The sequence below is a fragment of the Xyrauchen texanus genome, chromosome 25, assembly GCF_025860055.1.
Source record: "Xyrauchen texanus isolate HMW12.3.18 chromosome 25, RBS_HiC_50CHRs, whole genome shotgun sequence".
Classification (NCBI taxonomy): Eukaryota; Metazoa; Chordata; class Actinopteri; order Cypriniformes; family Catostomidae; genus Xyrauchen; species Xyrauchen texanus.
In genome coordinates this window covers 30,885,604-31,029,782 of record NC_068300.1, presented here as the reverse complement: position 1 = coordinate 31,029,782, position 144,179 = coordinate 30,885,604, and the positions used below count along the sequence as shown (strand labels likewise).

The 144,179-nt window shown below is 38.0% G+C and overlaps 1 protein-coding gene across 1 annotated transcript; it reads right to left on the bottom strand.

Moving 5' to 3' along the window:
• Nucleotides 1-24,997: 24,997 nt before the first annotated feature.
• chl1a (cell adhesion molecule L1-like a) lies at nt 24,998-80,940 on the bottom strand. Its single transcript, XM_052091307.1, is given in 31 exon segments — nt 24,998-27,064; nt 31,234-31,306; nt 32,189-32,314; nt 36,811-36,969; nt 37,925-38,032; nt 38,503-38,568; nt 41,617-41,652; nt 42,858-43,031; nt 43,255-43,377; nt 44,045-44,249; nt 46,718-46,833; nt 47,916-48,138; nt 54,551-54,621; nt 54,940-55,137; nt 55,437-55,538; nt 55,901-56,025; nt 59,229-59,394; nt 59,475-59,641; nt 61,241-61,352; nt 61,865-62,005; nt 62,927-63,061; nt 63,536-63,717; nt 63,836-63,935; nt 64,577-64,609; nt 66,803-66,973; nt 68,923-69,045; nt 69,768-69,958; nt 70,158-70,177; nt 70,179-70,267; nt 71,973-72,158; nt 80,835-80,940. Coding segments are annotated over 30 exon segments (3,810 nt in total). The 5' UTR covers nt 72,055-72,158; nt 80,835-80,940; the 3' UTR covers nt 24,998-26,871.
• Nucleotides 80,941-144,179: the final 63,239 nt, after the last annotated feature.

The window sequence follows — 144,179 nt, the reverse complement described above, 5'->3', positions numbered from 1 at the left end:
ATTTTAATAAAATTATTATTTTGAACATAAATAAGCCGCACCTGTCTATAAGCCGCAGGTGCCTACCGGTACATTGAAACAAATGAACTTTACACAGGCTTTAACGAAACACGGCTTGTAACAAAAATAAATAGGCTTTAACGAAACACGGTGTGGCAGCGGGGGCGTGGTCAAGCGCCCGTCCGGGAGAGAAAAGCGGTAAGGGCGCTTACATCAAGTGCTGAAAACTGTCACACTGGTGCCAGTGTGACAGTTTTCCCAAGAAGGACACGTGAAGCAGGGCACTTGACGTTCCAGGTAAGGCTTTTAATGGCCACAGCAATGTTTACAATCAATTTTATAAAGTTTCTCAATTCTTGGTCTTCTATGCGCCAACACTAGACTGACGTGTGTCTGTCTGTCACTCACTCACTCTCTCTCTCTGCTGCCTTTTTATGCCGCTCTCCCCACGCTTACTGAAATTAGACACAGGTGTTAGACATAATTTAGCTCAGGTGTAAGCGCACTGTAAGCGTAAGTTCATCGAACTTTATGGGTTAGATGCTTTGATACTCCGGGCTCTTATGTCCTTGAGTCGACATCTCAGCCCATGCCTAAACAAGTTTGTGATGCGGCAGGCTGGTCCTCTCAGCACACATTCATCAAAATTGAATGGTTTAGATGCTTATGCTACTCCGGGCTCTTATGCCCTTGAGTTGACATCTCAAGCTCATGTCTGAGACCTCTCGCGTTTTTTGTGAGTACACTGCACAACCGTAGGGGTCCGGACAGCCCCAAATGCGGCGGCGTGGGTATTGCGTTCCCCTAGCGCTTAGCAGCGCAGCATCGTAGTGAAGCTTTTTGTAAAGAGAACGTCTCGGGTTACATGTGTAACCCTTGTTCCCTGAAAAAAGCGGAATGAGATGCTGCGCTGCTTTGCCGCATTGGGACCTCCCAGGACTGCTCTTCAAAAAGAAGTATCTGACAACACCTGGTGACGTATCCATTTATAGCCTGGCCGCAGGTGCATCTAATGATTACATCAGCCGAGGCTATAAATTCCGGTCAATGTTCACTGACGTGTTACACACACTATTTCAGCTCGGTTCACAGCTAGAGTTGTTCCCCTAGCGCTTAGCAGCGCAGCATCGTAGTGAAGCTTTTTGTAAAAGGAACGCGAGGTTCAAAGCATGGGAAAAAAGTTACGGCTTATAGTCTATTACTCACACACTGCTATGTTATGTATTGAAACACTATTACTCTAACGCATCATTTGAAAACGAAACAATGTAACGCTTGTATTACAGACTCACCTACATTTACACACTTGTTTCAAAGTAATTCACTTGCACGGTTGCTCAGTCTGAAGGCCAATTGTTGAGCTTAGCTGAGCACGCAAGCTGACAAGTAAACCGAAAGTGTCATAGAAGCGACACTAAATGAGGTGGTTGCTTCAGTATTTGCTTTTACGAAATTTTTGATTATGTTTAGGTGTTGGTTTAGGGTAAGGATTTTTTTTGTTCACCTGTCATTATTTAGAATTTTGTAACACTATTGGTTAGGTTTTGGTTAAAGTTATAGGTTAGGGAGGTATGTTTTACTTATTAAAACCTCCATCTTACATTCACCTTAAAAAAAACCTTGTCTGATTACGACACCATTTCACGTACTTTTGGCGCCCACGCTGGACATTTCTCTGGGATACTGCAACAAAAACGTGTAATGAAGCACTTAATTTCATTTTGCAAAAATGTTGCCACGGTCACGTAATTTTCATGAGATCAGGCCTGGTTGTTGCCTGCAATTGTTAAAGACTTGAGGTATAGTCATATATCCTTTTTCCACCGTCGTGGTTCTGGGGCAGGTTCCAGGGCCAGTGTGAATTCTCAAACTGTTTTGCGCGTGCGTTTACATGGTAGAAAATGCAATTCTGGGGCGGAAAAACTGGTTCCACACAGGCCCTTAAAGCTGGCTGGTCTCTACGCTGGAGCAATTAACGTCAGGGGGCAGAGGGCAGAAAAATCTTTCATCAGGTAAATTTTTCAAACAAAAACTGTACCTATCGTCTGCAGCAAGGAGTACTTCATCACTCTACAATAACAAAAATGTCAGACATCAAAAGCATTGAGGAAACGCGGACAAAATGAGCACTGTACTTGCAAAATGGCTTTATGAGATAAATAGAGATCGCAAAAGAAGAAAAAAAAAGACCGTCAATCAGCGCATCTTATCACATGGCTTGTTGAGTGCGTTACCGCGGAGATATATCATGTGTGGAAGCTTCACGGCATTCACTGAAGCATCCATGCACAACTCACCATGCACCCCACCGAGAGCGAATCAAATTGTAGCGATCGTGAGGAGGTTACCCCATTTTACTCTACCCTCCCTAGCAACCAGGGCAATTTGGTTGCTTAGGAGACCCAGTTGGAGTAACTTAGCACTCCCTGGGATTCGCACTAGCGAACTCCAGGGGTTGTAGCCAGCATCTTTACCACTGAGCTAACCAGGCCCCCATACAGTCATGACATTTGAAATATTCATGAATGAAATGGTTTAAGTTTTTAAATGTTTTTAACTGCCCCATCCTTCAATAACAGTTCCTTTGCAAAGATTAAATAATATTTTGACTGTCCACAACAATCCATGCTGATATGAGCCGAAAAAAAACAAACACATCATAGTCCGAAGAATGGTGAAATGACGCACACACATACTGTAGGAGCACTGTGGAAAGTTACACCCATTGACCCGGAGGGTAGGAGGGGTCTCAGAGCGTTGAGCGTCGGCCTAGATCTTTTGATGCTGGACAGCCCTCTGGAGTCTGATGTGTGCAGAATTCCAAACTCTTTTGCTGGATCGGAACCAACTATCAACAGCAGGGACATCAGAAGGTTCTCCAGTCCATGGAATCAAAGGAGGCTGAAACCCAAGGATGCATTGGAAATGGGTCAGCCCAGTGGAGGAGTGGCACAGGGAATTCTGGGCATATTCAACCCTGTGAAGATAGCGGCTCCATTTGGTCTGATTATGACTGTAGTAAGTCCTCAGGAAGCAACCTATCTCCTGAATCATTCTCTCTGTTATCTCTTGATAACCAGAGGATAAACTGACCAAGACTCCTAGAAGACTGGAGATCTGGGAACCCTGGTCTGATCCTATGTCTTCGGGTAGACCATAATTCTGGAAAGCATGATGGAATAAAGTCTCCGCCATTTCCATTGCAATAGGTAGTCCCTTGAGTGGTACCAGGCGGCAAGCTTTAGAAAAACGGTCAACAGCTACCAGCACACAGGTTTGTCCATCAGAATAAGTAAGATCAGTCAGGGTCTCTGTGGAACCAGCAGAGGAAAACATTTGTCAGCAGGGAGATTGCGAGGCACCTTGGTGGTAGCGCATTCCGAACAGGCACCAACAAACTTGCCAACATCTTGGGACAAGCGAGGCTACCAATACTTGCTCTGAACCAAGTTATTTGTCACAATGTAATAGTGTAAAAGAATCAAATCAAATAACTTTATTGTCACACTACCATGTAACACAAGTGCAACAGTAGGTGAAAGTCTTGTGTGCAGTTCCGAGCAACATAGCAGTCATGACAGTGATGAGACATATACCAATTACAATAAACAACATAGTTACACAACAAAATTTACATATCAAATGTACACATACTTACACAACACAATAATAATATACAATTTACAGTAAACAATACACACAATATAGAAAACAATTACAATAAAATAAAAAAAATAAGAGTATATAAAAAATATATATACAGTAGTTATATTGTGGAGAATATATTTGACAGTCCAGTGTGAGATATAAAATTAATAAAGTGCAGTGCTTATTATTGATCGTGGGAGATCAAGTGTTCAAAATTCTGATTGCTTGGGGGAAGAATCTGTCATGTAGTCGGCTGAAGCGGGTCCTGATGCTGTGATACCGCAGTGAGCAGTGAGAGCAGCCCATGACTCAGGTGGCTGGAGTCTCTGATGATCCTCTGAGTCAGCAAACTTAATGATGGCATTGGGGCTATGTGTTGCCGCACAGTCGTGTGTGTATAGGGAATACAGGAGTGGGCTGAGAACACAGCCCTGCGGGGCTCCAGTGTTGAGGGTCAGTGATGAGGTGATGTTGCTGCCCATTCTAACCACCTGACATCTGCCTGGCAGGAAGTCCAGGATCCAGCTGCACAGCGAGCTGTTTAAGCCCAGAGCCCAGAGTTTCTCATCAAGCTTGGAGGGCACTATGGTGTTGAATGCTGAGCTGTAGTCTACAAACAGCATTCTCACATATGTTTTCCTTTTTTCCAGGTGAGAGAGAGCAGTGTGTATTGTAGCAGTGGAGCGGTTGTTGCTGTAGGCAAACTGCAATGGGTCCAGAGAGGTGGGCAGCACAGAGTAGATGTGATCTCTGATTAACCTCTCGAAGCATTTGCTGATGATAGATGGTATAATAATATACATTATATGGTATAATAGATGGGGGTCAGAGCAACAGGACGCCAGTCATTTAGGTAAGTGATTTTGGCTTGCTTCGGTACAGGCACAATGGTTGACGTTTTGAAGCATGTGGGGACTAAAGACAGGGAGAGGGACAGGTTGAAAATGTCCGTGAAAACACCAGCCAGTTGGTTCGCGCACACTCTGATGACGCAGCCCGGAATGCCGTCTGGACCCGCAGCTTTACGGATGTTCACCCGTCGGAAGGATCGTGTTATATCTGCAACAGAGACGGAGAGTGAACCAACCTCTGTAGCGTCGACCTTGAGTGCTCTCTCTCCACGAGGGTGGTGTTGTTGTCCTCAAAACGAGCATAAAATGTATTAAGCTCATCCGGGAGAGAGGCAGCGGTGTTCACGGCAAAGTTTTTATTCCCTTTGTAGTCCATGATGATATTAATTCCCTGCCACATACTTCTAGAGTCGGTGGTGTTTTTGTGCCTGTACTGGCGTTTGGCTGCACTGATAGAGTTACAGAGGGCATAACTGGCTTGTTTATGCTCCTCCGCATTCCCGGAATTAAAAGCGGAGGTCCGCGCATTAAGTGCCGCATGAACGTCGCCGTTAACCCATGGTTTCTGGTTGGGGTAGATCCGTATTGTTTGGATTGGCACAACGTCCTCTACGCACTTCCTGATGAAACACGTTACGCTATCAGCGTAAACCTCGATGTCGTCATCAGAGGCGGACCGGAACATCTCCCAGTCCGCGTGATCAAATCAGTCTTGTAGCAAAGATTCTGATTGGTCCGACCAGCACTGGATCGTTCTGAGGGTGTGTGCTTCCTGTTTCAGTTTCTGCCTGTAAGCGGGCAGAGGCAGAACGGAAGAGTGGTCTGATTTGCAAAATGGTGGGCGGGGGAGGGATTTGTAGCCATCCCAGAAAGGAGAATAGCAATGGTCCAAAATCCGGTCCCCTCGTGTGTTGAAACTGATGTGTTGGTGGTATTTTGGTGTGATTGTTTTAAAATTGGCTTTGTTAATGTCCCTGGTAACAATGAACACGGCCTCAGGGTGCGCGGTTTCCTGCTCACTTATACTCCCATAAGGTTCCTTGAGTGCCCGATCTGTGTCAGCTTGTGGGGGGATGTACACAGCTGTGATAATGACCGCTGTAAATTCCCTCAGTAGCCAGAATGGTCGACACAGAAGCATGAGATATTCCAGATCAGGAGAGCTGAAAGACTTGATAAAATGCGCGTTCCTCTGATGACACCATGATTTGTTGATCATAAAACATACACCACCACCTCTGCATTTACCTGAGAAGTCTTTTGTTCTATCTGCTCGGTGCACGGAGAACCCTGCGGGTTCGATGGCTGAGTCTGGAATCTGTAAGGCAGATAACGCAGCAATCCCTCGTCTCTCGTTGGAAAGAGATCCGTGTTCACAGCTCACAGAGCTTGTTGTCCAGAGACTGAAAATTTGCCAGTAGTATACTGGGTAGCGGGGGTCGATTTGCGCGACGTCTTACTCTGATGAGAACATCGGCTCTTTTTCCCCTTTTCCTTCTGCGTTTCCACGGCTGGGCAGCCCAGTCAAAGAGCTCCGCTGGCGTGAGCTTACAGTGGGTCGGCATTGAGGAATTTGAAGTCCGGTTTTTGGTGTGTAATTGCAGAATCAATGTCCAAAAGTGTTTGCCTGTCGTATACAATAAGGCAGACAACATCCAAGACAAAAAACAAAAAACTGTAAACAAAACAAACAATAAACTGCAGTGTTTTGTCGGAGCTTGCAATGCAGCAGCCATACTCGGTGCCATCTTGAGTCTGAAAAACTCAAGATGGTGTGCAACACTAACAGATTGTGTACAAGAATGTGTGCAACACTATGTGGTGCATTATATCAGGAAAAGACATATCCAACATATGAGTTTCAGACAGTACATGCATTTCCAGTGAGTATTTATATACTTATATAGTGCAGTAGAAGATAGAACACTGAGTCAATTATAGGTGGTATTGTGAGAGTATAAGGATGTGTTTCAGTGTGTTTCAATGACAAAGAGCTTTGCAGGAAAGATTGTACAGAACTCTATTACTGTGTTTTAATGGGTGACAGTGGTGCAATTAACCGCATTTTGTTCTACCATAACATTACAAGCAGTGAATCTCCACGTCTCTGATCCTATTAAAACTGCTGGAGTGCAGTAGATTTAAACACAGCCAACCAATCTGTTATTAATCTTTTAGATTAAATCACAGCATTACTGTCTTCCTTTCAACCTTACAATCATGGTGACATTTCTTCAATTTCTAACAAAATATACCCTAACTGTTCTGAAACCCAAATGTTGCTAGTCAGAGTCCAGAAAACATAACCACAATGTAAACAGTGGCATATACTCTTGGAGTACATTTCGAAAGAAATGTATGCTCATAAAAGTTCTTTACATTACAGTTCTTTAATCACATCAGAATTATTTATTTGACCATTTATCAATTCTGTATTATGTTGGATCCTGCAATTTTGTTGTTTTCTATTTTGTTTTCCAACTGCACTTTCCCATTTACTGGCTCACCACAACCATGTAAAATAAAACTAAATATATAATGATCAAAAGTTGTCATTTGCGTCATATGCAAATGGTCCTGAATACTAATGCCTTCATGCATTTTTAATGAATGGTGTTATCTGCAAGCACTGCAATGAAATATATCAGAAAGCTTGGGTGCATTCAGACTCCGGCACTCTCACATCATTGTACAAACGTAGGATATCATTTCCAAATTAGTGTCTAATACAATTTAAAGTAAACTGTTTTCCTTGTAATGATACATCGTCAGATCTCATTAGGTCCCAGAGTGTCCACATTAAAATGGTATTGGCTGTGCCATCAGTTCTTGTAATTAGCAGAAAGTGTTTTGGCTATCTTTATTTATTTGTTGAGTTGACAGCTGTTGTTTTTTAATCTGAAGGCCTGTGTGTAAATTACCTAAAATGTTAAAGATTTCTTTGAAAATACTTAAAATGCTTCAGTAAAATTTCGAGAAATGTTACTGTTTGATCTGTATCATTAATTTTGGTGTCATGTTCTCAACAGCCAGGACAAATAAATGTTTCATTGGTTTTTCAAAAATGAGGCATAATTAAAAAGGTAATTTCATTAGGACACTTTTTATATAAAAGTTCAATGCATGATGAAAACTTACAGTACTGTAGCTTTTAGAACTGAAAACTTTGTACCCAGTTAAAAAATAAAATTTACTGAAACTAAGCTAGACTCATTTTGAAGTTGTAAAAGAATATCATATGATCGCCTAAATTTATATCCTAGTAGAACTAAAAGTATTATTATAATGTGGGAAATTCTTACAAACCATGTGCTGCTCCTGGCTGTGTATAGCACCCACAGCTCTACATATTCTTCTGAAGGTTCCCAACGTTAGAAACAAACAGCTTTGTAACAAGGTCCCTGATCATTTTAGTCTGATCTCAACAGTTTACGCAGTGGATTTTATCAGGTGCTGTTTTGTGAACCTGTCACAATTTAATGCTGGCATTGTAAAAAGACAGATATTGCAGTATTGGTCAGTTAACACAATATTGGTCTTGACAGCAAACCCACATTCCGTTTGCGAGGGCAGCAAATGTTGTTGCTGATTTTTAATACTTGGGGTGTTTCTTAACATACAGCAACAAAAAAAGTACTGTTTAATTTTAAGGGTCAGACAAAGGGTGGAAAATATTCATAAAAAACAAACTAATGACTGTCAAATGACCTCAGGCAAAAAAAAGGAAAAGGATAATAATCTATGTCATGACTCCTTTGATATGTTCCCTTAGTGTGTCAAAGGTGCCCACAAACCTTCACTGAAAGATGCACAACATGTGCCTCTACAATCTGTGTAGTAGCTCATAAATACTGAATGAGCAATAAACATGGTGGCAGTGTAGGTTCTCACTCCATTACCCACTCGTGCTATGTAAGCTTATTAACGTTGCTCAGCTCTCGTTACTTCTTTCATGGCTGAGAGTTTCCTTGTTCCTGCTGATGCCACAGTGCTCGCTCTGATTGGCTTGCTGACATGTGCGATCGTGCAGTCATTATCTAAAGCCATGTACCAGGAAGTAATGGACTACTAACAGACGACTTTGCATAATTGCCTTTCTAGTGAGACAAATAGAGTCTTACTAATGTGAGAACAGGACAAACAAAAGAATAGAAGGACTGACATCCTTGAAGAAAGTGGCTTCTTCATTAGGACACTCTTAAATGTCACAATGGCTCTGTTCCAAAACCTTGTGAACTGCTTTCTTAAAAAACATTTTAAGGTAACATGGGTATTATGATGTGAAGGCTGTTCCAAAAGCTAGGCTAAATTTATATGCTGCTTTTGCCAAATTCAGGAGGCATCGCATACTGTATATCCATTGCAAAGACAAAGACAATCACTTCATGCACCGTGACAAGCTCAGTGAAAATATCCATCCAAGATGGTGGATAAGTGAGAAAAATTTCAATTTAAAATACACTTCATTCAACTCCAAAAAGTATTGATAAAAATAGCTCAATCTAAAGGCTGGATTACACAACACAACTTTAAATAGTGGTGCACCAATAAGGAAATTTGAGGCTCACACCGAAATTTTAACACTGTGATCGGCCACCATTCTGATATTTCTTTTTAAAGTGCCACTTGCCACGCTTTTACAAGTTATATACTGCAGATACATGTTTATGGCCCACACTGTAAAATAACATTCAACTTACCTTAATTATGAAATTCTAACATTTTATTTAAAATGTACAATTATGAATAGTTATTTTGTCACTATCAAAGATCATTGTGATAGCACTACATGATAGCATAATTACAGCATCACTCACAGCAGAGGTAGGCTATGTTCAAAAATAAGAAAGATATATCCACTACAAGCTCCAAAAATGCACCGGTGAGAAATCACTATCTATGATTTGTTTACCGTCTTTGCTGTTTTGTTGTAACACCTTTCAATGCAAGTGAATGGTGGCCAGAAATCGGAAGGTCCAGAAGACTCCAGTGGTTAAATCTATATCTTCAGAAGCGATATGATAAGTGTGGGTGAGATACAGATCAATATTTGAAATGTTTTCCATAAATCTCCACTAAACTAACCATGTGCCAAATGTGACTTTCAGATGTGAAAGTGAAAGTTTAGATTTATAGTAAAATAGAACTTAAATGTGCATCGGTTTCTCACACACACTTATCTCATTGCTTTTCAAGATATGGATTTAACCACTGAAGCCTTACTTTTATACTACTTTTATCTGCTTTTTGATAACTGGATCTTGCAACTTGCAACTTTCTGGAATGTTTAAGCATGCTGGTAGTGTGCGGTGCATTTGCGTGTAGTTACTATCAGTGTTGTAACCTTTGAGAAGTTGCATCTATACAGCAAATCATCCTCATCATTTAAAGCATTGTTTGTGCACATATTCACAGCATTCAAAATTAAAGTTACATTTTAGTCATCACTGGACTTTAAATCACCTGCTGTTAGCAATGTTACCATTATTATGCACAGTCCACAAATTTACTTGTGAGGTGTTGTTAGTCAGAATGTTGCTGATTCTTTATGGCGGTGTGTCTGACAGACAACGGATTGCTTTAATAAACCGTTGCAGAAGAAATAACTGTTACTGTGAACAATATGTTGTGCACACACAATAATCTTACTGTTAAAAAAGGCCAATACTTGTCAGTATTCACAGCGCTTCACTTTTTCTACATTTTGTTGTGTTACAGCCTTATTCCAAAATAGATTAAATTCATTATTTTCCTAAAAATTCTACAAACCCCATATCCCAAAACCCCATACCCCCATAATGACAACGTGAAAGAAGTTTGTTTGAAATCTTTGCAAATTTATTAAAAATAAAAAATGTACATAAGTATTCACAGCCTTTGCCATGACACTCAAAATTGAGCTCAGGTGCATCCTGTTTCCACTGATCATCCTTTAAATGTTTCTACAACTCCACCTGTGGTAAATTCAGTTGATTTTACATAATTTGGAAAGACACACACCTGTCTATATAAGGTCCCACAGTTAACAGTGCATGTCAGAGCGCAAACCAAGCCATGAAGTTCAAGGAATTGTCTGTAGACCTCCGAGACAGGATTGTATCGAGGAACAGATCTGGGGAAGGGTACAAAAACAACTTTCTGCAGCACTGAAGGTCCCAATGAGCACAGTGGCCTCCATCATCCGTAAATGGAAGAAGTTTGGAACCACCAGGACTCTTCCTAGAGCTGGCCGCCCAGCCAAACTGAGCGATTGGGGAGAAGGGCCTTAGTCAGGGAGGTGACCAAGAACCCGATGGTCACTCTGACAGAGCTCCAGCATTTCTCTGTGGAGAGAGGAGAACCCTCCAGAAGAACAACCATTGTACAATTGTGGTGAGAAGAATAGCATCTCAGAATGCTATACTGAGATGTGGGTGGGCGCTGTTTTGGTGTCACGAGGAGGACCTTCACAATATATGGCAGGTTGTTTTAATGTTGTGGCTGATTGGTGTATACCTACTATTTTTGTTGTTGTGTATTTATCAGTTTTCCTATTGTAGGTTCATGCTTAGCACCCATTTATCCCTAAGAAACACATTTACTAACATGTATAGTTGTGATAATATATGACTTTTTTGCTTCAGTGTTATTCTATAATAAGAAAATGTGCAAATAATCGTGACACGTATTAACCACAATTATTTTCTTCAGACAGGATTAACCACCAAAAACTCTCTACAATCCCTAATTGTAAGTAAAGTCTCTTCGTGTGAGGAGCATTATTTGTATGATCTGATGCTGTTTTTCATTTACAAAAAAACAATTAAGCAGCATCAGAACTACCTTTGATACTAGAGGATGAGGTGGGTTAGAGCAGGGATAATTTTGTCTGACTTTTATGCAGCATTGCATCTTTACTCCTAATTTTAAAGGAATAGTTCACCAAAAAATGAAAATTCCTCCTAGATGTGTACGACTTTTTGTTCTGCAGAACACAAAGATTTTTAGTCTGCCAAAACTATGAAGCTCCAAAAGCACATAGAGTAAAGGCAGCATAAGTGAGAAACCGATCTATATTTAAGTCATTTTTTACTATCAATATCCACTTTCACTTCCACCTTCTTCTTTTGTTTTTGGCGATTCGCATGCTTTGTGCATATCACAACAGACAGGGCAGGGAGGAGAATTTCTAGTAAAAAATGACTTAAATATTGATCTGTTTTTCACCCACATTTATCATATTGCTTTTAAAGATACACGCTGTTCCCGAATATATATACTTCTCTACTATATAGTATGCCAAAAACAATATGCCAATAGCGTAGTATGTCCGAATCCACAGTATTCATGAAGAAGTAATAGAGAAATACCTGGATGACCTAATATTTCCAGTGAGATTTTTAAGTGTGGATCGAATGAACATTTAATGATCCCATAATCCCCCGGGAGCTGAGGCAATGTCACGTTCAAAACTCTGGATTTAAAGAAATGGCAGTGAATCACAAGGCGGGTGCCTCTTCTCAACTGAATATTCTATATACACCAAAATAATTATTCCTTGCACTTGAATAGGGCTTGTTAAACAAAACCAAAGCAGATATTTTTCACGGTTGTTGTTATTACATCATTAATTCAGGTCACAAGACGATGCCAACATCCCCCTATGAAGTATGTCAGAATTCTATTCATACTACTCGCATGAATACCTAAAATAACATACTGTTTGCAGGCAGAGAAGTGTACCCTTCATCAGTTACAGTACATATTGTGACAGCACGTGGTTTTGGACACAGCAACAGATTTAACCACTGGAGTCTTATGAATTACTTTTATGCTGTCTTTATGTGCTTTTTGGAGCTTCAAATTTTAGTACCCCTTCACTTGCATAAAGAACTATAGAGCTGAGATATTTTTCAAAAAATATTTTTTTGTGTTCATCAGAAGACAGAAAGTCAGATACATCTGTGATGGCATGAGCGTGAGTAAATGAGAGAATTTTCATTTTGGGGTGAACTAGTCCTTTAATTTGTCTTTGTAAAGACACCTTTAAGCTAAAAATCTGTCCTGTCACAGACAGGTTTAGCTTGACTATGCTCAGACTGAGAAAAAGCAGTAGTAACAACAAAATCCACACACAAAACAAGTAACTTTAAATACATTTTTCTCAGTTTCTATGTTGATACAGCAATTACAGCAATTTGCTTTTGCACGGCAGAATAATACCTGGTGAAATCTCTGTTATCATTTTCATTCATCGCAATGGCTGTTGCTCGACCAGCACAGGACTCCCATCAAAGTACATGATTTAAAATCTGCCAATACAAGTAAATGACAATTTTGGCAACACAAGAACATGCAAGTTGTGGCGTAAAAGGCTGCCGACAGGGAAAAATGTAAGCTCATTTTATGCTTTTATGTCCTCCAAAAAGAATTGGGCAGTAGTAAAATATATTCTATACTATACTGTAATATTATTGATATATTGTATATGCTGCATAAATATTATTTGATCGGAATGCACAGCTAGTTTTTAAATGGATGTATATGGAGCAATAGAACCATAAGGTGTAGTTACAGAATCTACTAACGGGGCAAATTGCGCTAGGCTAACCAGCTAAAAGTTAACCTATTTGTTTTCTTTACTGAATACAGTCAAATTGACCCATGTGTTAGAGGAAAATTCTCCAATAATTATTCAGTTTTTAAACAAACCAAAATAATAATATTTTCAAATCATTTTTATTTACCAAATGCCATGCGTCTTGCATCTACTTGTTTGTGACTGTATCACTGCTCTACAGAATAATTGGCAGATAAAACCTTGTCTTTAGGAAGCCCTGGTGTTTTTATTTACAAGTTGATTTTATTATTAAAGCTTTAAGAGCTGCAGAATCAAAACCTAATAGGGTTTGGGTCAGGGTTAGGGTGCATGTTTATGCCAGATGAGTGAAAACAATGTTTGTGCTGACCCAAGAGTGGGTCTATGTGCTTTGGTTATGGGTCACCTGGTGAGATACTTCCTAAAGCACTTTTACCACAAGCTTTATGTTTGGTAAAAAATATCCTGCATCCTGTGCTCCTGTAAGACATTCACACAGCAGTGATCCACTGTGGATGCTCCATGTGTTCACAATGTTCCTCAACCTATGTGCTCTCTTCTTCAGACTAAGTGCTTTTTTGAGAAGGTAATGTATGTTATACTTTTTAAGGACTATTCCTAGGGCATAAACTACAGTATATGGCAGTAAAAATTCCATTCAGCACAGAAAGGAAATTAATAGAAAACAACAATATAACATTTTGGCCTATAGACCTACAGATTTTTTCATCTGTTGAACATTTAACCTGAGTCTTTAAACCTGAGTTCAATCATATTATAAAAAGTGATAGTTCAGGTGCACTGAACCTTGACATGGGGTAAATATGTTCACCAAGGTCCACTATAGGCTATACCTGTGTGTACTCATTGAATTTGAGTCTTGCATTCACCACTGTTGACAAGGTCTTTTGGTGGGTGAGTTTGGAGGGAGGTAATCTTTTGTTGTTGTTTAGTGGGTTTTACTGCTCTACAGAGAAAGCAATTTTAGAAAGGATAAAAGAATAATCCGCAGCGAAGCAGGGATTATTGCGGTAAATGACCTTTATTTCAGTACCAAGCATCGGTTGCTTTTCAAGTGCTTTAGCCACGGATTCATGGGATTATAGCTGGATGCCTATTTAATCTTTAAAAGCTTTGGATGGAAGAATAGCAATTTCACCTGCAAAATCTGAATGAGATATGGCAATAAACATGGCCTGAATAACTGATATTTAAGTGAGAAGCCAATTCCAGAAGTGAAATTCTCAGATTTTGAAGCCAAGTGGATCTTGAATGGTAAAAAATTTAAATAAATAAAACGTATATGTGATAATTACATTTCATGATTATTGTAGGTTAAAAAGGGTTTGTCTAAAATAATGAGGCAGAAATCACACAATCTCAGCTGTAAATCTAAACATCCAGTCACTCAAAATTAGTATAACTTTGGCACCGTTTCCACCTGGTATTATGATGAGTCTCGGCCACATGTGGTCAGGTGAGACACATTGCTGTTTACACTTGGTCACTTAAAGGAGACCTATTGTGCTCCTTTTTACAAGATATAATATAAGTCTCAGGTGTCCCCAGAATGTGTCTGAAGATTCAGCTCAAAATACCCCATGGATCATTTATTATACCATGTTGTAAATGTCTCTTTTGGCTGGAATCAAAAACACTCGGTTTTCGTGTGTGAATGCAAATGATCTGCTGCTCCCTTTCAAGAAGAGGGCTGTCTTTACAGCTTGTGAAAAGCATTTAAAAAAAGTCTGCTCTCTGCCTCACATTACTTCAGGCGAATTTTTCACGAGAAACAGAATTGGCATTTTTTTTTTTTAATATTTTGTTAAAAATGTACATAGTACTGCTAGCTAATTTGTATTTAGCAAGTTTCACAGAAACTGCCAAAAAACGTTTATAAAAAAAGAAGAGGCTCGCCGATGACGGTCACTACAGCAACAACAAATCAGAACCATATGACTGACAGTGTAAATATCACAGTTCAGCCATATATATGTATGAACTAGAGTCAACAATGATGAAGGAAAGACTCCGGCAGAAGTCACAAGTGTGAGAATGAACCTGAACGTTTCTGAATGGTTAATTGATACTACACAGCTGTGGTGAGTCAGTCTGGCAAAAAACATCCCTCGTGGTACTGATATGTTGTGCAGATGTGCCTTTACAAATAAACTCCACTTTTAGTACAACTCTCTTATGTTCACCGAAAACATACATAGTTTTCAAAAAGACAATCACCTTACTGGTGCATAATAAAGGTGCGGTTATGAATTTTTTCCATAATAGGTCCCCTTTAAATGTGTCCTCTGTTTCATGACAACATACATAAATGATTATGTAAGTGTGTTACTGCATGATAATAAAGTAAGAAAAGACAAAGAAAGCACAAATGCAACATGTCAAGCAGAATTATCCAATATTTTAGTGGAATACCTGTATTAAATGAGCTTCAGGAGTTCATGATTGTCATCTGTGTTGATATCCGACACAGTAAAGCTCCGTGAAGATCTCGGGATTGTGTATGTATCCGCTTTTTAAAATTTTGAGATCGGACAGTTATTTCCTTTTAAAACCGCTGGTAAACCGCAAAGTTTAAACACTTGTTTTACCGCTGTGTTTGATTGACAGGTGAGGGATGGTGCTTCACTACTACTAAGACGAAGACAGCACAGATAATCATTTACACCTAACATGTGATCTGGTCACATGCGTGTTTGACCACATTCATAAGTGGTTTTTCTGATCCCATTTAGACCTGTATTTAGGGCTGACCACATGTGATCGGGTCACTTTTTCTCTGTGGAACATTAGAGGATTGTTATAAAAATGTCAATGTGTGACAAGGGAGCATCGAAACTGGTTGCCTGGTCCGATGAGTCCTGTTTTCTATTACATTACTTGGACAGCCATGTATGTGTGCAGCTTACCTGGGGAAGTGACGGCACCAGGATGCACTGTGGGAAGATAACAAGCCGGTGAAGGAGTGTGATGCTCTGGGCAATGTTCTGCTGGGAAACTCTGTGTCCGGCCATTCATGTGGATGTCAATTTGACACATGACACCTTTCTAAACATCGCTGCAGACCAGGTACGTACACCCCTTCATGGCAATGATATTCCCTGATGGCAGTGGCCTCTGCTGCTAATGTCTTGGTGCCAGATACCATAGGACACCATCAGATGTCTTGTACTGTAGAGTCCATGCCTCTGAGGGTTGGTGCTGTTTTGGTGGCACACAGAGGACCAAAGCATATTAGGTAGGTGGTCATAATGTTTTGGCTCATCAGTGTATATACTGTATACTGTACATATTTGACTGTTATTATTATTTTCCTTTGGTAATGTCTTATCTTGCCTTGAGCACCAACTGCTACTGATGCCCCTTCCTTAAGTTTTAGTAATTTTTAATTTTTTTTATAGGTTTCACTGTTTTCTTTCATTAATTTCAAGCTTTATCTTCTAACACTTCAGTGTCTACACTCACTTTAGCATGACAGTAGAAACGAATGGGTGATTTTGCCATTGGCAGCTTCCTCTCGTATACCCAGCATATCCAATTTGCTAGAGAAATGAGTCTAAATGTATCAAAATCACTGCAAAATTGGCCACGACATTTCTATGAAATTGCGATTTGTGAAGAAAGTAAAAGCATTTCTGTGATTTAAAAAATAAGTGTTGTTGCAGACATCCTGCCTTTGTCATAAACATCATTAAATTTCCATGTAACAGCCTAAAATGCTGTAGCAGGTAGAAGTTACCATGACAGCTTGACACACTAAAACAAGTATCTGTGTATTGAAAGCATAACAGAATATATTTTTGCTAGTTTACAGGTACACTCTGTAATTGTTAGTGTTTTTATTTGTCTCAGTTGAACTAGCCAAAATAGCCATCATCTTAATTTTACAGTGACACCTAGTGGTGTGGATGCAGCATCATAAAAGAAACAAAATGTTTTCAGTTACCGAAGCCATGGTTGAAATATGCTACTGTATACAAAGTCAGTCATCATTCAAAACAATTTTCTCCCCTTTTCTCCCTAATTTGGCATGCCCAATTCCCAATGTGCTCTAGGTCCTCGTGGTGGCGTAGTGACTCACCTAAATCCTGGTGACAGGGATGAATATTAGTTGCCTCCACATCTGAGACCATCAATCCTCACATTTTATCACGTGGCTTTTTGAGCACATTACTGCAGAGACCTAGTGCATGTGGAGGCTTCATGCTGTTCTCTGCAGCAACCCCACACAACTCACCACATGCCCCACCAAGAGCGAGAACCACATTATAGTGACCACAAGAAGGTTAACCCAACGTGACTCTACCCACATTGGCAACTGAGCCAATTGGTTGCTTAGGAAGCCTGACTGGATTCAAACTTGTGACTCTAGGTGTGGTAATCAGCATCTTTATTTGCTGAGCTACCCAGGCCCCTCAGTCAGTCATGATTCATTTATTCAGTGCTTATCCAGTGACGGGGTATTCGGTTAGTCATATGATCTTAATATGTCAGCCCCCATGAGGTTACCCACTCCAGGCTACTAATATGGCTTGATTCTTCATCTCATTTGAGTGTACATGATTTTAAACATATTTTTGAGAAGCACTATTAATTTCTTTAGGGGTACTTTTTTAATGAGGGGAAAAAAACTGAGTGGCGATTTAAATATTCTATTCAGACACATTTTATAATGTAATAACACTCACTGGCCAAACGAAAAAAGTTGCATACTCTAATATTTCGTTATGATGTGCATTTGTGGCATTGTTTCAACAGCCTTTTGCAATGTTACAACATTTATTTCCATCCAGAGTCGCATTAAGTTTTGGCTGAGATCTTGCATTGATGGCGGGAGAGTCGAACCACTCCATAAAGTCTTCTCCAGCACATCCCAAAGACTTTCAGTGGGGTTAAGGTCAGGACTCTGTGGTGGCCAATTCATGTGTGATAACGATTCCTCAAGCTACCTGAACCACTCTTTCACAATTTGAGGCCGATGAATCTTGGCATTGTCATCCTGGAATATATCTGTGCCAAAAATACATTGATGGGATAACCTTGTCATTCAGTACATTCAGGTAGTCAGCTGAAATTTTATTGCCGCATAATGTTGCTGAGCCTAGACCTGACCAATTGAAGCAACCCCAGATCATAACACTGCCTTCAGAGGCTTGTACAGTGGGCATTATGCATGACGGGTGCATCGCTTCATATGCTTCCCTTCTTGCTCTGTAGCATCTGGACCAATCAGACACACATGTATTCATTATTTAATGAATAAGCCAGCAGATGTCTCAAGACTGTAGCAAGCAGAGGCCCACGCAGGCTCCATTTATGTCTGATCCCCCACTGATCGTTATCAGCAAAGGAATGCAGAAAGTGTAATTCACTCTTTTACTCCATAGGATATGGACACAAACCTAGAACAACAGACATTTTCATTAAATTATAGACAAACTGTCTATAAATTCACATGTATATCCCCAGGACATTGTGTATAGGATAATTACTGTCTTGTAAAATGTTTTTTTGTACTGTATATGTTTTTATGCATGAATAATGCGAGGAATGATTTAGTATCATGTTTCGTACCAAATTAATCCTTGTGTGACATCCTGCACAATGGTGTATATATATATATATTATGACAGCATGCATTGTATGCTTGCTATATTAATCAGAGCATAAAGGGCCTTAAACTAACCCCAATCATGCAAATGAGTAATCTTCCAAACAAAGGAACAGGCATCATCACAGTACAGAGACTGCACTTATCAGAGTTACAAATGACTTGCTCTTATCATCTGATCGCGGCTGCATTTCTCTTCTAGTGCTTTTAGATCTTAGTGCTGCATTCGACACGATAGATCACAACATTCTCTTGAATAGGCTAGATAATTATGTTGGCATTTGTGGAGTTGCATTAGCATGGTTTAGGTCATATTTAGCAGACCGCTACCACTTTGTCTATGTAAGTGAGGAATTGTCAAACCAAACAAAAGTAAAATATGGAGTGCCACAGTGATCAGTTGTAGGACCTCTGCTTTTATCCTTGTATATGCTTCCCCTGGGAGATATTATCAGGAATCGTGGAATAAGTTTCCACTGCTATGCCGTGCAATGAGATTTCACAATTCTCGAAATTAGCAGAGTGTATCAATGAAATGGCCAGAAATTTCCTTCAACTCAATTCTGACAAAACAGAGGTACTAATTATTGGAAAAAACTCTAAAAATATGCACATGTGCATTCTCTAGTTGATTGACAGGTGATGTCTGTATCTTAAAAGTGTTTGTCTCTTTTACCTGTAAGGCAGGACTTCCTTTCAACATCTGTTGACGTTCCAATTTCTCCCATTCATTTTAATACAAGTGGGCCGTCTCTGCTAAATACTCTTTGCTTCATAACAACACAGAAACACTTCAAAATAGCAGCTATGCCAAAATAAAAGCTCAATTTAAATGGAAAAAAGTATGACAGAAATAGATCACTACTGTATAATTATGTAATATTCACTGTAACACTACTACTACTACTAATAATAATATATAAATAATAATCATATAAAATGTAAGCAATATCACAGATCTGTGGTGCTCTGTTATGCAGCACTTTATTACTTGTTGTAAAATAAATTGTATCTGGAATTCCCTACATTTTACAAAATAATATTTATAAGTGCTTTAACAAATTAATGAGCAAAATATTTCAGCCCTTAAACTCTCATCTGGCAATGTTTAATTCCATTGTAAGTGCTTAGCTCGTGATTTGAGGGACAAATTATTAAATAAGTATTTTTGTTGTAATCAATATTATGCTACATATGCTGTTGATTGAGCTTAACTCATATTGAATCTGGAACATTCATCTAAAATTGAAACCTTTAGCTTCTCAAGTACTGTAAATGTGTATGTAGCACATGTGTCAGCTAATATGTACTTACTACTAATATTATCCATTGGCCAGTAGGTTCGACTATGGAGGCGTAATTGAAACAACACTGGTTAAGTAATAAAGAAAATCTGTATTGAAAATAAATTCAGTAATTGCTGTTTTTTTAAATAAATAAAATTATTGACAATTTGTTACAAACTCTACCCAAAATCACAGTGATATGAAATTTCAATTCACAGTAATTTAGCAGTTTACACATGACTCACTTTGTTCATTTGGGTGCAACTTCTAGGATTTGTAAAATTTCTTAGAACACAATATTAAACATAAACAATGACCTTGTTCACAATTCTAAAATTAAACAATCACATTCAGAAATAACTCTTTGTAGTGAACACAAAGTAAACAGTTGAATGATTCAGTTAAATAGAATCAGTTCAAATGATTCAAGAGATTCAGTTCAAGAGATTCACATCAAGAGATTCAGTCCAAGAGATTCAGTCCAAGAGATTCAGTCCAAGAGATTCAGTCCAAGAGATTCACTCCGAGAAAGAAGTACACATTTTACCACATTTATGGAAGTTTACACATTACAAAATGCATACTCACCAAATCCAAAGAAAATAGAACATAAATTATCTATTTTTATTTGACGCTGTTAACTTTTGATCAAAGTTACAGGGCTGCTCGTCTCACCAGTCTTACAATAAAAAGAAAAATGGCTTTCTCCATCCAGCAACTAGTGTGCTGGGGCGGTACTTCCAATTTAGAGCTCACGTAATTGGACAACCATTCCGATGTCAATCATTATACCAACATGCATTTTATTTAGATTTTCTTATTTTCCATACACTCTTAACTCTTTTCTGGTTAGTTTATTATTTTAATAAACTTTTAAATGATTTCTTTTTCATAATTAATTTGCTAAATTATACAGTGTTATATGTCATTTTAACTGAAAACCAAGAATAAGAAAATACATTTTTGCAGTGTATCTTTACTGTTTCTTTCTGTATGGTTACATTGTAAAATGTGCTATAAAACAGACAGCTCAAAAACAAAACTGTTTAAAAGTCTTTTTTATTGTCCTACATGTTTCTGCGGTGACAACTGAAAAGTTAGGTAGAGCAAAATACAGTGGCATGCAAAAGTTTGGGCACCCCTGATCAAAATTCCTGTTGCAGTGAATAGCTAAGCGAGCAAAAGATGGCCTGATTTCCAAAAGGCATAATGTTAAAGATTACACATTCCTTTAATATTTTAAGCAATTTTACTTTTTTATATTCATCTTTTACAGATTCAAAATAACAAAAAAGAAAAAGGGCCGAAGCATAGGGTTGGGCACCCTTTATGGTCAGTACTTAGTAACACCCCCTGGCAAGTATCCCAGCTTGTAAAAGCTTTTGTAACCAGCTAAATGTCTTTCAATTCTTGTTTGGGGGATTTTCACCCATTCTTCCTTGCAAAAGGCTTCTAGTTCTGTGAGATTCTTGGGCCATCTTGCATGCACTGCTCTTTTCAGGTCTATCCACAGATTTCCGGTCAGTCCAATAATAACCAACTGCAGAACCACAGAACCATACGTCATAGCAGTGTGAGGACGACAGCGCCAGCCTAACCGTCTGATGCCGGAAGTGGGCGGGGTAGCAGTCTGATGCCGGAAGTGGACGGAGTTCATGTTTAACTATGGCGGAGCACACGGTAGAACAAGGAAAAGAAGAAGAGAAGAAGGTAAAAAGAAGTTATATCTTTGATGGATGCAACATACTTAACGTTATACGCTTATGCAAAACGGCTCTAAGTATTTTGTAAGTTAATATTCAACAATACTATTGAGCTGTCATTGACACCATTATATGAGAACTGAACTGGACGATAACATCACTGTTTTCTCCAGAATGGCTATATAGATTAATTAACAGAATTAATAACTTTTTTACAACAGAAATTAATCACCACTGAACTTACTTAAGTTGGATTATGACACTATTTTGTTCTAGATCTACAGAGACAAGCTTTGTTGCATAATTTTCCTATTATCCCTGTAAAGCTGCTTTGAAACAATCTGTATTGTAAAAAGTGCTATATAATAAATGTGACTAAGTGAGAATTGTGACGAAGGCACTTGATCACGTATTGTTATTTTTCAGTTGGATTGTATCACTTTGTTAGGTTACATATTCATGGTTTGTGATTTAATTTGTTGTTGCCGTTGTATTTTACGGCATTTGTTAAATTTTTCTGACCATGAGAATTGCATTAATTGTATTTTATTTCACCTATAGAACCACATAACGATTCAGAGAACGAATAAACTTGGCTCCTTTGTCCAATTTTTATGGTTCTAATATATTAAAATATTTCTGTTTGATTTTGTTGCAGTAAATTGACAAACAGAATCGCTCCAGAACCAAGCTGATCAAAAACAAGGTTAGTTTTATTAAGCTTTCAAAAAACATAAGCTACTTATATAGATTGTGTGGTTTTATATGTTTGTCACATCCTTTCCAGGAATAACTTAATGATATTCCATTGGTTTAGAATGTTCCACAACAGTTGACCGGCTCTGTAGACTGTGGGATCTTCATGCTAATGGTGAGAAACAAGGGAACGTTAAAAAAAAAAAAAAAAAAAAAAGTTGCCTGCCTGAAAAATGGTTGCCTGAACTTGACTGATTTCCTTTTTTTGGTGGGGGCGGGGTTTCAGTATGCTCTGCACATGGTCTTTGAGGCACCCTTTGATTTCACAGCTGTAAGTCTTTGTTAAAAAAATATATATTTTAACTAAATAATATAATCTATTAAATTGATCTATTAACACTTTTTCCCCCCTTATGCAAGTCTGATTTCCCTCTTATTCGAAAATGGTGGTGCCTTATTCTGATGGAGAATAATTTCTTTTAAATGAATTAAATATTTCATTCCTTTTTTGTACTCTTCTCTCATGAAGGAACCACAGATAGTCAAAGACCTCAGGACCGCAGTTGCATGGCTCCGGGAAAACTGCCACTCGTTCAGAGGTTTTGTGGAAGAGCCGTGGTATCTTAACCTAAATAAGGAACACCAGGAAAAGGCCCTTCTTAAACATGATCAGGCAGAAAAGAAAGATGATCTGGAACTGGCCAAAGAGCCTTTCATGTTTCAGTTCCAGTTTAAGGAAGACATGGAACTTTTTCTTAGCATGTGTCATGATGAAAGGCGCCTCAGGATTAACTGCATTTGTATGGAGTTTTGATTTATTTTAATTATTTTTCTCTTGAGAATTATTGTTAAATGTGTGCCTGCATAACTTTTATAAGATTTATATTCTTTGGTTTGATTTAGTTTTATATAATTTATTTATTATTTAGTTCAATTTTGTATTTTTATTTAATTACTATTATTTATTTGGAGCAGGTACAGCTAGTGTGGGATTCTTTTGATATTTCAAAAGATGATTTGAGGAAAAAACTAATTTTATTTAAATTAATCATTTTTGTTTTTTCAGTCCATCATATAATTGTTGTGTTCTATGAAAAAATTGTTGGTTGAGTATTAAAAATTATTTTCAATTAAATCAAATGTTCAAACGCTCAAGCTTTGTTTTCATTGTATTTTTTTGTTTTAAGCTTTGTTAAATTTATATTGTTAATCATTTGACTCAACAAAACAAATGGATAAAGTATAATTTTAACTTTTAAAAAACTATTAACATTTGTTAATAGTAGTATGTCTTTTGTTGGACAAAACATAATTCTTATCTTTTATACTATTTGAGAATTGAGATATATATATATATATATATATATCTTTTTAATTAAATCGTTTAAAAAAAAGTATTTATAATAACGTTGTTTTAAACTTTAAAACGTTCCAAATCGCGGAAGTAGCGCAATGCCTTGTCGCGCCCACTTCCGGCATCAGACGGTTTGGCTGGCGCTGTCGTCCTCACACTGCTATGACGTATGGTTCTGCAGTTAGACCTATCTCGGTCAGTAAGGGGACTGTGAGGGCCATGGCAAAACCTTCAGCTTGCACCTCTTGAGGTGGTCCATTGTGGATTTTGAGGTGTGTTTAGGATCATTATCCTGTTGTAGAAGCAATCCTATTTTCATCTTCATCTTTTTTACAGATGGTGTGATGTTTGCTTCCAGAATTTGCTGTTATTTAATTGAATCCATTCTTTCCTCTACCAGAGAAATGTTCCCTTGTGCCATTGGCATCAACACAAGCCCAAAGCATGATCGATCCACCCCCGTGCTTAACAGTTGGAGAGGTGTTCCTTTCATGAAATTCTGCACCCTTTTTTCTCCAAACATACCTTTGCTCATTGCGGCCAAAAAGTTATATTTTAATTCATCAGTCCGCAGGACTTGTTTCTAAAATGCATCATGCTTGTTTAGATGTTCATTTACAAACTTCTGACACTGAATTTTGTGGCGAGGACGCAGGGAAGGTTTTTTCTTACGATTCTTCAACGAAGGCCATATTTGTTGCAGTGTCGCTGCACAGTAGAACAATGCACCACTACTCCAGAGTCTGCTAAATCTTCCTTAAGGACTTTTGCAGTCAAATAGGGGTTTTGATTTGCATTTCTAGCAATTTTATGAGCAGTTCTGTCTGAAAGTTTTCTTGGTCTTCCAGACCTCAACTTGAACTCCACTGTTAACTGTCATTTCTTAATTACATTACGAACTGAGGAAACGGCTACCTGAAAATGCTTTGCTATCTTCTTATAGCCTTCTCCTGCTTGGTGGGTATCAATTATTTTAATTTTCAGAGTGCTAGGCAGCTGCTTAGAGGAGCCCATGGCTGCTGATTGTTGGGACAAGATTTGAGGAGACAGAGTATGTATAAAGCTTTGAAATTTGCATCACCTGGCCTTTCCAAATGATGATTGTGACAAGCCATAGCCCTAACAAGCTAATTAAGGTCTGATACCTTGGTTATCTGAGAACTCAAATCTCTTGCATGGTGCTCTTTCCCTTTTTCACTCTAAAATTGTACAAAATAAAAAAAAAAAATATATAATAATAATAATACACTAATATTGCTTAAAACTTTTAATAGTATGTTTCATCTTTAACATTATGCCTTTTGGAGATCAGTTCATCTTCTACTCACTTCAACTGCTACTATTCTACTACTCTATTCACAGCAACAGAAATGTTGACCAGGGGTGCCGAACATTTGCATGCCACTGTATGTGTCTTCAGAGTCAACATTTTACAGCAACATTGTGCATGAATACAAATTGCAAATGTGTGAATAATCATGTTCCTCAGATCTGCACAGTACTTGTAATACAATGTGAAGGAATATTTTGCACAGAATGTTCTTTAATAAACAACCTGAGTCTTTAGTATTAGCAGTACCATTTTCAGGCAGAATGAAACACAAAATTCACAAAACACAAAAAGAGGAATAAAAACAAATCTGTTATCTACAGTACATAGAGTGCAACAGAATAACATTTCTAAAATAAACAGAAACTATTTCTACATAGAAATTGCTAACTTTAATTTGTAGAAAAATAACACAAATCTTATAAATTATCATCTCATATATCAGCAGAATAGTTGTTTTTTAATAGTAATAATACATATGTTAAGGGGAATGTCATGTTTGAAAATCACATCATTTTGAAACAAAATAAGAATTTCCAAGAATGTATAATATATAGAAGGGCTTTATCATATTGAATGATAGCGTTTTGTTAAAAGCAAACAAGGCAGTCTTGATTAATGCACATTATTGATTAAAATTGATGAATAATGAGCAGTTTATATGCTCTGAAATACCCATGTACACTCATGGAACACATTCCATAGAATTCTCCCTATTAGTGCAAAGAAAAAATGTGGACCCAACCATTCAATGTTGACCTTTTCCATTAAATGTTTTTTTTTTGTTGTGCCATAGCAGCACCAATGTCTTAATCAAATGCATGATTAAACAGAAATATGTTTTCTAGGATACATAGAACAGTCTGAACATAATTGTATTGTTTGATTGTGTCAATATCTTGCTGAGAGGCGTACAGTGATGTTAGGTGATTGCCCACACACGATAACATGTAACCGAAAATTGTGCTGTCAAGACATCCGTCTTGTGACAGGCCATGAATTATTTATTGTTCTTCAGCAGGAAAAGTGAAAACATTACCTAATACAACCGCAACCTCGCAATCTACATTAATTCTAAGGTGCACAAGCCAGTTATTTCTCTGTGCTTGTGTGCTTTGTTGTTGGACAAGCATGCAAATTATGTTTCATAAAACAAAAAATTACCTCTTTGGAAGCATTAGTTTACCAAAACAAATGAAAACACTGTCATTATTTGCTCACTCTTATGTCGTTCCAAACTGATATAGTTTTCTTTTGTCCATCTAAGTTTGGCATCACTGACGTCAAACCCAGCATGACAGGTTTGTTTTGAAGTGCCATATTTGAATATACTCAAAGAAGTAAAGGGCTGTATAATAGTTATGAAATGAAACAAATATTATGTTTTTTTCTCACAAAAAGCTATTGTATGGCTTCAAAAAACTAATATGGTGCATGAATCTAGCACATGAGTGGTATGAACTACTTTTATGATAATTTTCTGATGCTTCATGTCATTTCTGGAGCCTGACAACCCATGTCACCATTCACTTTTATTGTATGGAAATACTTCTTCTACACATCTCCTATTGTGTTCAGTGGAATAATTTGAGGGTGAGTAAATGACAGAATTGTCGTGGTTGCGTGAGCTTTTTCTTTACCCTGTAATCACCCTTTATATTAACACTGTAAAGAGGTGGCCATTCACGCAACAGCAAACTCTTAAAAAGAAACACAGGCATATTCATGGTGCAGACACACAAACTTTTCTTTCTCCCTGTCATGTTTTTTAAAGTCCAAAAGAATGAACCAGCATCTTAAGCAGTCACTGGGGGCTGTCCGTTCCCCTCCGTGAACACCCTACGTGTGTGACCCGAGTACTCGCCGATGAACGAGCCATCTTCATTGAACTCACAGTCCTCATCCTCTGATATTACAGAGTCTTCACAGCTATCATCGTCTTCCATGAACAATAGCTGGTTGCTCTTCAGAGGTTTCTCATCATTGTCACTGTCAAAAACCAAGCAAAAGGTGTCAAATTCAACACAGAGTGAGTAAGAAGATGAGACTAGTACAGAATGGCAGACAGCATGAGTAAGGAGGGGTGTAGGGGAAGGAAGCAATCATTGCTTTCTGCTAATTACTAATTGCAAGGGCTTCAAGGGTTTATGGCAACAGAAAATGATCTTAGAAGAAGAGAGGGACAATTGCAAAGTGCTGGTCACACTAGCCAATGAGAGGACTGACTTTAGAGACGCTATTTGGGGCTGTAGATAAACAGCCTGTCAGGTTACTTTAGTCCCTATGGAATGATGGGACAAGCCAAAATTAGCTGCCAATTTGCGAGCAGGCACACTGCCAGCGAGCAGGTGTCTCTAAGAAGACAGGGGGTCACCTCGTAAGCTCCCAATTACTATGAGATGCCACAATGTCTTGGATAGCGCTAAAATAAAGCCAGACAGAACATTTATTGCAGTAAACTGACATTATCCCTCTTTTAATTTTTAGAAATAATTGTCCTGCTGAGAGGACAACACTTCATGGTGGACATGAAATTGCATTGCATCATCTTTCAGAAACATTGAGAGTAGCACAGAAACCAAATAAGCTACATTCACACAGTAAAATACAACTGTCAGTCCAGTGCAGGTCCAGAATATCTGTTTGTCTTGTTTTCCAATTATGATAAATAGTGGCAAGAAAAGTATGTGAACCCTTTGGAATTACCTGCATTTGTGTATAAAATTGTCTTAAAATCTGGTTTGATTTTCATCTAAGTTACAATAATGAACAAACACAATCTGTTTTAACTAATAAAACACAAATAATTGTATTGTTCTTGTACATACTGATTATATTATTACAACATTCACAGTGTAGGTTGGTAAAAGTATGTGGCCTCCTAGGCTAATGATGTCAACAAAAGCTAATTAGAGTCAGGAGTTGGCAAACCTGACATTAAATTAATTAAATTACATCGGAGGTGTGGGTTAGAACTATTTTGACTTCTAAAAAGCACTCAAACATTTTGAGTTTGCTATTTACAAAAACCATCTGCTGACGTGGACCATGCCTAGCAAAAAGAGATCTCAGAAGACCTTTAATCAAGAATTGTTGCTTTACACAAAGCTGGAAAGGGTAACAAAGTTATCTCAAAGAGGTTAGATATTCATCTGTCCACAGACGATTTAGTACTGTGGCTGCTCTCCCTAGAAGTGGCAGATGGAACGCAATGAAATCCAGTTATGACAAAATGTTCTAGAATTGTGGTGCCTTAGTTCATTTTAATTAAGGAACATGAACAAGCAGCAAAAACAAAAATCTATATATATATATTTTTATGTATCCTTAGTATACCACAATTCGATGCAGTCTATATTTCAGTACATCACACGAATGATATCAATTTTGTAACATAATACACCAGCTCTTTTATTGCACAAAGTGTAATAAATCAATGGCCTTTTTGTGTGTGCCAGAGTAATGCAGTTTTGAAATCCTCTGAGGCAACCGTCATACACCACAGCTGGTGCGGGACACACTTCCCTATCTGCTTTTCTCTGTTAGCAGATGTTTGAGTGTTTCTGGCACTGTAACTCCCCAAACAAGACGAGAGTACAGATCAGACTCCCAGCCTCTGCTAAGGCTGCATTTCTTTCCTGAGGGAAGAATAAAACAGGGATATCTGTGTCTAAGTGTAATGAGATGGAAACACATTTAAGGATCCGAGCTGCTCCATATGCAAGTATACAAGTTAGCTGCACACACCCCCACTTCCTGCTCGCCTCTGCTCTACTTCCCTCCCAGGTTTTTTTTCATGTGCTCTAAAAATTAGATGGATCAGGTTGTGTTGAGAGAAGCACTGTGCTGAGTCTCTCAGGGCGATGATTTAGGAGTTCTCAAATACATAGTAAGATTTGTTTTAAGGGCGTCTGACTATAAAATACCAAACAGTAATGCCATCTGTGCCTTATAATGACACTGCTCTTTGTAGTGCCATATTAAGGGTTTAAGACCCTAATGAGGAGATAGCAAAATGTAACAACAGAGAATAATACATGTACTAGCTTCTGTTCAGCAAGCTCTAAAACACTACTGTACAACTCTGAAAGATATCTGAATTCTGATAAACAATTGTTATCATTTACTCTCCCTCGTGTCATTTCAGTCTCAAATGACTTTATTTCTTTTGTGGAACAAAACAGAATTTTACAGTAATCACAGTTGTCACTCTCAAAAAGGACACTCAAAAAGCTCTAAAAATGCACCATTAAAGTATCATAAAAGTAGTCTGTAAGACTTGTGCGTTATATTCCGTATGACAACTTTGCATGAGAAAAAGACCAAAATTAAGTCTCTAGTCACTGAAAATCTTCGCCTCTGCTGTAGTTCTTGAATCTCATTCACACTTCCACATAGAACTGGGTATTGATACAGATTTCACAAGCTCTTGATTCGATTCGAATCCAAATTTCATTCAATTCTATTCCAATTAATTTGGGTATACAGTATTTTAGTTATGTCCATTTTGTTTACATATTATATAAATTCTCTCTCATCTAATGTCGTTAATCCTTAACAGGAAGTAACTTGGTACATTATGAAAATATACATTATACAAGTTTTATTTTATACTAAGTTTGTCATAATTTTGGTCACATTTTAGCTTTTTAAAAATTTACAAATTTCATGTATTGCATCACTTTGGTGTCCTAAAATGTAACATGTTATATCATGCATATATAAGCATAATCAGTGTAACAACGTGCATGTAAATGCACTCGTTGATGTCAAACCATTCTGTATTTGAATAGATACGAACATGAGAGTTGAGAGCTGTGGCAAAGAGAACATACATTTCAGTCTGTTTCTCACATAATCTTGTCATATTGTATTCAGTAATCATCTGTATACTTTATTGGTGCTTCTCATCCTTTGTAGAGCGTTACATCCTGTGGTCAATGTAGGCTTTCATTATACGGTAAAGATCTGTGTGGACTTCAAAATTTCACTTATTGTATTCCACAGAAGAAAGTCATTCAGCATTGGTAAAAACATGTACATATTTCTCTACACACGCACGCACGCACGCAAGCACGCACGCACGCACGCACGCACGCACGCACGCACGCCACACACACACACACACTGCCTTGTTCCTAGATCAACATTCTTATCAACCAATCATTGTTCTCTGATTTCAGGTTAAAGTCTATGTTTGGTTAGTGTTAAAAAAGCAACATTCATCCAGGAACATGTCCTTCTTGTGTAAATCAAACTGTTTTCTCTATAGTACCAGCAGCCATATCACCCTGTAGCTCAAGACTGTTTGCCTACTGAAGCTAAGCAGGGCTGAGCCTGGTCAGTACCTGAATGGGAGACCTCCTGGGAAAACTGTGGTTGCTTTTGGAGGAGGTATTAGGGAGTCCAGCAGGGGGTTCTCACCCAGCAGACTGTGTAGGCCCTAATGCTCCAATATAGTGATGGCGACACTATACTGTAAAAAGGCACCGTCCTTCAGATGAGACGTTCAACTGAGGTCCTGACTCTCTGTGGTCATTAAAAATCCCAGGGCACTTCTTGTAAAAGAGTAGGGGTGTAACCCTGGTGTCCAGGCCAAATTCCCCCATTGACCTTTATCAATCATGGCTTCCTAATAATCCCCATCCATAAATTGGCTCTATATCTCTACTCTCTCCTTTCCACCAATAGCTAGTGTGTGGTGAGCGCACTATGGCTGCTGTCGCATCATCCAGGTGGATGCTGCACACTGGTGGTGGTTGAGGAGAGTCCCCTGTTCACTGTGTTTGGTTGTAGTTTCAGAAAAGTGCTATATAGATGTAATGTTCATTCATTCATATAAATAACACAACTTCACATATTTTACCAATCTTTACAGGCTGAACACAATACTATACAGCTATAAACACCACTACACTAAAAATATGTCTGGTGAACTAAACAACAGCTGCTGTTCACTACCTGTGTGTGTAGACTAGTTGGCACACAGAGTCAGTTCAAAATCCTGGAGCAACGCTTTCCGTGTGGCTCCAAGCAAATGTCATGCGTGTAGGGTTTGTTTGCAGAATAGACAGGCATTAAGAGATAAAGTTATGGGAACTCACTGAGATGAAGAACATGAGTCAAGATCTATAACAGAACTAGTGTGACTCTCTGACCTGTATTCGCAGGGAGTGTCTTTGCTCATGACTTGAGATTCTGGATCAGCGGGAGATTCCTCTTTTTCTTTCACTACAAAAAGAAAAAAACGGGAAAGATAATAAAGATTGAATTTATTGGACTTCAAGCAGAGCACTTGGTTCACTGTTTTTCTAAGTGGCTCAGGGGTTTCACAAAGTGTTTTTTATCTTATTGGATAATTATTTTTTTTTTACAAATAATACTGAATACACATGCAATATTTTAATACAAACATAATTTTCTGTATGCAGAATAGAGGAAGTTAGGAGATATTTTCTATTTTGCTGTTTAAGTGTGCATCAAGGACGATGACTGCCACAGCGAGAAAGTGCTTTGTGTACTGAACTATACGTACACTGTCAAACTGTTTGAACGGCTTGAAGAAAGGCATGTTTTTTTAAGCTTGGAATGTGTTTTGTTTTCCTATTTAATAAAAGTTGTTAAAAAATAAATAAAAAGTTAATTACACAACAAGAAAGTCTCATAGGTTAATGATAATTAGACTGTAGTCACTTTAGAAAACAAATGGGCATCCACAGTACATATTTTGCATTTCAAAACATCTGAAGTAAATTTGTTTAGCATGTTTTACTTTTTCAAATAGCTTGAGTAAATGGCCCTCATTTGTACAGAATGTTTGTATTTCATGTCAACAAGCATAAAGACAACCATTCTACTGTGTGTAAATGCATGTGTATAGGTTTTGTATATGCATTAGATATGAAAAAAAAAACCTGAGGAAGAACATTGGGCAGTAGGAACAGATGAGGACAAACCAATAAAGCTCAGGATTTCTGTGAGACTATTACTAAGCATTGTATGTTGGTGTGACAGTAGACATAAAAAAATGCACCACAGAGCACTGAGAGCTCAGCCAAGTTGTTTCTTCCCCTCAACTACAGAAAGCGGTTGGAGATCATATTTGTGTCTTACCTGCATACTTGCCACCTTTGTTCCTGAGCACAAAACAGCCAATGAGTACTAATAGAGTTAGCAAAGCCACTGCACACATCATCCCCACCAACCAGTCCTGAGATGACAATGCTGATTTAAAGGCCACTGCAAGAACAATAAAGAGTTACCACATCACTTTGTGTCATTGTAAAAATGGAACTGATGACCCAAATTATACTGATGTCAATTGGAAGACATTGAGAAAAAAAGGGGGGAATTATAACACCATCAATGTAACCAACAGGGGTTGACAGTGAAAGTTGAAGTCTCAGTGTAAACATATACAGGACAAAAAACTAATTTAAGGTAAGAAATTATAATTTCATGTCTGATTTATAATTGTATTTGCAATCATGTTAATGAATGTTAAATGACAGAACTGGCATCATCTCAATCAGCATGTTCTCTCTTGTTTAATGTGATCTATAACATCCACACAAACTTACCAAATAACAAAAAAAAAACATCATGGCTGACCAGATGGGAATAGTTGTAACACTGCTTTCCAATGCACTTCTACTATATCAGAAATAAATGCACAATTGCCACTATTGGTGTAGGTTGTAACAACATTATTCTTTGTCCTTGACATACATTTACGTGGTTTAGGGATAAGGTATAGATGTCTTATGTACTTTATTATGTAGCAGACAAAAATGTGAATATTGCATCAAAGTTTGAGATAAACAGTGCATAAACCACTGAGTAAACTTCATTAAAGGATTAGTTCACCAGAAATTTAAATTCTCTCATCATTTACCCTATTGCATCCCAGATGTGTATGACTTTCTTTCTGCTGCAAATATTTGTAGAGGTATATTTTAGCTCTGTAGGTCCATACAATGCAAGTGAATGGTGATTAAATATCCAAAAAGCACCATAAAACAATCCACAAGACTCCAGTGGTTTAATCAATGAAGCAATATGATTTTTCACTGTAAAACGTGACATCTGCAGTATCCTTGGTAGATGCCTGTAGATGTCAAGTTTTAGAGTGAAAAAGGAGTTATATTTTGGTCTGTTTTAACCCCAAACTGATTGGATCACTTTTTAAAGCTGCCTTTATGTGTTTTTTGGAGCTTTAAAATGTTTGGTCACCATTCACTTACATTATATGGACCAACAAAGCTGAGATATTCTTCTAAAAAAATCTTTGTTTGTGTTCTGCACAAGAAAATCATTCACATCTGGGATAGCATTGGCATGGGTAAATGATGAGAGAATTATCATCTTTGGGTGATCTATCCATTTGAAACAAAATGTGTTTCTACTCTCTGTTCGCAAAAGGCATTTTTAAACATTATGGTTCCTGTGTCACTTTATAGACTATCAAAGTAAACCAATAAAAAAAAAACTAACGTTGAAGAGTTCAAATGAATCATGTTGAGTTCCCATTCTGTCACTCACTCAACATTGTGTCGAATGAAGTGACACAAGGGGTCTTCCTGGCACGGCAACATACCTCTGAACCTGAGAAAAGGCCAATGTCCAGTTGGCAGACAGAATTTGCATGCCCCGCACCGGACATACGGGTATAAAGGGAAGCGGGGCAGCAAGTGCCAGTCAGAATTTTTCTTCCATGCCGAACGGTTGTGCAACAGCACAAAGCTTCGACAGCGCTTTTCACTGTTAAAAGAGTGTTTTCCTCCTAAAAGTGTTTTGATTTCTCTAAAAGAGTTTGAGTTTTCCACTCACAAAAGAGCAGTACACAGCGGCATTGAACGTCCTTTTCAGGACGCGTCTTTTTCAAGATGCCTTTCAGCCCCTGTGTTGTTCCTGGATGCGGTCGATTTCACTCCAAGACCGACGGCCACAGACGTTTTTATATGGGAACCCTTGTGTCACTTCATTCGACACAACGTCGAGTGAGTGACAGAAGGGGAACGTCATGGTTACTGTTGTAACCTCCGTTCCCTGAGGGAAGGAATGAGATGTTGTGTCCCTCTTGCCACAGCACTACACACACCACTGTAAACGGCCATACCTTATTTTCGGCTCCTAAGTGCAAAATCCTGACTGGCACTCGCTTCCCCGCTTCCCTTTATACCCGTATGTCCGGGGCGGGGCATGCAAATTCTGTCTGCCAACTTGACATTGGCGTCCCAGGAAGACCCCTTGTGTCTCTTAATTCGACACAACGTCTCGTTCCTTCCCTCAGGGAACGGAGGTTACAACAGTAACCATGACGTTTTTGGTTGTGAAAATATAACATTTAAATAACAATGTTGAAAATTTCCTTCAAAGTCATTCATTAGATCAGTCTTTAAATAGTGAGGTTTTGAAATAAAATTGTATTCAAAATAAGGAAGAACTCCCTCTCAATTTTCTAAGAGGTATTGCAAACAATGGGGTTTCAATGAGATGGGATTTTAGATTAACATTCTGGTTCTATTCCAAAAGCGTATGGGCTGATTGATGGTCTTCTGCCTACAGTACATAGGATGATGCCTTCTAAGGCAGCGCCTTACTTAATTGGAACCTCAGATTTAGAAAATACTAAATAGGCAACCAGACGGTGCCACACAAATAGCTATCCTCACTGGAAGCACATAGGACAAGCCAGTCACAACTGATTTCAATCAAGTTTTCCATTAGCATGTTGCTAAGCTAACAGCATGACACTCGAACAGGGTACAACAGACCCCGCCCACTTTTTCAGGTGCCTTGGTTCAGAAAGTATTTTTTCCCTTAATTTTTTCCATAAGAATTTCATAAAATCCTTCATAAAAAGTATTAATCCATGAACTAAACAATCAAAACATCTTTTGAAGCAAGAAATAAAAAATAAAAAATAAAAATGTTGAAAATAAGGTACAAGCAAAGGTACAAACAAAGGTAAAAGACTGTGTACTTACCGTCTTTGAGATAATGAACTACAATCCCATGAATCATTGTAAATGATGTAATCAAATAAAAAACAATGGTTAAAAAAAACAATTTATTTAAAGAAGTTGATTATAAGAATATAAACAACATATTTTGTAGTGCAAAATTTTCTGATTCATGCAAATATATTATGAGTTTGAAAGTTTAGGAAGACTGATTTGATTGTTTGCTGTGACTTTCTGACTGGTGGATTGTTCCCATTCAGAATCATGGGTAGTGAAGATTTTCTCCAGAAATTAAAAAAAATCTTCATTATTAATCTTCAATGTGGACTGATGGCTTCAACGGATGCATATACCATCAATTTAACAACCATGGAGCTCACGTTAGGTCTGTTTTTAAAGGTTTATTAATTTCCCCAATGAGAAAATTATTGGGATTTTTACTTCCACAACCAGACTGTTGGGAAGCATACAAATTCAAAGCAAACACATTTTGTGTAAGAGTTAATATTTAATTAGATTTAAGTATTTGTATTAATATTATTGATATAGGAATATGTTATTGAATGAATTGTTTTTAATCAACATTCCTCTCGTTCTGTTCGCCATCTTGGATGGATTCTTTCAGAGAGCTCATCACAGTGCTTTCTGGGATTGCCTTCTCCATAAGGGATACATACGCTGTGTCTCGTTTGGAAGGCTGCGTCCTCCAGAGGTCGCATTTATAAGGCCGCATATATCATCGAGGCTATCTCATTTCAGAAAAGCAAGTAGGACACTTCGAACGCAGCCTTCTTTGCTCATAAATATGATGTTCAAACGCTAGAGATTTTAATTCCCAAGTTGAAGTACCTCAGTAGATGGGTACAGAGTATATAATATGTATAACTATATTAATATGTAATTAGAATAAAGTATTATAGACTAAAAGTACACATGTGAAATCTATTTTCTTTTCTCTTTGCATCATTATAACTCTCCTAAAAAGCTTGTTAAATAGTTGCGTGCTTTCATAGCAACCATGTTACGTTCCATTTCCATTTGTTCATGAAGGCCGTCTCATTTAAATTAGGCTTGTTTAAAGGAGGACACTCGGTATACTGCAGCCTTCAAAGGATGCGTCCTACCTAGCAAGCAGCCTTCAAAACGAGACACAGCCATAGGGTGCTTCTCATTTCTTAAATTGTGCATCCTCATTTCCTCACTTCTCCATCCTCGAGCCCATGACCCAGAAAGCGATCAATGTCTGGGACATGTAGGATGCATCAATTTTCTGAATGCATCATATTCAGAAGGCGAGGACAGAGGAAGCTTCCCGAGGATGCTTGGGCGAGGAAACACAAGAGTATCCTATGCGGAAGACTTTTTGGTAAAAGCACCTGACACATGCAGAAATTCTCCTCTTTTATGCCAAGTTACTGCAGCTGCTCAGAAATGACACCTTGAAATGACACACGAGGTAGCAGGACATTACATTTTACAAAAACATCTTGCTTCGATTCCTCCATCCTCATTTCCTTTCCTTTCCTTCCATCCTTTCCTCATTTTCTAAGAGGGTGGATCTAGGAAACAAGGAAAGGAAGCAAGGAAAGGGAACGAGGATGCACAATTTAAAAAATGAGAAGCACTCATAGAAGGCAGTGCAAGAGCACATCTATGATGCCTTAAAATGGTACATATGTAGGCAACTCACTAGGTTTTAGAACAGAGCACTAATTATACATCTAATGCTGTTATCTACTGCTCTACAGGCTAGATTCTCTAACTTCTCACCTTTCCTGGTCTTGAAAACCTCTTCAAAAATACTAGACGCATCAACCCTGCTTGAAGCCAGCAGTCGGACTGTGTACACAGTGCCTAGGCTGAGCCCTTCAATGAGGTGGAAACCTTTAGATGTGTTTACAGCCTCTGAAACCTGCCAGATACCATCACCTGAAGGAATAACCGCATAACCAGATAGTGTTAGGCCACAACCGAACAGCAAGATGGGGAGTCCATAATAGTGCAAAGCGACACTTGGAAAAGTAATAAAAGTTTGTGTAAACTGTAAACAAACCAGGGTTGTGCATCATTCAGACATTAATTAAGAATGGCTTGTGAATTCTGAATTTGAATTGAATTTGAATTGAGTTAGCAAACAGGATGCAGAAATGCAATTTTTGAGTTGGAAAATTAAGGAAGAAGAAATGTGTGAGGATTTTAATAATGCATTTTATTTTTGTATGAATAAATCATGAACTTGTTTTCATATAGACAATATATGGCGTATATTCAGAAATATCAAATATTAATTATCAATATTTTAATGCCACCTACAGAAATGTGTATTTACTTGATATAGAGTTACATTACATTACATATATTTGATAAATTAGCTTTTATTTTATGGACTTTGCTGGAAGGACATTTCTCAGCATGCTCTAATATTTAAAATAGCATCAAGCAACATGAAGCGGGCTTACAAAAAAACGCAAATAGAACAACTAAGAAATTATACTTCCTTTGTTGTTGTGTTGGGCTAACAGAATTCCTCTGTTGTGTGACTGTTGTGTTACATTTCTTTGAACTGCAATTAGCAATATCAATTCCTCTTCCTGTAATTCAAATTTAAATTCAACATCCAGTGTGACCAATTTAATTTAAACTCCAACTCATTTATTCAAAGGAAGCCATTCTTAAAGGGATAGTTTTACCTGAAACTATTTCTTCCTCGGAATAAACACACAGTGAGTAAATTATAACATAATATAAATTTTTGGGTGAACTATCCCTTTAAATTCAGAATTTTGTGTAACCCAGCTATGAATACATGCAAAGTCCAGTGTTGTAAAAAAAAAAATCATTTTAATGGAAGCTGACAGGGCAGAGGGATGGGAGATTTCCTTACGGTGATTCATTATTGCAACATAGATCTCTGAATCAGAACGTTCTTCTCTGGTTCTCCAGCTGATTCTCACAAAGGTGTCATTTACAGAGGTGGATATGTTAAGCACGGCTGAGAGAGAGAGGAAATGAGAACAAAAGACAGAAAAGATTCTGGAAAGATTAGTACCCGCAAAAGAAATTCAGTACACCACAATAATAATCAGAGTAGCTTTAGGAAGGAATATAGATACAGTAATACAGAAACTATATATATCTAAGTGAAAAAATGAAGTCAACATGTAATGGTATTTGCAACCCTTTTAACTTCAGTGATGTGACGTATTGGCGAATGATACAATATTTGATGAGGAAAGAAATGTAGGATGGGACGGGATTTTATCCATCAGTAATTTATTGAATCATGAAAAGTGGAAAAGTACTGATGAATCATTAAAATAAGACTGTAAATGTGTATTAAGAAAGCAAATAGGGTGCATTTTGATTTCATGTTGACTTAAATGTTAATGTCACTCAAGTATGGAAATGTTAAAATATGAAGTATGAAAATGAGGGTTTACAAACAGATGAGAGGATGGATACCTAAAGTAGTAAAGGTGGCATTGACAGAAGTGTCTGTATTAGATGAGGTGAAAGAGAAAGGTTGCCCTGCAAGAGAGAGAGATTTCAGACCAAATGCAAAGACTACTATGCAATATTAGGACTTTTAAGTCTATTAAATGTCCTTGTCTAGAGTCTTTGTACAAAAAAACAAACAAACTGTACAATCCTACATTATTGGTATTTTGGTTGATCAAAATCCTACAGAATAACAATGAGATACATGAAACCATAATTTATAGCCTCAAATCCACTTGTATATGAACAATGTAAGTAAGAAGGACTGCATGTAAAATCTATGTTTATATACATTTATATTTGATGCCCAGAGGTCAATTTGGGTGAGGGCAATCCAGAGCCACAAAAATGCTCTGTCAAGGACAGACACTTACTAAATGTTTATTTTGTATTTCAATTGGCTATGAAGTCCACAGCTGGTCAAAATGAACAATGTTGAACAGTGATTCTCTGTCAGCAGCGAGAACAGTTTTGACAACATTGATACAGACAGTATATTTAGCAGTTTTAAGCAGGGGCAGTACTACTCTTCAGAGGAGCTTTTAAAAGACAAAAGTAAACACTGACAGCAGCCAAGGTGAAATAAAGTCAAGCAAGAACTGTCCCTGTGTGGAATTTTGATGGAACAGTATGCTAATGTTTGCAGAACATACAGTGTTATTTCTAACACTGATCACAGAGTTATGTAATGCCTTTTGATTCTAAACTACTAATGAAGCAACAACAAAAACGATACTACCGGCACTATTAATAGTATTACTAATGTTACGACTGAAATGCTTTCCCATGCCACTATGACTTCCTATAAATAATGGCATTATCTGGCATGAAAAGTAGTTTTAAGGAGTTTAAGACATTATAAACCAGGATTTAAAGGGGCCATATCATATTATTTGGTTAGACTTTACATTAAAGTTCTATTTGTTAACATTAATAAAGGCATTAGGCACTATGAACTAACAATGAACAGTATATTTAACAGCATTTTTTAATCTTGGTTGATGTTCTTTAATAAAAATACAAATGTTCATTGTTAATTAATATTTGCTCATAATGCATTAACTAATGTTTACATCAGTGTTGAGTCTAATCCAATTACACAGTAATTAGTTACATTGCTCTAATTACTTTTCAGTCAAAAAAGTAGTGTAATGCATTACATTTAAATTCTTTTAATAAGATTACAGTTACTGACTTTCAATAAATGTAATTACTTTCAGGGTTATGCTTATTTCTAATTGTGGTAGCGGGGGCGTGGTCAAGCGCCCGTCCGGGAAAGGAAAGCGGTAAGGGCGCTTACACCTGAGCTAAATTACGCCTAACACCTGTCTCTAATTCCAGTGAGCACGAGGAGAGCGGAATAAAAGCAGACTCAGAGCCTCCGAGAGGGAGAGAGAGCCCAACAAGCAACCCAGTGTGCTGTATATTGTTGTATTTAAATGTTGTAAGAGAAAACATCAATTAAAAAAGCCTACCTTTAGTTCACAACCCCGTTTTCTTTGTCCTCCTTTGCGTAACTGTGCTACACTAATATAGTATTTATGTTGAATATTTTAATTTTGGCCCCGTAACGAGTCATTGTTAAAGACAAATGTGAGGAGTTGAGTGTACGACTTGTATTTAACAATAAACAAGAAATATAGACATTATTTTGAATTTGTTGCGTGGAAAAGTGTTTTAGAAAGTAACTAAAAAGTAATTAGTAAATAATAAATAATTAATAATAAAAGTAAATAATTAGTCATTTGTGTTGGATTACTCTATGTAACTTACCCAACACTGATTCAAATATATAACTTTAAATTTTATAGATGTATTAATTGAAATGTTGAAATTAACATAAATGAAGATTAAAAAGTGTTGTTAATTGTTAGTTCATGTTATCTTATGCAGTTACTATTTAATATAACTTTATTGTAAAGTGTTACCATTTATTATTATAATTATTATTATTTCCCCTCAGGTCCAGAAATAATGTTCATAAAGTTTGATAGCAATGAAATTACATGAAATTTGAGGCACGAGTCGCATGGATTACTTTTATTATTTTTTGGGCACTTATTAATTCTTAAAAATGAAACCAAACTGCCATTGTATTGAAAAGATGAACCAAAATATTAATTTAAAATTCTCCTATTGTGTTTCACATAAGAAAGAAAGGCATATGGGTTTGGAACGACATGAGGGTGAGTAAATTCTAACATCATTTGTAGTAACACTTTACAATAAGTTTCCATATATTACCATTAGTGAACATGAACTAACAATGAACAATATTTGTGCAGTATTTAGTAACCTTGGTTAATGTTAGTTTCAACATATACTGTAATACTAATAAAACAACAGCTGTATTAGTTAACAATAGTTAATGCATTATGAACTAACATGAATTAACAATGAACAATTTTATGTTTATTAAGAAGCATAACTAAGATTAAAAAATGCTGTAAAAAATATATTGTTCATTGTCAGTACATGATACCTAATGCATTAACTGATGTTAACAAACTGAAACTTATTGTAAAGTGTAACCAAATTTTCATTAATGGGCATTTAAGTTTAAAAACGTCCAAAACAGAATGTGTTCATAGTTGGCCTACATCAGCTCTTTTAACAGATAAGAACATTGTATTCCTGAAGTCCTCAAGATATGACCCTTTTAAACATACAAATTAATTTTTCTATCACAAAACACAAGGTTACAAAAACACCTACAAACTGCATTTGCTGGTACATACTCAACTCAGCAGTCACTTCAGTTGTTGAAAATTCATCTTAAAAAGACTGTTTTGACTGAATGACAAACAGGTGAGCTGCATAATACTAATGACATAGATTTCTTCAACATGTCCTTCAGTGCTTTCAAATTCACTAGTCTTTGTGACCATAAGCTAATGCTGAGATATTTTACTGATAGAGTAGAATTAAAGATTAGCATTTAGTAGCATATAAAGGTCACTGAAAAAATCCAGATGTCAACGCAGGAGCCATTTTTATGCTTGCAAATGTATCATTAGTGCTATAGTGGCAACTACTTTAAGCTACAAGAAGCTACAAAAGACAGACAGTGCTACATACTGCTCTCTGTCGAAGTCTCAGCAGAGGTTGTAGAAACTTCAGGAAAGATCAGAATGAGAGTATACGATTATAATAAAAAAGGAAAAGAAAATGCATTTCATGACAGAATTGTGTGAAAAATTCTCACCATGATGCAAAATCACCCAGTATTTGAAAACAGACATCTTTACAAGGACTTTTGCTAAGGCACCACATATGTATAGGCATTCATAAGCCAATGATCCACAATAGTGGAGATGGTTCACAATGGACCACTAGTTATCCAACAAATGACATATAAAATGTGTTACAATTAAAAAAACAAAAGCACAAATCAAGGTTACATTGAGGCACTTACAACGGAAGTGAATGTGGCCAATCTGTTAACGTTAAAATACTCATTGTTTTAAAAGTATAGCCACAAGATGTAAACATTATGTATGTTAACATGATTTTAGTGTGATAAAATCACTTACTAACATTTCTGTGTAAAGTTATAGCACATTTTACAACTTTACAACCTCACCATTACAATGTCATGTCAACAAACCCTAAAACCCTCAAATGAATGTAAACATTATGATTTCAACAACTTTAGATCTCAAATAAAACATGAGTTTTAACAGAAGAATTAATAAAAGTGTTTTTATAAAATTATAAGCTTCACATTTCTGCTTTTAAACCCTCCACAAATTGACCCCATTCACTTCCATTGTAAGTGTCTCACTGTAACCTCCATTTTTGAGGGATGAGTCCAAAACGTTTTTCATCAATCAATCTAGCTGTTTAAAATACTAAAATATGTGTCATGTAAACGGCCTCTAAGAAGTACTTCTAACTATTGTCAGGTGAACTCGAACCAATCGAATTAAACCAATTAATTGGTGTAAGACCAATTAGACAACTTGTTGTTCAAGCTACTCATTCCATTTGTAATATACTTTATGTAGTTTTGCACACACCTATACAGGCTGCATCTAGGACTTTGAGGAGTGCAGATATAATTTTTTCCTTTTTGTTCATAACATCACAGTGAGACGTGCTTGCTAGCCATGTATGCAACAAGATCTTGCCAAAAGCAAAGATAAGTTGTTTCAAAACTGCTGCTTAATCACTTTCAAAAGAAACACCTTGCGGCTGTGCTAATTAGAACACAACTAACTTTACTGTATCAGTTTTCCATTTAATTCAGAGTCAGATTCTGACATCAGATCCATTGTAACACAGGGGACTCTGCTTAACTGTCGCTGTGGGGCACTTACATGCTTCAGGAACTGTGCCTCCTTCCACGATGACAGCTGACCCGCAGCCCGCCTCCGTGCATGCACTCAGGTAGAACTTGTACAAGTTGTCTTCCCGCAGATCATGCAACACCCACTGTGTCGTATCTGGAGCACTAATGTTCACAGAGTTTAGCTCACTCTGGGTCTCATTAACTACAAGAGCAATATAGAAAGTGATCAAAGCTCAGTTTGTTCAGTTTTACACTTTCTGCTGCATTAAATTGAATGTAAAAGGAGAATATTATATATACAGTATATACATATTATATAGAGATTATATAGAAATATACTATATATATATATCTAGGAAAGTTACATGGACTATGTCAAATTTTGAGAGAGGTTATGTAACTTGATAAACCTAAGAGTGTCATACTTGTCTGGTATTGCAGCAAGTAACCCGTGAGAAAGCCGTTGGATTCATATGGAGGCGCCCACACCAGCGTGATGGAGTTTTTCTGAAAGTTTGTGGCTCTTAGTATGGGAGGTTGCTCAGGAACTGTGGGAAGATGTGAAGTGTTACTGGTTAAGATCCACCAGTTTCATACCAAACACCTCGCCTAGTGTTATACAGTGGCCTCAAAAAGTATTTGTACACTACTGTATAGTCAGACTTACAGAAGGCTTAAAGCAAGAGTTACAAGCATCATTGAATGCCATTGCACAAAATAGACATTCTGTTCAAAATAAAGACAAAAACATATTTGGACAGTTTCTGGTTGTCGTTACATTATTGGAACATGTCCATAGTCAATATGACGAACTACACCTGTGGTTACTCTGCTACAGTATGACACCTGTGTGAACCTGAGGAGAACAGACTTCATTACACTAAATATGAATAAATAAGTAATTGAAAAAATGGCTTGCATAATTTGTTTGCAGGTTTTTGATCATTTACAATCTAACAAAGCCTATAATAACAAGACATTCATCCATTTTAAATTGTGGCTCAAGTGTCCAAATTCTTTTTGAGGCCACTGTATGTTAGCTAAAGAAAGAGTTTATTCTGTAAAATTAGCAATTCATGAAAATCATAATAATATATATTCTACACATCAATGCAGCAAAACAGAACAACAAAGTTAAAAATCAACTGAAACTCTACTAGAACTTTGCAAATCCTCAGACCACTGAATTTTAAAAAAGAGTCCATGCATTCTTGCCTCCCTGTGGAGTTGTGAAAGAGATGGGACTGCTGCTGGGTCCATTGCCTCTCCTGTTAAAGACGCTGACAGTCAGGCTATATTCAGAGAATGGATTCAGTCCGGGCACCATGGTGTGACTCCTGTTCCCAGGGATGCTGAGAGACTGTCTCTCTGAGGGGATTCTCTTAGAGGTCAACAGACTTTGAGTTTGCCACCAGTGCACCTGGGAGCGAGAGACATAAAAACAGATGAAATGGGAAAAAAGAGCAAAAGCAGAAGAGTGGGTGGATGGGGAGATTTATATGGAAAAGAAGCAAAGAGCGGCGAGAGTAAGAGGGTGACTGATAGAGAAAAACTAAGGTGTACATTTTCTGGAATAAATGTGAGTGGTGTTTGCCGGTGCTTGCCTAAGATTAGTTGGAGTTTGCTTCACTACACTGCCCCGAGTCAAAAGAGCCCAACCACATGTCACTGATATGATGATGCCGAAATATGGCTTTGGGCCTCCAGGGGCCACTGTGTACCCACTCTAGGATATTCTGGTGCAGAGATATGGCTGGGGCTTTGTGGTTGCTAGGGCATTGCTGGGTAGTTGCTAGGGTGTCCTGGGTGAATACTATAGCCTTGGTAAATGGTAGGCCAACCCCAAGTCCCTTTGATATTCTCATGCCTGTATGTTTGTTGGGGCGCTTCTGAATGTAAATCTATGGGATTATTTTGCTTGTTTCTTTGTCCTCCAAAAAAAAATCAAAGTTGTATCACTCATAGAACACCTCTCCTCAATAAAATTCACCATTTAAGGTAGGTAGGCACTTGATTTCAGTGTTGGGTGTAATCAGAAGTAATTAAAGTAATTAGTTTCCAAGTTGTGTTAGGCATTACATTTTAAATTGTTGTAATCAGATTACAGTTACCAAATTTTAATTAAATGAATAACTTTTAAGTATAGGGTTACAAATATTTCTATATATTATTGTACTACTAGGATTATTTATGTAAAATAAATGTAAACATGAATTACGTTAATAAATATGTCAGTTTGTGTTTCTTTGCCAGCCGAATGGCGTGTGCCCCCTAATGAGTCATCGTAAAGGAGAAACACCAGGAGCTCAGTATTTCACTTGCATATGACAATGAAAAAGGAGGAAATATTGAAATTATTTTGAATTGTTTATTAACTTAATTAAGTTAATAAACAAAATTTCTGTGAAAAGCCCAGATATTTGTTTTAAGTAAAGTAATCAGAAAAGTAATCTGATTGCAATTTATGTATAAATAATTATTAATTTATAGTGGATTACATGTTGTAACTTACCAAACACTGCCTATTTTCTTTTCGATCCAATACCAATTACTATCAAAGCCAATATCGCCGGTATCGATACCAATACAGATACTGATATCTGTAATGGAATTTTTTTTTATTTTGCAATTCTGAGGATAAAATGTGTCATTTTAAACATTAAATTTAAAAGCCATATATATATTTGGAAGCATCCTCTGGCTTTTACGGGAATTAAGAGGATGCATGAGGTGTATCCTTCGTGGGCACTCACAACCCACAATTCTTTGCTTCAACGGAAATGTAAAAAATAAAATGACGCCAATTTGCTCGTAAATATGATGTTCAAACGCAAGGAATGTTAATTCCCAAGTTGAAGTACCTTTGTAGACAGGTACAGAGTATACAATATGTATAATTATATTTTAATTATATATAATTAAAATAAAGTATCAGACTAAACCTATACCTGTAAAATCGATTTTATTTTCTCTTTACATCTTTATAACTCTCCAAAAATGCACCTCATACATTCTCTTCTAAAGGGAATTTGTTCCCTTCTCACTCGAAGCGCTTGTTAAAGAGTGACATGCTGTCATAGCAACCATGTTACATTCCATTTCTGTTTGTCCTACAAAGGCTGTCTTGTTTAAACGAGGCTTGTTTAAAGGAGGACACTCGGTATACTGCAACATTCAAAGGACACATCCTACCTAGTACGCAGCCTTCCAAACGAGACACAGCCTCTCTCTCCCCTTCCACTGGTGCTATAGCCGCTTATATGCTGCTCTCCTTAAGCAGACGAAGGAATGGTCATACGCAACTCCTTAATTCATTTTTTTTCTCACTTCAAAGCTTATGATACACATTCATCTTCATGGTAAATAAATAATAAAATCACTAGTTAAAAAAAAAAAACTTTAGGATTGATATTTTTAGTGTGAGCATTGATGAATGAATTAACGAACGTTGTATTTATATAGCACTTTTCTGACACTACACTCAAAGCACTTTACACAGTGAACAGGGGACTCTCCTCACCCACCACATGGATTTTGATCCTCTTAATACATCAGTGTCAGAAGCATTGATTATTTAGATTTGATCTGCCTATCCCTAATTTAAAGTATCATTCATGCTCGTAGCGAAAACAGACAAGTTACATACTGAAGTTGTGTTTGCAAGAATAAAGAGAACAAGTATGAGCATTAGTAATACTGATGTATTGCTTCGCAAGCACCACTAATAATAATTTAAAAAAAGCATTATACAGTCAAAAACTGAGTAGGAGGGAGTCCCTTAATTGCTTTTAACAGCTTGTTTGTAGCTCATTGATTTGCTCCTTTTGACCCCACTTAAGCACCAAGAGCAGCTGAGCTGGGGGCAGACCGCTGGGGTCAGGAACTCACCGTGTATCCTCCGAGATGACCCCTTAGAGTGGCCTGGGGCACTGGTGACCAGCTGACCCACAACAGTGTAGAGTTCAACACCATCACTGATACATTCTCAGGAGCTGCCAGGGGCTCTAGAAAGAATGACAGTATACAGGTCATGTTTAAACTTTCCAAACATGGAAAGAAGAGGGAAAATCTCGCAAACACACACATACTGTACATGGAAAGATGGCTGTTTTTTAAACAACTAGGGCCACTGAGGACAAAAATTTATTGTAATTAGATTATATAGTACAGTAACAAGGACTGTTTCCAGGAAAAGCGCACATATACTAACATAAAGCTATCCACACAGATATGAATATGCAAGGAAGAAAGATTATTCGCAAAAGCAGCAAGCAGGGCTGTCAAGATCTAACCTAAAAATAGAGGACACACTGCAATAAATAAATAAATAAAAACATTTCTTAATCAGTAACCAGAAAAATATTGAAGCATCCTTAAAACAAGATACATTTGCTCAAGAGGTGACATTTTGTAAGATAGAAAGTCTTGTTTTCAGAGAATATGAATGTTTGGTTGTATGTTTTTTACCCCATTGGCAAATGGCTTTGTATTGGTCTTAGCTTAAATCTCACTAAATATTGTTCAATTGATGCTTCAAACAAATTGGGTAAGAATATAAATAAACTTAATTAAAGATATATTCTCTGAACAAAAGCCTTATTATCTTTTTTTGTTTGTTTTTTTGCTTCTCAAGTAAAAGTATCTTGTTTTAGTGATGTTTAGATATTTTTACCAGGCAACCAGACAAAAATACTGAAAAAGAAAATGATTTGCTTATGTGTACATACGATGCTACAGGGAAAAAAAGGGACAACTCTTTTTAACATATCATAATCTTTCACACAGTGACAAAAGAAGCCAAACCTGTTGCATCATCCTCAAGACAATTCCAAATGTCGACTAGACACAAGAGCATGAGATGCGAAAATTGAATACAACAAAAGGTAATCACATAAGTGCTTGGCAAAGAATGCGTCTGATCCACAAAGCACAACCTAAAAGCTCAGCATAATAGATTGATCCCTGTAAACAGTGGATTAATTCTCTCTACAGACTAATCTCTTGAATTTAAAGCACTTATTATTGCCTAATCATGGAAGTGCCCCAAGACTGTGAGATGAATGCATTAACAAACTGATTCACTCACTGTCTTCCCCAGAATAACCAGTCACCACTTTGGGTTCTGGAGCCCACCCATGGTTGTTATGGGCCTGGATCTTGAACTCGTAGGGGACGAATGTAGGGGTGTCTGACACCACAAATGAGTGTCGCTTCACCATCTGCTCTTTCCAACTGTCCTCAACACCCAGGAGCCTGTAGCTCAGTTTGTATTCCAGACCGGGACCGTTGTGTTGCACAGGCAAGAGCGGCTACAGATGAATACAGGGGAAACTGGGTCAGTGCACTTCAAACATTACTGAGCATTTGGAACATTTAATGTTTGGAAAGAGTGGAAGAGTACATGAGACATTAGCTGACAGGTTTGTAAAATTTGGCACGGGCAGCCATTAGTTTTCTCCAAACATTTTCTGGTTTGTGCTTCAAGTAGTAATGTTACATTTCTGTTTTGTCACACTATTTTGCACTGTAAAAGATTTGTTTTATGAGATAACATCTAAATGAACTGGTTTTATTTATTCAAAAATGTCTTTTAATCTGACTAAATTTACCTGAAAATGAACCTTGAGAAATAATTGCAGGTTACCACTTTTTTCAGGGTGTATGGGAAGCTTTAGTCAAGCAGTAATTTAATAACTAAACTTTGTTTAGTTACAGTATTGGGAGTTTTGATTCATTTGAGTGTAATTAGTTTGTTCATGTGAAAAACCTTTTCAAACAATAAGTCAATGATTAATTTAATGTTTTATATGATGTATGATTATGAAAGCCAGTTTCCACAACAGTTGATTAAATCATTAGATTTTTTTGTCATAATAATGAGATATTAAGTTAATTTTATGAGATAATACAATACCTCTTAATTTTAAGAAACATTTTCAAAATAATGGTTTAGCTTCTCATAATAAGGACTTAATATCTCTTAATAATGAGAAACGGTCTAATAATAATGACTTAGTATCTCATAACAATAAGAAATATTCTCATAATTAAGACTGAGTATCTCTTAAGAATGATTAAGTGTCTCATAATAATGAGAATATTTCTTATTATTTTGAGATACTAAGTCATTATTTTTATTTTTTATCCCGTTTTCTCCCAATTTGGAATGCCCAATTCCCACTACTTAGTAGGTCCTCATGGTAATCTGGGTAGCAGAGGACAAGTCTAAGTTGCCTCCGCTTCAGAGGCAGTCAATCCGCACATCCTATCACGTGGCTTGTTGTGCATGACACCGCGGAGACTCACAGCATGTGGAGGCTCATGCTACACTCCGATATCCAAGCACAACTTACCATGCACCCTATTGAGAGCGAGAATCACTAATCGCGACCACAAGGAGGTAACCCCATGTGACTCTACCCTCCCTAGCAACCGGGCCAATTTGGTTGCTTAGGAGACCTGGATGGAGTTATACCCTGAATTCGAAATCACGACTCCAGGGGTGGTAGTCAGTGTCAATACTTGCTGAGGTACCCACGCCCCCGAGATACTAAGACATTAAGAGATACTGGGCTCTGTTGATGAGAACGTAAAGCTCAGCGCTATGCACTACAACCGTACACAACGTCTTATCCATTTTCTTTGAGAGCACTTTTCGTGCAATTTTCGTGCCAGCGCAAAGTGCAAGTTTGCGCTACTGTGGAAGTATTGTATGTAAATGAATTATCCTGATAAATATGTAATTGGGCTAATACCACTTCTTAACTCAGCGCAAAGTCCAAATTCAGTTCCTGCATTTGCAGTTTGTAGATTCCACCAGCAGATGGTAATAAAGTTAATGTTCAAATTCTGAAGGTACAGCTCATCAATTTATGTCCCTCAATCGCTGTTGAAGCCGTTTGTTGAAACCAAAAATTATGAGATTTGTGTTGGTTTATTTATTTTTTCAATTATTATTATATTTATTGTTATGTATTGCATGCTTATGTATTATTATTCTTGTATATTTAAAATTGTATTTATGATGAAATTTTGACTAGTATTTTTCCACCTGTTGTTGTAGAGTGATTTTTACGTCAATGCATAAAGGGCCGGTGGAAGAAGTTGGAGAGAGTAAAATTATTGGATTTAGTATAGTTTTTAACTATTTCATTATTTGTGTTATATTTTCATTTCGTTTGAAGTGTAATTTGAATATAGATATGATTTTTGTTAAATTTTTTCATGTTTTAATAAATTAATTAAATTTTCTAAATAAAAATCGACAGGAAAAAGTGAAGTGCATGCAGAGACAATCTCTGTTAATACTAGCCATGATTTGTGTGTCAGTAGATGAAAATGATTAATAGTAATTACTTAACGGAGCATACATCCAAATTCTGATGAGAATCACATTTTCAATGCATATAAGGTATGTGTCGCTATCATAGAAATATTCCTGACATTCAACAAGGATGCAGTTAATACACAATAGAATGTAATTTTCAGTTCTTCTTATTAATTGCATACTGTCCATTTATACTACCAACTTCTTATGAATGTTCTGTTTTGTTTGTATCATTGGTGCTTGTAGGAATGAACTATATAATAGGATGCAGATGCTGGAATAACTGGAGAAGAACCTCAGAATTATCTTGCACTTTTAACCTTTTTGCACATTGCACGGGCGGTTTCGCCAAAACCACTTTGCCTAGACTCACCTCATACTTGCAAGAAAATACCAAAAAACTTCATGGCCATGCCCACTGACTTTGTTCTTATGACTTAAGGCATTGCCCTACGCTTAACGCTTGCACTCTTAAAATAGAGCCCACTAACTCATTATTATGAAGACGTTTAACATTATTATGCGATACCAAGTCATTATGAGACACTAGAAACAGTGATCATGAACCAGAAACAGTGTTCATTATCTATAATAAAATTACTCTGCAATAAATTGAATGACATCTATGCTTAAATTATTTTATATGTTTCCCTGTCTCAAACTCTGGACTCCTATCCTGAGGTCACCAGAACCAGCTGGACTGCTGTATCGCTGTGTGATGATTAGCAATACCACACGAGCAAGAGTGCAATATGGCCCTACATCAGCACTGCTGTGATTTGGCCACAGGCACGAGGCCGCAGGCCGAGTGCCGTAGGTATTCACAGCAGTGCTGATTTGTATCAGCACTGAATATAAACATGAGCATAATACTAATATATAAACTTGTTATTAACTCATTATTTTGAGATACTACGTCATTATGAAAAAGTTTCTCATTATAATGAGATACTAAGTAATTATAATGAGATGCTACGTAATTATAATGAAATCCTAACTCTTAATTATGAGAAATGTTCTTATTATTTTGAGATATTAAGTCATTATTAAGAGATGATTTCTCATTATTACGAATTACTAAATCATTATTATAAGATCTCAATATTATGAGTGTGAGAAATATGAAATTGTACATGCTGTTCTTCTCTGTATATGTGTTTCTGGCCTTCCATGTATGTTCAGTTGACCCCAGATGCAGGCTGCAGTGCGCACGATAGTGAGTCAATATATTTAGCAACTGCTGACAGTTTTTCTCTTCCTCTTTATCATGTTCCGCATACTTATTTCTGTGATCTGATTAAGGTCACACCCGTCCACAAGGTCAACAGTAAGGCATTACGGCTGGAACATCTGTATATGGCCTCTTTCCTGTACACCCATTTTCTCCCCCTTGACCCTAGGCCTTGTTACCACTTTCCTATTGGCTGCTTATTGTCTCATGAAAAATATAAATGACATGCTTGCTCTAATAAACATTGAGTAGATTGAATACGGACCAACTGTGTGTTGTCGTTCTTTCTACTTCCTTCGCGAAGTCTACAGAGACTCAGACTCACGACTGCACCTCACTGGGCACGAACATAGAAAGACGGGACCGGGGAATTGGAGATCGCGACTAGATCCAAAATATTCCTAACAGTTTGGGGGCTTCGTCTGGGATACCTCACAAACAGGTAAGGTCAATTTTTTGACAAACTTATGTTGACCTGTTTGTTGGGGTATCTCTGAACTGTATAGCGTGTGCATTTGTTGGACTCCCTAAAAAAAGGGGAACGTTATTGCTCTGTTAGCTGCAGAAAGGGAGCTGATCACTCCATTTTGAACAAATGCACATCAAAAACTAAATTTAAATTAAAAATAGGAAATTTAATTAGGAAAGGGTTTCTCTGCATCAGTGTGCCGCTGGAAAGGGAGCGTTTGCTCTGTGAGATACACAGAAAGGAGGTAAAATACCTCAGATTGACTGTAGCAGTTTAACATATCCTCACTAAGGTGGGAAGAGGACGGATAAAGTTCTACAAAAAAACAAAACAAAAGTGTTAGAAGAAGGTGCCCAGTCCAGCTTATAACAAGCAGCATATAGACAAGATATTAATTTACCTGAATCTCCATTCTGCTTATTAGGTCGTGATCTGGTGCATAAAATTGGGGCTAAGACAACATTTGACTCTAACTCTCTCCAATTGCTGTTCCCATCAGTATATTCCCAGTCTGTGTATACATGATGTTGTGGTGATGTCTACAGTTTCACGTCAGCAGAACTGCCAAATGTCAACCAGGCACTATGGGCCGCCAACAAAGACGAGGCAAGCCTCAATGATATCAGACCAGATATGTTGCAAAACTCCGCTCTGACATGTCGGTATACTGCAAAACAATACCCACTATCCAAGGAAAAGGAGGAAGTGTACCAGTATCTCATGCCGCACAGCCTCGGTTTGCATTCACATAAGGGGGCCAATAGTACACATGGTGCCACCTGCTGTATTCTCCGCTGTAGTGCACGCCTTGCTAAAAGACTCAAAGTTTCCACCACAGATTTGTTTGCTACAATATGCAGACGATATTCTAGTTTTCGGCCCCGATGCTGCATCCTACACAGCTGCCTAAACTATTGTCTGCAACGTTCTGGCACAGGCTGGCTTCAAAGCATCCAAAGAGTAACTGCAATGGGAAACTGTAAGTTGACTATCTCGGTCACGAACTGCAAAAGAGCCTGGGTGCCGAACTGCTCTCTATAAGAAAGGATTCTGAGAGAAGCCACACTCTCAGGGTCCGAAGAACCCATTAAGTGGACAGCTGAGATCGACATGGCTTTTAAGCATCTCCAGAGCAGCATTAGCTCCCAACCAGCCCTAAGCTTACCCAACTATGGTGAAACATTCCACCTTTACGTGTACGAGGCGGCAGGTACAGCAGCAGCGATCCTTGTACAATCCCATGGCGGCACCTACAGACCAGATGCGTACCTCTCAAAGACCCTTGATTCGAACGGCAAAGGCCTCCCTGCGTGTCTGCGAGCCGTGGCTGCTGCAGCATTGATGGTGCAAGACGCAGAGCGTATTTTTCCGCTCATTGTGTGGACTCCTTAGTGAAAAACATTGAACGGACCTCGTCCTCAGGTTGAAACCAACCAAGGCTGGGGAGCCCTGGTACCAGTCATAGCCGTGATCTGAACAGCAGTCCTGACTGACCTCTAGCAACAGTGGATCCACGCATCCCAAGTTAAGCCAGCACCAGAGGAAGGACCGACAGGTAACTGCTGAGTGCAACCCCACTGGAGGAGCTGAACACGCAGCGTCAGTGGCTAGCATAACGCAGGAGCCCTAGGTCCAGAGAAGAAACACTACATGTGGAAACAATTCAAAATGTGGATTAAACAACCCACACCCGAACAAAAAGGGCATCCTCCACTCTGACACAGCCGAACTACACGGACCAAAGAATCTGGAACAGAGTGGACAAGTTTTTTCAATCATTCTTTGCCCCATTGGCATAGCAAATGTTATGAATCAGGTAGAAATGAACAGGTTTGATTTAGTTACGTTTATGTATGTTACAGAACAAGTGTTAGAGGGAATAAAGAAAGAGCTCCAGAACCGAATGGTATTAGACCAGCTCACTGCAGCGCAGGGAGTGGTCTGTTTAATGGTAGATGAAGCATGTTGTACGTATATCCCAGAAAAGGATGGAACAGGTGGAATCGTAGAGCAAGGTATAAAAAATATTTCTGAAATATAAAGAGGTCACAAGACTGCGCCAATGGGGATGTTGATTTCTTTTCAGGTTTTTGGACATTCATTTACAAAATGGAACATTACTTAATGGTCATATTCTGCGTTTTGCTTGTATTTTTCATCATCGCCTGCTTATGGCCTTGTTTTATGGCTTTAATCAAACAAATGATTTCCAGCTCTCTTAGCTTAGTGGTAAGACCACCTCAAGTTGCTTATCGACCCCTAAGAATGAACCTAGAAGATACGAGGGTTTAAAGCTCCCATGGTAAAGGTTTTAGCATGGTACAATGTTTGATATAATTGTGATCATTTTATGATCAAAGGAGGGATTGTGAGAAATATGAGATTATAATGAGATACTAATTCATAATAATTACTTAATATATTATTTATATATGAATCACATATTTTTTATCAACTGTGGTGGAAACCATCTTCCATAATAAAAGTGTACACGTATCTAATTTTAAAATGCATTGCCCCTTAAATAGCTCCAACATTGTTAGCTTTACCAGACACCATAGGATTTCAAGGAACAAGATTTACCTCCCATGCCTCCTTGCATGAGGAAATTTGCCTTATACTTCCTTCCACCTCATGCATTTATGTATATGCATTAAAATTATTTAACAATGCTGTTTGCATTCATTTTAGTACCTCCCAGCTGATGTCCATTTGATGTGGCAGGTGACCCTCAATCTTAATGTTTTCTGGGTTCCTGTCAGGAGCTGTACAAATGTGAATATTAATTATTTAGCATCTGTCTCAGTCAATAATACCATTGCTCTCTAACACTGCCATCACACATAATGATGACTATTCAGTCATCGTTAGTCCAAGACAGTGCTCGGTTAAAAGAAAATTAAAATGAATGACGCTTTAGTAGATATCTGTATAATTTTCTCTGTGCAAATCCCCACAAAGACAGTTAGGCAGCTACTTCCAATATGTCAAAGATGAACCAAGGACAGTCTAGACATCAAATGATAACACGTTGAGAAAGCACATCTTGAAGGATCACATGCAATGTAACACAAGGTCCCTACCACAAGGAGGTGTCTTATATCTTTTGGAGGGCATGCTGGGACGGCTGCTCCCCATAGCATTGACAGCAATGACTCTGAACTGGTAGTTAATGTGGCCGTATAGCGTCAGGGGGGCTGAGTACTGAATGCTGGCGACTCGCAGATGCTCCTTCCACTTCTCCGGCTCCCAGTGGTTCTCTTCATACTGGATGATGAACTCTACTCATATAAACAGTTCAGCAGTCATTGAATATGCAGCGTACATGCTCTCCTACACTGTGGTGGGGTCCCGATGGGAACCCCCTTGAAATAGAGCAGAGCTGTGTTTAAGTATGAGCAATACCCATGAAAACCACTTCAGAGATATCTGCCGAAACCCAAAGCAAACTTCAGAAATATTGAAAATGTGAAACATTATCCATGAATGGGATATTAAGTGAAGAATTTCCCTAACATATGCATTAGTTTTGTATCCCTGCATAAATAGTCAGTGCAGTAGTTTATAAGTTGTGTTTTACCTGTTATGGGGCTGTTATGATCATTGGAAGCCAACCAATGGAGCATCACACTGCGGTCTTTCAGATCAGAGAGTGTCAATTGGATCGGTGGATCTGGGACATCTGTATCACATTTTAGACACAATAATTAGCTATTATAAACAAGCTGCATATAATAATCCCAACATTTTAAGATCATTAGTCAGATAAACACAAATGCTTAAAGAAACAACTGGAGTAGGAAATCCTTGTGGTTTAGGATGACTACTGGAAATCATTTTTAAAAACAAGTAGGGTACAATGGGGCAATTTCTGTACAGTAGGAGTGATTTTAAAGATTTAAACAACACTTCACTTGATCATTTGCCACAGTTTCATCATCAAGAACTACCTTAATATCACAGTTATAGTAATTGCAAATGCCAAGTGTTATTCAGTACAGTCTCAAAAAATCTGCAAATCAGATATCAGAAGGTGTGTCCTACCTAACACTGTTATATATGCAGAAGCCCTATCCTTGTCCAATGACGTTCGAACAATGCAGGTGTAATTTCCTTCATCACTGTGGCTCACATTGACAATCTGGAGAATTCCATCCTTTATGAAATATCTGCAAATAACCCCAAACAGATTAATAGTGTTAATAATGGTTTAAATAATGTTACTAAATTATTAATAATTAAATCAAAATTCATGAATTCAAAACAATCCCTTAATTGCCTCTCTGGGAAAAGCAATTAGCTTTTTAGGCATGTGTTACATGTAATAGGCCTCTGTTTGTGCTAAATGAGACATCAGATTCAGAATGACTTTCCTATGTAAAGTTTTCCTAGTAGAATATTTATAGTATGTAAGTGGCAGTATGGTATAGACACAAATACATTTTCTTGAAGCAAGGATCTAGAAGTCACAATAACACATCATGACTCAAAAAAATGGTAGCAGGTCTGTTCTGATAGGTTAGCAGATGCTAGATGCATATATTAAAATGCATCTAACCATATAATTGTGCATAGTTAAGCTAGCAAAATAAATAGACTAAACAACTTTTAAAAGGGAGGAACGCTTCTCATATCTTTTGCTGTTTGCATCAAATGGTGTTACTTGGTTGACACTAGCCAAATTAAGCAGATGTCAACATCAGACTGATCTTACTGTGAATTCGTCAACAGAAGGTTGAAAGTTCTTCTGTTTAAATCGGTCTGTGCTTACCAAATGCCAAAGCACTGCCCCCAGTGGCTGAACCTGGAAGTGCTGTTGAACGTATGGCATGTGTAAGCTCCAGTTTCCTGATAAAATGTCCACAGAGTGGCATTAAAAGTGATTTGTAATGTAATGCAGTCAACAGGAATGCATTTTTATAAACCCTACACCCTTTCCCAAACCCCAATCATAAACCTAACCGTCACTGGAGTAAAATTTTATTTAGAATGAAATTGCAACCTCCAAGTAGTACTTATTATTGCACAAAACCAGTGTGGGTTGTATCCGATTACAAAGTAATTAGTTACTGTAATCGAATTACTTTTAGTAACAAAATAATTGTAATACATTACATTTTAAATACTGGTAATCCAATTACAGTTACTGACTTTCAATTAAAGTAATTATTTTAAGTACATTACTTGCTCTAAAGTAATATTTACAGTATAAAATATTTAAAATATGAATTCATATGTTCATCTGCTAGCATTTCTTTGACAGCTGATGTGTATGCGACAATAAATATGGAAATATACACATTTTGAATTTGAGCGGAAAAACAAAAACTTTTCTAGGAAAAGTAATTTAGAAAGTAACTTAAAAGTAAAATAATTAGTAATGGGATACATTTTTAAATTAAGTAATCAGTAAAGTAATCAGATACATTTTTAGAGGAGTAATCAGTAATTTGTAGTGGATTACTTATTTTGAGTAATTTCCCCAACATTGCACAACTCACTATCAGTAGCGCTAGAGGGAAAGGTGATTACATTTGAATTGAAGAAAAAAATAAATGCGCTTGTCAAAAATTCGTCAGGGTTGATTTCAGGGTACATGAACATTCAGAAGCAACATGTCAATTTCAGTGTGATCTCGTTGGCCAAAATTGACAGCTTACGTGTCATGCCCTCATTCTCATTCATTGCATTTTGTTGGGCCTATACAATTTATGATGATTTTTAGGGGTGTGCAGCAAAGCCATTATCTGTATTTGTTTCTGTATCTGTTCATATGGCAACATTTTCTGTTTCTGTCTCTGTATTCGGATAGAAACGGGTGTGGGCGGAGCTTAAACTGGAAGTGCGTCAAAACTAAATGAAATTTTTCTTACAGGATGAAGCTGAAAATGTAGGCTACATTAGCTGTGGAATATGTGGTTAACTGTGGTTTCTCAAGGTATTTGTCTGTGTATAACAACATTATTCTGAAGGCAGGAGATGTCAAGCAAAATGTGAAATGTCAAATACACATTTTGCAGTGAGTGAATAATAAATACAAATTAAAAACATTAAAGAAATACAAATAAAATCAATAAAGCCTACAAACAGGTGTTGAGACCCATAAGTCTATCAGAAATGTTTACGATAAGATGCCATTATTTAAATAACAATAATAGTAATAATAATAATAATAATAATAATAATATGCTAATAAAAATAGTCTAATAATAATAATAATGTTAAATTTATATAGTGCCTTTCCAGAGTTCAAGAACACTTTAGCACAGTTTAAACAAGAATATGGAGTATGTTGCAGTTTCTTCATTTTACATAAGGGGGAATATTCAGATAACAGATTGTGGCAGACAGGTCTCTAGTTCGTCAGAAAGGAGGAAGTGGAAATCCGGTTATCAACCAAAAATAATTTAAATAAACAAAACATACATAAAACTGCTTTTCAGCATATCAAAAACACATGCTGTGTGCATCTCTCTCTCTCTCGTTCTCTGGCATCTCCGGCTCCACCTTATCTCTCTCTCTCTCTCTCTCTCTCTCTCTCTCTCTCGCGGATTGGGGCAATTCAGCACCAGGCGTGCATCCTCACTCTTCGGCCATGCCCTCCTCCTCGTCACATAGATGAATAGGCTACTCTATGGAGCATTTAAACCTTTATGGAGCATTTGAACCTTTTTTTCCTCACAAAGTCTTAACCAGATAATTACTTTAATCGCTGATGTGGATATAAATATTGTCAACTTTAAGAGACGGATACATGTAGACGAGAAACCGACGTGAAATCATCACTTCAGGTCAGGAATTCAACATCGCGCTCAAGTTTAGGCTACAAATAAATACATGGGAATCACGTGTGAATCGTGTGATACATTCATAGACATTTCAAGAAGTGGAAAGTGTATATGATGTCATATCTTAGTTAATGTTACAAATGACAAGCTCCAGACGCACACAATTAACACACACCACAAACGGAGTCGAGACCGCGACCATTTGATCCGAAATCACACTGTGCGCATTTCCATTCATAAGGTTTATTCATACACTAGAAATATTGGCAGCACAGATTCATAAATTAATTGTAAATTTGTATATGTTTCTTTATAATGTCACTTTATTTTTATGCTTCTTGGATAATCAGTCATACAAATATTTTGTATATTATTCGGATTAATCCATTATTTGTTTTGAAGACATTATTCATGCCGTTCCTAATAAGGTATTCACTTCAGGCACATCCCTTATGATTTTAATCAATCATTTCTTATCATTTTGTATGCTAACCAATTTTGGTACTGTGTTTGGATGCCACTTTATGGGCTTGATCTATACCACACATCTATCACAACCTACTAATACTATATAGGCCACCTACCCTGAGTCTTCTGTGTAGTTAGAGAGGATATCTATCCCATCCTTTTGCCACAGGATCTCCAGCTCTCTTCTGAGGGTTGGGTCGCACTCGACATGGCATTCCAGTTCTGCCATAGATCCTCTTCTGACCTTCATGTCTTGAGGAGGTTCCACAATCCTAGTTGAATCTATCAACAAAAGACCTTTATTCTAAATATCGGTGGCCAGTTTGTAGAGGAAGGTTTTTTGATTAAAGAATATGCTTAACCTTTAATGAAAAGTTCAGCGGTGATGCTTGCTGTGCCCTCAGAGTTGTTTGCCAAACATTTGTACTGGCCCATGTCTTCCATCTCAACTCTGTGAATCTGCAGGGAGCCATTCTTTAGGAGAGAAAATCTCTCCCCATCTACTGAGCCCTCTGGGTCTTCTTTTCTCCTACAAAACAAACATTGAGCCCTTCACAGTTCTTCTGAAATAGAGGCCCTTGGGAAGGGCCTTTTCTGAAATGACTACAGATGCACTGTTGATAAGACTGAACTCAGTGTAGCCTAGTTTCTTTTTTTTTCAACATGACTTTCAAAATGGACCAAAGGTTTGTGAAAGGAAACTTTTCAAAGAAGAAAAGAGTAAAAATATGAGTGCAAAAGGAGGATCCCTAGAGAGAACAGACATTTAAAAAAGGGCTACAGATCTTTCAGTGTCTTTTCTCAATGCATTGTCCTTTCCTTCGCTTAATGCACTTGACCTAACAGGGTCTGCAGCACTGTTATCAGGTAGATTGTGCATGGCTACTATCACTCACCCATAATCTGAGGACTAGCTGCTGCCATAGGCAGCTATATAAGGGCAAATACATGAATTAACATGTAACAGATATGAGTGAGGAAGACGTTCAGCCCCCAAACTTTTTGGTAAATAATCAGTGTTTCTAAAACCTATGCTTTAAAGGAATAGTTTACACAAAAATATCAGTTCTGTCTTTGTTCATGCACACTCCCATGTCATTATTTCCCAATGAAAACAAAAGTAGAATCTTTTTCGTTTAGATAGTTTATAGTGACCACAGCTGTCACCATAAAAGATCCATGTATGTACATTGTAAAAAGTGTTAACCTGCAGTTGTGTATTTTGACCTTATTTAAAGGAATATTACAAGTTCAATACAAGTTAAGCTTGTTAAGCTTGAGACACAATGGAATTGAATGGGGCCAATTTTTGAGAGTTTAAACGCAGAACCGTGAATCTTGTAATTTTATAAAAGCACTTACATTAATGTGTCTGTTAAATCTTTGTGTATTATTTGAGCTGTAAAGTTGTTTAAATCATAATTTTTGCTACGGACTTCTGTTCTAGGGTTTAGAGCATGGTAGCGGAGTTGAAAAAAAAAAGAGTATTTATCATAATACAAAAGTTATATATGTTAACGTTAGTTAATGCACTATGAACTAACATTAACAAAGATTAATAAATGCTGTAAACAATATATTGTTCATAGTTAGTTCATGATTCCTAACGCATCAACTAATTTTAACAAATGGAACCTTATTGTAAAGTGTTACCGCTTACCTTGTAATGAACATAGAATATTCTTTTAAAATTCTTTTAACTCTTAAAATTAGTTTGTTCTTGTAACCAAGTGTATTTAAGTTAATTCAGACATAATTAATTATATTTTTTAATTGAATAAAACCAATTACTTTCATTGTTACCACATAAAGCACTTTTTGACGACCAACCATTTCCTCATTTAAGTAAATAGGAGATGTACTTGTACAGTATGCCGCTTAAATCCATAGGAAGTAGCTGCATGGGAGTGTTTGTTGACTTTGTTCATGCTCTATTCTGAAGCCATATGATAGATTTGTGTGAGGAATTTAGATTGTTATTCACTGAAAATCTTCTCCCCAGCTGCAGCTCTGAAAATCTCATTCTCCACACATGCTCGAACTGGTGCATTACATTCAGATATACCCCTGGATATAGTGTAAACCATCAAAATATTTCATTAACACAAACACTTGCTACCAAACTCACCAGTGTAGGGTGGAGGGTGGAGAGCTAAAGACTTTGCAGTCCATAATCAGACTCTTCCCTAACATGGTTGCATACTCCAGATAATTCCGTGTCAGAATGAAAGGAGGATGATCTGCAAGAAATCCAGACCATTAGTCAAAACATTTTTGCACAGAGACAAACATCAAACAGCTAGCACAGCATATGGCTCACTTTCTGTAGTGTAGTTTGGAAACAAGGCATGCAAAATGCTCCTGTATTCACAATTAAACTGTAAAAAGCTATTAGCATATAAAAGAGTTTTGTTCTCCAGCCAGCTAGGGGGAAAAAAACTGTGACAAAAGTGGTTTGTACACACACACGCACACACACACATTTCATGTTTTTTTCTATGTCAATTACAAATTAACAGATGCTCCGCACCCTTAAGCCATTATGTGTCACCAAGAGCATCATATCATAATCAAAGCCTAGAAATCTTTAATAAGGACTGCAATCCGTCCTTATGGTGCTATGATTCATTGATACATGTAAATTAGTCAGGTTGTGCATCAGTGCTGACCCATTTTTGCACTCTAAACATCATAATGCAATATTCATTATCTTCCAGTTCACACAGATCAGTGTAGTGTGAGAGGCACTCACTCATGACTAGGATGTTAGCATTAGCAAGTAGCGTCCCGTGTCTGTTGGAGGCCTCACATTGGTATACTGCAGTGTCCCTTTGTTCGGCTCCATATATAATGATGCTGTCATCAACCACTTTGAGATTGTTAGAAGGGAAATCTAAAGAGGAAACAAACTTGAATTGAAGTGTTAAGGGGAGACGCCCGGTGCAATATATCTAGGGCTGTATCTCAGTAACTATAAGGATTTGTGAGAAAAGTACAATAGCAAAAATAAGACAATAGATTTGGTTTTGTCTATTGGTTTCAAATGTCCAGTTCAACACTCATTATTAGGATAAATTAGGATATTTTTGGTGTATTTATTATTATTATTATTTTTAATTTTTTTATATATATATATAATTCCAATATGTGTAGCTGTTAGTTAAACTAATGAGCACAGTGAAACCACACAGGCATATATTTAGGCAAGGGTCAACTGTATAATGAAGGAAGAGTTTAACCAAAATATTTTTAATATTCATTCAATATATAATATCTGTTGGGCAAAGAAATGGTTTGATATTTTTGCATGTAACTACCAGTTTTACTGTTTCATTAATTGTTTTATTTTTTTATGATTATTTCAGTTTAAATATGCCTTAAAAAGTCAATAACCTATAATATGCTGTTTAAGGGCAGGTTCACATTGTCTTAAATTGAATTTATTGAATTAACACTGAATTAAAACATGTTATTTTTTTCATGGGCAATAATGGTGAAAATACCATTTTGTAAGATAACATTGTAGCAACAAGAAACTTGCAATGTGGCCCACTATATTTGAAAAATACATCATTTATTTTCTGTGAATATGACCTTTGTCATCTACAATTGATATATTATTTCACCATGGTTTGTGCATTGTTGATAAATTCAGAGGTGGCCTCATTAGCACGGCTGTTTATGAACAAAGTAATAAAATTAGAAACAACTGATTGTTCTCAAACCCAGTAAATGTATATTTGGAATTGTCTTTGACCAGACAAATTCAGTGAGATGGTCGTGATACAGGTGGGAGACAGGGGTTTAAACACACCATTCAGGGGCTGGCCGTTTCTCTTCCAGGTGATTGTGGGTTGTGGTTTTCCTGTAGCAGAACATTTGATGTGGATGTCAGATCCAGTCGCCGCCAACTGATTCTTCAATGGCTCCTCCCGCCAACTGGGGGGCTCTAAAAACACAAAACATATGTCCAGGGGATTAAAACGTCACCCTGGTTAGAGCAATACTGCCCCCTTGTGTTTTTCATATAACATGGTTTTGCAACTTCTGCATTTATGTTCTTTATATAATCAATCTTTAATTTAATAGAGATTGCACTTGCAAAGAGCAATTTTTAGCCAACAAAATATTTTAGAGCTGAAAATAACTATAAAAATGTATATTCATAATAGAAATTTCAATGAATTTATTTTATTTTTTTTTCTTAATTTCGATAAGATTTTCCAGTCTGGAAATCACCATTTTAAATTTCCCTAAAAAGGTCAGGTTGTCCATGACTCCATAAGAGTTATTTTCATCAAATGGACGTGTTCCTTTTTGACTAGAATCATTCTCAGGATAACGTCTCAGACTTCTCAGAGTCTTCTCAACCCTGTATAAATTATAATAATACATATTTTGAACCTAGAACATGACTACATACCCTCTATAACAACGTGAAAATGATGGACAGCTTCACCAAGAGAATTCTTGGCCTTGCACATGTATTTTCCTTCATCCTGTTCTGTGACGTCTGGTATTGTCAGAAGCTTTCCATACTTCATGATATTTGCACGCTTTGGTAAGCTGTCTGTCATCTTCTCCCATTCTATTATCGGCGTGGGCCTAAGAAAAGACCACAACAAAGTGTTGACGCTACAGTTACTCTCTGCAGTCAGTGGATATGCTTTGTTATCATGCAGTGTGAGTCCTCTATTGAGTTGTCATAGAGAAGTGAACTCACAGTCCTTCTGCAATACACTCCAGTTCCAGCTCTTCTCCTTTCTTTAGGTAGGTTGTCATATGACTGGAGGGCTCCAAAAGTTGCGGTTTCCTTTCCTGAACTAAATGGTGGCAAATGATGGTAAATAGCTTTGACATGAAAATCATGATAGACAGTAACACTTCCTACATTGGCAGAGTAAAACAGGAAGATGCTATTTTTTTTCCCACATTTTTAGAGTAGAGCATGATTCAAACTGACAACTCCAGAAATAGATGATGAAGGAGTGAGTGTTGAAGATCGACAAAGCTTTATCTTAATGTCACATCTTATGGCACAAAGAAACCCTGACATAATAAGCATGGTAAAATAAAGCGAAAAACAACAACAAAAAAACTGATGAAAAATGAGTTAACATGAAATAACAATGAACAATACTTTTACAGCATTTATTAATCTTAGTTCATGTTAATTTCTACATATACTAACACATTTTTAAAATCAAAAGTTGTATATATTAACATTAGTTAATGAACAATTTTAGTTTTATTAGCTAACATTATCAAAGATTAATAAATGCTGTAACAAATATATTGTTAATTGTTTGTTCATGATACCTAATGCATTAACTAAATGTTAACAAATGGAAGATTATTTTAAAGTGTTAACAAAAAAAATATTAATTAATTAAGGTTTTGCATATTGTAATAGAGCATATTTTGAATATTTTACAAATTTTTTGTAAATACAAAAATTACTCACCACTGAGGCTATCACCCCCATGGCTTGAATTTGCTAAAAGAAAAAGAGAAAAAAATGTGTGCACATTTTAAGCTCATTCAAATGGTAATAACTAATACAAACATGATGAAACATATGTGCACACATGCAAATGTTATGTATATATTGTACTTAAGCCACACTTTTAATAACTTTTAACCAACTGGTCTAAAGGTGATTTTATTTACTGGATGTATGAAGTCAGTTCCCAGAGTGTTCACAAACGTGTCCTAGCAGAGTAATCACATGTGTAGTTCATCTCATTATCTATGGAAATGTTCCACTAACTATTGATGATGAGAAAAATCTTTCTGTGTTCATTTTAAACCATACTTTACCAAACATTAATGATTTTAACATTTGAAACATAACTAATTTAAAAAGTGTGCTTGTGCTGCATTAAAAAAAATCATTTGTTGATATTTTAGTATAAAATGCAATGATATTCATATACTTTTAGGCATGGTTTAAAGGTAAGCGATTTCAGCAGTTCTAAAATTTCCACAAACTGACCCGTTGGATTAGCCACGCCCCTTCTTTCCAAAACCTCACACTCCACAGATACCAATTGAGCTTTACTCAGACCAACATCGAGTAGAAACAGTTGTTAAAATGAAGTATAGGTCTCTGCGAAACAATAAGGGGTGTATCCCATTCTGTGGGCGTATTCGAACCAGGATGAGTGTTTCTAAACTATCCTATGAAAGTAGGGAATCTCAATGAAGTAAGTCCATTATACAAAGGGGCCTCAGTTTGTTCCTGGGAGGCAGCAGATTCCCTAACCCACCCCCACCCTAATCATAACCATATGGACCCTGTAAGGCTAAGTACAGGCAAAGAACAAACAGAGGCACATTTCTCCCATAGTAAAGTAGTAATCAGTTGCCATTTCCAAACAAGGATGGGCATTTCTAAACGATCCAATGAAAGTAGGGAATCTCAGTGTAGTAAGCAAATCATGTAAAGTGGTTGAAAAACGGCCATACCGGTTTGAAAACGGCCACTGATTGGAAAAAAATTGGGAAATTGGGAAAAGCGGCAAAATAGCGCCCTCATCTGACAACTGTTATGAATAACATGGCATAAAAATGGCATTAACCCCTTTAACATTTTTGGCTGCACCCACAATTTTCACATTTAAATTTAAAAGCTCACCATTCACACATACTGTGGACTAATTGCAAATAATTTGTCTCATTTTTCAAGCACTACCCTTGTTGTTTCATTGAAAATCTTAGCCTCTGAGTGGACTAGAAGCTCAATCTAGGTGTTATTAGAAAGCTGAGATTCTCCCATTTGTGATGATATTATCATATTTTCTGATGCTTTTGTTTTGCATGCTTTTCCTACAGGATGGCATATTTTGTTCTGAACATCTAAGATATAACATTGGATTATTCAGCCATGAAAGCCCACAGACAAGAACAAAATGGCAATTTTTTTTTAAAACTACCTAAGGTTAATGCAGCTTACAGCAGCAGTGATCATAGCATTGATGAGACATTTGTGTTTAATAAATTACAGTGATTCATTTGAAAATCTTTTGAACTCTGGTATAAGGTTAATAAAATGAACTGTACAATCATATTCCTGAGAGTGAGAACTTTCATTTAATTTCATATGACTTGTCCATTTATGTGCTATGTGAAAGACTTTAATTTTCATATAAATATTTCTACCCCATTACCTCTAAAGGGCGCTCATTTTTATCACAAATGTTTTGAGGCCGTATTTTGTTATTTCAAGTAACATAAATACAGAAGTGATGATATCTCTGACAAGTTCAAATTCTAAGCTTTCAAACGATACCTCATATGCTTGACTTATGTATATGGAAACTTAGAAATTTTAAGCATCAAAATGTTTCACAATATAAAGTAACTTAATCTCAATAATGTGCTGTAAATACAATGCTATGAGATTATGCAAAATGATTGACAGGCAGAAAGTGTCAGAGGCTGTACCCCACAGAAATATTTTTGTTTGCTGTTTTCACTGTCTAGTGCTGTCACAGAGACCACTGAGATATCTCACGACACTCATTTTATTAATATCTTTCAGGGAGTAGGACAATTTTTACAATAATTAAACAGTACCTTTAAGTTAACTTTTGACTTTGAGTTAATTTGAAAATGAATAATGTTTATTTCTATTCATTCTCATCATGTATTTTCCACTTTAAATTTCACAGAGAGTTTTGCAACATACTTTTTCTAACCCTTAGTGCCATGCTGGGTTTCTGGACGATGGTGCGTATCCTGGAAAAGGAGGCAAAACAGCAGTAGTCGTCATGGCTATCAGTCGCCAGTGTATTAGAAAAGTACAGATTCCCATTGAGAGCCATGGACACTCTCTCATTCTGCTCAATGTGCCGAAGATCTGAGGACAATACAGAGAGGATATTTAGATTAACATGAGCAGCAAGACATTGGAGAGGGCAAGCATCCAAACAGCCCAGAAATAGCCACTCCACTCCAGACAGACTGCATGGAAGATAACAGGCAACATGGCTTGAATGCTTAGACTGAGTCAGACATTCTTTGTACACTCATATGAAATGTAGTTGGCTCAACCCAATTAAGCTCCTCTTCTTAAGATATTTAGATATTTATGCATTTGGCAGACGCTTTGGCAGACAACTTACAGTGCACTTATTACAGGGACAATTCCCCCCCCAGAGCAACCTGGAGTTAAGGGCCTTGCTCAAGGGCCCAACAGTGGCATCTTGGTGGTGCTGGGGCTTGAACCCCCAACCTTCTGGTCAGTAACCCTGAGCCTCAACCACTGAGCCACCACTGCCCCAGTTAAGAAGTGAAGACATGCAATAAGGTGTAATAAGTTATCCACACCATAAAACAGTGTGTGGACAGTTCTGGCAGACACTTAGGCTTGTGAAAGATTTGCATTTACTTTGTATTAGTGCTTACAAGAAGGCAAAAACAACTGTGTTAAACCAAAGGAGAGGTTTATTGCTCAGAGATTGCTCTTTCATAGCTCAGGAGATTATCATTTATGTTTCAATTTCATAGTATCAAGTTTGTCTCACACGTTTTTCCTAAAATCTAAAATAAAAGGAAGAATAAAACTAGAAACACATGCGATAATTGAGTACAGAGCTAAGAAATGATAGTGTATTATAGAGTACAGATAATTTGGTCTTGGATGAATTTGATGAGAAAATTGAAATCTCTGTCTTTTGATTGCAGACTTGAAGAGACTTGTGTCTCTGCAGATCAAAAATGTTTCCCAATCAGTTGGAATTTTCAAACCAGGATGGGTGTTTTTCAACCACTTCACAGAATTTGCCTACTACATTGAGATTCCCTATTTTCATTGGCTAGTTTAAAAATGCCCATCCCCTTTTGTAAACAACCCACTGATTACTACATTGAGATTCACTACTTTTCAATAACGTCACACAGTTGGCCTACTACACTGTGATTCCCTGCTTTCATTGAGAAACACCCATCCCGGTTTGAAAATGCCCACAGATTGGGAAACAACCATTATTGTTTTGCAGAGACCTATACTTCATCTTGAATAGTATCTTGGCAAATCAAAGCACAGTTTCAGACATTGTTGTGATCTCTTCTGAAACTCGAGGAGATTATTACAGTGTTTTTCTCAGGTGTAAAATCTGAGAAGCATTAAACTCAAACAAATTGATGAGGAATATCAATATAGTTGTGCATTGCAAGCCCTGTTATAAGATTTGCATGCAGATTTCACTAAATTAAATAAGCACTTCTTTCTATTTTACTGGCTTGACTGAAAGGAATAAACTCATCTTCAAATATCACATATTTTCTGCATGTGTATGACAACAGCATTCTTTTGAACTGCAACGTGTTTACGATCAAAACCCATTATTAGTCAGGACGGTTTTAGAATCCCCGTCTGGCGCCATTAAAATGGTAGTTATATACAGTACAGTCGGTTAAATCATTAAGTATGCACTGCAGTCAGGAAAATATAAAGACAAAGATGACTGACATTTATGAAATGATGACCCTTGTTGGAGCAGCTGAGCAAGTTGTGTTAATAGGTGATGTTTAAACTAACAATTAATTTACTAGAATATTCATATTTATACATTCAGTAGATGCTTTTATTTAAAGAGACAGTTCATTCAAGGTAAAGACTAAATTTTTTTAGTTTGCATGCTCCCTGGGATTCAAACCCATAGCTATTGCGTTGCTATTGCGACACTCTAGTTGAGCAACAGGAAACATAAAAAAAAAGTATTTCTAACAATCAATATTAACCTTAAAAAGAGGTCTCAGATTACAACATCAGGAATGAAACTGATTTAAAGCATCTTGAACTACCTTTGGTCATCCAGTATAGCTGTATAGGTTCAATCCCTTTTGGTGGGTCACATTCCAAAACCACTGAATCACCCTCTTCAACTAACACCGGCTTTAACATCTCTTTAGAAAACTTGGGTACCGCTGTGAGCAAAAATAAAAACACAAGGCAAATTACATTTAAGTTGTCATCAGACCACCAAGCATACAACAAGCAAATGCCCAGACACACTGCTGGCTAATTAAATATATAAATAAATACATTTAACAAGTGGATATTTTAATCTTTATATGTCAAACAAAATAAAACTTACAACAAACTATATTCAAGTATACATGTGAGATTACTTGGATCTTTTTTTTTTTTTCAGAAGAATTATTTGAGAGATTGGTTAAAGTAAAAAGTGTCCAGTTGAAACAATTGAGAGATCTCCATTGTGATTTTTCTTTCTAATGGGGTTGCATAAACTGGTGTCCTTTTGTACGGAAAGAATGGAGTAGGTAGTCGACCAAAAGTAGCTGATTGCATCAGCCAGGGTGGGATGAATCGTTTGATATGGGATTGAATATAGTGCAGGGCTAGGCCAATGGGAGCTGTGTAACGAGTGTCTTGAACTGAATCTTTCTAAAACAGTCATGCAGTGACTTGAGCAAAGGTAAAGATGTGACATGGGAAAAGTTATGGATATTAAAAACAAGTAATAACCATCATGTGGTATGTGCTTGAGGGAGAACACATAGAATATGCAAATTAATTCTTCAAGGAAGATATCTTTAGAAATTCTAGATTCCAGAGTTTCTTTGAGCTCTACTGTATTAGTTTCATGATGTTGTCTGAGAGGGGATATTTATGAAAAATGACTTACTAGGCACAATAAATTCTGCTTCCTCTGATATTGCAGTTCCAAGCGTGTTTGAGGCATAACATCTGTACTTTCCCTGGTATTTCACTTTATCTTTACTTTTAGGTATCACAAAAGACCCACTGCTCTCATCTGTTGTGAGTCGAGGGTCTTTATGTGGGTCAAAATCCATTCCGTCCTTAGTCCAATGGTACCTGTTCAATCCAAAGCACACAACATGCAACTTTCAGCAACATAACACTTTCATTAAACTTATTAGACATACACATGAGTTGATTACTAACAATCAAACAAGATGAAAGTAAGTAAATGGTGTACTATCCCTTTAAATGTCAGACCAAAGTTAGAGACAGGAAATGTTTTACTTTTATAAATGCAGGAGATCTAACTCACGTAGGTCTTGGATTGCCTTTCAGCTTCACACTTAAAGAGGAAGCTCTCATCATACAGCAAGGCAATTATAGAGCCTGAGGTCTGACCGGTGATGGTCGGCAGCTGCTCCACTACAGGAAACATGTCACAAGATAAAAGAGCAGCAACATGGTAAATATGGTAGTTTGTGCTAAACATGAAAATCCTCTTTCTGGAGGAGTTTAATGCACAGTAACTAATGAATCTCATGAAACCTGTCAAGAACAGGTTATATGTTTACCCCAAAATCAAAAGAAAGAAATAAGAAACTAATAATGTTATAAAAGTATTTTTTGCACCAAAACAGTTACAATTTAATAATATTTTAGCACTTTCCACCCTATTTTTGGCCTTCTGTCTGAAACGCTTGTATTTTTTCCTAAGCATATCCTTAAAACTTCAACGTAAACGACCACTGATATGATTCATTCACAAGCAATCCATGCTGATATGATCCGGAAAAACGCACATACATAGCCCGAAACACGGTGAAATGACGTTACTGTAGGCGCACTGAGGTGCACATTCCCGGAAACACGCCGAAACGTCAAAGACGTCAATCGTCCATTGTCAAAGATGTCCATCATCAAAGACGTCCTATGTTTACATACACCAGCAATTAAAAATAGCACAGTTGTGTGAAAGAACGTGTCCATGATGTATTTTTGATGACAATAGCAAGAGGCGGCATCTGAATGAGAGACAATTGCTTCTAACTTTCAGCGTTGCAACTTCAAACTGCATCTTTTAAAAGTGTCGAGATACATGATAGTGGTCAAAGAGTCTGTGTAGTTCATGTTTATATACAAAAATTATTAAAAATATTCCAGATGTGTCTCCTTTGGTGTCACACAAGGCCTGCTCTCTTGACTTGAACTGCGCGCCAGTGGGCGTGTCCAAGGGTGTGAAGAAGTATGTTGTGGGATGTCGAAATACAAATGAGCAATGTTTCGCAACGTCACGAACAGACAGATTTCAAAACGAGATGTTTCAGGAGGCTGGCAACTATAAATTCTCTTTTTAGATTGGGGAGGAAGTTTTGAGTTCTGAAATTTACATTATGTTTTTATAGTGCTGTTACCTCTTATATGTCAAATTATCAAGGAAAAGCTAATTCTCTATTTCATGACCCCTTTAATTACTTACAATACATTACTTAGGTTACACATATAGTATTTGTAAAATATATATTTTTACAAAAAAATATTTATTTATAATACAATCAAAACATAAATTATGTTCATAAGTATGTCTGTTTGTGTTTCTTTGACAGCTGAATGGAAAATGAACAAGGAAGAAATATAGACATTTCTGGATTGAAATTTATTTTACAGTATGTGCACTTTCAGTATACTTACAGTGTACTTACCCATGAAAGTACTGAGTAATATTAGATAACTGATTAGGGTTAGGTGTAGGGTCAGTACCTAGTAATTACTATAGCTGTAATTGTATAGGACGTAATTGTAGAACAGTACTGCAAAATGAAGTGCAACCCATTTCTGTCCAATTTGTTTTAGAAAGCAACTTTAGTAAAAGTAAATAAATTAGTAACGTGAATACTTTTACAATTTAATTAAAGTAATCTGATTACAATTTTAATAAGTAATCAGTAATATGTAATGGATTACTATTTTCAGAGTAATTTACCCAACACTGAGATTCACCCTAATAACATATAAAGGTGAGTTCTGAAGAACTTATAGATGTAAATTAGCTAGAATAGTGCTAGTTGTTGTCTAATGTTGCACTGATAAGAAAAACATCTGAGAGAAATCTAAGTGCCAGGGTACTTACCATGAGGAGGGAAATAAAGAGCAAAGGCAGTGGAGAAGATGGCCAACAGGAGCCAGACACATAGGCCCCTGGGACCCCTCATCCCAGCCAGCAGATGAGGACCCCGCTTGGAAGAGTGCAGGAGATGCTGTGACTTAACCTGGTGTCTTATCTAGAGATGCTCACTGACCCCTCAAAGGCAAAGATCTAAAGGGACATACAAGAGTACAAAAGTAAAAACAGGGAAAACATTATAATAAATCCCTTTACAGCAAAACTGAGAGGGGGGTTTGAGGAGTTGTTCTCTGTTGTCTTACATGTTTTACAACATTTTTGATTTATAGCAGGTGAGATGCTTTTAAAACATTTTCACCTGAGGCAGAAGCATATTCATGCAAATCATTGACCTGCCGTAACATTCAGGTACTGCCAAAAACTATCTTTGGAATGTGCAAGCATGACTCTTCCAGGCTGATGGGCGTGTTTAAAGGGGTCATATCATAAATTTTTAAAATATGTTTCCCCTGAGGTCCACTCAAGTTTTAGTAAAATTATTTTTTTTATGAAATTGTTTTTCCTCTCTTTGACCACAAAAATTAAACGGATTAAAAATAAACATCATACACTTGTTTCTACTGTTGGGATCCTTCGGAAGGATATGCAGAGCGGCAGGAACTATGCATCATTTTCCCACATTTTATTTGTTTCGTTAGTTTTCTGTTGTTTAGAATCAGTGCAGGTCCTCTCTATATGCAATATACGCAAGTTTCATAGGGCCCCTGATCCATCAGGGGGCCCCCATGCTGTTGAAAACATTATAAGCAGCCAAGTGCTGGTATTTGTTGCCATGCAAACAGGACGGCTGCATCTGAAATCTAGAAAATGCTGCCTTCGGAGGCTGTATTTGGAGGTAGGATGAAAATAAGATATATACAGTATACAGTATACTACATATATATATATATATATCGATCAGCCACAACATTAAAAAAACCTGCCTAATATTGTTTAGGTCCCCATCGTGCCACCAAAACATCACCAACCTGGATCTCAGATTAACATTCTGACATGATATTCTTCTCACTACAATTGTACAGAGCGGTTATCAGAGTAACTGTAGGCTTTGTCAGTTCGAACCAGTCCGGCCATTCTCTGTTAACCTCTCTCAACAACAAGGCATTTCTGCCGCACACTGGATGTTTTTTGTTTTTGGCACCATTCTGAGATCAGCAGTTACAGAAATACTCAAACCAGCCCATCTGGCACCAACAATCATGCCACAGTCCAAATCACAGAGATCAAAATTTTTCCCCATTCTGATGGTTGATGTGAAGATTAATTGAAGTTTCTGACCTGTATCAGCATGATTTTATGCACTGCTGCCACATGATTGGCTGATTAGATAATCGCATGGATGATTGTTGGTGCCAGATGGGCTGGTTTGAGTATTTCTATAACTGCTGAATGTTATTCTGAGATGCAGATTGCCGTTGTTTTGGCGGCATGAGGGGGACCTATGCAATATTAGGTAGGTGGTTTTAATGCTGTGGCTGATCGGTGTATATATATATATATATATATATATATATATATATATATATATATATATATATATATATATATAATATTTTTTTTTAATTAAAATTAATTATCTAGTTTCAGACATGTGCCAGGTAAAATGAGATGTGTAATGTAGAAGGCATGGCTATGGTTACTACACATCAAAAGATGAAAAACAAGAAAACGTTCCAGGAAATTAGCAATCCACCCCATTAGACTGCTCCGGACACGTCAATGCTTTCGCTTTCTTGGAACAGTCAACATTTTGGCTGGATAGAACTCACACCAATCACAATAATTGGCTTCTCTGATAATTAGTAATATTAATAAGAGCTTTAAAATCGTTAAATTTCTGTTTTGAGTCATTTTTATTATCTACAGTATTTTTAATTATTTTATGTAAATGGAAAACTAAATCTTGTGAAAATAAACTGTCAAAGACTGTTGTAGAGGCATGGCCAACTGCTTTCATATATATAATACATAATATGACAGACAGCTTACTATAGTGGCCCAAAGGAACAGCCGCTTATGAGGCATTTAAATGTATATCTATGAGATGATCAAACAAGAGGGATGTGCTCTTATCACATTTAAAATTATAATTTAATACATATATTATCATAAGAAAGCTCATACTCCAGTTCTCTAACTTCTTTATTAGACCATACTATATTAGAAATACCACATCGAAAGTAATTTCTTAATTTGTGTCAGGAGTTCACACAGCTAAGTTTAAAATGTCACTGACTTACTGACGTAATAGCAGAAGAAATCTGGTAAAATGGATGAAAAAATTGTTGTAGCGTTGTGTGGGCACCCGGAACTGTATGACACAACGTCATACATGTACAGAGACCAGACGAAAATAGATAGGAAAGGAAAGTGAGCGAGGAAGTTGGACTACCTGGTAAATTCTGAAAATATGCGCGTCTACTTGATTCCAGCTATTGGTTGTACTTTACTACGAACCAAGTCATAGAAGCCCCTCCTCCTGTCCTTTTCCGGAAGAGAAGGGGGAATACTCGCGGGCTCACGTTACTCGCGTGAACGTGAGTTTAAACACAAATTTATAATCTAGCGGTCAAATTCGCACGAGCAATGCGAGGTGAAAATTCTCTTTGTGTTGTATATGAGCGCACCATTATAACTTTTAGTCAGTCCACAGTGTGCACATTTAGTGAAATATGATAATATGTTTACATCAGATTTCTTGAGAAAAAATATTTTTCATATTTTCTGGTAAATTTTGTGATCGTAAAAGCATTCAACTATAATAATTTTTCAAAAAGCTAGCTGGCACTAGAGTGCTATTTTTGGCTAGCACTTAGCTGTCAATCAAAAATGTATATCAATGATTTCATTGTTTATTTGTCTTACTCCCTTTTTTATATTTATGTTATCCGTCTTTCAGTCTTCATTCATGTAATTTTGTTCATTGTTTTATTGTTTAATTATTTGATAAAACTTTTAAATTACTAGTCTGTAAACTAGCTGATACCACTACTTTGCCCAGTTACTGTGTTAGGCCATTTCAAATGAAGCATCAAAATGTTTTATTATCTGACGTTCAGGGACAATTCTAAAGTTCATCAGTAAGACCAGCAGCACCAACGAGAAGCATGTTATGTACAGCTAGCTAAAGCAGGCACAAGTGCAGACCACAGTAACGTGTAGCCAGCAAGTGTCCTGCCAACTGACCCAACAGACTGGCCTAATGTTCTTTTCTCCTTTTATTTATTCAAAATTGACACCTCATATACCTTTGGCTTATTGTCAGTATATAAAAAAAAATACTTAGGTTGCATAGAATTAAATAGTTTAACAATTAAATTGTTTTTGTACTACAAAACTTCTCTTTAAGACAGGCTTAAGGGGTGGGGAGATACATTTGGGGGTTACAGACACACTAACTGGCACCTCCAGCTCCCCTTTATCTCACTCTGCCGCTGATTCAGCCGGCGTGCATCATCATGGCTTGGCCACGCCCTCCTCCTTGTCACAAACTGCAGTTATTAATCTCTTTAAATTGTAATCGTCCAGATTAATTTGCATTCAAGAGAAAGGTGATCATGATTGAACTGATGCAAAAATGACTTATGGAGGTTGTCGCTTAGAAGTAATGTGGAAGAATGCTTTTGAAAACATTGATTTCCCATGTGATCATGCTAAAGTTACAGTAGGTTTTCAAAGTGCAGTAAACGTTTTTAATCCTAAAAGAACAAGGAAAATGTGATTCCTGAACTGTGGAGTTAATGTGAACCGAAATATATAACCTTTTCAACACAAGCTAAATCTGGTAACTCAGAGGTCACAAGGCTGAAATGACAGATAGATCAGCTGGGATAAGAATCCCACACTGTTTATCTCGCTGAATCTGTGCGCACTGTTTGCATTCACGTCTCTGCGAAGGCTGATGAACCTTAAGTGCGTTCACGCCAGAGGCTTTTTACACACATAATTGCTCACACTCATGAGCTGCATGGAGTAAAGCCCGCCTCTGCAAATTTCCACCATCTACCTCATATTAACTCTCCTTATTTAGGAGTGGCCAGAGGTGATGGATTCTCACTCTCTTGCCACTGGCTCATAATTTGGAAGCAGGATGATTAAGTATGTCCCTGTCTCTGAGAGCCATGCTTCAGTGATTTAAACACCTGGAAAGGCTCAAGAGATCAGCATGCTAAACGCACTCACAACAGTGATGCCCTGAACTGCTGGCAATTAGCAAAAGGGAAAACATCTCTTTAGGGTGTTGTGTGCAAAATACAGTCGTACAAGCCAAAAGAGATTATAATAATATTTTAAAACCATGTTAAAATTAGAGAGGATTGGCAAAAATCGTCAAATTATATTTCATTACAATTTATAAGAGAATATGAACAATACACTTGAATTATTTGGGATACTGAAAAAGAAGAAGAAAAAGATACGTTCCTAAATAAAATTCATAAGAAATATGTATGCTTTTCCATCATTTCTGGTAGGGATGCTTCAATCAGGAGTTTAACAGCCGATACCGATTCCGATCATTTCACATTTTATAAGGATCTCGGTCATAACTGGCTATATGCAAGTTTTCAACACACTGTCAATATTAATTGAATTTTCCTCTTGCCAGTAATATCACTTTGCCTAATTTTTGCTGACAAAAACAGTTTTAAATATTTAAAAGACTTCTTAAAAAATATATATATTTTTAAAAAGACTTTAAATCAAGTATAGGCAATTCTCTATATTAAAGAAATTAAGCTTTGTGTCAAACTGAAGACAAACTCATAACCAATAGGTGCAACTAAACTTAATCTGACAATTTTGGTTATTGATTCGTTGTCATTTTTTCATATAATTATTATTATTATTCCTTTATAATTATTATATTTCTATTTTATTTTTGTATTATATTTAATACATTATATTATGGTACCTTATTATTGTATAAATAATTATTATATTTATAAATTCCTTGCCATTACATTTAGATGGATGATTGTATTAATGGTTGATTTTTCACTTGTTTCTGCTTAAACATTAATGAGGGTAACATGCGCTCTCTCGTGACCAAGGGCATAGGTTTGGTTTGAACATTAGTACGGGCATATTATCAGGCTAATATTCGAAATGTTGGTCTTTAGAAAATGTGAGAAAGTCAGTCTGGTAATATAGGCAGAATAACATTATTTCTTATTGTAACATGTCTCATTTCCTATTTCTTTGCCTCAACATATTAAATATTATCGAGATTGATTTGGTTTAGAACTGACCAGTGGCTGCATGATATGGAGGGGCAATACCATATGCAATAAACTAGCTTTTCTTTGAAATAGTATTCTGTAAGCGGCAAACTTGTCTAAATATTGGTCGTGACATTTCCGATTTTCTGAAAGTTGGTCGGGACATGTCCCTGCCATCTCTACCTACATCTACACTATGTTACATTTACTTGAGTAACTATTGGGGAAAAGAGTAGGTTTTAATGTGGGTACTTTTTACTCTCACTCATGTACATTTCTAATGAAATTGTTTTACTTTTACTTCTTTACAATGGGTGGCATTACTGCCATTATTAAACTGGGTTTAATTTGAATTAATGTGTAATTTATTGAGAGATTATTGAATGGGACATTTACGAGAGCGCAAGTTCACAGAGCTGTGTGCTGAGCCACTGAGAATCAATGCAGCAGCATCAAACTCTTCAAAGTGAAACTCTTTCTTTGCTCCGCACAGTGAAAAAAGAATAGATTCGTCATGCAATGCCTTCATTTAACACCAAGACAAGCTGACATTTCAAGATGAAAATCACAGCTCCAACTTAAGGCAGCACGCTGAGGTAAGTTTTGGCTCCAATGTTAACGTGGTCATTTCCAGGGTGATAATGTAACTGGGCTCTTATGACATCAGTTTTTATGAGAGAAACAATGTCACAAAAGAAACATTAAAATACTTTACTTGTTATTATTATTAAATAATATATTAACACAATAAATTTTCATTCTGTTTGTCATTTTTAATATATACTGTTTGTTAATATAAACAGTAAACACATTTTATCAAATAAAGAGTACATTTTAAAATGTATCTGTATGTTTTGTCTCTATATATGTTATTATGTTATATTAATCAAGTAATGATTTGTCAAAAAGTAATTTATTACATTCAGCATGAAATAAAACTCCCAGCTCGTACGTCTTCCCCATGGTGGATTGTGGGAAATTAACCGTCATCAAGTGTACATCAAATGTACACTTGAAATTAGAGTGCATTGTGGGTAAGAAAAAGTGAACAAAAGTAGGGAACGAATAGCTCACTCAGAATTCAGACACTCCTACAAAATAGCAGACACTCGAAATAGTTCACTATATAGTGGATAGGGGCCGTTTCAGACACAGTGAGTGTTCCACGACCGGAGCTGGTGCTCTACGCACTAGACTGCATTCTCTGCATTTAGAGAGCGGTGGTACTGCTGTACAGAACTAATAATCTAAAAACGTATGACACAAAAACTGAAATAAGAATCCACTGAAATAAGAATCCACTCAGGACTTTAAAATCTATAAAATAGCGAAAGAAAGCATTAATAAAGTATGATCTTGCTTTGGTTTATATTTCAGCATTATATATAATGTCCTTGTGGGACATTTTCATGATTTCACTGTAATAATTACTAGAAATGTTTCCAAACCTCTCTTCATCTACAAATTCATCCAGATCTGACAAGTTCACCCAAAAATTACAATTCTCATTATTTTTTCACCCTTATGCTACTCCTGATGTGTATGACTTTCTTCATTTGCTGAAATTAAATTAAGATTTTTTAGAAGAATTTCTCAGCTCTGTAGGTCCATACAATGCAAGTGAATGGGTGTCAACAATTTAAATCGAAACAAACAAACATAAGTCAGCATAAAAGTAATCCATAAGACTCTAGTGGTTAAATCAGTATCTTCAGAAGTGATGTGATATTTGTGGATAAGAAACAGATTAAACAGATCACTTTCACATTTTTCTTCTTGTGTTTTTGATGATTCACATTCTTCTCTGCATATCACCCCCTGCTTTCTAGCAAAAAATGACAAATATTGATCTGTTTCTCACACATACCTATCATATCTCTTCTGAAGACATGGATAAAACCACTGGAGTATTATGGATTACTTTTATACTGCCTTTATGTGGTTTTTGGATCATCAAAATGTTGGCCTACAGAGCTAAAATATTCTTTAAAAAATCTGAATTTGTGTTCTGCAGACGAAAGGAAGTCCAGAGAATTTCCATTTTTGGGTAAACTATCTCTTTAAAGTGATAGCTGAGCCATAATTTACTGAATGGCAAACATTCTTTCTAATATCTCCTCATATTTCCTGCTGCATGGAAAAAAGAAAATCATATGGGTTTGGAAAAACATGAATTCCATTAATAATAATAATAATAATTCTGTAATACATGTTAAATATGTATTATGTAATGGAAAAAAGGGGAGTGAACATCTATTATGTCATTTGAGAAAGTAACGAGGTACTCATTACTTGAGTACTCTTTTAATTGGATACTTATTCTTACTCAAGTAATTATTTAGATTACAGTAGTACTTTTACTTCTACTTGAGTAATATTTTATTGAAGTAATTGTACTTTTATTTGAGTACAGTTTTTGGCTGCTCTACTCACCTCTGAAGTCATAGGATGTGAACATCGGCTGATACCGATCAGTGGACGATCGATCGGAGCATCCCTAATTTCTAGGTCACTAACCAAATGTAAGCGCATTTGTGACTGATTACGTTAACTCCTTTGTAGAAAGGGTCACATTTCTTGCTTCCATTGAAAAACCCAAGATGCTCTTTGAACAATCTTAAATCATGCTGGATAACATGGATCATCGGGTTTTGCATGTGTTCATGCCAGCCTGAGTGCATGCAGTCATTAAAGCAAAAGGAGGACATACTAAATACAAAATTCTGATATGTAAATTTTCAAATTAAATTTTTTACTAAAATTTTTATAATTTGATAATTATCAAATTGATATAATTATTATTATGAATTATAATGATAATATAATTTGTAATAAAAAATACATAAATTAGAACATTTTACATATTTGCTAAATGTATGGTCCATTTTACTAGTGGTTTTCTTTACTTTTAGACCTCACTGAATATTTACAGTATAATATACTTAAATAAATATAATATACTTTGATTTATTTATTCATTTATATTTACCTATTTCCGTAATTTATATATCAAATTATCCTGGTTCCCTACAGGCAGAAAATGTGGATATAATTGGATATTAATGCTGTAGCTAGTCAATCGCATACATTTTTGTGGTGGATCTCGGGCTTAAAGAGAGCGAGTCTAATGAAATCTGCAGACCCTAACAGGTGACTAGTCCTTCTTAAGACAACATGGAATAAACCTCTAACCTCATTCACAAACATGCAAGCAAGAATAAAACTCACATATACACACACATAAATCCACCATTCCATAGAACTTTAAGTTATATTCTGCAACAGGCATAGCAGCTGAACTGAATACTTGTGCTTCAAATTGTACTGCAATCATTTACAGGATTATTTAGAATAAACAACTTATTTAAATAACATGCACTGCAAGTCATAGTAACTGTTAATCTGAGTATGAGAAACTGCATGTTTCATACACAAATCTCTGAGGCTGAGTACAGAGAGATACCAACTAACTTCAGACTAAAATGCTGAGGTTTACAGTTGCACCTTTCCCATTTGATACACTGTCACTATAAAACTGCACACTTTATCAAACAGTCCAGCAAACAAAACAAGAAAACTCTGTACTTACTTCAACACATCTGCAAGGATACACTAACACATATAATTCCTAGGGAAGCACTGATAGTATTAAACAGCATTCAGACTGAGCATCTCAGCACGCTCCACAAATTCTTTCGCACACTCACACACACCTAAAACATGTTCTGGCAGTCCACCAAAGTGCTAAAGGAGATTCTGTGAGGAGACATATGTCTTCAAAGCCTCTCACCACTCTAGGAGGCTCACTAAACCTTTAACAATGATTCAAACAAAGCCTGATCCGCAAAGCTATACACAGACCATTAAAGAAAGGGCTGGGAAGTGTTTGAATTCTTGGCTACACAACTCACTACAACACAACTTTGACCTTAAAACACTCCAGTTGCCAGATTTAAAAAAAAACCATTGCAGCAGATTTATTTGGCCGTGAATAATCCTGATTCGGTAAAACATATTTTTAATCATTTTTATGCTCCTATATTATATTAAATCAGTGAAACAGGAATGGCATGGATAGTTTAATGAGCAATAGGAAACTGCTTTGATTGGTGATAGTCCGTGCAGTGTGCATGTCAACAGTGAAAATCCTCTTAGTACAATAAAGTCTAATGTCTTAATTCCTAATGCCTTCTTATAGGTTTGGCAGATGCGAGTAGATATCACTGTCCTTTTCAAAATGCTTATTTGTTGAAAGCATGTTTTAGCAATCACAGTTTTTATGCTTTTAATGAGTAGTCTAGGTTTATTATTATTAGTAGTAGTCTTATTAGTACTAATACTAGGTATAATGTCTGTGGCCTGAATCACCCACCTGTTGTGCTTAATGTTTACTACCACCATATGGCATGTAGAAGTACAAACATAGCCATCTCAACAAAGTGAAGGAAACACTCACTTTAGCTCTCTACACAGCTGAACACACATAAGGCAATAACATGGTCCTGGATGGTGAACTATACACACAAAACATGCAGAGTGAACACAATGGTCACAAACCTCACAAAACACTATACCTTCCATACAGAGTGTATACTTTGCATATAGGGTGTACAGTAAATGCAAACATTACACACAACTGTAACATTGCCTGCACAATATACAATGAAGGTATGATTAATGATACATTGGCTCTTTCTGACTATTATTACAGACAGACAGACAGACAGACAGACAGATAGATACCACTGAAAGACAGATACCATTGACAGACAGACAGACAGACAGATAGCTAGATAGATGTAGGAGTAGGAGTGTGTTCGTAGACAGAATGGAATGAAAAAACGGTTTTAATTTAGAGATGTGAAAAACGGAGTGAATACATTTGAGGTGATGTGGTAATTTAAGGCGGACCACCACCGGATTAATGAACTTGGTGATGGGAAACGGCCTGATAAACTTGGGGCCCAGTTTACGTGAGGGCAGTTTATGAGAGGAATGTCCTTGTAAGACACGTGCCCGCACACGTGACCGCTGTCTGTCCGCTGACCTCTTGACTTGAGCGGCAGTCCATACGAGGGATATGGATGGGACCTGAAAATCTGGTTCTTAAGCGGGGAACAGAGGGTGCTGGTAGCCGAGGCTACACTGGAAGGGCGATAACCCTGTTGTTTGATGAAAAATAAGAGCTCCAAGCAAGGACAGTGTTTACCAACCATGGATGCCCCAACACTACCGGGGTGAATGGGGATTGGATAAGATAAAAGAACAGTTGTTCTGAGTGATTACCAGAGAAGAGGGTGACTGGCTTGGTAGACTGGGCGATGACTGACAGGGGCGTGCCATTGAGAGTGTGGGCAGAGATGGGCTCGTCTAACTGGACTCTGGGAAGCCGCTATTTGGAGGCCAAGTCGATGTCAAGTCGATGTCGATGTTTCCTCCAACACCGGATTCCACCAGAGCCGAGACCGTGTGACTGGCACTCGCCAGTAACCCCCTTCCAACTGACAAGTGGTGTTTGGTGGGCAAGCAGAAGAGAAATGGCCTAGCCAGGCACAATAAAAGCATAGTCCCTTAACTAGGCATCGCTGATTCTCCTTATGTGACATGGGACGACCAGGGTGCGAAACTCAATCGCATTGTCAGCGACTCGCCGATCTCCTTGGAACATTCCGGATAAGACCCTCCCCACCTCTCGACCTTGAGCAGGATCAAACTCTTGCCGAAGTTCAGAGGAGAAAGTTTCATACGTGGCGCAGCATGGATAAACACTTTCCCATGGAAACACTGACCATGCATGCCTGCTCCACCTGCACTTAGATGTGATGCAATGGGCCACTAGCATCCGGTGTAGACAGGTTTTAATACCGTGCACAAACAAGTTTCACACTGAACATTAAACTGCCGCACAAAACAATCACAGCAAATTTAGAGCATATTTGACATTTAAAGTACAGTTATGTAGAGCTGGTTGGATTTTGGACCAATGAGATTTCACTGTGGGTAGGGCTATCCAGTGCAGTGCTGCAGAAATGAATCCAAGCAATCAACAAAGTGTTTTGTCACTCAACATGGTTAGGCCAAACATCTGATTGAGCCTGGCAAAATCATGATATCAATCAGAGCGTTCCAACCAATGCTCTGATGGAAAACTAAACTTTGACTCTACTCTCAGTTCAACCTCATTCTGTTAGGACCCTTTAGAATTGTTAGATGTCACCTCCTACATGAAATTGTTAACAATAATAATGAGCAGATGGTTTCAAGAACTGTCACAGTGTTCATCTTCAAAAAATGAGTCATAACTTTATGAAACAAGACACGCGTCTCATGTTAAATAGCCAGTGAACTGCATCCTGTCTTTGTATTTGAAAGACTTTTCAAACTTTGTTAATAGCATGACTGTGTTGATGAAAACAAAGCCCCTGCCTGCTGTGACAGCAGCCTTTTGACCTTTGTCTGCAGCAAACATGCTCAATAATTCAGTCAGCATTCAACTAAATACAAACGAAAACTCCTTTTCTTTGCACAGGAGGTTTAATGGCTTCATCAAAATGCTTTCGACAAAACAAACAGCTTTAAAACTGCCAGAGAGGAAGCGAATAAAATCCAAGCATGCTGGTGAGACAAAACATTCATTCATAGTGCATGCCAAAACATAAAAGCACCTGCAATTATAAGCAGGTATGTTAACCACTGATGTGCCTCTTTTCATGTTGTACGTAAGTCTTACAACTGCAACTTTTGAGGCGTATCAGAACACTCATCACCTATCAAACCAGTTATGAGAATCCTCAAATTGTGGTTATATTGGCATCTTACGCGTGTGAAAAGTTCTCTTAGGTTCTTTTAGGCGTGCACAACCCATGTTTTTATTCCCACTCTCTCTCACTATCTCACTCTCTATCTTGCTCTGTGTCACACACATACAGTGTTCCCAAAGAGTATTTGGGCACTTAAAGATCCCATAAACTGACTCTGTAAACACAGTTTTGTTTTTCTGTGTTGTCGTATTTCCTATTGAAACAAGAAGTTTTCAACTTTATTATACCAGATGTTTTGCACCAATTGACCCATTTTTTATGGCTCTTAAAAGAGTAAAATACACTTTTTGCCTGTCTGCTGCCATTGGCAGACACAGAATTAAAAAATATTGTTTGTAAATATCGCTAACAAGTCATTAAACTTTCAGCAGTCACATTGTCTATCTGGTATTTTCTATCAACTGAATCAGAACTAGAGATTAGATATGCACTAATACAAGTACAGAGTGCTTAGTCTTAAAGGAATAGTTCACCCAAAAATAAAATTCTCTCATTATCCTCATTATACTGTCCTAATAATACAAGAACACGTGTGCCAGCACTTTGATGGGCCAAAAGTCATATTTAGGCAGCATAAAAGTAATCCACTCTTCCGTTCCGGAAATCACTTACTATCTAATTTCTTCTCCTAGCAATTACTGTTGCAATAGGCTGTATTTTATGCAAGCATACAGGCAAAATTCCTAACACTACTGAAACAGTAAAAATACACATGTTTGACAAGGCACAGCAGTCCCTTAGTATACTAGAGCAGAAGCCGAAAAAGCATTGACTTACCATTTATTTGCTAAAACTTGGTGCAAAACAATCTGGAATAATATGAAACAATGCAACAGGCCCCTCTATGCAGCATGAAGTTATTCAGAACGTTGAATTTTTGTGACAACTGTGCTAAAAACAACCCAGACACAGAATTTCCCAGAATGCGAAATAATGTTTGAAGTAAATCGATATGTTTGTGTTAAAAATATAAATAGATAATTAAAACGTTATTAACTTTTGCCTATTTCACAAATGAACCTCTAATGCCATTTCCAGCATTTAAAATGGGCAAACTTCAGATGTCCATTGCAATAAATCCATCCCTTCCCACAAATTTCAAACAATTTGTTGCAGTGTTACAGTGGTTAAGGAAGGTGCAGTAACATTTCTTTCTGCCATCTAATGTTTTTTTTCATATATTTACAAAAAAACTATTTAAAGCTGCATACTATCCAGAAAGTCGAAAGGTGAAAGGTCACAAATGTTTTTTGCCAAACGGGTCAAAATTCACCTGTTAAAACAATGTAAAAGGAACAATTGGTTTTAAATAGTTATTTCACTTACACGATTATGTACAAAAATACTTTAATATGTTTTGATGGTCATGACAAAGTCACAACATTTGATTAGGTAGAAAAAGCTATGCAGTATTTATAATGTATTCTTTACCTATGCTGAGTCAATAGAAGGGTTTAAAGTAACCCAGCTAACACACATGATACATTATTCATGCTTTAACAGCATTATTGTTTGCATATTGTTCTGGGCATTTATGAAGTGGGAAATTTCTGGGTTGAATGTTCTAGGTTTGTTATGTTGTGACTGACAGAGTTTGTCCTTAATTGACAGTCTGTAACTGCTTTCACCTTGTCAAGCATATTTATACATAATCCATATAGCCTATCATTTTTAGAGTTGTGGTGTTAAGGACTACAATGACAAAGAATTCCTTCTCTCTCCCTCTCTCAAACATACTGTAAGTTCACGCTGAGAGAGAGGTTGCATATGCCACGTGAAGATGGATAAAATAAAAATGTGCAAGTTTTAAATGGTTTTCTTTCTTGTTTCTGTATCTGTCAAAAGAATGGACAACATTTGGAATTATCAGTAAAAAAAAATCATTGTTGACTGAGGCGCTCTCTCTTTCTCTGTGTGGAGAAAGAGAGAGACAGCGCATAATAGAGAAGCAGTGTATACTGTATATCACGTAAAGATGGATAAAATGAAAGCTGATATTCTGGGTTTAAATGGAATAAACACCAATATCGATGACATTTATTCATATATTTGAGTATTTACCCTGCAGTAATGATATTGAGTATCGGTGCATCTTTACTAGAGATATCCGATTGATGAATGAATCACTCATTTGAATTAGAATTCTTTTCGAACAATTGGTCAAATGGGTTAGAAAAACAGCCTGAATTGGTTCTTTTGCAGCTAGGTTTAAATCATTTAGAGAGCTGACTGATGCACTGAATCATTTCGAGCGGTTTCTCATTTAGTAAAACAGTAATGGGATGATTGTTTAGAGAACAAAAATAGTGCTGGAAAAAACTGAAAGACATGTATTTTATCATTTCCCAGTGAAGAAGAAAGTCTTCTTCAGTGTGCAGCTTCTGTAGGACTCTATACCGCAGGTACTGTATAGACATTTCCACCCAAAAGCATGCCAAAAAAGTACAGAAAAAAGTACCTTGATATTATCATATCAATAGCGTAGTAGAACTACAGTATTCTTTGAAATACCTTGAAGTACCATACAAAATAATATATATGAATATGCTAATTATTAAGTTATTATGGTGTATATATATATATATATATATATATATATATATATATATATATATATATATATATATATATATATATATATATATATATACTAAAGGTTATATATATATGATGCATTGTACAGAGATGTGTGAATGGATGGTGACCATTAGAGTATATATGGCATCATGTGTAAAAATTGCAAAAAGGGACTGCGATTGAGGATAAGGTATAAAATGGCATAGGATTCAAGTATTACAGGTAGTGTGTAAACAGCAGAAATATTGTACAGAACAGATAAAAAAAAAAAAAAGTATTTGGTTGGGGTGTTCAGCACAGTTCAGCACCAGAGTTTTGACCACTAAAGGGAAGAAACTGTTTCTGAGTCCGCTGGTGCAACAGCAAAGACTCCTGTACCATCTCCCAGATGGAAGAGGAGTAAACAGTCCATGGTTGGGGTGTGATGTTTGATATTTGATGATATTTGATGATATTTCCCACCCTTTGTTGGCAGTGTTTGTGGTAGATGTCTTTGATAAAGGGTAGCTGGACACCAGTGATACATTGGGCAGTTTACACCACTGCTATATATATATATATAGTACTGTGTAAAATTAAATGTTTTGTCTTAAGATGGTTATTTTAAATCTTCTGCTTGAGTGTGTCAATAGGAAATATACATTTTAGATTTCCAAGCATTTCTTTTGCAAATAGAATAGAAGTAAAACTAGTCCTGCAACAGATGGTTTGGCCCCCACAGAGCCTGGATCTCAACATCATTGAGTCACTCTGGGATTACATGAATAGATCTTATTATAGATCCCTATTTTCTTAACCCGTAAACAGTCGTGAATACGTACAGTATAACATGACTGAATAGTGTTTAGTAAAATATAAGACATGTTTAACACATTACTCATCTCAAACTACAAAAGGTTAATATTTAAGTTTTATTGTCAAAAAGGTATTTCGACAAAAGTAGCTTGTTAGATTTAACATGATAAAACAATAAAGATGTTGTTTAAATTGACGACAAAGCAGAATTTGGACACTTTCTGGTAATCAAAAGTTAGTGGAACATGTCCATGGTTAATCTGATCACATGTGTGAACATGATGGGAACTAGCTTCATAAATCCACTTAAACTTACCCTGGCAAAAATGACAAGAAAATATAAATTAGTTCCAAGAAAAGATCTAGCATCATTTGTTTGCTGATGTCACTTGGTTTGATATCTGGTTATCTAATGTAATAACAATCATACATTTTTTAGTGTGGCATAAATGTTCAAATACCTTTCTAGACCACTGTGTTTATATACACAGAAGCAAAAAAGTCCTAATTAATAAGTAGAACGTTGATGTATTGTTAATTCATATTTAGCTAATCAGTCTGTTGCAAATTCTGCATGCAGCTCCAAAAACTTGCTGAAAAGATATATGTTGAACATGTGTGTGTGTGTGTGTGTGTGTGTGTGTGTGTGTTTTACATTTTAAAACATGCAAATGGTTTCTATATGTAGCAGCTAAAACATTTTTTTAGGTTTACATCCAACATTCTTTTCACATTTGTATAATCACTATGTGCAAGTCTTTGTGCAAAATTTCAAAGATATATTGTCAACTATGCAACCTTGCCCTGTTACTGTACAGGTTCTTTACTTGTTTTTTTGTAAGGGGAAAATCTTACTACAGAAGACTCTATTGCAGGCAGAAAAAAATGTGAACCAACCAAGAGGAAAGAGTAACATTTCTGTAATATTTAAACATTTCTCTTAGACAACAAGTTTACATGGAAAGCAACTGGAGAGTTTTTACGAGTTTTCAACTTCTCAGATTTTTCTATTGAGAAAATCACTAGTAATCTCTCATGTGTCTACTCAGGGGTTTCAGATAAGATCTCAACAATGTTACCCACTGTGTTCAGAATAGCCAAAATATAAAAGACTCACATCAAAAGTCAGAAATTCCTTGACCAAATTATTTGAGGTATGCCCTCCACATTGATTTTACAGCTCTTTACTCTTACTGTATGTCAACAACTGCCTCATTTGTTTCTATTTTCTAATTTTAAAGGAATTTTCGGAGAAATATCAGATACAGACATACTTCAATGAAACATAATTAAGAACTCTATTAAGTATCTTATATAAATAAAAAAAAACCTCTAAGCAATACAAATGTCCTTGGCTTAATTCACAAGAATCCCAAACAAACTGTACAAGCTATTAGACACTTACCATTGGATATTAACTTCCTCTCGTGTTCCTCTCACCTGCACCACTGCAGTTGGTTCAAACAAGCATGAACTCAACCAGTAGCTGGAATACAAACACTCAAGCACCTTATGACAGAATACTGACAACTCACAGAAAGCAAGAACCAGTAATACCTGAAGTAGGGAGGTGACTTGAGGGCTAAGCAAACAAAGATGCATGTCGGACTAACGTAAAGCATGTTGCTACCTATCGTGTTTGTAGAAAGGCCATTTCAAAAGCATACCAATAATTTACAAACAGCTGTGGCTGGTTATATAATGGTCCTGCTCAAATAATCATTAAGAAAATTATTTTTTTTACTCAGGCTAAACTGTACACAAAGGTAGTTCATATAACTTTCCTTCATGTAATCAATCACATAAATAGAATTATTGGCAATGTTTTTTGTTCTGTTTTTACATTTTGGAGAATACTGTATTTGGAGACTCTTCAGGGCATTCTGATATCATTCAATCAATGTGGATGGATGGATGGCTGGGTTAATAAGCAATTCATGTGGATGGATGGATGGATGGATGTGTTAATATGCAATAAATGTGGATGGATGGATGGATTAAAACACAGTGTAGATTGAAAGATGTTAATGTGAATGGATGGATGGATGGATTAAAACACAGTGTATATTGAAAGATGTTAATGTGAATGGATGGATGGATGATTGGATGGATGGATGGATGGATGGATGGATGGATGTGTTAATTCTTTAAATAATGCTGATGGATAATTGAATGGATGGATGGATGGATGTAGAAATATGCTATTAAATGTGAATGGATGGATAAATGGATGTGTTCATTCAAAAATAATGCTATAGATGATTGAATGGATGGATGGATGGATGGATGGATGGATGGATGGAAGGAAGGAAGGAAGGAAGGATTGATGTGTTAATATGCAATTAATGCAGATGGATGAGTTAATAATACTCAATTAATGTGGATGGATATATGGATGGATGTGTTAATACTAAATTAATGTGGATGGATGGATGATGGATAGTTGGATGGATGGACAGATGGACAGGTGGAATGATGTGTTAATAAATAATTAATGTGGATGATGGATGGACGTATGGATAGATGGATGGACATATGTACAGATGGACATGGATAGATGTCTTAATACACAATTAATGTGGATGGATGGATGGATGGATGGATGTGTTAATACGCAATTAATGTAGTTGGATGGATGTGCTAATAATGTGGATGGATGGGTGGATGGATGGATGGATGGATGGATGGATGGATGGATGGATGGATGTGTTAATATGCAATTAATGTAGTTGGATGGATGTGTTAATAATGTGGATGGATGGATGGATGGATGGATGGATGGATGGATGGATGTGTTAATATGCAATTAATGTAGTTGGATGGATGTGCTAATAATGTGCAATTAATGTGGATGGATGGATGGATGGATGGATGGATGGATGGATGGATGGATGGATGGATGGATGGATGGATGGATGGACAGATGTGTTAATACATAATTAATGTGGATAGACAGATGGATGTATGTATGGACATACATATGGATGGATGTGTTAATGTACAATTTATTTAGATGGATGGATACATGGATGGATGGACATGCTAACTACTGCACCACAGCTCCCAATAGCCCATTTAAATCTGCTCGTAGCGGCCTGTATTACTTACTTCATAATCTTTTATTTCCTCACCAAAGTGTTCCTCCAAATGGCCAAATCTGCTGTTGGACATTTTTCCATACACGTAAAAGCTAAGTGCATAATTCTGTAAAAATGCTTCAAACGTACTTTCAAATCAGAATGCAGTCATTTAGAATAGGCAGGTAGAGAGAGATGGTGGGGAGAAAGTGAGTGGGAAAGAGCTTTTAATCTGTCCCTCAATGCTTTGAATGTTTGGAAGTATCTGGACAGGCAGGAAGAGAGTGATGACAGAATCTCCCATTCACCTGCCTTCCATTCAGAAAACATCTTGGTCCGTCAGCACTCTCGAACAGTACTCCGTCTGCTTTAATTTATCTCAATAACACAGAGAAGAAAAAACTCTCACAAACAACTTCTTCCTCTATGTCTCTAATTCATAAAATTAATTGTTACATAAACATATTTTACTGCAAAATTAGTGAATGAATGAGTAAATCAATGCTGTTTTAAAAAAAAAAAAAGGTGAAGCACGTAATTTTTGCACCACTATAGCAGCCCCCAAACAGAAAGTTTCAAAACAAGTTTCCCAAAGATTCCTCCAAAACTATATATATATATATATATATATATATATATATATATATATATATATATATATTTCATCTTTTCTATCTGATATAGCCCACTTGCAAATTCATATCCAATATGGGATCATGTAACGTAGTGTGAACTACCAGATTGGAACTGTATATATTTCTCAGGCATCATAAATCACTGTGTCATATTTCACCATATGAAAAAGCCCCAGTCTGCTGAGAAATTGCCATTTAATTGATATTGGGACAGATCCTTAAATTCAAACAAAACTACAAATGTAGAACACAGCTCAGCCGCATAGAATTTGCAAAAGTTTATCAAAGTGAGCACTTGTTCATGTTATTTGATGCATTGTCTCACAAAATCTTTTGTGAAGGTGGTGCATGTGTTTGAGGGTGTTCTGTTCACAGCGATGACAGACATGAGACATGCATTTATTCAGAAACATCAAATCTGGCATGAGGATGTGAAATCTGACTCATTAAAGAAGTTTTTCTTCTTCATTTGACAGGTCTTGGAACGCTCTAATCTCTTTCTACACAAACCAAGACTGTGATTGAGCCATACATGTAGCTGTATTACAAAGCCAGAACAACATCTCATAAGCTTCTGATTTGTTTTTCATAATAATGTCACAATGTCATGAAAAGCGCAGGTGGTACAGTAAGAATGCCATTCAAACTGTAGGAACGGCCAGGTTTGACAGAGTTACAAAGAAGTTGTTCCAATGCTGCCCAATCAGAAATGATATGCCTAAAGTAAGGTTAGGCATATTACAGCACAAACAGAATTTGATGGTACCTTTGCACTCAAAACAACCCATTCTGAGATTGTGGAACTAAAAGATCATCAGAAAAAATCTGGACGCTTTGGTTGACTGTGTTCTGCCCCGACTTGCAGAACATTTAATTGTTGCTTCATCCCACACATTTTTCAGTGTTCATTATCTTCAAAACATGTTATGACAGAAACCCTCAGCAGATAAACAGGATACTTACAGCATGTCAATCAAAAACAATCAAAGCTTTTCACAAACAGGGTGCAGAAATAGGGACTGAAACTCTTAAAAATGAAGTAATGTTTTCGTTTTCAATAAAAGCTCAGTGAAAGGAGGTGCTTTACCTTCAGAAAATGTTGATTGTCAACATCTGGAGGTCAAGATAAATTTGATGGTAACACTTTACAATAAGTTTCCATTTGTTAACATTAGTTAACATGAACTAACAATGAACAATTGTATTTTTCTTAAAAAACATTAACAAAAATGAATAAATGCTGTAAAAAAATATTGTTAATTGTTAGTTCATGATACCTAATGCATTATCTAATGTCAATTAATCGAACCTTATTGTATAGTGTTACCAATTTTATCAAGTTTTATTTTCAAATCTGTTACCAAGATTTGGGGACATAAAATCTGCATGCAGTTTAAAACCATGATATCTGTTATATTCTAGAAATAAGCAATAAACCTTCAATTTAAATGGACAAAAAATGGGTTGCAAATTTAGACACATTTTTATGTTTTTAGAATAACAATATATATTTTTTAGTTATCACTCATTAGGGGCATATGAGTTTTGTCATTATTAATAAACTTATATTTCCATAAATTAAATATATTTGTATATATTTGTTTGATAATTTTTTCATCCAATATCTTGAAGAATAGGGATGAATGGTTGATCTTGATAAATACATTCATCACTACAAGTTAATTAAACATTGAGAAAATGGAATGAGATTTCTTACTTGAGGCATCCAGACATTAGACGAGTTTAATTCTAGCTACTATTCATGAAAGGTTCATTTGAATGATACATATAGACAGTGATGGGTAGTAATGGATTACATGCAATAGTAATGGATTACATGCAATCTGGATTATATAATCGAATTACAGTACTTTTAATTGGATGAAATTACATTTTAAAATACTCATAATCAGACTACAGTATTTTTTCATGGGATAACTTGATTACATGTTATAAGGCAATGTCAGTAAATTGTTAATAATTTTTTAAGGTGTAACTTTTGCATTTTTCATTCTAAATCAGCATACCACTGATATACCTAGCAACATCATTTTGTTCATTTTATTATTATTTCATGTTGATTTTATGTTCATTAAATTAATAGTTCACTCAAAAATGAAAATTCTGTCATTATTTACTCAACAAACAAACACAAACAAAGATTTTTAGAAGAATATACATCTCTGTTGCTCCATCCAATGCAAGTGAATGGTGACCAAATCTTTGAAGCTCCAAAAAGCACATAAAGGCAGCATATAAGTAATCCATTAGACTCCAGTGGATTGAACAAAAACCTTCAAGACCTTAAGAATTATTGGTACATTTCTTTGTTTTTGCCAAGTGTGTTTAAATGCCCATTAACCAATGGCCTCTAGGACCAATCTATGGCGGGGCCTTGTTGCCACTATCTAAGTGAGGAATTACTCCATGCGATGACATGGGAACTCCTTGAAAAAGTGTTTGGTTCCAGACACATTTGCATTTTGGAGACGCATGAATGAGTGTGTTTGTTCTAGTCCATGTGGTTTACTGAAAGAGCCTATTAACAGCAGTTCTAGAACTGGACAGAATTGGAGACAGAATAGAGAGAAAATAACATAATGTGCATGTGCAAGACAGATGTTGATGAAGGTGTAAAGTTAAAATAAATAGTCAAAGGACTACTTCATCCAAAACTAAAATAGTATGTTTTAAAATATAATAAAAAAAACTATATATATATATATATATATATATTTGCCAAAAAATATATACTGCAAAATAAAATAAAAAATGTATTATTTAAAATTTTTATTAATTTAAAATTTAAATAATGAAATGTAAATAATATAACAAAAACACTATATATATATATATATATATATATATATATATATATATATATATATATATATATAGTATATATATATATATATATATATATATATATATCTCTACTATTCTAGTTCTCCATTATTCTCCAATATCTATATATATATATATATATATATATATATATACATTTTGCCAAAAATATATATATTGTAATATAAAATAACAATTTTTTTTAAAATTTGTATTAATTTAACATTTAAATAATGACATGTAAATAATATAACAAAAAATACTTTTATATATTAAATAAAATATATAAAATATGAAAAAAATAATTGTTCTTCACACAAAGCTATCAGGTGACTTCAAAACACTTGGAATGAAGCAACAGTAAAAGATCATTAGAGTGTGCATTTGCAAAAATGTGATTTCCCATCCATTGTATTAAAAAAGGGGCCAGTATATTGTCTACATTTCCTATATCAGTGGAGTGTTCCTTTCAATTTATCACAGAAACTTGCATTTGAATAAACACAGTTCAGTGGTAATTTAGCATGAACAATAGAAAAATATGTTACACATCAGAACTTCAAAAGCATTTATTTTTACCTTTTACCTATGTCTGAATGTGCACGTGTGTTAGCGTGTATCTGTATGCATTGTGTATGCAAGGGTGTGTGTCAGCGTGTGCTTGCGTGCATGAGAGTGTGTGGGAGAGAGTAGTGAGTAATCAGAAATCCCTGAGGCTTTACAGCAGTGTTATCATTTTTGCCACATTTAACAGCTTGTAGAGGAAAACACCCAACCTGGCAACCATATCCCAAAACCACATCCATACTTCACCTAAAGAGGACACTTAATCTGCACAGAGGAAAGGACTTTGCATAAAGGAATACACAATTATTGTCTAATGCTGTCCCCTTAAGTGCTTCAAAAGGCAAATTAATATACACTGACAACCTTTATTTTGAAAGTAAAATTAAATGGAAATGGAAATTAAATTGAATCCAACTGGAAATAAAATTATACTATTAAATTATTGAAATAAATAAAAAATGTATAACTAAAGAGTTGACATCATTTACTCCCCCTCATGTTGTCCCAAACCTGTAAGACTTCCTTTCTTAAAAAAGATGTTAGGCAGAATTACATGTGGACTTCAAAGACTTTGGTCATTAATCTTACAGTTCAAACACAATCGATGTTTAATCAATGACCCTTATCACTTAGTTTAATCATTTTAAACCATGATTTTACCTATACATAAGTAATATTTACATTACATTCATAATGTTAGCCAGAGGGGAACTGGCCCCCACAGTGAGTCTGGTTTCTCCCAAGGTTATTTTTCTCCATTAAGCTACATCTTATGGAGTTTTGTGTTCCTTGCCACAGTCGCCTACAGCTTGCTCACTGGGGTTATTAATACAATTATCATTTAATTATTTTTAAACACTATTAAAAATCGTATTTTATCTAAATTACACAATGATGATTAATCGACTTTATAGACATTACAGTTTTATCGTCTGTTAATGCTGATATTCTGTAAAGCTGCTTTGAAACAATGTGTGTTGTGAAAGGCGCTATACAAATTAAATTGACTTGACATTTTTTTATTGCATAATTTTTCTCCATACATACAAAACATGTGAATGGTGACTGAGGCTGTCATTCTGCCTAACATCTCCTTTTGTTTTCCTTGGATGGACCTGATTACATAATTTACCTTTTTATGTGAACTATCCATTTAATATTTTAATTAGAAACTTTGAAAAGAGCCAAATGCAGCCTTAAGTCTAAATCTACCTTCAGGATACATTAATTTTAACAACTTAAAGGCCTTTTAAGGAAGTTGTTTTAATTTGTTCTGCATTGTGTGGATAGCTGTTTCATTTGGCATTCTAAGAATTACAAGGTGTTCTAATCATTGACAAGTGATTAAAGCTTTTTCTTCCATTTAAATCTGAGTTTTTGTCCTTACCAGCCGAGATCGCAACAAGTGAGCACTTTCCCAATCTCAAATATACTGCATGCATGTACTTAACTGTGTATAAAGCGGATAGTTTCGGCTCTAAAATCTGATGAGTCATAGATGAGCCATGTTCAAACCCATTGTAAAATAGCAACCACACATATACACGCCTACGCCCCTGTGAACCCCACCAAAGTTTAATTCTATATTAATGTGCCAAGTTGCTGAGTTGTTTGGCAGCCTATCAGCATACATTTAGGATAATTAACTATATTACTTGGCAGAAAATTTCAGATTCTGTAGATTTTTTTGTTCTACATGTTAAACCTACAAACAAAGTCATCATTTTAGGTAGGGATGACATGTCCCTTTCAATTTTCAGAAAATCAGAAATCTCCCGACCAACATTTGGACAAATTTATCACCCATAAAATATTTTACGTTTATACTATGTTTTTATTTTCTATTAAATGTCCTTAGTGTAATTATTAATGTACAAATTATTGTCCTACCTCTTCTAAAGCGGCACATAAATGCTGTTGTCACATGGCACCTGTTACTTTTCTCAGCACTGTTGCACCAATCACTGTCGTTTGTAAGATTTAAAAATATATATATATATATATATTCTGGAGATTAAGAAGATGGATGTATTTACATCCAAACCTTGAAATTAGTATATTTTACAAAATATATTTTTGGCCGGTAAGCACCCTCTTGAGGAAGAAACCTTAAAAATGTAACGATTGTGTCAGAGGTGCAGGATTTTAAGATGCTGCTATAACTCTGCTATGACAATTTTTGTCAATAAAATAAGGTATTTGTAAACAATAATAATAATAATAATTTGTTTTTATGCTATAATAAAGTTGTATGCCTAAAGCCAACTTTGTTAAGGAGGCCTACTTTTTCAGATAAAAATGTAAGTCCTTACAAATCAACTATATGAGAAAATATTATGTGGGAGTGAGGAGAGTTGGAAAGCAGAAAGTGGGGAAAAATGTCAATGTATGAATGTTCCATTCTCCCCATAATTTGGTCATCTTGTGATATCATTTTGCACATTTAAATTGTTAATTTAGCCTAACCATTGTTTAGATTTCCATTTTTTTTTAATGCTGCACAATACATTTACCAGAATGTCACATTATGTCCCTTAGATATTATTTTCTCAAGAATCTTCTAATCGCTGCATTTTATCTCAGTATATCGCACATCACATTTTTCCTCCTTACAGTGGTCAGTTCTTTTCTTTATTCTTTAGAAATACTTAAAACAAAAGACTAATATTTAATATGGTGGGGCAGAGAAATACTGTATGAAATGATACTTGTTATGTGATGCAATAATGTTTTTTTGACTATATAACCAGACTGACTTTCTCATACTAACATACATACTAACATTTTAAATATTATCCTCGCTTCATGTCCCTACCAACTTTCAAAACAAACCTACGCCCCTGCCTATAAACCACTGTAACACATAGCCTCTCGTGGCTTACTGCTAAATTCCAAAAATCTAAATTCTGATTGAATGAGCTGCTTTCAAAACTGTAATAAAATGCCAATAGAGCGTAAAATTGCCCGCCCACTTTTTCAGCCGTTTTGGTTCTGGAATTGTTTTTGCCATTACATTTTTCCATTGAGATTTCATAAAATTCTCCATAAAGCATTCAAAGACCAGCAACAAGGTGGATCACATAATTTTAAACTTTGAATTAAAGCAAAAATAGTGTTAGAAAATCAGACAAAGACAAAGGTACAAGACGTACTTATCGTTTTTAATGAGGGAATGAACTACAATCCCATGAAGCATTGCGAGTAACTTAATGGATTCAAAATTATGGAAATATATAAAACTATTGATTTTAGGTAGTTGATTATAAGTATAGAAACAGAATATTTAAATTGTATTGCAAAATATCAGATATACAAATATATAAGGAATTTGAGAGTGTAGGGAGACCAACACCCTATTTGGGTCATTCGCAGCACGTCATGAAATTAGGTGGTCGCTGCTGAACTAGTTTGGCACAATTCTGTGATTGGTGTATCTTTCTTTTCATGATTCACAGGTAGTGTAGTTCAGGAATTCCACTATTAAACACAATTATTCTTTAAATTAAGTTGAAATAACGCAGACAAATGGTGTACCAGCGATCAAAAACATTGGAGCTTATGGTAGTTCTGCCTTTGAAAGTTTTACAATTATTTTGTCTGTGGAAAAAATGTAATGGATTTTTACTTCCACTTAATAAACTTACTTAATAAATTTACTTTCACTATCATGAGTTTTACAGAATCGTCCCTTGTTCATATTACTCAACAAATGCATGTAACCAAGTAAGCTTAATAAAACATTTTTAAATGTTTGTGCAAAATGCTCATTATAATTTCTCATCAAAATAAAGTGTTTGTCATCATTGTTATACTCACTTTTTAATTTTTAAAAATATCAAAATTCAACATTCTATCAATTAATATTATATCATGAAATTGTATATATAATGATGATATGAGCTGTCACTGTTTGATTTTAATTTTTTTTATCATTTTTATTGTATTTTTACATAATAACATTAAGTTTAAATGCATTTGTATAGCATGCGCTAAAATGGTACTGTCTCTTTAAGAGTTCAGCAGGCGCCTCAGTGTTCTTGTTGAGCAAATACTAAAGAGAGAGAACTCTTTTGGGTTTCTTTTGCACATCTATGCTGTGTGAGATGAAAATTAATATTTTTGTTTACCTTTTCATCTGACTGTAAAGAATAAGAAGGATATTAAAAAACGTCTCGGGTTACATGTGTAACCCTTGTTCCCTGAAAAAAGCGGAACGAGATGTTGCGCTGCTAAGCGCTACAGGGAACAGCTCTAGCTGTGAGCCGAGCTGAATAATGTGTGGAACACGTCAATGAACATTGACCGGAATTTATAGCCTCGGCTGATGTAATCATTAGATGCACCTGAGGCCAGGCTATAAATGGATACGTCACCAGGTGTTGTCAGATACTTCTTTTTGAAGAGCAGTCCTGGGACGTCCCAGTGCACAAAGCAGCGCAACATCTCGTTCCGCTTTTTTCAGGGAACAAGGTTTACACATGTAACCCGAGACGTTCCCTTTACACAAAGCTTCACAACGATGTTGCGCTGCTAAGCGCTACGGGGAACACAATACCCACGCCGCCGCACTTGGGGCTGTCCGGAACCCCTACGGTTGTGCAGTGTACTCACAAAAAAGCGAGAGGTCTCAGACATGAGCTTCAGATGTCGACTCAAGGGCATAAGAGCCCGGAGTAGCAAAGCATCTAACCCATAAAGTTCGATGAATGTGTGCGAAGAGAACCCTATCGCCACACAAACTTGTCATAAAAACTGATGAATGTGAGCAGAGAGGACCAGCCTGCCGCATCACAAACTTGTTCAGGCATGAGCTGAGATGTCGACTCAAGGGCATAAGAGCCAGGAGTAGCAAAGCATCTAACCCATAAAGTTCGATGAATGTGTGCGAAGAGAACCCTATCGCCACACAAACTTGTCATAAAAACTGATGAATGTGAGCGGAGAGGACCAGCCTGCCGCATCACAAACTTGTTCAGGTATGAGCTGAGATGTCGCAGAACATCCAAACTAAAAAAGTCCAATGAATGTGTGCGGAGAGGACAACCTGCCGCATCACAAACTTCTTTAGGGATGGGCTGAGATGTCGACTCAAGGACATAAGAGTCCGAGTAGCAAAGCATCTAGCCCATAAAGTTCAATGAATGTGTGCGAAGAGAACCCTATCGCAACACAAACTTGTCATAAAAACTGATGAATGTGAGCGGAGAGGACAAGCCTGCCGCATCACAAACTTGTTCAGGCATGAGCTGAGATGTCGACTCAAGGGCATAAGAGCCCGGAGTAGCAAAGCATCTAACCCATAAAGTTCGATGAATGTGTGCGAAGAGAACCCTATCGCCACACAAACTTGTCATAAAAACTGATGAATGTGAGCGGAGAGGACCAGCCTGCCGCATCACAAACTTCTTTAGGGATGGGCTGAGATGTCGACTCAAGGACATAAGAGTCCGAGTAGCAAAGCATCTAGCCCATAAAGTTTGATGAATGTGTACGAAGAGAACCCTATCGCACCACAAACTTGTCATAAAAACTGATGAATGTGAGCGGAGAGGACCAGCCTGCCGCTTCACAAACTTGTTCAGGTATGAGCTGAGATGTCGACTCAAGGGCATAAGAGCCCGGAGTGCAGAACATCCAAACTAAAAAAGTCCAATGAATGTGTGCGGAGAGGACAACCTGCCGCATCACAAACTTGTTTAGGCATGGACTGAGATGTCGACTCAAGGACATAAGAGTCTGGAGTAGCAAAGAATCTAGCCCATAAAGTTCGATGAATGTGTGCGAAGAAAACCCTATCGCACCACAAACTTGTCATAAAAACTGATGAATGTGAGCGGAGAGGACCAGCCTGCCGCATCACAAACTTGTTCAGGTATGAGCTGAGATGTCGACTCAAGGGCATAAGAGCCCAGAGTGCAGAACATCCAGACTATAAAAATCTAATGAATGTGTGCGGAGAGGACAACCTGCCGCATCACAAACTTGCTGCAGAAGGAGACCTCTATCCAAGGTTTTAGAGGAGGAGAGCCCTCTGGTAGAGTGCGCCCTGAAACCTACTGGCGAAGCTTGACCACGCGCCTCGTAGGCCCGGGCAATAATGAGGATGCCTCTTTGAGGGCACCCCGCCCACCAAGCCGTGGCAAACCGCAGTGGCCACATAGAACCTGGCAGTGGCGAGGCAAGTGCCCGCTGACAGTTCTTTCTACAGAAAATCCAGAACTGAAACAAACTGGCAGTTAGCTGGTTCTGTAATAAGAACTTTAGTAGAAGGAAACGCATGCAGGCGCATTTACGTTACTACGTTCAGCCCCTCCCAAGGGGGAGGGGGGGACTGGGCGACTCGGGGAGAAGTAGAGGAGACATTACGCTATCAACAGAGGCTGAAGAGGTCCTCTTCTGCCCTGTAAAATCTACCCAGATCAGTTCCAAGTGGAGGGAGCCCTAGCACTTGAAATGGTCTCGATAATCTCAAGAGAAAACCCTGTGAACCTCATTTGGTACCCTTAGGGGCCAGACATGAAAGGTTTCACAATTCGGACCAAGGATGAGAAGGTCCTCCCTGTTCGGAATCGGCCAAGGCGAGCCGTCGAGGAGAGGAATTAGCTCCGAGAAACATATCCTGTTCGGCCAGCCGGCGCCATTAATAGGAGGCAAGACCCTTGCTGGTGAACATTGCCAAGACTCCGGGAGCAGATAAACCGGGAAAGAAATACATACAGATGCATTCTGGGTCATGTATGTGTCTTAACGTCCAGACCCAAGGGGCTGGGTGATTTCAGGGAGAAGTAGAGGAGACATTGCGCTATCCATAGAGGCTGAAGAGGTCCTCTTCTGCCCTAAGATCTCACCCAAACTTGTTCCAAGTGGAAAAAGCCTGGCATTTAAAAAGGTCTCGATAACCTCAGGAGAAAGCCCTGTGTCCCTCAGTTGGTACCCTTAGGGGCCAAACATGAAAGATTCCACAATTTGGGGCAGGGATGAAATATTGCCCTGTGCCAGAGATAGAAGATCCTTCCTGTTCGGAATCGCCCAAGGCGAGTCGTCGAGGGAAGACATTAGCTCCGAGAACCAAGCCCTGTTCGGCCAGCGCGGTGCTATCAGTAAGAGGCAAAAACCCTTGCTGGCGAACTCTGGGCAACTACTACCTTAGGGTGGAGTTCTTAACTCCCCCCGTTGGTATTTCCTGTCTGGACCGTAAATCTGCTCCCGTATACGGGCATCCAGGGATATAACTGACCTGAGTGACAGGAGCTTACCCTGGGCCCTAAGGAGAATCCGACGTGTCAGAAATACAGCTGACAAGAACATGGGTCTCCTTGAAGATTTATGTAAGAGGCTAACGCTGTATTGTCCACCCGCACCAAGACATGGCAGCCTCAGGAGGAGGTATTTCAGGGCCAGAAATACAGCAATCAACCCGAGACAGTGACTGTGACAACCAAGCTGACGACCCTCCTATTCCCTTAAGCTGGACGACCACTTAAGGCCGCTACCCCGCCCGTCAGGGAGGCGTATGTCGTTAGCAGTCTGCGACAACAAGACGCACCTAGAGTGGGACCCAAGGCAGAAAACCGGGGTCTGAACCACATAGAAAGGGAACGAAGCCTGAGGCGCGTAACCCTATTTAGCCCAGGGGTTTTGGCCCTTGGAAGAAATCCCCTGGCTTTTGGCCACAACAAAAACGGTCTCATAAGCAGAAGGTCCAGAGGGATCACCGTGGACGCGTTCGCCCTGAGACCTGGAAATCGTTGATACTGATAACAGTGCAACCTTGACCTAGCCTGACTTTGCTCAGGGAGATCTGAATGGACTCAATCCTAGCGGGAGACAGTTGTGCCCGCATTGTGATTGAACTCCATACGATGCCCCGATAGACAGTGTTCTGAGTGGGAGAGAGGATGCTTTTCTTGGCGTTGAGCCTCAACCCCAGAGAAATAGATGAGCTAAGACGATGTCCCTGTGCTGAACTGCCAGTTCCTGGAACTGCTCTAGGATCAGCCAGTCGTCTACATAATTCAGAATGCAGATGCCCCGGAGTCGCAAGGAGCCAGCGCTACATCATGCATTGTGAATGTGCGGGTAAAAAGGGCTAGGCTGAGTGAAAGAACCTGACCCTGGAAGACTTCGCCCCCGGAAGTGAAGCTCAGGAACTTTCCATGTTGTGGCAGAACTTCTAAATGAAGTATAGAAGTGCGTCATAAGATTGATGGTGACCAGCCAAACGAGTTGTAGGGCTTGAGACACGACCGTCTTGACAGGCATCATCTTGGACTTGAACACCCACGGGTAGTTCAAGCTTTAAGATCTAAGCCAGACGCCACCCCTCACCCTCCATGGGAAACGGGAAGTATTTAGTGTAATAACCTAACTCTCTCTCTGGAAGGGGAACACATACCATGGCCCCTTTAACCAGGAGATTTCGTTTTTTTTTTTACAAAAAAGAAATCCGGTTCATGGTAGTGAGAACACGCCGTTGAAACACGGAAAAGCGGCGAGAGAATTAAATCCTGACGCCCTTATAAGACCCACAGAAAAGAATATATCCGGCAGAAGTTTCCACGCTGCCAGGATCTCTGAGATGGGTATTATATTTTAACACTTCCTGTTGAGGGGTTGTCGGGTGTTTCGCGTCCTGAATAAAATGCAGGAACAGTGAAAACACCCAATTTTGATGGACGCCTCTGCAACCCGAAACACCAAGAGGTGGCGGGAATGGAGGGGCTTCGAGGGGTACTGGGAGGGGTGAAGTGAAGCACGCGACCCGTCCCGAGGGGAGCTACCCCCTAATCTACGCGCAAGACCGTCAGGGTTTTCTCTTACTAGAATTTATAGTCCTGAGGTCTTGCTTCGGGGGCTGGCGAGGGCGGTGAGACTGTCCCCAATCCCTGGGAGGAGGAGCACGACTCGCCACGCTTTGCTTTTGAGCCTCCCTTCAGTCAGGACCGAGGTGGGTCTGAGGCTTGCTCGTCAAGCGCAGAACCCACACTCAGGTCGTCCAGGAGGTCAGCCTGGTATGCCTGAAAAACAGCATAGTGTGCAGAGCAGCACCAGCCTGACCTGCTGCTTGATAAGCCCTTCCCACTAAAGTGGAGGTTGTCCTACAAGGCTTTGAGGGGAGAGAGGGCTCTTAAGTGACGATGCCGAGCCCGGCGAGAGATAGCCCGCAAGCGTCTCTTCGACCGGCGGCATCACTGAATACCCCGTGCCTCAGCACCCACGATAGTAGAATATAATGACGTCGAGGGTATGTGAACACGGGAAAAAAAAAAAATATATATATATATATATATTTTTTTTTTTTTTTTTTTTAGGGGTTCTCCATGAGCGAAAAAGCTCTTCATGGAGGTTACCAAAGAAAGGGAAGGGACCCATGAGGCGTTCCCTTTCTTAGACTGGAAGATAAAATCTATCCCCTAATTTGGAGCGTTTGGAGCGTTTGGGGGTCTCTTTTTCGCGTGGCCAGACCAATCTGGCAACCACACGAGTAACAACATCGAGCAATTCCTCCGTAGATTTTTTATCGCGGACGGAAAGCTCGGAGGCGGGAGGAGAATCGCGATCCACCTCATGATCCGAAGAAGCATCGGAACACGCTTCGCGATCATGTGAAGGACCAGCTGGGTTTGGGGAGAGAGTGAGAGAAAGGGATCAACCCGTCTCTTGCTCCTCAGCCAAATCCAAGCACGAGCCCCACGAGCGATCATTTCGTGAGTGCTGACTCCCAGAAGCAAGCGAGGCGAGCACGACGCACTCTGCCTGTTAAAGCAAATAGCAGTGCTCGCACCCGCCCTGCTGCAACGCGAGAGCAGCGTGCTCTTACCCCCAAACAAACAGCAAAAACTGATGTGTGCCGTCTTCAGCTATAGAGCGAGAAGAGGGGAACAGGCACCGTTTGCGGCTTTCAGTCATTCTCTCTTTTTTTTTTTTTTTTTTTTTTTTGAAATATATATATATATAAGATTTTCTAAATAGAAGAGAAAAATAGAACAACATTCACTGCACACTGCCTAACTGATTCTATCTCCTAACAGAGGAAAGAAAGTTTTGACAGGGTGTGTGAAACACACAGAAACAGAATCGCTCTGAAAAAAGAGTTTCTGACGACACCTGGTGATGTATCCATTTATAGCCTGGCCTCAGGTGCATCTAATTATTACATCAGCCGAGGCTATAAATTCCGGTCAATGTTCATTGACGTGTTCCACACATTATTCAGCTCGGCTCACAGCTAGAGCTGTTCCCCGTAGCGCTTAGCAGCGCAACATCGTAGTGAAGCTTTTTGTAAAGGGAACACATTATTCAATCAAAGTGAAGTCTGTGGATCTCGTAATGTACACACACTGCACCTAAGAAATGTTCTGTTTTAATCTCAAGCTCTTTTCAATAAAACAAGGCCATTTTTCATGTATTCCAGTACTTCAGTTTCTAAAAGCTCATTTCAAGCACTTTAAGAACTTTGTGGACCTTGTGTGAACCCTGTAAACAGTGTAGAAAAAAAGGGTCATTTCGAAATATCGGCCCATCCCTGTTCACCACATAAAAAACACTGTGATTAGCATATACAATGTTTTTCTCCTCGTTGCAAGTGAACCTGTATTTAATGCAGTCTTGGTCATTAGCAGACTTATTCTTAGGCATTATATTAGACAGATGAATATGCTATTCAAATACTTTTGTGTGATTACCTTTATTTTAACAAAACTAGGTGTAAGCTTGTAGCTATGAATGCATATACTTATCAAAGAATCTGGCCTGTCATCCTGAATGAAAATAAATACAGGTGTTAAGGGGCTGTGAGTGGCAAATACTTCATCAGATGCCTTAAAACTGTAGATATTAGATTGAGAATGGGACCCCACGAGAGGGGGCTCATTTGGATATTAAGAATCTTGCATAACAGATCTTGAGAGTAGACTCAAATATTAAAAACATTAATAAAAGGAACAAAAAATGAAAGTAGTCACAAATCTATACAACATTTGGCTCCATTCACAAACTGGAACAACTATGCCAGTGGTTCTCAACTGGCTTTGCTTCAGGACCAAGATTGTTCATTGGATTTCAAGTAGCCATCCAATACAGTACCAATATTGTTTAGTGTACAAAAGTAAAAAAAAATTTCCTTAAAATCACACATTGAGATGTACGACCGCATAGGCCCAACTATATGCAAAATGATTGAGTGTTTGGTTTCTAAATGCAATTCACCGCACAACACATATTGTGATTGGCATAAACCATGTATTCTCCTCATTGCAAGAGTCTTGGTAGTATGCAGTCTTGGTAGTATTCTATCTTAATAGACTTGTTTGATTTTTGATGGCAAAGGCATGTCACATGTCTATGCATGATGCCATTTGCATAATTTGGCTATAGCTTCTACCACAGATGAATTTGTGCCAAAATATTGTTTGATTGGACACATGGTTTGGAAGTGTTTTATCCTTCATTTTAAAAAGCCAATAAGCCTACCGCTAAGCTAACTATTCAAAATGATATGGTTAGTTGTATTTTAATACAGAATTTGCATTTAGTATTGTTTTTTCCCTGCTGTGCTGCGACCCTATCAAAACAGACCTGGGACCCACCAGTTGAAACCTCTGATCTATCCCGAGTGAAGCTTTCTTGATCTAATATAAATCTTGTCACGCCAAATATACCATGCACTGACATGTTAAAACGTCTCTCAGTAGCAGCCACATTCTTTATAATTCCTTGTTTTGTGATGAGAATTATCTTTTGTTATTACCATTTAGCATTATGAAAGACCAGCATTTGAGCCCACAGTCTTTGATTTGAAACAGAGTGTGACTAGTATACTGTATTATTGTCATTGATCCCTCAATGGAATAGTTAGTCATACCGCGAGAAATGGTGCCAAAAAGAGTGGAGGATAGAACGTTTGGTTAAGTCTCTTGCTTCTCAATTTTTCTTTCCAGAGAAAAGACCCAAGTAATGTCACAAGTGTGTCTCCTCTGTGAGATTTCAACATGAACTCTCACAGAGGAGGACCATTTGAGTCCAATTCTTCCAAGGCCAAATTATCTGAGCTATGCTACTCACAAAATGTCATAGCTCTATGCTCTTTTTTGGGTGAATCTCTTAAAGCTATAAAAGAGCAATACAATTTTGCTCTCGACTGGCACTGGGACAAATGGAAAACTTTGATACTTAATTTTCCACTGTCAGAGGAACATTGTCTATCTGGGTAGGTGGGTGGTTGGGGAAAGGGTGTTATTTTGCGACTGTGATGTGTTGCCTCGTAGGGAAGTGAGAGTGAAGAGGTTATTCTATATCGGGACACACAGTGAGAGCTCTGTTGAATCATGTGAGACAAGCTGAATTGGACTGAAGTATTTTACAAGTGCCAGCAAACCATGTCCATGCACACTGGGAGGAATGTGGGCCATTGTGCCTGTCAATTGGAAAGATGTTTTCCAAGTGGGCAGCACAGAGAGGACAGGATGGTGTTATTGGGTGTCTACTGTATGTGCGGGTGTGTATTTATGTTTGTGTGTGTGTTTCAAGACTGAGCAACCCAGATCCTGCTTGTCCTCTCACTCAATGTGTGGCATCATTATAGAATATTGTTTCTTCTCCTCAGAAGTGCCATGAAAAGCTGCGGTAACCATGTGATTATATTAGCTACGGCCAGCAGGAGGAGTCACGACCCCCATTTCCATCTTCCCATTCTTGTGCTAGAAAACCAGTGTAGCACTTATAACAAGGAGTTGTTTTATAGCAAAAATGACTCTTGGTACACAAAGTGAATTATACAATATATCACGCTGCACTAGGAGGTTAGAGTTAGCTGAGAAAAAAGAAAAATTCTGTGGTTTCTAGGGCTGGGCTATATATCAAATAATTACAATATATTTTCAATGATTTTGCTGGCGATATGAAATTAAAAAGAACTGTGAATATTGCGATGATTTTAATGTGCTATTTATTCGGAAATTCAGTTTTGTAAAGACCATGTAATTAGGCAAGTTTTGCATTCCTTCATTGTCTTGTGACTAGTGGTCAACCGATATATTCCGAATTTTTAATTATCGCGTCGGCCAATACATTTTCCCCTTTGGCCAATTCAGGAGCTCACCTCCTTGTAGAGGTAAATATTATGATAATGGTAAACATGTTTGGCTTGCTGTACAAGGAGACGGAGGAGGGATCGAACAAGAGAGAAGGCTCGATCTTAGACCAAACAGCGAGAAAGTCATCGAGCAAATGGATAAGGAGGGGTATTGCGTAGTTATTTGACATAATCCAGCAGAGGGCTTCGCAGAGCATTTCAAATATTTTGAGGCTACTTTTACAGCCAAAGGTTAGTTGGACGGCAAAGTAGTATTTGTCTTGCCAACGAATCCCAAAAAGGTGCCAGAAGTCGGGGTGGATTGGCATAACTTTAAAAGCAGAGTGATGTCAACTTTAGCAAGCCAGGCCCCTTGGCCAGCGATTTTAATAAATTTAATAGCTTGGTCTACGTTGTGATATTGAAGGGAGTACTCGTCAATTGGGATTAGAATGTTGATGCTTGGGTAGAGGTTCTCATGGGGTGCTGAAAGGTCAATGACAATACACTATTTACTGAGAATTTCCTTGTAGCAATCCCAATGGGACTGATCCGGAAGAGTTTAAAGGGGGGAGAGAGTAAGGGGCCAATTAAGAAATCTTGATCTAGTTCCTATTTAGGATAGTGTTGACAACCTCTGGTTCTGCAAACACTGACTGTAAATGATTGCATATTATGCTGGTATCTTGTAGGCTTTCTAGGCCTGGGACAAAGTTTGTGAAAACTTTGTTTGGATGTTTTTTTAGTTCTTTACCTAAGAGAGAGAAATTGATAGGAGAGGAGAGGTACTTTTTTAGATCTTTATTATTTCTTGCAGAGGATTTGTACATTTGGCAAATAGGGCGGGTATGGGCAACACTGCAGTAATTACATATGTGGAGAAAGTGTTGTCGAGGGCAACCAAACTCATTGAAGTTGTTGTATACTTGCCTTCCTGAATTGAAAGTATTTATTCTATTGCTTGTGTTTTTATTTGAATTTGAGGAGATTATTAGTTCCTTGGCTGTGGGACATATGAGGTTGATTAGAGGGCAAGAGTAGGATTGGCAATCTGAAGACCTACAGATGGCACAAGAACCATTGCGACAGCCGAGAAAAACTCTACTGTAGAGATCCATGTCTAGGTGCCCCACTATGGACATTGGTTCCAATGGGCAAGAGTTTGTGGTAGGTATAGAAATGGCAGCCTCCGAAGGAAAGAGAGAGTTCAGCAATTATTGTTAAGTAGTTGTTTAGTTCCTTGCATCTATTTGGGAAAGTGGAGCAGATAATATCTCTATATCTTCCAAAGGCTAGGGAGAATTCAGCTAGGGTAAGTATGCGGTTTGGGTTTGGAATTTTTTAGAATTACAGAGAATGCCCCGCATTCAAGGGAACAAGGTGATTCACAGTTAGAGACTGAGCAGGGGAGTAGCCAAATCTATATCAGCACCTGATAAAATCTGTGGTCGGAGATGGCTGGAGATTGGTGGTGGTTCCATGGTGTGTGCATGTGATGGAGCTGCAACGGGAGTTGTGGTACAGAGGAGAACTGAAACTGGAAGACAAAAACTGGCCTGAGGAGGAACCAGACCGGTTGCCGCTTGCAGAGGCAGTCTCAGGTTAGGGTCCACTCCGGGGATAGAATAATTAGGAAAGAGAGACAGGTTGGAATGAGTTCAATCCAGGACCATTACCACTTGCGGAGGCAGCCTCATGCTGGGAACTGGACCAGGAATAGGCAGATTAGGAAAGGAGAAAAGAGGGTTGAATGAAATAGAAAGTGGAGGTGCAGCTGGATTATGTGTAGTTAAAGGTGGAATACTGGGAGAACTGGGGGGTATTAGACTGAAAGAGAGCTGAGATTTGTTGTGCTTGAGGTAATGCAGAGGCACCTGACGTTTCTGAATTTTGAGTTCTGAATTTCTGACTCGAGGGAAAACTCGTCATCTGAGGTGAAGAGTTCGAGCTCGTCTGGGTCGACCATGATTGCTTGCCAGAAGCGATGAGCGCTGGAAGAGAGGTGAGCTCTGCTTATATATGTTTTTGCATAATTGATTAATAGGATCAGATTAGTAGGCTCCTCCAAAACCTATGTTTATAACACCATTTTGTTTCTTGAGAGTGCTAAGAATCGTCTGCTTGCATGTGAAGTGACTGAGACATGTAAACGACCAGTCTCGGTTAGTTTTGTTGTTAAGTGCATCACGATACTACAATAATAGGCCGGTGTGCAACACAATGTCACTTAAACAGTCCGCATATCAGAGCCACGGCAGACGCATTTGAGCTCATAATGTTAAAGTGCTTAGCTGTTTCATTCTCCCTCTCTCTTCTCAACAGTTCCCTGTAACTTTTCTAATGATTATGTGTGACATGTGCTATGAGCAGGGCTGGACTGGTAATCTGGAATACTGGGCATTTTCCCGGTGCCGACGCACTTTGACTGGCCATCGGGAGAACATAATGTGCCGAATGGGCCATACTAAGCAAAAAATCGCCTCTGCGTTATGCAGAACGAAACACAATATGGCGATCTGCAGAAAAGTACAGCAACATACATTATTATTATTTTTAGGTAAGTTAAAAGTTTGATATGAAATTGAGTAAATATAAGTTTATAATTTTTTTTAGCAATTTTATGTTTATGTTAATTACTATATTACATTTTGTGATATATTGGTATTGTATCGGCATATCGGCCACCCTGCTCTTTGGATATCGGCATCTGCATCGGCCTATAAAAAACCCATAACGGTCGATCACTACTTGTGACTAGTGATTATGAGAAACAGAAAAAATTATCTCTCATTTAAACTCCAATGGTAAAAATGCTATTATAGGTGGTAAATTCGATTCATCCATCAGTTCAAACCTAGACATTATTAAATGCTATGTTCTCTCTCTCTCTCTCTCTCTCTCTCTCTCTCTCTCTCTCTCTCTCTCTCTCTCTCTCTCTCACTCTCAAGGGAAGTCCAAAAATGTGAATTGTTTCCTTCAGATGGTTCATGTAAAGTGAACCAGTTAAAATAAACAATTCACCAATCCATTTATATGTAACATTGGTTAGTCCAAATCATTCTGTTTATATGGACGGTAGTAATGAACCAGATCAAATGAACTATTCACAAATTCACTCGAGCCACTATGCACCTGCATAGAAGTCACTGAATCTTCTTTTGTAAGACAAATATTTAGAAATTTGTCTCATCTGACCATAAAACCTTTTGGCCCATAGCATCAGAATACTTCATGGTCAGATGAGACAAAAGTTTAACTTTTTGGACTGAATCTCAAGTGCTATATATGGAACACCTACTGTGAAGCATGGTGGTGGCAACATTATGTTGTGGGGTGTTTCTCGTCAGCGGGGTCTGGGCAATTGCTCAGGATTGAAGGGAAAATGGTTGCTGTCATGTACACCTAAATTCTTGAGGAAAATCTGTGGCCCTCTGCTCGACAACTGAAGATGGGCAGGTGGTTCACATTTCAGTATGATAATGACCCTTACCACACCACCAAAAAAACAATGTCACAGTCCTTGAGTGACCAAGTCAGATCCCTGAACTAAATCCAATAGAAAACCTGTGGAGATAGCAATCTATCGCTGCTCACCCCACAATTTTATTGAACTCGAACAATTATGCAGGGAAGAATTGGCAAATATTCCAGAATCTAGGTGCGCGAGGCTAGTAAAGACATATCCAAACAGACTAATGGATGTCATTAAAGCAAAAGGTAGCTCTACGAATGGCAAAATTTGCAAATAAAGTTGGAAATAAATATTTTTTAATGGGTTTTCATTTCAGGCTGTAAGACAAAAAAAGTTACTGTTATAAAGGGGTATGATGATTTTCTATAAGCACTATATTTGCTATATCATCGAATACCCACATACTAATGCCACAAAACTCGCCTTCAGAACGACCAACGTTAGCACACAAATGTTCTTGACATCCAGTGTAGCATTAAGCTTAAAGCAGCAGATCTACAGTACAGGCAGACTATGCAAAATCACTAGTTCCACCAGATCTCCGATATAACAACCCTTTTTCACAAAGGGCCTGGAGTAGAGGCTCAGTAACAATTCATATTTATATACTCTGAGGAATGGAAAAAAAATACAGATGCTCTTTATAGTTTTTGAAGACTGTCCTGCAGGGAAGAGGCCCTAACTGTCCCCAGAAGACCAAGAACTGACTGTGAAACCCACAGCAGGAAACCATCAGTACAATAGACCTGGGCCTCGTTTCCCAATAACGCTTAATCTTAGCAGTTAAGAGCATTTTCTATGAGTGATTTTACAAACGTACGTTTCCCAAAACTGTTCTTAACATGAACATGCAAGGACGCGCTTTAAGTGCTACTTAAGAGAGATGCTGTCCATAAATGTCAGGTGCTGAAATGTGAACGTATAGTGCTGCTCGTCATTGTAACTTCATTATATTTGTTGCATAACTTTAAAAACATTTGTAATTTACCTTGCTGGAAATATTTAAAAATATTTTCTTACATGTACACCTTAATTCACCACATCATTTCATTTTGTTTTGCAATTGTTTTGTGCAGAACCATATATTTATTTTACACAACCACTGCTTCATTCATCAGATGTGCATTTTAATATTTCGTTTAAAAGAATTGCTCTGTGAGTCGAGATTAAAGCTTCCAGGATCAGTGAACACAGTGGAGACCCTGTGTATGGGCCTGCTAATGACAACAAGTATTAATTTAATATAACAAGTTTTATTGCGGAGTACAAAATACGGTGCACTTTAGGGACATTCACCAATCAAAGGGAGGACTGCAGTTTACTCACAAAAGTGATAACGGTTACAGCAATGCAGCACAACATGTGCAGTATCACACAATGTGTGGTGTGGGCGAGAACGCTCTTGGGTGACAGAGAGGAAGAGGAGATGAGGATGAGGAGCCAATATACTGCACAGATGATTTCCATGCACGGCAGCAAGTTATTTACTTTAATACTATCTCTGATTATAATTTTTACAGTTCTATGCAACAATCATTCCTCCACTTTGTTGTTACCAACTAGTCCACAAATAACTTTTATTTGTTTACTTAATAATTTGTCTGTTCATCCAATATTGACAAACCATTTTATGCTTTTATATTTTTATACCATTATAACTTTTAAATCCTAACAAGATTAAATGCTTGCACTGACTGAATATCAACAAGCTAGAAGAAGGACATTTTTTACAAACCAATTTACAAGCTTCACAGTTTCTTATAGTAGTCTTGTTTTAGATTGTAGCAGTGTAGGCTTCTTACAGAACCAAAATTCTCCTTAAGTTAATGTGGCAGGGCGGAGGGCGGGGCCGGGTCGTGATTCTACATGAGTGGGGACTGGACTCCCCGACCGCCTTGAGCGATGGAGCCGCTGCCAGGGGCAGAGGAGTGCCCTGCCATCTCCCAGAAACATGGAGGGGTCGACAGAAGACCGCCGTCCGCCATGGGCGGAGGAGTGTCCCCAGGAGTCGCCGTGAATGCGTAGGGGCGTTCTTTCCACCGGGGATCGTGGGTCTGACTCCAGCCCACCCGGGGAGGAGCGGCTATCGTCCACCTGAGAGGGTAGGGGAGTGATCGAGGACCATGCGACGGTGTAGCAGAGAACCGGCGAGTACGTTTTTTTTTTTCATCTCTTTCTCCTCTCTCTCTCTCACTGCCGCTCCACATTGGCCTTTTCCCTCTCGTTTAAATTTTACAGTGTTTTTTGGGGGGGAACTACACTGATACAGGAAGTAGTAATTTGTTAACATTAATTGCATTTATAGAATTATATATTAAATGTAAGCAGAGTGACGACACTACCGCGTGTGGGTGATTGCGTATCAACAGATTAATGTAGTTCATATGACTTGTGCATTTTATTCAAAGCTACTTGAAGATGTGCGATAGCTCTGTGAATCACAAAAGGCTGTGTTTTATAAGTAAATATATAAAATGCACACGCAGCTCCAGCGCGTTAGTTAATGGCGCTGCTCTGTTTACACACACTTGCAGCTATTTTTAGCCTTCACGCAGTTTGCAATATTTGAGCGCTACTCACGAACAACATCTCAGATGTAGATCCTCAATAGTTCGGTTCACTTATAATATGCATTTATTTTACAAGAATTTGAATAAGATGCTAATTAAACTACTGTGAACTTTCCTACAAACAGACACATACAAGACTTCCTGGGGAGTTCAGAATGTCAAAATAAAAGCGTGAGGGTTTAAAAGTTAAAGGTGTCACGGAGAAACTCACGGAAGCAGAGATATGTACTCAGTAGCAGGGTTTATTGAACAGATGATTAAAACAGTGATGTAAACATTGTGAGTAAATCCAGTTGAGCAGAGTGGCAAACAGCAGGTATGTAATATCCACACAGTGTATAGACATGATGAACAGATAACCCACAACAGTCTTATGATACTTGCAGGCAATAATGAAGACACGGGTATGTCTGACATAGTAGAAAGGTGTGGAGTCTTAGATGGGTCATTCGCGAACATTGACTACGAGCTAACTCTTGATGTGAACGTTGGGAGCCGGCTCACATATCAGAAGAACCAAATCTATTTATAAAAATATATAAAAAATTAAGATATGAATAATCAAAAGATTATTCATGTGATATGAGCGTGAAGCTATCATCTATGTTCCGCAACCGATTTATATAACGCATAACGTGCAAGTAAGGGCAGCCGGTGGACTTTCTGGTGCCCCCCTAGGGAGTTGGTGCCCTACGCAGACAGCGTAATATGCGTGTAGGGAGCGGCGGTACTGATGCAAATGTTTAATAGCATTCTTTTTCATAACAAACCATTGCATTTTTAAATACATTGTGGTTAATGTACAGTATGATTTAATTTAATAATTTAATTGGAATTGTTTTAACACCAATTATAGTCAAATTATCGCAAACTTTTTGTCTTAAAAGAGCCGTTTGGGAGCCAAAAGAGCTGGCTCTTTTTGGTGAGCTGAGCCGAACGAGCCGGCTCACTGACAAGAGCCGATATGCCAATCACTAAAAGAGTGTGTGTGAAAGCGGGGTATATATGCAGTCAATGATTAGCCACTAAAGATATACAGGTGCGTGTATTCAGAACTCAGGGGAGACTGAGCCCTGATGGCATTGAGGAAAAAAGAGAGAGAGACTGGTGGATCCGTGACAAAAGGTGCACGATTATACAAAAGGATTACTATATATTACTATTATAATATATTATTATTTTCATTTGTTTACAAATGTTAATAATATTTAAATTGAATGGGTTCCAAAAAATAACTGAGTGTATGTATGATACGTGAGCTGATGTCTTACAACTAAATTGAACAAAAAAAGAGATCTGAATCATTTAAAGTCCAGATAAAAGTTGAAAAAAAAATTGGCTTCTTTTCTACTGAAGACTTACACTGGAATTACTGTTAATGTTGCTGCTACATTATCCAGTATAGTTAATAATAAAGTGTTTCTTAATAAGCTATACATTTATATTGAAATGTGTAGTTAGAGGTTTGTGTTTCTTTATATATTGAAGAGCACTCCCAATTAGTTCCACACAATAATGTAAAGATATTCTAAACTGATTATGCAAAAAAACAACACTGGTATTGGATCAGGATAGGTATCGGCCGATACTGAGGTTTCCGATATCAGAAGATAAAAAGTGGTACCCTTTTAACATTCTTAACTTTGATTTATACTTTGCATTTATGAAGGCTATAAGTTTTGCAACTTCGCTAAAACAATGTTTGAACTCCCTCAGGCATATCCTGCAGGTTCCCAAACCAGCATATCACGAGTGCATTCTGGGTGAGTGAGCAGAGTGGAATCTTCAAAAACGAGATCTCTGCTCAGGTGGAATTATCACCGCTTCGATACGCTCACATGCTCTAATATTTACGATTTACAACCTCAAAAATATGTACTTCTCAGGAGAACTTGAATGCACCGTGATTCGCAGTGAGATAAGACAGTAACAACCAAATAACAATGTGCTAAATAAATGCTGTAATTGTCTAGTTTATTTGGTTTATTTAGTTTATTTAGTTTATTCTCTGTCAGTTTTGTCAAGTTACAGGTTAGAGTTGGTTGAGATAAGAAAATGTATTAAAAAAGAGAGAAAAAGGTTTTATCGCAGTTCTCAAATACTGTTAGGTCCATAATGAATAGCCCATTTATTAAATGGCTATAATGTTAAAGGGACATTAAGTGGGCACTCAGCCCTAGGGGCCCCTGAGATTAACGCTGGGTTTACTGTGAACAATTTAGTCTCCACTGGCTACTGACTTTTAGAAAATGGCCTAAAATCTATTCTCGCCACAGCAGGAATCCCACTCAGGAGTTTATCCCTAAAACAGCACAATAATCCAAACACAGACATTACCAAGGAACAGATCTGGTGGAGGTGGCAGATGAGGAGAGATGTGTGGAATTTAGATAGCTGTTGATTGGATTACAGGTTTGTATGGTATTTATGTGTATCTGGTTCCAGTCTAAGGGCTTAAATAACAGAGCTTAATCGTGACTGAGACAAAGATTGTCTCTTCTTTAAAAGAAAATAAGATAAATTATAAATTCAACTTCTATCATAATTTACTCACCCTCATGAATTCTGCTGTTTTTATGGAATACAAAAGGAGGTCTGGAGTTATTGCAGGTCTGGACATGCAACAACAGTTCATACTGACAAAAAAAAAAAAAAAAAACACTTGAAAGGAGCACCATAAAAGTATTAGTCATAAAATGAATTTCCATCCACTCACACGTTACAGCACAAAAACCAATTATGTTTTGGTTTCAATGACGTAGATGCAAAATAATGGCACTGCTGCTTAAAGAAGAACTTTTAGTCATCCGTGTGTACTTCAACATGTTTCTGGTGTTCATGTGAAGGCTGAGCCTGATATTAAAGTCTCAGCAGGGTATTTCAGTATCTCAGGATTTGCCAATTACCCGCTCTCAGTCAAGTTGGGTCACAATGAAAGAGGTTCGACCTATTTCTCTGTGAAAAGCTGCAGCAGTCTGAATACATAGCCTATAGAGAACAAGCCATAGCCCCTGCCCTGAACGACCTCCTCTTTCTCCTTTGCCTGAGAAGAGCCTAAACATTCACAATACACTCATTGCGTTGCTCCTCAAACCACTCTGGTTAACATGCTAAATAATGTTAAATCACATTATTTGCTTTAATTGGTTGGATTGCTATCAGAAAGAGGATTGTAAAGTTGATTTTAAAGACGTTGAATTCAGCATAGCTTTTTAGGATAGTTCCATAAATGAAGGGTTGGTTCTCATTGTTTTACACTGTAAAAAAGGGAAAATGTACAGTTTTTATCAGTTTTAAAGAAAGAAAGAAAGAAAGAAAGAAAGAAAGAAACTTTATTTTTGATAGACAGGGCATAAACAAGAGATTTGCAGGTTGATACACCTTAAAATGACATTTGCACTGGCATGTTTCTATTTATACTATCGTTTAATCAACCAATACGTTAAGTTTTTGCATCTTAATATGACAGGAACATTTCTCTGCATTAAACTAATGCCCATGCCTGATGGATGAGAGTTACAGCAGTGACATGCAATTTCAGATCAAGACCTCTGCAACTAAAAATGATCAATCCCAGGGATTATGCATTCTCCCACCTGTTCACTCATGAGGATGTGCTATGCGAACATGGTAGTGCAGCAAAAGGTGAGCTAGTAGGCTACTATACTATTCGATAACAAATTCGATTAATTGAAAGTGACTTACCTGATTTAAGGCGACGTAAAACTCCGAGGGAGTCCCGTCACAATACAAAAGAGGAGAGACGAAGAGGATGACACCAAGACGCGGATCTCACTCCAAACTTTTTTTCACACTGCCTGACCCACCATCACTGTTCCATTATATGCGATGAGCGCGTGCATCCAAGCGAAGCGACGCGATTATAACGCTCCTAACCAAAGCGCGCGCTCAGTGTAGACAGGTTCGTTTATAATAATGGCAGCGTTTCAGATTGTTGCTTGTAGTGTGGACAATGCAAGAAGCCGTTTTAAACGGAGACAAATCAGCACTTTTATTGTCTATTTATTATGTTTGTGTCACTCACTTTTTAGGATAAAGGGGTTCCAAACATAGCTATACAGCAAACCCTTTTTTTAGAATTTTACCACCTAGGCAGCTTTAACGCAATGCAAACCATATTGTATCAAAATGGATGTCCTTAAAGGAAAAGTTATCCCAAAAATGAAAATTCTCTCATCAATTACTCACCCTCATGCCATCCAAGATGTGTATGACTTTTTTTTCTGCAGAACACAAATAATTAATTTTTAGAAGAATATCTGAGCTCTAGGTCCATACAATTAAAGTGAATAGGTGCCAAAATGTTGATGCTTCAAAAAGCATGTAAAAGTAATCCATAAGACTCCAGTGGTTAAATCCACATCTTCAGAAGTAATTCGATAGATGTGGGTGAGAACGGATCAATCTTAAAAAATCTTCATTTGTGGTCTACTGAAGAAAGAACACATCTGGGATGGCATAAGGGTGAGTAAATGATGAGAGAATTTTTGTTTTTACGTGGACTATCCTTTTAACACTTTTCATTTGTCTCATGCTACACATTTTATAAAAATATATTCAATGGCAATAACAAATAACCTTAAAAGACCCAGCATAACAGAAATGTAATGTTTTTTTTCCAGAAATTAAACAATAGCCTACCTATTCACGATAGTAAAAAAAAAAAACAACAACAACAACAAAAAAAAAACACATTACAGTTTTATTAATGTGAATAAAATTCACATTTTATTCCTTTGGCAGATGCTTTTATCCAAGGCGACTTACAAAAGAGGAAAACTTAAGCTAATCATCTTAAGGAGACAGTGGTACGAAAAGTGCCATACTACAATGTTTCACCAGCATCAGAATAGTATTAAAAACTAGAATGTATATATATTTTTAGTGACTGGTTCAGTGCTCATGGAAAATATATGTTTTATATGAGTCTTTTTTGAAGACAGAGAGTGAGTCAGCTTCACGGATGGAGTTGGAAAGGTCATTCCACCAACGTGGTATGATGAAACTGAAAGTCCAGGAAAGTGTTTTGGAGAATCTTTTTGTTGACATTCCTTCTGGTAGTTATGCAGAAATGTTTTTAGGTATGCTGGAGCAGACCCAGTGACTGTTTTGTATGCCAGCATCAGAGCCTTGAGTTTGATACATGCATGAACCGGCAGCCAGAGGAGAGATACAATGAGTAGTGTAACATGTGCTTTCTTTCGCATAAGTCAGGCATGCTGTATGTGGTATAATTTAAAAGCTTTGAATATGAACTTTTCACAGAACGCTATCGCTGCATCCATATATCCATACTTCCCTACTATGCAGTATGCCAAAAACAGTATGCCAATGGAGTAGTATGTCTGAATCCTCAGTATTCATAAAGGAGTAAGTGTGAAACACCCTGATGGCTTACTATTTCCAATGAGAATGTGCAGATTGACTGGACACTTAACGATCCCATAATCCTTTGGGAGCTGAGGCGACGTCACTTTGAAACACTGGATTTAAAAGAACGGGGTTGAACCATGAGTGGCTCTTTTCAACTGTACGTGCTTTATTTATTTTTTTCCATAAAAAATGAGACAATTTGTTTGCAATTAATCCACAGTATGTGTGAGTGTTGAGCTTTTAAATTGGAGTTTACAAAATTGCAGGCAAGAGCCCCAAAATGAACCTGAGTTTAAGTGTGCTTTTCAATTAAAATTGACTTAATATCCTTCAGCAATGTCAATTTTAGTGCTGGATACCACCCCAGCAATTAAACCGAGGTGTTCTCAGTGAGTTCCACTCATTTCGTTTTTTAAAATCATTATTAAAGCTTCAGCCAATCAGGTCTCTATGAGTGCTCACTTAAAGCCGCTTAAACCAAGTCTATTTAAACTGCAGGGCCCATGGGACATCACTGAGTGCACTGCTACAAAGTGCTTATCCCACTGGCTCATAATTCAGAAGCCTTGATGTGTTTGCATGCCTTTGTTAGGGATTTAATGCCCTCTTCTGCATGCAGGGCTTGAAGGTACCATAGACGTTTTCCTCTTCCAGCAGGAAGGTTATGGTCGAGAGCCCTTATGTTAGCTTAGAGATGTGTAATTTTCTTTGCTTGCCCAGGCTGAACATAAACTAGCTGAGGTCAAAACAAAAAAAAGGGTTTTGGAGTGTTTCACACAAGTATATTCCCTGAATTATTCTGAAAATGAATATGAATGTCCTTAGTGTCTGGAATCACTAATCAGAGTTAAAACGAACTCTACGTAAAATGCAATAATTGCTTTTTTAATCCTGGTGGCCGGACAGTTACTGTCCATCCATGCCTGTAATTGACCCTTCTGCTACCTCTTAGTTTTTACATGCAATGGTTGGACAGCTCTGCTCAAATCATATCACAAAAAATGTTGTCATGATTCACAACGTACAATTACAATACAGTATTGGAAGATCAGCTTCAGTATGACCTCACATTTAAGTAAAGCTACAGCTGTGCAGATATTCAGTACAACAGCATAATTGGGAGTGTGATTTTGCTTTTATACAACAGTTCTATAAACATGGAGTTAAAAATCAAGTAACTTACATATACGACACTTTCTGCCCATTTATTTAGTCTATTTTGACTCAACTAATGTAACTAATTTCAAACAAAGCAAGGAGTGTAACTACTGTAACTGTTGTATAATCATGTATACAGTGCTACCTCATTTTTGGTATGTAGCGATAAAAGGAATGTTTCGGGTTCAATACAAATGAAGCATAATTTGCTGCGATTGTGGCATAATTGATTTCCACAAAAATAACTCATCCCTCCTTAATTAGAAATAAAAATGCAAAAGGTACTTACAATGGAATTGAATGGGCCTAGTCCATAAAGCCTAAAATGCACAGTGTTTTAAAAGTATTTTATAAGTAAGCAAGGGTCAATTTGAACACTGCAACAAATGCTGTTGACTTATCTAAACTTGTATGGAACCCAGAACAGTCATAGGTTTGGAGAAGAGTTCATTATTTTGGTTGATTTTTTCTTTTTCTAGTGACTATGGTTTTGTTAAATTAATGTATTTTGAAATATTGGATTGTGGACAGTGGTATGAAGATGGTGTATTAGTGAAAGTTTAGCTCTGGATTTCTTGTGAAATTGCTTATGTAAATGTTTTAACATGAACATGCTGTGATATACTGCACTGTGTGTTTGTTGATACACAAAGTCGGTGGCTATACTGTAATATTTACTTAATATTTACTTTGCATTTAAAGAGACACACACGAAAACAGCGTGTTTTTGATTCCAGCCAAAAAGAGGCATTTACAACATGGTATAATAAATGATCCGTGGGGTATTTTGAGCTGAAACTTCACAGACACATTCTGGGGACACCTGAGACTTATATTACATCATGTAAAAAGGGGCATAATAGGTCTCCTTTAATATGTGCTGTCATACAATATCTGAGTGACTCAGTTAATTATTTCAATTATATTCTGTTTAAATGCTTATTTTACTTTCACCTCATACTAAATTATTGAAAAAGACAGACCAATGAATTCCCCAAACATAACCCCCCATCTTCAGGTTCTTGTACTTGGGGCTGGGGTTAAGACCCCAATTTGAAATGACAGGGAGAGTTTTGCATTTGAAGCATCAGAGTGCATCTGAGGGATGTTCTGAAACTGCATTCACTACCTAGGCCACTATTGTCCTAAAAAATGCCTTTTCTGTTGTCATGGTGATGTTGACTCTGTGGAACGCACAAAGTCACTTAATGAGCTGTGCTGTTTGTCTCATTCTGTTGTAAATCATGCCTGATTTTAAGCTGGCACACAGACAAATATAAATAGGAGTGATTAAGACACATCCATCACAGTTTTTTTTCACATTCTGCTAAACCTTTCACTGACTCTGGAGTAACCTTTCTGACGTTAAATGAGACTGGCTTTGTATTTCTTTGAACTTTTATGGGTCACTTTTCTTTTAGTGAGCTACAAAGGCTAAAAGGCTAAACGTTTCAATAGTGAATGGATGGAATAAATGTGATTTTGTATTTTATTTTTATTTTCAATAATTTTTTATGGAAGGATTATTTTATAGACCAATACATTGGGCTTGGGTCTAAAATCTGAGACCACATAAAAAAATTAAATAAATAACAATGACAAAATGGATAAGAACTATTTAAGATTATTTGCACTATTCAAGTCACTAATCATGTTTATTCCTTGGTACAAAAAGTTACCTTGTTTACAATGAAGCACAAAAGATGCTCTTTGAACATTCTCATGTCATATCATACTGGGAAAACATGGATAACGTGGTTTTGCACTAAGAAATTCTGAAATGTATTTTTAATTTAAACTTTGCTCTTAATGTTTTTGGTGAATAGATATTAGAAGCATTTTCTCAAGTGGTCTTAGACTTTTGGACACCTCTGTATATTCCATGCACCTACTGTATATTGTGTTATCAAAATGCAATAAAGCCAACATTAAATCTTAAAAAATGTTAATCATCAATGTCAAGCCCTCCAGTAATATGGTACTGCCCTCTAGTGCAAGTGTAAGAAACAAACCACAAGTCTTAAGTGATGCAGGAGTACTTGAGCATGTACAGCACATCTCAGACGCAGCACTTGCATTCAATATCAACAATCACACACTCCTTCAACATACTAGAACTGCTCAAGGCTTTAGTGAGAGCAGAGGGCTGCTGTTAGAGATAACACAGTCAGGAGACTAGACACGCTCACAGAGTCTCTGATGGCTTTGGCATGCTTACTCATTCATGTAGAGAAGGACATAGACTTAAATGTGGTTTTAGACGAGGGTGGTGAAGCTTTTGAAATCCCTGGCACTGTGAAAGAGATTCGTTCAGTCATCATTTCTGCAGTTTTCTTTATGCCAGTAGGTGGCATCAAATTATTGTTTTTGTGCTCTATTTTCATGGCTGCGCTTAGCACAAGCGCAAACGTTGCACACTTGGTTTTACTAAACCATGTGTACCTAGACTTATCAAAACTTTACACCCATGGCCACTGACTTTATGATGTATCACTTAAAGGAATAGTACACAGACAATACAAATGAATGGGTACCAAACGGTTCAAAAGCACAAAAAGGCAGCATAAAAGTAATCCATAAGACTCAAGTAGTTAAATCTATATCTTCAGAAGTGATATGATAGGTGTGGATGAGAAACATTAAATCTCCATTTTCACATTCACATTCTTCTTCTTTTGTTTTTTTTGTGAACCGTATTCTTTGTGCATATCGCCACTTTATGGATTATTTTCATACTGCAATGTTTTGATACCAATTCACCTACATTGTATGGACCTACAGAACTGAGAAATTATTCTAAAAATCTTCACTTGTGTTCAGCAGAAGAAAGTCAGTCATACAGATTACTTTGAATCCATAAGCATGGATTACTTTTATGCTGCCTTTATGTGCTTTTTGGAGCTTCAACATTTTGGTACCCATTCACTTCCATTGTAAGGACCTACAGAGCTGAAATATTCTTCTAAAAAGCTCTGTTTGTGTTCAGCAGAAGAAAGAAAGTCATACACATCTGGGATGGCATGAGGCTGAGTAAAAAAATGAATTTTCATTTTTTGGTGAACTATCCAAACATTTAGTATCTCTAAAAAGCCCAGGGTGTCCTCTGAAGATACCCCAAGATTTTCTACTGTGGAAGATATGAGCTAAGAAAAACTTAAGTAAAACTAGTCCTATACAAAAATGAAACAATTTTGCAATGAATCAGAGATTATCTGGCAAATGTACCATTTAATAAATACATACATTTTATTTATTCACTGTTATCATTTATGGAATTATAATATGCATGTACCTTTCAGGAATTGAATCAAGAACAGATGTGATACAAACAGAGATCTACTCCACGACAGCCCTGTTAAGTTTAAGGTTTGATTTCTTCAAACTACTTATTTACCAGTTACATGAATGGTAGTACACAGCAAATGGATAAGTAACCAAATGCAAGTAACTGAGCTTTACTCAGCGCTGTATGCTGTCTTTAACCGTAATTTATTTCTGTCTCTGATGCTCGAGAATCATGCAACAAAAGGTTAACAGCTCAATTTAATTCTAGACAGATCTGTTAAGTGACTTAAGAGCTGTCAATCATCGGCAATGATGTTCACTAGAGGGCACTCACTTGCTTTGAGTTTTCTGGCAACGGAGACTTAGAGAGTCTTGTTTGGGTTCCCAACTGTTAAGGATAAAATGCTAAACAAATCCCAAACTTACCTAACATAAGAGAAAAGTTAATCTTGTTCCTGTGTGTTCCTGTAGCTGGTAGAGATGGTAGCTAGGTCATGGTTTTAAATCTTAAGGAATGCATGGACTGCCAATAAGTATAAATTGAATGCACTCTAAGCCACTTTGAATAAAACCATCTGTCAAAAGTGTAAATGCCAATCAATCCAAGGTAAAGGGTGACATGTGTATGAGCTAGATCCTCTAGAAGTTATATAAGATGTAACATATGCACAATTTCAACATTTTGAGTTGGATCTTCAGATTCTCATATTTGAGTAAAAACAACAACTTCATATAGAGGTTATTTGCAAGTCTTTAAATTAGAGATGTTACATTATCTTATATAGCTCTTCATAAATTAACATTAATTGACCAATTAACCTGGACAAACATATTCCAAATTTTTCAAAAGTATTTATTTAATGTTTTCAAAATATTGCATTAAACATCCAACTGTGATGCATCTGCATTATCGTACTGTACACAACCGTATGCCAACTAAACCTGTAAACTGTATTACCACACGGTGAGTAAAATGTTAAAACATGCATAGGAAGAAAAAATAACAGATGAAAGTATAATTCAAGAAGCATTTTGTCAAAGAGCAGAACAAAAACATATAGTCAGGCAGATATGTTGGGTTTAATAAGTTATTTAATGAAGGATTTTGTGAGTTAATTATTCATGTACAATGAAAGTGCAGCAAATGAACATTCATGCTGGCCAGTATAAAGACTGCTTCTGAAAAGAACCGAAGTGTTTAAGATTAGGTAGACATTCTTATTAGTGCAATGCTGATGAAACAAAAGCACTCCCGGAGAGTGTTCTCTGATCTGCCTTTCTGCTATTGTATTCTTGCTGAACAGAATCACCAGTGCGCCTTCTAATTATATTAAGAACTGCTTAATTAATTCTTTCCATTGTTCTAATTTTGGCCTATCAGAATCTGGCAAATAATCAGTTCTGATTTACATTGCACAGCACTTTAACTCCCAAGAGCATCTCTACCAATCTTGCACCTCTGAAATATTCTAACCTTTTTTGTTTTTTTTAAATTGGAATGAGATTGATTGTTTTTATGGATGAAAAGTTATTGTATTTGTTTCACTAACTTCTCTGGCTTAAATTCAGTCATTGTGTATTTCCAAGAAATTTTTATAACCTTCAAGTTTGCAGCAATAAAAAGGTTTTGGATCCAGGCAATTTGTTTCTTCATAGCACTTAAGGGAAGAAACCATAGGAACAACTGTTTATGCGACAATTATGATGATCTCTTTTTTATACAGTATACTATTCAGAGCACAAGAGCAAAAAAGAATTTAAACATTTTCTTGCTTGCATTTATTAAACAGATGCACTGTTGCACTGTTAGTCAGTGTTTGGGAAGCTAAGCTAACCTCTGATGTCCAAGCAAGTAGTTAAATGCCATCCATTTGAAAAAGTATAGTTACACTTCATGATACCAATAAAATACAGCTCTTTAAGGGGACAATATCTTGCAAGTAATTATAAACAGGAGTTTTTTCTGGCACAAAAACTGAATTACAATTAAAAATACAGCAGTATTGAACTGATTCAATATTTACAGGAAAAAAGTATAAAGACACATGGACTATTGTGAACTCTACTGAGTAATCAAATCTCTTTTTTTGAACCAGTTTGTTGAAGTTAAGTGAATGAATTTATTTATCATCCTAATAATCTATTCATACCTTCATGAGAAGACGTTTAAGGAGAGTGTGGTAACTGTTTTATTATGATCTTGTTGGAAAAAGTAGATCTTTACTGGTAATTAAGACCTCGTCTACAGTACACCAACTACATTTTAGGAAATCTCCCCATGCATATACCACCACAAAAAAAGCTTTCAAATGCTCACATAACGAGAAATTTATGTGACCATGGCATCATTCTGGCAAAAAAAATTAATAAAAAATAGTACACGTTAAAACTGTTTGGCTACAGTTTCAGAGTTAAATGTCAAGCGGGGGCGCCAATAACTAGTGAAGGGATGCTGTAATTGGACAAGGTTTTTAAGGAGAGTTTTAGCTGGAAGTTTTAATTAATAAAACGCACTTCCCTTACCTAAAACTATAACCTAAACCTAACCAAAAGTTTCCTAAAAGAAAAATTAGATTTGAAAAAAACAGACATCCTTACCCTAAATCAAAAACCTAAACCTAACCAAAAGTGTTCTTTTCATAAATGCAAGATGAAAAACACATTTTCAAAACTATTTTGTGTCGCTTCTATGACACTTTCGTTAAATGTATCAGCTTTCGTGCTTGACTGATCTCGCACCACAGTTCTTCCAAATCCAAAGTCAAACACTCTATCAGGTGTACTACCACGGAAGTTCATCACACGTGAATAAGTGTGTAAATTTGGTTGTGTCTGTCATTGAAGAGTAAAAGTGTTTCAATATCATAAAATGGCAGTGTGTTTAAACAAAAGTACGTGTTTAGAAAGTAATTATCAGCTGTTGTACTCGTGATTTGTGTAGAAGTTAATAAAACGCACAGTTGTTGTAGTACCTCTACTGTGAATTTCACCAGGAAGCTGAGGGCAAAACCCATGAACCCATGAAAACATTAATTGTTTTAGTAACGTTCATTCTATAGACTAGATTACCTTTTACTGTACAGTATGTCAAAGACCACAGAGGAACATTTTGGGCATGAATATTGAAGTTTGCATGTACATATTCAGTGCCATATAGCAGTGATTAAGCAATTGTAGGCTTACAACAAAACAGACGAGTGCTCCAACATCGCTGTCAAATTCCAACACATGCCCAATTTTTAGAAACTACTGTTGGAAAATTGTATTTTGAAAAGTCTACACTGTGAATGTGGTGACAGTAGTCTGAAAGTTCTGCAGTTTATATTGGTCTGTGCTTACAGAAATCCGAATCACTGCCCCAGTTGCTGAAGCTGGAAGTGTTGTTTTTACTTACAGTATGGGCACATGTAAGCTCCAGTTTCCAGTAGTAGTGCGTCGATCAGGAAATTTGAGGCTGATACCGATCTCTGATTTTTTTTAATATTAAGATCGGCCGAGACCGATTTTTTTTAAAAGTGCCCTTTGCCACACTTTTGCAAGTTATATTATGCAGTTATATGTCTATGCCCCACACAGTAAAATTACGGTAACACTTTACAAAAAGGTTCCATTTGTTAACATTATTTAACAACATTACTGTAGTTAACATGAACTAATGAATTTATTGTTAGGTTCAACATATACTATTACATTTTTAAAATCAAAAGTTGTATTAGTTAATTAATTAACATTAGCTAATGCACTTTGACCTAAGATTAACTAACAATGAACAATTGTAATTTTATTAACTAAAATTATAATTAATAAAGGCTTTAAAAATATATTGTTCATTGTTTGTTCATGATACCTAATGCATTAACTAATGTTAACGAATGGAACCTTTTATAAAGTTACTAAAATTACATTAATTGTGAATTGCTAAAATGTATTTTCTTAAACTTATGTATATATATATATATATATATATATATTTATATATATATATATATATATATATATATATATATATATATATATATATTGTTATAAAATGTTCTGTTGTCAATATCAGAATGTCATTGTGACACACTGGTAAGAAGTAAAAACCGTGAGAGCATCACACACAGCAGAGATATGTTAAAAAATAAGAAAAATATATCCATTACAAGCTCAGAAACTGCTCCAGTGAGAAATCATTAATATCTATGATTTGTTTACTGTCTTTAGCATTTTGCTGTAACACAAATCACTAATTACTGTATTAAGCAAATGCGTGTAGACGTGAAGCCATTATGGATAAAATGATATTGCTTTGATTAGTCGTAATGTGACCGACATTAATCTGATTTAAATTGGGATCCTCTCAGAGGCTGCATCCGAAAACATAGGCAGCTGCCTTGCTGCCTAATCAGTTAATGGCTTAACTTACAGCTGTTTTGAATTATCTCCAAACGGTTTGAAAAGCACCTTATTTTCATCCTGCCTCAGTATACAGCCTCCGAAGGCAGCATTTTCCTGGTTTCGGATGCAGCCAGAATAGCACTGAGATGAGTGTGACACTGCGAGTGAGCATATTGAAGGAAGTGAAGTTGAAAGTGCTCATGGTCGCTCAAACAGTCTCTATCGCTCAACACACCATCTGATTGTCACGACTCACATTACATCACGTGTACTCAGATTTGAATAGGCATGTTTGTTTGTTTGTTGTTTAATTAGTTTTTTAACCAATGGCAGTCTCTTTATCCTCTCTGTGCTCACAGTGCAGTGGGTCAGAATTACTACCGTAATGACTCTAGAAAATGGGCAATTTCATACATGTGTAATTCTTACACATTTTTAAAAACAAACCTGCATATTCATCTAAATGAATGACACCAAAGTTTAAATTTGTGAATACTTAGAATTGCCAACAATTCACTCTCCAGTGGCCACACCGACATGCATCAAGGGATGAGAAAGCGCTCATTCATTAGAATAGCAGTGTATGTGTGATTGCCTGCGTGCTGCAAAATGATCGGTCCTGATTCTAGGCATGATCTGCCAATTGCCAATCACAAACTTAAGATGAAGATCGGCCGATTTAGATCGGTGCACCCCTAGTTTCCAGTTGTAATGTCCAAAAAGGGGCACCAAAAGCGAGTTGTGTTAGTTATCAATGATGCAATACAGTCAACAGTAATGTGTGTTTTATGAACCCTATGTCCTAATACAGCCCTCCCATCATGGGCCTGTAGGTTTACGTCATCACTGGCGACTTAGACCTATGGTGCCACTGGACAGGCCGCCTCCACCCTACATGCCATGGATCTCTTACAAGTGCACCAAGCTAAGGCGCTGAGAGAACTGCACAAGGGTAGTTCTGACCTGGGAATGATGCAGGAGATGCACTCTGCGACCGATCTCGCCCTCCGGGCAACGAAGGTCATGCTGTGGACTATTGGGCAGGCGATGTCCTCCTTGGTGGTCCAGGAGCACCACCTATGGCTCAGCTTGGACGAGATGAGGGAGGCTGTCAAGGTACAGTTCCTTGACATCCCCGTCTTCCAGGCTGGCCTATTCAGCCTCACCGTCGAGGACTTTGCGCACCAGTTCTCGGCGGTCAGGAAGCAGACAGAGTCCATTTAGCATATCTTGCCCACACCCCATCCTGCGGTGTCCCCCTGTGGCAACGGCACTGTCTCTGTCACAGCTCAGGCCAGTAACACGGCCCCGGCATAGAGTCCCCGCAGGAAACAGATACCCCCGGCCTCATGGCCCACTGCCAAAAACCAGAGGAAGGCTTCTAAGTGCCCCTGAGACATGGCGATCGCCAGACACTGCACATTTATGGCAGGCATGACGGAGCTGGGCCCCCTCCCTTGCGTACCCAGCTGCTTTTTTTCTGCAGATACAAGGACCCTGTCGCTGACTGGTCCTATGGTGGGTACCCGGAGGGAGGTAAGTGCTTCGATGTCCCCAGACTCAGCACAGCCATGAGCTTGGGGTCCTAGCCCCTCAACGTGGTGCATCTGGCTCCACCCCATGAGGCCCCACCTGCCAGTACATCTCCTTGGTCCCTCTCGTCTTGAGCTTGTGGGCGTGGCTCGCGCTCCCCATCCTGTTGTGATGGCTGAGCGGGACCATCCGACTCGGCCATGCGATTCAGTTTGCCAGGCACCCGTTTTACCTCAAGTGCAGGGCGAGAAAGCCACTGCTCTGTGTGCAGAGTTTGGGACCCTTCTGCAGAAGGACATGGTAGAGCCTGTCCCTCCAGCCGAGATGAAGAAGGGGTTTTACGGTCCCTACTTCATCGTACTGAGGAAAGGCGGTGGATTACGGCCAATCCTGGACCTGCGAGTTCTGAACAGACTCCCGTTCAAGATGCTGACCTGGAATTGCATTTTAGCGCACATCCGGCATCAGGATTTGTTCAGGGCAGTAGATCTAAAGGACGCGTACTTCAACATCTTGGTTTCCCCTTGGCACAGGCCCTTTCTTTGGTTGGTCTTCGAGGGCCAGGCGCAACAATACAAAGTCCTCCCCTTTGGTCAGAAGAGGGCATCCGCATCCTCAACTCTCTCGACGACTGGCTGGCTCTAACTCACTCTCGAGAATTGTTGTGTGCACACAGGGACCTGATGCTCAGGTACCTCAGGTACTCAGGTTTGGGCTTCATGTCAGCTGGGAAAAGAGAAAGCTCTCCCCAGTACAGAACATCTCTTTTCTCAGGTTGGACTCAGTCTCTATGATGGCACACCTCAAGAGCGAGCGCATGCAGTCAGTGCTGAACCACCTGAAGTTGTTCAGGCGGAGCACGGCGGTAACACTGAAACATTTTCAGAGGCTCTTGGGGCATATGACGTCCTCGACAGCGGTCACACTGCTCAGGTCGATGCATATGAGACCGCTTCAGCACTGGTGTCAGACTCAAGTCGCAAGATGGGCATGGTGCCATGGCACACATCGCATGGTCAGCAAGCTGATTTGCCACCACAGGTGTACTGCTTGTGTATAGCGCCTTTCCCCTCCTGGAGGGATGCAAATTCACCTCACCAATTCCCACTGGCATTATCTCAAAGATCAGAGGTGTTTGGGGCTCCCAAGAGCGACCACTAGTGTCACTACAACAACAAAACGTCTCGTTCCCTCCATCAGGGAATGAATTTTAAGAAAGTAACCAGGAGGTTTTACAGTGGATGGGAGGCCAAAATGCAGAGAAAACTAAGCTTTCAGAAATGTTGTACAGTATTTGTATGGACATTTTGTATGGACAAGTTCGGTATTGCTGCAACTTTTAGGTTATTATAGCCAAACACTGGGTATAACATGTTTACATTCAGTGAATGTAGTTTACTGTAGCACTATCTCTTCTCTATATGGCTTTCGGATGCTCATGGTGGTGCTCATTTTCTAGACAAGAGTATTTAAAAGACTTATCAACCAGCACGAGAAAGCAAACAAATGCATTGAGTAGGCCATTCATGATCTTATGCCCGTTCATTGCTGCTGTCAAAAAGCTTTTAGTGGCAACACTTTTGTAAATATGGCAAATAAAGCTGCTCTAACTGAACATGTGTAGGTTAGAAGTGTGTGTTAGTATGACTGACAGCTCTTTGGCAACCTTGTAACCTCAATTTGATGATCAGTGACTCCAACATGTACTGTAGGATATTGAACATGTTTTCCCTTTACGAGCCTTTTCAGGGGAGAACTGAAGTGTGTTGGAGGAGCCGCTGATAAATGTAGCCTGAATAAATAAGATTTGTCATATAAAGTATATCTTTATGTATAGAAAGTTAATTTATTCTGTGTTTGTGTAAACCAGGGGTGCCCACACTTTTTTGCATGATGATCTACTTTTAAATGGCCAACTCAATAAGATCTACCACCTAAAAAAAACACAGTTTAATTTTTGTTTTTTAAATGCTTGTTGGGACTACTGCATGTATCCCTACATGGAATTAATCTTCTAATAAAAAAAAAATAGATATATAATAATGTTCAATGTTGATATCATTCAGATTTAACACTAAATTCAAAACACCTACAGCACAGTAGGTTACAATAGAAGGGGCATTTACCTTATTCTGATGACTTGCACTGAATGGAATCAGACAGTAGCTGCTGGTAGCTAGTCTCAAACACTGCTAGCTTCGCAATATCGCGCTCTGTTCTCAAAAGACCTTGCAAGGCCCGAACCTAGTTGTCATGGCAACTGAATAAACAAAAATCTTGCCTGGTCAAGTGCAAGTCAGACAGAAACTGAAAGAAGGAAAGACATTATATATTTTTTTATTATTAAAATGTAACGAAAGCACATTTAAATTTCGTGCGATCTACCAGCATTGCCTTTGCGATCGACGTATTGGGCACCCCTGGTGTAAACTATTGTCAAAAGTATTGGTAACACTTTATAATAATGGTCTGTCTTTAATATGTAATTATGCCGGAATTAATGCATGCAGGACAAATGAGTAGTACTACATTTACACTTGTGTTACTACTATTAGCTAATATGGAAACATGATTAACCAATCAGTAAGTAATAGCGAACTGATGACTGAGGTAGTTCACTGTTAGGTAATCAATAATTAATTAATTTGATTTTAAAATAACTACAAATTAATTACTAATCAAAACATTAACGTGTCTAAAATTTGAATGATTATGTTTTTATTGTGAACAAGATCATGCAAGGGTTCTTTGTGAGAATTAATTTATGAATGTAGGAATGTCCTTCTTAAGTGGTGGTTACGGCCACGATCATAGTCAGCTTACCTTACAAAAATATAGGGTTGTATGTGCCCAACCTGTGTATTCCTTGGGATATCTCTTCTGTTAATTCAAAAAGTATTTAATTCTGCATGTTTGATATTGCTGAAGGTCTTTTTTTAAATAATTCTGGTAACACATAAGTAATGAGTCAAGTGTTACCACATAAGTATTAAGGAATTACTAATGATCTAGACTATTATTTTAAAGTGAGGTAACGCATTATTAATTAATAAGATTTTACTCTTTCCTTCCTTGGGAGTTAAAGGTTATCTGGACCATTATGTGAGGTGTTACTTATCAGTTAGTAATGAATATTCAAGTGGTTGCTTCTACATTTCATTCATTTAATCAAACAGATATTAAAAAAACAGTCACAGGCATAAAAAAAATTAAAAAAAATAAAATAAATCTGGTATTCAGTTATGAATCATTTAAATATTTGAACATAAATGCATAGGCTACAAACCTTCAGCAGGATAATGCTTTTAATTGCTGGTACTCACGGTTACTACAAGTTTGAAAAGTCTTATCTCTTAACATAAAGTAAAAAAATAAAATGATGTGTTTAAAGGACAAGTGTGTTGATCTCCACAAGATTTCAACAGAAAATGGAGAGAAAACCGGCGTGCAGCATTAGGCCGATTCCACATGTGCACTTCCACCCTAGACAGCCCACTCTGTAAATACTTACAGTTTTTATCAAATTAATTTCCTTCTTTGCCAATGTTCGGTATGAACAGAACAGAATGTTTGTTAAAGTTTACCACGTGGTGCGTACAGGAGGATCAATGGGAGGGCGGAGCAAAATCACACTCGCTCTTCTTTTAGTTTCAGCATAAGCATTGAATATGGCGAACCCTGATTGGATTAGAAGCTTGATGGACCAGAAACTCATTCTTTTCTTTTTCTTTTATCATTGGATCCAATAAGTGACTCAGAAAAAAAGCACTTTACATAAAATTAAATACTTCTTGTAGATTAACCTACACTATGGAATTAAAAACAAACAATTTAATTTTTTTGTGTGTATATTCAAGTTTATAATGCATAATTAAGAATGCATTACATGACCCTCACTTTAAAATAATTTGTAATTCCTTGATATTTGTGTGGTAACACTAATTACTGATGGGTTACCAAAATGATTTTAAAAAGATCTCCAGCAATATCAAACCTGCCTAAGTTCATAATTTTTAATGAACAGAAGAGATATCCTCTTTAAACTGAATATGATACTCTACCATACACCGTAGCCTTGATTTAAATTAATTCCCGTAAAGAACACACGTGCATGTTTCTCTGAAGGCACATTTCATGATCATGTTCACAATAAAAACATAATCATTCACATTTTTTAATGTTTTGATTAGTAATTCATTAGTGGTTATTTTAAATTTGTCATAGTTAGTTAATAGTTCTCAATGATGAACATCAAATCAGTAATTACTGATTACCTAACAGTTAGCTATTACTTACTGATTGGTTAATCATGTTTCCATATCAGTTAATAGTAGTAACTAACGTGTTCATGTAGTACTACTCATTTGTCCTGCAATAATTCCTGTATCGTTACCTATTAATGATGGGCCATTATTACAAAGTCTTACCAAAGTATCTTAAAGCTGTACCAAAAACATGTGTTTGGCTTTGACTAATTAAATCCAATGTTTGTTCTTTCCCTCATCACATTTAATCTGAAAATAAACAAACCTAAAGACCATATCATCCCCCCGCTTATATGAGTAAACTTTTCATTTTTGTTTTTAAATTGTCAATTAAAAATATTTTCACATAAGGTTAAACTATAACATAAGGAAATTGTACTGTTAATGTTTTCATAAAGCGCTCCAAAAAAGAGTCCAATGTTTAACTCAAAATACAAAAGAAAATCCCACTTCTACTCTATGTTAGAGTTGCAATATACAGTAGCCTATTTTTCCAAGTTCTATCTCAAGCTCCTCAATGGTTGCACCAATATCATCACAACCTTGCAGCTCTCCTTGAGCCCCGGGGTCATTTAATATGGAGATTATTCACATAAATAAGTTCTAGACTAGAGTTTAATCTTGTGTGTATCAGGTTACTCAAAGTTGCATCACACTAAAATTGCCAACAATAGACTTTCAAAACAGCCTATTGTGAATGCTTTTCTGAAACAAAAACTCTAAAGCAAGATTCATTTTCAGCTTCAGTGAACGCAGGCTGGGAGTCCTCATGTTATTGTTGCAACAAATTATCATATTGATCATATGCTCTTTAACACTGTTTGATGTGCATCCACAAGCATCCTGCTTCAGCATCAAATCAGAGAAAAGGGCAGTCTGCTGAAAATACGTGCTGAAATATTCATGATGCATATGCAGCTTCTTTTTTTTTCCTCCATGAATTTGACTGTGATCCATCTCCATGAGCAGGTGGATTAATAAAATTAATTGAGCTCTAGTTAAATAATGGAGAAATTAGATGGCCATTTGAACAAGGAATTAAATGATGGAGGATGAGGTGAGAAAGAGGAAAACTGGTTTTAATAGATGAGGGGCAATACAACAAAGCTCTGCCTTCTGCATTACCTTTTCAGAGTATCATATGGAAATCATATCTTGGGGACATTGGTAGATTACTTCTGAAATGTAATCTGGTGTTTGACGCGTGAAGCATTTACCCATGTTTCCATTGATCATGGTGTAAATATTGGTTGTTCTTGCTTGTTTTGATTGTTGGGAGGGTAATCTTCCCCATCTCTCAGACTTTATAGATAACACAACACAAAAAGACATAAGATACACATAAGCTACTCATAAGTATTTTCTTAGGCACTTTTTGAGTATAAATAGATGCATAACATCCATAAATACAATAGTACATCCAAATGACAATAGTCATATCATACTCTTCATGTGTTACACTTGCTATAGTTTACTTCCACTTTGAATGTAGTGGAAGTCAAATGTAAATCAAGTCAATCACTGAAACAATAGTGCCACATTGAGAAAGAATTAGCATGTATAATATGTATGTGTACTAGGGTTGCCACAATGTACCTGTAACGAATGTGTGGGAAGCAGGAGCAGGCAGACAGGTGGGTCAGATCCAAACGCAGTTTTATTTACAAAGACAACTAAAACAAACACAGGAACAAATGAAAGTCCACAATGGGAAAATTAAACTAAAACACGAAAGACATCCAAAGGGGTACGAAGGTTGAGAAAACATCCACAGAGGGCAAGGCAACAACGAACAAAACATCTACACACACGTGAGCGAACATTAGAACAAACAAGAAACGTCAACGCACGACAAGGGGAAGGGAAAACAGCGGGGTTTAAATAACGAGACGCGGTAATGACCGTGGGGGGCTCAGGAGGCAGAGCCAAGGGAGGCTCAGGGGGCGGAGCCGAGGGAGGCTCAGGAGGCGGAGCCGAGGGAAGCGATTGCGTTGAAGGCCCAGGAAGCGGAGCCGAGGGAGGCTCAGGAGGCGGGGCCAAGGAGGACTTCGAAGGCGGAGCAGTAGAAGACTTGTGAGGTGGTGCCAAGGGTTGCTCAGGTGGCGACGCCGAGGGTGGCTCAGGAGGCGACGCTGGGGAAGGTGCCGGAGCCGAGGGAGGCTTCGGAGGCCGAGCCGGGAGAGGCGGAGCCAGGAGAGACCTTGGAGGTGTCAGAGGTGAGGCTGAGGGAGGCTTCTGAGGCTGGGCTGAGAGAGTCTCCGGAGGCGGAACCGGAGCCGGGAGAGGCTCGGGAGTCTCCGGAGGCGGAGCCGTAGGAGGCTCAGGAGGTGGAGCCGTAGAAGGCTCTGGAGGCTGAGCCGGGGAAGGCGCAGGAGGCGGGGCCGAGGAAGGCGGCGCCGTAGGAGGCTTTAGAGGCGGGGCTGTAGGAGGCTCGGGAGGTGGAGCCGTAGGAGGCTCGGGAGGCAGAGCCCTGGGTGGCTCGAGAGGCGGAGCCCTGGAAGGCTCGAGAGGTGGAGCACTGGAAGGCTCGGGAGGCTCGGGAGGCGGGTCCTGGAAGGCTCGAGAGACTTGAGAGGCGGAGCCCTGGGAGGCTCGAGAGACTTGAGAGGCAGAGCCCTGGGAGGCTCAGGAGGCGGAGCCTTGGAAGGCTCGGGAGGCTCGAGAGACGGAGCCCTGGGAGGCTCAAGAGACTTGAGAGACGGAGCCCTGGAAGACTCGGGAGGAGGAGCCCTGGAAGACTCGAGAGACTTGAGAGATTGAGCCCTGGGAGACTCGAGAGACTTGAGAGACAAAGCCCTGGAAGGCTCGAGAGACTTGAGAGGTGGAGCCCTGGAAGGCTCTAGAGGAGGAGCCCTAGGAGGCTCGGGAGGAGAAGCCCTGGAAGACTCGGGAGGAGGAGCCCTGGAAGGCTCGAGACACTTGAGAGGCGGATCCCTGGAAGGCTCTGGAGGAGGAGCCCTGGGAGGCTCGAGAGGCTTGAGGGGCGGAGCCCTGGGACGCTCTGGAGGCTTGAGGGGCAGAGCCCTGGGAGGCTCGGGAGGAGAAGCCTTGGAAGACTCGGGAGACTTGAGAGGCAGAGCCCTAGGAGGCTCGGGAGGCGGAGCCCTAGAAGGCTCGAGGGGCGCTGGCCCTTGGATGGACATGGCTACTGGCACTGGCTCTGGGACGGTTGAGGCTACAGGCACTGGCTCTGGGACGGTCAAGGCTACAGGCGCTGGCTCAGGGACGGTCAAGGCTACAGGTGCTGGCTCTGGGACGGTCGAGGCTACAGGCGCTGGCTCAGGGACGGTCGAGGCTACAGGCGCTGGCTCAGGGACGGTCGAGGCTGCAGGTGCTGGCTCGCTGATGGTAGGGGCTGCAGGCACTGGCTCGCTGACCGTGGCAGGCGTTGGCGCTGGCTCGCTGACCGTGGCAGGCATTGGTGCTGGCTCGCTGACCGCTGCGGCGACAGGCACTGGCTAACTGACCTCTGAGGTGACAGGCACTGGCTCACTGACCTCTGAGGCGACAGGCTCTGGCTGGTTGACCATGGTATGCACTGGCTTGGGTTCGCTGGGCGCTGAGGGCAGAGCCACGGGGGGTTTAGGGCACAGGGCTGCGGCAGGCGGAGGCTGGAGAGCAGAGACCCTTCCCCTACTCCTATTCCTCCGGGCTGATGCGACTGGCGACGCTGGCAAGGGCTCAGGCTCGCTGACCGTGGCTGATGTGGCTGACGAGGGCTCGTAGACCGGGGCAGGCATGGGCTCTGGCTCGCAGACCGGGGCAGGTGTGGGCTCTGGCTCGCAGACCGGGGCAGGCGTGGGCTCTGGCTCGCAGACCGAGGCAGGCGTGGGCTCTGGCTCGCAGACCGGTGGGGCTGTTGTGGTAGGGTGTGCCAGGGTGGTGAAGTTGAGTCCTCCCTGGAAATGCCCACAGTGCCCACAGTGAACGGAGAGCCGCACACCAGTAGGGTCGCCTCCAGGAAGTCGCAGAGGGTTCAGCCGTGCATCGCTTGAGGCAACCGCTCCTTCAGGGAAGGGTTCAGGTTATCCCGGAAGAAAACCACCAGGGCAGAGTCCGGGAAGTCAGAGTGGTTTGCCAGAGCCAGGAAGTCCCGGATGTGATCCTCTATGGGACGGCCCCCCTGTTGCAAGCAAAGCAGCCGGTAGTTTGTCCGTAAAACTGCTGGATCCATTTCTTAGGGTCGTGCGTTCTGTAACGAATGTGTGGGAAGCAGGAGCAGGCAGACAGGTGGGTCAGATCCAAACGCAGTTTTATTTACAAAGACAACTAAAACAAACACAGGAACAAATGAAAGTCCACAATGGGAAAATTAAACTAAAACACGAAAGACATCCAAAGGGGTACGAAGGTTGAGAAAACATCCACGGAGGGCAAGGCAACAACGAACAAACATCTACATACACATGAGCGAATATTAGAACAAAAAAGAAACGTCAACGCACGACAAGGGGAAGGGAAAACAGCGGGGTTTAAATAACGAGACACGGTAATGACAAAATGACGGACAGGTGCGGACAATAACACAGTGACGGGGCCGGAAAAGACGGGAAGAAGGGAAGTGTAGTTTTTCACAGAGACAGTGAAACACGGGCGGACAACAAGGAAGACATGACAGGAAGCGTGAGCGGTGAGACAGAAAACATGGAGCGGACAACAAGGGAGCGTGACATGGACGTGACTAGTGACGGGTGAAACAGAAAACACGGGGCAGACGACATGAAACACGGTGCAGACGGCACGAAACACGGTGCAGACGACACAAAACCGTGACAGTACCGTGTTACCATTTTTACTCGGTGCAAGGACAACACCGGTGTGAAATTTTATACTGGGTAAAAGGGGAAAACATTATGTATGGAACTTCAAATATCAATACAATAGCTAACAAATAAAATAGCCTTAAATAAAGAATAGTTGCCTAATGAAGAGTTTGCGACCCATGATAAATGAACCTAAATAACGCATTTAAAGCCAGATGTTCTGTACCAACGTATCAAATTACACAGGCAGCAAAGTACGCGCACTGACATAGATGTTTAAATGCAGCTAGTGAATATAATGTGCATGTTGGGTAACTGTAAGTTGTCTCGGATTCGGAATGACACAAGAAATGCTGTAAAACACACAGACATGCGCTTGAAGAAACACACTTTATAATTTTTTAAGAACAGATGACAGAAAAGCTGTCTATATGCATGTCTGATGGACTGTTTGTTCAGAGGCTTGCAGTCTTGTGGAACACATGTAAAGGGCTCTCACTCTTTCATTGTTTATGCAAAAATGTTTGCGATAATAGTATCGTCTATGAGTGCTGCAAATGACCTCAGACCATCTCAGCTCAGGAGGTTCTGAGTTCAGTTCACTTCATTATTTTAATAGTTTTTTAGTTTCGTTTGAAGTGCAATTTGAATTTAGACGTCTTTATTTAAGTTTTAAATTTTTTAAATAAATGAATTAAATTTTCAATGCAAAATCACTAAAGCAATAATATTCATGATCCCTCAGCCAGGGGTTTATGATATAATTGTATATTGTGATTTTTTAATATACAGTATATAAAATATCATGAACATATTTCTTGCAAATCGCCCAGCCATAGGAGGGAACAAAACAAGTTTATTCACACACACATTCCAAGTCAGCTTCCGAAGCAGCTAAACTGGGTCCTGGGATGAAAAGTAATAAAACACCTACATTAAACCTGCAACAACCCACAGTAAGTGATGTATTTGCCCAGACAATGAAATACCAGACCGGTAGCCCATGATGTAGAGAATGCACCGATGAATTAGGTTCATTGCCAAAGAGATGCTGTCCTTCACAACTGTTGAAAAACTACATTTCAAAAAGTTGAACAACACACATTTTAATAGCATTTTTTTCAGTTTCATTTGAATTTTTATTTAAAATAAATAAAAATAAAGTTAAAAGTTTGAAATTAAGCTGCCTTCCGTTATTGTGTAGGCTATTGCTTAAAGAAAATTACCCCATAGTACCACTTAGTGCCCAACCAGCAGTAATAACAGTGTTAGTCGGTTTGAACGTGAACACTGCACTGGTGTGAAAGTTATGATATCGTGGCAAGTCTAATGTGTGCTCTCATATGGCATACTGATAATAAACCATTGTCACACAGAAAATCAACATGATATAGTATTTATCTGTATGAATATAGTACTCATTTCTCTTGTAATAAACAAAGAAACAGATATCATGTGATAGTAAACTTATATAGATATGAAATAATCATAAAAAATATAATTGATGGAAGTGGTCTCTAATGACCCTATACACTTTTGGTACTTAAACATTATACCTTTTTTTTCATTTTGCAATTTTTTTATTATTATTATTTAAAATTTTTGCCATTTAAAAAAAAAATATTCTTAAGAGAGAGATTGAGGAATACTGATGTGCGCTCAACTCCAAAAAATGTATTAGGTACAGAGGGTAAAATAAGGTCCCGGGTCTATAAAGACCCGAGGTCTGCTATTATGGGTTAATGAAGCGGCGCAAAGTTCAATTTGCTATTTTCCTAATTCGCTAAGATGTTTTAAAAGCATTAGCACTTTGCACACGCAATTTCTCCAAACTGACTTGATATATCTGCTTGATTTGACATTGCTATCTAATGAAGAAACAATGTGGAAGTAAACTATAGCAAGGTACAACACATGAGGAGTATGAAATGGGTTTTGCCATTTGGGTGTATTAATGAAATACTGTAAGTTGTCTGTCCATGTAGACTCAATAGGTGCCTTAGCTTATGTGTTATGCGCCTTATATGTAGCTCAATATGTGTTTGATAGCCAGTAGTGTCTCATAAAATTTCAGTGTGGAAGTAATAAATCATTTGTTTGCATCATCTCTTTGATAAGTGACAAATATAAATCCAATAAAATATACACGTCTAAATGCTTTGAAAATATTGTGCATTTTGTTGATCCATTTGTGATTGATATACATGTTTTGCGGATTGAGGTACATAATAATGATCAGCAATACACACATGCATTAAAGGGTTTAATGAATACCCTTGATATAGATAGTGTCACTTGTGCCACTGAGCTAAAAATGACACATTGACTGACCATCTATACCCTTTAACCATGTTTACCAACAGAAGTTGACCCTTAGACCATTGAAGCACAGCACGTTTTGTAAATGATGGTAGAAAACTGCTTTTTCTGTCATCTATGTTTTTCTCACAAAAGCAGAAAGACTATGACACCAGGTCTGAATTGAACACTGTTTGGAGAAAATATTTCAATTAAGTGCGATTTAATGAAATTCTTAATTTACTAAAGTCACTGAAGCTTTGCTTTACTCCCACTCATGTTGTGCTGTGAATCTCAAGGCCAGATTGACATTTGGAAGTGTTTAGACCCGCCACCTGCTCCCCTCGCATTTCCCTTCCCATTACGGGAACGGCGGCACAGACGGAGCCGTGGTCTGTCTGAGATAAGTTATCGTTGTCAAGTGCCTCCGTGGGCCACGTGGTGCAATTGACATCCTGCATCCAACCTACTCAAGCCGAATAAGGATATATGTCTAAGATGCTGTCCTCTCATTAAAGTCTGCAATGGACTCTCTTGGAGAAGGTAAATTCAGCCTGCTCGGGCATAATAGACCCCTCAACCATTGCTGTTCAGTGTGCAATGAGAAGCAGAGAGAGCCATTAGTCTTATATGTGCCGACTAGCAGCAGGCAGGATAATGAACTCAGGAGAGGGTTAGGGCACCCAGAGGAAATAATGTTCACACTGCAGAGGTAAATTCTCCATAAGAGACAAATACCGCAAGGGGTAAAGTCCTCAAACTGACATGGAGGAACATAAAAAATTTCTTCAGTGTTTACTGAGTATGAATATATTTTCACATATTTATTTATTTGTTTATTTGTTCATTTATGGGAATTTTAGATGCTTTTCGGTGGAAAAAACATTGTGCTAAGAGCATATTTTCATGTAAGAGCACAGCCTTAAGGCATACAAAGGTTAAAGTGCTGTGACGGGGCTAATAAATTGCAACATGTCCAGAGTGTGTAAAGTGTCACGCACAGTTTGTTTATGAATGTGCATTGTATCGGCAGTTAAAGCGAAAAGTTGTACCTATGACTTTTTATGCTTTTGGGAGCGTTATTAAATTGCTGTCATTGTTTAATATTGTTGGAAGTGATATGGGTGCACTCATCCAGTTTGGATGCATTTTACAGAGCGAGAAAATGAACTTTATCTTTTACTATGAATAGAAAGAACAGTGTTAAAGCAAGAGATTGGAATTTAGGAATATTGTCAGACTGTACTAAATATGATGCATGATGTCTTCCATTAGGCAAACATATCCTTTGAAGAAATAAGACTCAAGTCAAACAGCAATTGAAAAACACAAATTGTCAGCTTAATAGCATTTTAAGAACATTTACCCGCCTTCGGCAAGCATAAACCGACAGTTGCCATGGTGCTTTGCGGGTTCCACAAGGAATTCCACTCCCACAATCATAAGGCAACTTAACATGTCTGAACAACTATAGGACATCTATGGTCAATGTTGCATAGTGATGGGTTTGCTTGCATTACCTTTAGTGATGCTGAGTAAGCTTTGCCTGGAGCGTGGAGGTTTCTCTCCTTTCCTTCCAAACTGGCTGAAGACAAAATCCCTGTCTGCGTTTGTTTTTGTCACCCTGATCTCCATGCCAGATGGTTTGACAGTCTTGCCAGGAGCTGTTATTGCCTTCGTGGATACGCTTCTCCTGACAGCACGTAAGTAAACTTAAGCTGAAGTCAAGAGAGGGTAATTACACATAGGCTGAGTTGAGCTCCATATCTAGTGATTATGGTTCTTGGCACGATCTGCTGCAAACTGGAGTTCATAGAACTACACAATGTTGCAGTTTTTGCTATATTTTGCAAAAGTGTCACAGTAGGAATAAAGGTTGTGCATGTGATAATGATGAGTGTGTATGCAACTATTAAATACTCCACAGTTGATGTCATGTTGCACATGCCTGTACTAACTGTAGCGGTTATATGACTCAAATTCTGGATTGTAAAATGATGTTCCCTATCTGTCCCTCACTCGACGTTGTGTTGATGAGTTGACACTAGGGGTCACCCTTGGGTGCCCAGATATCTCTGATCTTTGAGAAAAGGCCAATGAGAATTGGCGTGTGGAATTTGCATGCCACTCCCCCGGACATACGGGTATAAAAGGAGTGCCGCTTGCAAATACACACACAGATTTTCTTCTTCGGAGCCGAGTAGACGCATTCACTGAGCTGAATCCTTCCTGCCATTACATTCATCTCTCCCTCTCACTAAAGCTGCTGGATCTACGGTGCATTACAGCGGTTCTCCCTCTCGCACACTACGGTTGTGTCAAGCAACACCCCTGGGTGCTTCGGCAGTACATCAGAGCCTCCTCTATAGGACATATCCTTTGAAGGACAAATATCTCTATGCTTCTGATGGCCACGATCGCTGCCTTACGTGTTTGGGTGCGACCCACACGGAGTCAGCCCTCGTAGATGGTTCATGTCCTCATTGCGAGGACATGACCATGGCTACTTTGTTGTCGTGGCTTGCCTTCGTAAGAGGGCAAGCCACCCCAGCGGTTCCTCGATTCTGTCCTTCTACCTACGGGTATAAGGCAGGGTTGGTTAGCACTGGGGGCAATATGGGAACATCAATGGGAGCTTTTCTGCCGGGTATTCCCCCACGGACCTCCCATTCCCCGTCATGCTCTATGCTCCGACCGAGCTCTGGAGCGAGGTTGCTGGTCCATCTCACGGCGGGCCCGCGACACCGTTGGAGACTTTGCCTGGCAGTTTTCAATGCTAAGAAAGCAGACAGAGGCCATACAACATATCCTGTCCTGGCGGAGCCACAGACCCCACACTCCATCTGCTTGTCACTCTGGGCATCCCCCTGCGGTGGCAACACCTGTTCGCCACAGCCCATCCCAAGATGGCTTCGAAGCGCCCCTGAAACGGGCCATCCCAAGATGGCTTCGAATCGCCCCTGAAACGGGCAGCCCCGGGACTCAGCTGGTAAGCAGACCACTCCCTCCCCTGCCGTAGGGTCGTGTGGGTTCGCAAAAAAGTGCGAACCCTGGAAGTTCTTCCTCCTTAGCCCAGCGGCTGACGAGCCTTCAGAGAGGCTCACCACCTCCCCGGTACGTGCGTCACTTAAGCGCCCATGCTGAGGTAAGTGCTTCACATGTGCTGGTTGTCTCCTTAGGTAACACTGTGTGATGTATATTCCGCAAAATGGTTTCCCCGCTGGTAAACCGTGTCTTCCTTGGGCAGATGGCCCTCTGTCCTTGGTCACCGTGTTTGTAGTAACTCCTCCCCTCCTTGGGTAGGGCCTACCTCGGCACCGTTCTGCAAGACATGCTTCAGTTTTAACCGGTAATACCGTGTGTTGTATTCCATTTAGAAACCCTCCCCCTCTTGGGGCTGGGTGTGGTCTCCGCGGTGTCCTCCTCTT